Source organism: Vicugna pacos, chromosome 15 (genome assembly GCF_048564905.1).
Source record: "Vicugna pacos chromosome 15, VicPac4, whole genome shotgun sequence".
Classification (NCBI taxonomy): domain Eukaryota; kingdom Metazoa; phylum Chordata; class Mammalia; order Artiodactyla; family Camelidae; genus Vicugna; species Vicugna pacos.
Window position 1 is genome coordinate 44,077,630 of NC_133001.1, and position 138,039 is coordinate 44,215,668.

At 51.6% G+C, this 138,039-nt stretch overlaps 1 protein-coding gene across 3 annotated transcripts; it reads left to right on the forward strand.

Annotated features, from left to right (window-relative positions):
- Positions 1-252: 252 nt before the first annotated feature.
- Positions 253-101,995, forward strand: DNMT3A (DNA methyltransferase 3 alpha). 3 transcript variants are annotated; one of them, XM_072938097.1, is made up of 23 exons: positions 253-416; positions 26,139-26,408; positions 41,181-41,285; positions 55,010-55,280; positions 61,126-61,169; positions 61,629-61,775; positions 84,240-84,455; positions 84,665-84,823; positions 85,261-85,368; positions 85,612-85,768; positions 86,084-86,233; positions 86,339-86,383; positions 87,138-87,217; positions 87,775-87,887; positions 88,044-88,227; positions 88,446-88,530; positions 90,316-90,461; positions 91,199-91,289; positions 91,479-91,627; positions 92,690-92,775; positions 94,517-94,586; positions 95,280-95,398; positions 96,180-101,995. In XM_072938097.1, the coding sequence occupies exons 2-23, from the start codon at positions 26,337-26,339 to the stop codon at positions 96,319-96,321; spliced, it is 2,739 nt and encodes a 912-aa protein (XP_072794198.1). In that variant the 5' UTR covers positions 253-416; positions 26,139-26,336; the 3' UTR covers positions 96,322-101,995. The 3 variants fall into 3 exon arrangements, with proteins under 3 accessions (XP_072794198.1, XP_072794197.1, XP_031540699.1); XM_072938096.1 differs by lacking the exon at positions 253-416 and adding an exon at positions 859-1,016; XM_031684839.2 differs by lacking the exons at positions 253-416; positions 26,139-26,408; positions 41,181-41,285; ... (1 more) ...; positions 61,126-61,169; positions 61,629-61,775 and adding an exon at positions 80,713-80,840.
- Positions 101,996-138,039: the final 36,044 nt, after the last annotated feature.

Consider the following 138,039-nt stretch of genomic DNA (forward strand, 5'->3'; position numbering starts at 1 on the left):
CTGAGGGCACTCAACTCTACTTGGACACCTCCAGGTATGGGGAGCTCACTCCCTTCAAGGGGGCTCATCCTATAGAGGTGCTCGAGCCTCCAAGACGGCCTAAGATGGGCCTGGCGCCCCGACCTTGGCTCTGCTGAGTGGGCTGGCGTCCACTCGGCGGCGGCACCTGGCCGGGGTGGCGGGTGGCGTGGGGGTTGCGGCGCGGATGGGCCGGCGCTGCTGTCCCCAGCCCCAGTGCTGAGGCAGGCAGAGTGCAGTGGGCTCTGGTGGAGGTCCGGAGAACTGCAGGGCGAAGGCCGCCGGGGGCTCCGCGGGCTGCCAGGGGGGAGGCACTTGACACCGGCCCGGGGAGAGGAGGGGCCGCTGTCCCTGCGGCCAGTGCTGGATGCGGGGACCCAGCGCAGAGGCAGTGCCAGGTAGCGGGGCGCCCCGTGGAGGGGAGGGCTGTCGCAGGCCCCCGGCGGAGTGGCCCGGAGCGCGACCGAGGCGGGGTGCCCGGGCCCAGCGCGGGGTCGGGGCGCCGCGGGTTCTGGTCCTCCGTCCCGCAGCGTGCGGGGACCCCCAGCGGGGCAGCATGGGCCGGGAAGTCGGGCCGAGGGCGCTAGGACCGGCCGCGCGCCCAGGCCGCTCCCGCCGCGGCGCCCCGGGGCCCCCCAGTCGGCGCTGCCTCCCGGGCCGGCTCCGCAGCGCCGGGGCCGGGGCCAGCGCGGCCGCGGGGGGCGAGCAGCGGGCGGAGGCCTGGGCCCGCGGGCGGCCGGAGGGAGGGAAGGAGGAAGGCGGAGAGAAGGGGTGGGAGGGGGGGACCCGGCGGAGGAGGCGGAGAGAGGGAGCGCGACAGCGAGCGGAGGGAGGGAGCGAGCGAGCGAGGCAGGCAGGCGGGCCGGGAGGGAGGGAGGGCGCGCGGGCGGCGGCGGCGGCGGCGGCGGCGGCGGCGGCGAGAGCAGAGGACGAGCCGGGACGCGGCGCCGCGGCACTAGGGCGCGCAGCCGGGCCGGCCCGACCCCACCGGCCACACGGTAATGAGCGCCGCTGCTGGCGGCCCGGGAGGCCGGCCCGGAGGCGGGTGGGGAGGAGGGGAGACGGGCGGGGGGCACGGCGGCGGGCAGTACCCGGCTCGGGGCACGCTTTCGGACCCCCGCAACTCGGCGACGGGCGCTCGCGGGGCCAGGGCTGCGGGCGGCGACGGCGGGCCGGGCTGGCCGGGGCGGCGCGGGGGATTTGAGGGTTTGTTTATGTCCCCGCGGGCTCGGCAGGCGCCCCCTCCCGTCCCGCCCGCTCCCGGCGCGGAGCCCCCTCCGCGCCCCCGCCCGGCTCCGGGCTCAAGTTCAAGTCTATACAATGCCGCGGGGGGCCCCCTCCGCCACCCGCCTCAGCCGCGGTGCCCGGCTCGGCGCTGCCGCAGGGGCCCCGGCCTGGCCGCCCCCGCCTTCCGGGCCCTGCCCGAGTCCCGGGGCCCCGCCTGGGGCCTGCGGCCGGGGCGCTGGAGGGCGCAGACCCCGACCCGGAATAATCGGCTCCCGCCGCGGCCCGCAGGGAGCGGGGGAGGGGGACGGGGGCCGGGCCCCGCGCAGGCTCCGCGGCGGCGGCAGAAAATGGCAGCCTGGCACGACCCGGCCCCCCGCCCCTCCCCCCGGCTCCCGGCCCTCCTCGGCCCGGCGGGGCGGGGGACCCGGGAGGCCCCCGGGGGCGGGCCGAGGGGTGATCCGGGGGCCGGGCCGGGGAGCGCTTCGCAGCGATCCTCCTCCGGCCACCTGTGGCTGGGGGTGAGGGGTGCCAGCGGATCAGGGAGGGGCGGCGGGGGTGGGGAGAGTGCCACTTGGGGGGCACACCTCTCCGCGGAGAGCCGGGCGGCGCGCGGGGGGGACATCGTGCCTGGCTCCTCCCTGCCCCCGCCGTGGGCCGTGGGAGCCGGGGCGGCGGCGGCGGCGGTGGCGGTGGCGGCGCCGCAGTGTGGGGGCGGGGCGGGGGCGGGCGAAGATCCCGGGCCGGGGCCGCGGGGGCCGGAAAACGCAGGGGTGGTAGCCGCGGGGCCGGGGCCCTGAGCGGTACGGGGTTGGGGGGCGCCCGGGGTCGCCCCCTGCAGCAGCACCCAACCTCCTCCCCGTACACACTCACACGCACGCGGACACACTCACGCACACGCACCCCCGCTGGGCCGGTGCAGACGTGTCCTTGAAAGCTTCGCATCTGCACGGTGAAGGACGAGGCCTCACCAAGGCTGCGGATGGGGGTCTTCGGCCCCATGTCCCTGCGCCCCGGGAGACCCTAAGCTTCGGAGCCGCAGGCTGCCTCGGTCCGTGTCCCGCCCTCACCCCGGCTCCCCTCCCCCAGGCCGCCCTGCCCTCCCTCCTCCTCAGCTCGGACCGAGCTGGCAGGGGTCCAGGGCCCGCCCCCGGCCTCCCCCAGCCCCCCATCGCTGGGGCCCGCGGCCCTCCGGCTGCCAAACTGCATTTCGCTTTCCTGGAGCCTCCCTTCTTGGGGGCACCCACTCCCTTCCCTGCCCCTTTCTGTTATTTCCCCCTTTTCTCTCCATCCCCTCCGTCCTTCCTCCTCTACTGCGAAGCTAGTTGAGTAGGTGTTGGCGCACTAGGTGGGGAGTGAGGGGCTCTCTGGTTCTCAGGGGCTCTCTTCCCCAGTTGGAGAGGGGAGCCCCCTGTGGCTGCACCTTGACCCAAGATGGCGTCCTGCACCCAGCTGGGCAGCTCAGGCCTGCGTCAGGCCGGGGAGGAAGGGCCTGGGCCCCAGAGCCACACAACTCGCCCCCTCCCAAACCAGCAGGGACAGGAGCCTTCGGGAGAAGAGCCTGCTGCCCTGTGACCCAGCTTGCCCCTCGCTGCCGTGCCCAGAGACTGCCATCAGCATCCCTGGGGGACTGTTCAGTCTTCATGTTTCACCCTGGGCTGCCAGCGGCTGAACCAGCCTCCTGGGCTGGCGGGCTGCGAAGGGATCCTGGGATCAGGTGCTGCTCCGCTGTGCCTCCTCCCTCCCAGGCAGATGTGACAGCTGCAGCCAGGGAAGCTTTTCTCCTTAGGCGTTGCTGCAGTGTTAGGACTGGCCTGTGGGATTTGGGGAGCCCAGCTGTCAGACCCTCTTTGGGCTGTCCCCTCTGCTGGCAGGGGCCCTCTCCTGGCGGTTTCCTGAGGCCACGTGGGTTTGGAGGCATGGGTTAGGAGTTCCTGCTAAGTCTCTGGGATGAGGTGGTCCTGCTCTGCCTCCAGGTCCCATTGAAGCCCTGGTTGGGCTGTTTGACAGGCAACTCTGTGAAAGTGTGAGTCTGTGTGCATGTGGGTGCATGTGTGCACATGTGCTGCACGCCGGCAGGGGCCCAGGCAAACTTGCGCAGCGGGTCTGGCACCTGCCCGCCTCCCTTCCCGGCCCCACTTCTCCGGGCCCTGGCTCCCTCTCCAGCCTCTTGTCCAGCTCCTTGGTGCTTGTCTTCAGCTACTCATGAAATGCACGGCCCCTGGCTCCGGCGGACCAAGGCTCTCCCTCCCAGGCTCGTGGGCCTGCAGTAGGAAGCCGACCTTAAAAAAGGTGAATTCCTTCTAGACTCAAGGAGTGACAGGTCCGTGGTTTAAGGGCTGTCCCCCGAGCACCAGAGAAGCGTAGGAGAGGACAGCCACGGCCATCTGTCAGGGTGTCTGCGGACAGGATTCCTCTGTGGGGTGGGGGTTGGACTGCAGCTTCAAGTCCATTCCAACTTCTAAATTCTATGGCTCTGATTCTAGTGGTGGAATTTCAGACCCAAGAATGGGGGTGGCGTGGTCTTTTTTTCACCACATAGTGATAGTCAGGAGTAGCTTCTGAGGACGGGAGGTTTGAGAGAGAGCAGGGCCTCCTGGGGGATGGGCCTTTGAAAGGAGAAGGTGGTATGAGGTCAGGGGGCCCTTCAGGAGACAAGTTTGTCACATCTGACTCCATTGAGGGTTTAAAAGTACAGCTTCCGGTTAAGCCGTCACATGTGTGTGTCCTTCTGTAGGTTTATGTGTAAATTCGAGTGTGTGCATAATTTCTGAGATTTCCTCCTCGAGTCTAATTCACAGCTCCTGAGTCTCTTAGGGATATTTTACTATCACAGTCACATGTCATTGCCACTGGTCCTCCCAGTGGCCTGCAAAGAAGACAGGACAAGCTATAAAATACTTTCCCTGGGTGACCTGGCTGGAAGGAAGTGGGGCCAGGCCTGCTACCTGGGGAACTTAGATTGTCCCCTGCGACAGCTCTCCTGGGCTCCTGCACTGCGTGTCAGTCTTTCCTCTCTGTGGTCTCCACGGGACAGGGACCTTGCCCTGGCCGCCTCTGGGTCCCGCATCCGACATTTAGCTCGGCTTCTGTGAGCGATGCTGAGTGGCGGGAAGCTGGCTGCACATCTGTGTTTTCTGTCCCTGTCCTCTTCCCAGCGGCAGGTTTAGTGGCTGGGCTCTCTTCTGCTTGCCGCTACTGTGGCCGTCGCATACTTAAAGACCAGTTCCTTAGGCTCCAGCCCCTCTGAAAGACCCAAATTCTTCCCCAGTGTGAGCCTGGACTCCATCAAGCCTCCTTTTTTTGGGAACCAGATAGAAAGGGGACTCGGGAGCAGTCTTGCCAGCTCTCTAATGGGTGAGTTAAAAATAGACCACCCTCTCCCCATCCTTGGGCCTCAAATGTTACCATTAGAATCCAAGCCCTAGAATTTAGGGTTGAAAGAGAACTTGAAGCTCTGAGAACCCCTAGCTCTGGAGCTAGGTGGGGGCTGTTTGGGTGTGGGGCCAGGCCCGGTTTCTTCCAGGGTTGGAAGTACTGCTCAGAGCCCGAGGCCAGGAGGGCCAAGTATGTGCCTGTCACATGCTCCCCTCCCCTTGGCACTTCCTGCCACCTTCCACTTTCTGGAGCCTGGGGTCCCTGACTTGGTGCCTATGTTGTCTTTCCTCATCCTGTGCTCCATTGATGGTGAAGTGTGTCTCTGGCCTCTAACTTGAGAACAGGCAAAAGTTAGGGCCAGAGAATGGCCCATGGGACTTGTTTCCACTTCCATTTTGGTGTCTAATGGATAGTAGAGCTGGTCAGCCTCCCGCCCGCCCTTTGAGGCTGGGCGGCTCTGTGGGCCTGTGTGCTTTGCTGTGCCTGAGCAAGGCGTATTAAGTAAACAAAAGGTGCCAGATTCCTTTCCACTCAAATTTTGAGGGCTCGTCTTCAGTCATTTCCCTCCCTGACTCTTTTTCCCAAAAAAAAACCCCTCCCAAATCTGAGATCCACGCAGTGTCGCGGATTTGCATGTGTGTCCAAGCCTGCGTCCCCTTGGCTGAGTGTGTGGGCAAGACAGGGTGTGGTGCACGTGTCTCCGTGCTGATTTCTGTGTACATGGTGTGCAGTGCAGCCGCGTGGGGATAGGTGGGACTTGCTTGGACATGAGCCTCTCTCGAGGCAGCTGAAGTGAGGGCGCTGGAGTTGGAAGGAGCAGCATTCTGACCCTTCCCAGCTGTGGGATATGGAGTGGCAAACTCACTTTCTCCGAGCCTCCGTTTCCTCGCCTGTACCACGGAAATAAGACTAGGCTCTACTTGTAGTTTGTTGTAAGAATTAAACGGGAATGCGCCTTATCTCTTGGCGGAACGCAGATGCTCAGTGTTAGCTGGCCTGGTTATCGTCATCATTGGGACGGTTCACATGGACTGGCGCTGCAGGAAGTGCTCTGAGAAGGCTTGTCCATCTTCCTGCCTCTTTTGCAAAATCTTAGGCAGATGAGTAAAGTGCTGATTCTGATTGAGAAACCTTCAGAGGTGGGAGGCTCCTCAGCACTGCTTAGCAATCTGTCCCAGAGTTGAGCAAATCACATTGTCAACACGTTGTCTTTGTATCCACCTTAAATCCCTCACGCTGTGGTTTCAGCTCTTAATTCGGATTCTGTCCTGAGTGCAGCCTTTTTGCTTCTATTTACCAGAGATTTGCTGAGCATTTCCTGTGGGCAAGACCCTGTGTTGCACTTTGAGGGGACACAGAGTGAGTTTAGGATGTGCCCAACTAATTAATGACCGCAGACCAAGGTTGCAGTAGAGGGAGGAATAAAACTCTTAAAGGACAGTGAGGTCACAACCCACTAAGGGGATCAGGGAAGGCTTCTTGGAGGAGGTGGCACCTGACATGGGCTTTGAAGCACAGAGATGCAGCTTCTAGGCCAAGGGGAAGAAGCCAGGCTGTCAGGGATGCCATGGCTGGAGTGTGGGGGAGACTTGGGGGAGACTCTGGGGAGGTGGAACAGGGCATCCGTGTACTGGGGACCAGCCATTGATTTGAGGAGAGCAGGCCCCTGCACTCTGTAACTCCTGTGTGGCCCGTGGAGAATCGCTCAGAATTTTCCTGCTTGTGGTGGCTGTAGGGGGTGGGGTGGGGAGAAGACAGAGGGAAGAAAGGGAGGGCAGGGAAGGGGCCAGCTGAGCTCATTTGGTATAGGATCTTGATGATTCCTTTATATTCCGTAGACTAGAGCTTAAGAGCTCAGACTTGGAGGGAAACAGAGCAGGGTTTAAATTACACCAACCCCAGGGGGTCATGGCGATTAAGGGGAACACCAGCCGGGGGGCGAGGTCTCTGTCGGTGATGGCAGTCATGATGTGAATGGGCAGCAGGAGTGTCCTTGGCCTGGCCTCCCAGAGGTCTCTGTGTCCCCTTTTGCATCCCCTCCCTCAGGCTGAGGCACCCCAGCATTCAGAGAAAGTGGGAGGTGGGGCGCAGTAGACCCTGACTTCACCCTGCCCTCTCCCCTCCCTCCTCCACGTGCAGCAGAACTGAGCCCCCACCTTGGAGGGGAGGTGCCCTGGGCTGGCCTGGCAGCTGTGCCCCCAAGTGTGGCCGCAGGTGTCTGGCAGTCCCTGGCAAGGACAGCCAGCAGGCTGGGCCGCCAGGCCGTGTCTCCCTTGCTGGTCACATCGCAGGCCTGTCTGGAGAACAGCGACAGCGGGGGAGTTGTGGGGAGGGCGGTCAGAGAGGATGCCTGGGGCTCTGCTAGCAGAATCCTAGCAGGGAGTGGAATTTTTTTTTCAGCCATAGCTCAGCACTGCCCACTCCCATCCTACTGTGGTCCCCTCTGACCCCCAAGGCTTCCTAGCCTTATTTATGTCTATAACCAGGTTACTATTTCCTCTTTCCTGTGGTCATGGCCCTGCTCACTGTCATCCCTATTGATCTTCCCTCTCTGTTTCTGTTTCAAATGTCAAGGTCATTTTTAATTCTGAGCCGGTTGTTAGCTGTCCTGTCTGGGTGCACAGAGTTGGACGGAGGACCATCTCTCACAGCTAGTAACTGGAGGGCTGGAACTTGGGTCCTGACTCCTCGTCTTGTGCTCTTCCTGCTGTGCTACCATGTAGGTGGATCTGGGGATCAGTGCAGAAGATGTTCTAGACTTAATAGATCAGCTCGATCCCAGTGTGCCAGCGGTCCTTACTTGAAAATGTTAAAAGATGCTCAGAGGACGATGGGGTCAGATCTGTGGTTTACTGAGCCGTAGGTTGGACGTAGGGCCTGTCTTGGTGAATGGGAATGCCTGGGCTGGGAGGCTAGGAGGCTGAGGGGCCCTGGGAGCATACCTCCCCCTCAGAGTTTCCCCAGAGGACCCTGGGAGGAGCAGGTGAGGGCGCTTGGGCCCAGGCCAGGTGACTGGGGTCCTCCAGCACTCCAGGAAACAGAACCTGTTGGCACGGGGCTTCTTGAGGAAATGGTCTTGTATGATTAATTTTACAGATTCTAAAAGGATGCCTAAATTTATGGATAAAGAGAAATCTAATAGACGCCCATGATATGGTATGGATTTACCCCAAAAGCAGTGTGAAGAGTGTAATCTCATTTTTTAAATTCCTTTAAAATTTATACCAATATGCACATTTATAGGTCTGTACATGCTTAGAAAAAGTCTTTCTGGAAGGATAACCCAGCAAACGTGTCGGCAGTCTTTGCCATTTTATTCACTTTTGTAACCTTCGAAAAAATGTAAAGGCACGTGCATTCCTTTCTTAATGACAACAACAAAAATAAAACTGCACTTTTTAAAGCTTCTGGATAAGAACTTGAAAAAAATTTGAGTCACCCTTGGGCTGGAAGGGTGGACTCTTTTATAATGGATATGAAATTGGCTTGAGGACTGACAGTTAAGGGTGGGGCTGTTCAGGTACTTTGGAGTCTTTTCTGGAAAGGTTGCAGGGAGATTTATTGCGGACCCTGAGGTCTCCAAGCGAAGGCCTAGGCAGGAAGGGATTGCATAAGCGTGGAAAACAGGCAGCTGCCTGCATCCTCGTACATGCCGGGGGCCGTGGACCAAGTTAGCTTTACAGGATGGTGACTGGAAACTCAGTTCTGACACAGGATGGGACACAAATCCTTGAGGATCTTCCCTGAAGGCTTTGATCTGGTCGCTCTTGTGACCTGGTACAGCCAGGGCCTAGTCCCCGCGTGGAGCTCGGGTGACCCAGCCCTGGCGTAGCCTGGGAGCCGTGTGCAGGGAGGACAGCGTGGGGCTTTAGGAGGCCCCGCCAGGGATGGAGGGGATGGCTGTGTAGCTTGTCTGGCATGTGGGCTCAAGCTGTGCCCGACTGTGATCTGGAGGCCCACGAGCAGGTGGCAGTGACCCGGTGACAGGGCGGAGAGGTGAGAAGGGGTGATACAAATTCCTCTGTCTGTTGCTTGGCAACAGCGCCCACCTCCCATTTTCATCCGCCCATGGGTGCCCTCTTGGAGCTTGCTTTGGCCCTGGTAAAGATGACATGAGAAAGGGCATGTGGACTTCTCCAGGCCTGCTCCGCCCCCCCCCCCCCCCCCCCCCGCCCCGGAGTAAGGCAGGAAGATCAAGGGCAGCAGCAAGCCCTCTGGGGACCGCCCGCAGCCCCAGGCCGGTGGGGGACAGATGTGCAGGGCAAAGAAGTGACCAGGAGGTGGGTGGATCCTGATTTGTGTCTCAGCCCTACTGCTACCACAGCTACTGCAAGATCTAAAGTCTCTGAGCTGTGGGTTTTTCATCCGTGAATCAGGGATAAGAAGAGCGCCCGCACTTCACCAGTGTTGCTTGAATCCAATGAAATATTGTATGAAAACAGTCAGCACTGCACCTGGCACTTAGCAGGTGCTCAGGAGGTGTGAGTTCCTTTTCTATAAGTGGGGTCATGACGGGGCTGCATGAGGGTGACTCTGGGGATGAGGCAAGGAGACCTCATGCAGGCCCCTTTGTGTTCTAAGACCCCCCCACCAAATGTTGCTTGTCACTCTCATCACCACTTAGGGGTCGTGGGGCCTCCATTTCCTCGGCCATCTGATCTCTGGACCTTTAATTTTGATGTCCTTCCATCAGTCTCTTCAGAGCCCATGCCCACTGGGGACCCAGCAGGTCCCTCCAGCCCTGGGCCCTCTCCCTCCCTGCCCTCTGGTCTCTTTAGACCCAGAGCAGGCAGTGGCCTTTCCTCCGGTTGCTGAGCCTGCTGGCAGGGTTGACTCTGTCCCTGGTCCACAGGCAGGGGAGGGTCTAGACCACAACCAGGCCTGGCAGCTGGCACCCAGCAATGGTTCCTGATGGTTGGTTACCAGCAGTGATGTGGTATTTATTGCCATCCTCTCACAGGCCGGGATTCCCGGCTCAACTAGTGGTGGCCTGTGGGACTGCCTGGTACTGGAAGCTCAGCCAGGAAGCCCAGTCAGGGAGACCGTTGCCTCTGCATTTTCTTTAGTCAGCACCCTCGTGCTGCCTGGACTCTGGCAGTCTGGTGAGGGGCGGGGGCCCCAAGTTGGCAGGCCTGGCAGTTCTTGTGTTTTCTCTCCAGAGGACCCTTGCTTCAGAGCCACAAATAACACTTATCTCTTCATTTATTAAAGACCTACTATGTGTCGGGCACTGGCTATAAAGATAGAAGAGACTGCGCTGGTCCTTCAGGAGCCTGCAGCGGAGGTGAGAGTCTGGCAAGGTGGCCATCACACCGTAGGCGGGTGGGGAGAGCTCTGCAGTGTGTGCTTGGGGCTCCTAGGGGCTCAGAGAAGGGATATCTCATTCAAGGGAGGAGGGACAGTCAGGAAAAGTTTCTAAAAGTGAGGGTTACGCAGAATCTCAAAGGATGGGAAGCAGTTAGCCAGGTGATCAAGGGCGTTTCCTCACCTGATGTGACAGGAGTGATGGGGTCCGAGGACTAACGGGATGTGAGGCCGCAGGGCCAGGCCAGAGGTGGACCACCGAAGGCCAGGATGTTACCTGTTGACAGGTGTTGGGCTTGGAGTAACATGCCTATATTTGTATCTGACAAAAAGATCACCCTGGGGCATCAAGGAAGGGAAATTGGACAGGTGAGGCTGGGGCCAGGGAGCCCGGGCAGAAGGCAGGTGTAGAAATGGAGAGGAGCAGCCTTGTAGGCATGGAGGGGGCTGCTTCGTGAGGCGTTTGGGGAGGAATGGCTGGGTGATGAGAGGGTGTGGGGAGCAGAAGTGACTGGTTTCTGGCTCAGCCAGCTGCGTGGTAGAGATGCCGTCCATTGAGAGGGCACATGTCAGAGGGAGTCTGGAGAGATCTGGGGGCGTTTCACATGGGAGGCAGGACCGGGGATGGGACTGAGGGTGGTTAGGATTTGCACAAGTGGGCCAGGCTTGCAGAAGGAGAGAGCACCTGTGTCACCAGGCCCAGATGTGGGGGCCCCAGGGAGGGGCAGGGTCCAGGTGATGGATTTGAAAGGTAGGCACATTTTATTCCCAAACTGGTAGCAATCCCTATAGATTTTTCAGGAGGAAAGTGACTTAACCAGGTGTTCAGACCACGTGCATTGGGGATACTGATGTTGGGGGCTTGAGTGGGGCTTCTGCTTCTCTGGATCTCCCCCAAAAGATGAGCCACAAGGCCAAGACCCTGTTCCTCAATTCCTCGACCACAGCACCCCAGGTCAGTCTCATCAGCCTCTGACAGTGGTGTGTACATTGCAAAGCTGACATCCACCTTCCATTCAGAGGCAGGTCTCCCAAGGTAGGTGGGGATAAGCTGGGGAGAGCAGTTTGGGTAAGCAAAGAGAAAAGAAACAAAAACTGTTTCTCTAAAGTAAAAATATGAGTCTTTTGTGTGTAACCGGAAGGGCTGTTTTCAGAGAATTCCTAGAAAAATGATGTGAGCCAGGTCAGCATCACTGAACCCAGGCAGAGGCCACGAGACTCGGTACTGAACAGACAGTGGTTTCCCCTCGGTGTTGCCACCTCCTACCCAAGTCCTCAGGCAGATCACTTAACCTCTCTTAGCCTCAGTTTTGCCACCTGCAAAATGGAGACACCTTCACAGGCTTGGATTGTCATTTGTTTGTTTCAAACACTGCTTCTTGCCCTAAACTTGGATATTTTATGTCACTTGTGTTTTAAAAGAATCCTTCTGCCGTTGGTCTCACAGGTGTTTGAGGATTAAAATTCAGCGGAGCCTGGTCCCTGCCTGGCTCCGAGGAGACACGGCCCCCCGGGCTCGCCCTTCTCCCTTCTCACTTGCTGAGCCTCTTCTTGCTCTGTCCTGCCTGTCCCCCTGTCAGCTTTGAGTTCCTGGTTCCTGGGAAGCTCCACTTACCATGTTCCACTGACTCCCTTGTTTCCCAAACCTGGGTCACCCCAGTGTATTTGAAGAGTATCTGCTGAGCTAAATGGGAATTGGGGTGGGGCCAGTTCCTTTTCTCATTTTAATGAAGGGAGGTGGGGGTCAGCGCAGGGTGGCCATGGCTGTGTGGGGAGCAGAGGGCAAGGGAGGGAGAGGCTCTGACCCCTCCAGGGCCTGGGCGGACCACAGCTGGGACCTTGCCCAGTAGCTGGCTCCATGTGCCAGGGAAAGGGGTGCAGGGCCCTGGTGGAGTCTGAGACATGAGTTCCGGGTGACTTTGGTCTGGATGGTGAGGCTAGCTTCCTCTGTGAGCGGGCACCCGTGGTGGCCATTGGGCTGTTTCCTGGTCCCTGCGACGACATGCAGCCACACCGACCGGGAGACTTTTGAAGCATCTCTGCCTTTCAAAAGAGGCTCTGGTGGGAAGATGGCTTCTCAGCAGGGGCTTCTGTGGTGGTGACACTGGCAAGAAAGCCTGGGCCCGAGTCAGGCTGTCTCTGGCTGGGGTGGGTGTGGTGGACGGGGACCACTGTCAACTTGAGTTTGGAAGCCAATGTTTCTCTGGTCGCTACAGACCTGCTCATGTCCCCTGGTCACAGAGGCTGCCCTCTGGAAGCTGGGCATATGTGGACTGAGGGTGTGGGGGTGTAATCACACAAAACGTACAGCCTAATTAATCTGGCATACCCTTAATGGTATGCATAATTGAGCTGCATGGTAATTAGGTGTAAATGGCAAGCAGTTCACATAAATGTTTTTGTAATTGGTATTAATTTTGCAGAGGCAAACTAAGTTTATGTGGTTGTTCTCTTCTTGCTCTGTTAGTTTTCTAGCACAGGCGATTCCTAGCTCTTGGAGAAATTCTATTGCAAATGTTTGTTTATAGGGCAATGTTTTGTATTTTCTCTCGGAACAATGTTATGAATGGTTATGAGGTTCCCAAGCTGGTTTCCAAATGCCTCTTTGGCCCACACTTTAGGTGAAATGTGCGACGCATGTGTGGGGAGGCCTCGCCGGGAGTCCTGCTCCGGGGTCCCGGGGCCTGGTGTGTGAGAGAGCGTGTGTCCCCACATGTGTGAGCGCGTCTGTGTCTTTGTCTGTGAGTCTATATGTGTGTGCATACGTGCCTTTCTGTGTGTGTCTGTGTCTGTGTGAGTGCATCTGTGTGGGCCGATGTGTGTGTCTGTATGGGCTGGGGATTAGGGGAAGCCTCGCGGCGTTAGCTGGAGAGAGGACACTGGGTCATGCCACAGCAGCCGCACCTGGGAGCCAGCGAGAGCCATTCCTGGGTGTGGTCTTAAGCTAGAGGCTAGGTTTCCTAAGGACACTTTACCAGCCTTTCGCCCTGATTAGTGACGTAATACTTTTTAAAAAAAATTAATATTTTTTGAATGCCTACTATGTGCCAGGCACCATGCTAAACACATGACTCAGATTCTCTTGTATCTTAAAATAGATGTAGGAGGTAGGGCTCTTATTCACCCCATTGTACAGACTGGTAAAGTGAGTGGCAGACCCAGGGTTTGAGGTGGATTCCCTTTGAGCCCTCTTAGGGCTGAAGGGGTGGATGAACTGCTCCAGGGCCGCTGGGTCAGGGGCTAGTGATTCTGGGATGTGCTGCCCAGAATCCTGGGCTTTTCTCCTCTCGACCTCATCCCCACCCCCTGCAACAATAGGTTTGGTTTTGGTTGGCACAGAAGGTGAGGAGAAAGCAAACCAGGGACAAGTGGGTAGTTCTGACAGCAGTGGGCTCTTTCCTGCTTTCGTGGGTGGGGAGGGGCTGTGCTCCAGCAGCAGCTCCCAGACCCTGAAGCCCCTCTGGGGGAACCTCCTGGTTTGGGCCTGGGAGGGGGTCAACTGGGTGGTCTGGGAGGACTGTGAAAAAGTGCAGGTGCGGAGCATTGTGTGAATGGTGTGGGAAGAGAGTGGTCACAGGCAAGCTGGGGACCAGCCCCGAAGGGCCTGGGCTGGTGGGAGGCCAGTTCCCCCTGCTTCCTATGGCTCACACGCACCCTGACCTAGGACCCTCATGACCCCCTTGGCCCTGAGCATCTGGGGGCTGGTGGGGCCCTCAAACCCCATAGCAGGTGTATGTCCTGGCCCAGGGAAGGTGGAACAGGGGCCTTCCCGTTGGCACAGTGCCTTGGGGAACTCTGCCAAGCGACCCCTAGAATGGGGGTTGTGGGGGGTCACTCTAGGCACCGCAGCACTGTGCTGGGGATGTTGCAGCTGCCTGGGAGTGATTTCACACAGTCCTCTCTGCCTCCAGGGTCACCCAGAACAGGGAGGAGAGAGAGGGGCGGGTGGCAGAAGAGCAAGGTGCAGGACATGAACTCTGACATCATCTGTTTGGGAAAACAAATGCATCCATATGCATGTGAAAAGCTAGATAACCACACAACAGACACTGATTACAGACCCCTGGATGGGTGGTGGAGGAGAAGCAATAGGGGTTAGGGGATGCTGAGAGCTGGGGAGAGGGGAGCTGGGAGGTCCTCTGGGAGGAGCTCTCCTCTTGGAGGAGAGAATAGTGTGAGTGGAGACACAAGTGTGGGAACAGGGGATGTGAGCTGGGGACCAGTGACTGGCCCTGGAATGATGGAGTCTGCTGGGAGAGGTGGGGGCCAGGTCAGAACAATAGCATGAGGCCATACTTTTCGAGCCATCGGTGTAGGACAGACCAGAGTGTAGGTTTTACAGTGTGGGAAAATCACTGGCATCATAGGGATTTTTAAGATAACAGCTTTATTGAGATATAATTCACATACCATACAGTTTCACTCATTTAAAGTGTGCAATTTGGCAGTTTTTAATATGTTCATGGAGTTGTGCAGCCATCACAATGAACTTCAGAACATTTTCATCAGGCGTCAGAGGTTTTGATTAAGAAAGCCTTGTGTAGAAGATCTTTGCTGAGAAGCTGGGGTGAGAGGTTGAGATACCAGAGGCAGGGAAACGTGTTATGGAATACCTGCCAGAGTCTAGACCTGTGGTGCTGAGAGCCTGGAGGGCAGGGGTGGAGAACAGAGGTCTGAGGATCAGGCGCCTGGTGACTGAAGTGAGGGGGTGGGACCTCAGTTCTCTCCAGGGTTTGGGGCACTGGCAGCTAAGGGGAGGGTGCTGCCACTTCCACACAGAGGAGCTAGAGGAAACATCTGGTTCTAGAAGAGTAGGATTTTAGGTAACTGCAAGTCATCCAGGTGGGGATGTCCAGAGGATAAAGATGGAAGCCTTGCAGTAGAAGTCTGCATTCGTTTAAGCCCAGGTGTCTGAGCGGAGGAGAACTTAGAGTACAGCTGAAGCAGAGTGTGACCCGAGAGGGGTACCCACTGTGCATTAAGTAGTGGGAGCAAGACCCCAGTCAGCCCAGGAGGCAGCGGAGGAGGCTGAGGGGTGGGAGAGGACCAAGAGCATGGTGCCAAGTTGGGAGAGAGCCAGAGAATCCCCTTGCTTGTGGACTTGCAAAAGCAAGGGTCACCTGTCACCCCAGTGCCCAGCTCTGCAGTGGCACTCAGTAAATGATTGCTGAGTGAGTGCTTGAAGCAGGAAATGATTAGCTGGCAAGGAGGCCGAATTGAGCTCAAGGACGGTAAGGATGGAAAAAGGCCCTTTGAGGCCCTGGGTGACTGTATCAGTCAGGGTCAATTCAGGAGACAGAAACCACATAGTGATGTGAACAGGAAAAGTTTAATATAAAGACTTATTAACGATAATGGGGGATTGGAGTATTGAGAGATTGGCTGGTAAGAAGTAAAAGAACTGTGAAGAATACAGAAATAGCATATATGAGAGCAGCCACTGCACCTAGGGTTGCCATGGAGAGCTCAAGGAAGAGGCCCCGCGGCTGAGGTCCTGACCTTGATGGAGAGGGCATGGTCATGGCTCCCTGGATGACAGAGAAGTCAATTGGTGCCATGTTGGCAGGAAACCTGCCTCCTGGAACTCACTGGAAATCCATCCTTTTGGGTCCCAAGGAGAGTTGTTCATCAAGAATTTTCTTGCTGGAGGCACAGTGCTACTAAACTACCCATGGGGAGTGTTGGGTGAAGCTGCTGGCTGCTGTTGACGGTCACACACTGCTCGAGCTGGGTGCTGGAGAAGCACCTTTGCTGCAGGAGCTGGGCACTGGGAAGTTGCATGCTGCAGGAGCTGCATGCTGGAGAAGCTGTGACAGGACAGGATTGGGCACTAGGGAAGCCAGAGGGGCAGCAGGATCTGGCTGCTGAAGTTGTATGCAGAACAATGCAGGAGTTCTCCCAGAGAGTACATTGGTTCTAGGAAAGGAAACACCACCTTCAGTGTCTCTCTGCTGCCCTCTACTGACAGAGCATGATGTCACACCACCTGGCCAAAGGAGAAATACTTGAAGGGCCTAGCTCAATTTTCACAGAGCAGGCGATGAAGGGTGAATAAATTAACTGGCACAATCTGCTACTGTGGCTACCCAGCGTCCACCTGCACCCTTTTACACACATTTGTGCTCTGCTGCAACAACAATATAGTTGCACTTCTACCGATCAAGACACAGCTGTCCTGCTTGTTCTCACCCTTTCTTCCAAAGGAGGAGTCCCAGCACTCACTGTACCAAGACTGCCTACACAGATAACATCTCAAATTCAGCCTCAGCCCCACTAAGTATTCTGTTACCTAAAGACTAAATTATAAAGCTAACTTCCTGCAACTTGTATGTAAGTGATGGGAAGAAGGAGAAAAAAGAAGAAAATGGTTGCCATGTACAAATAAACACACATATATATCAAGTAAACAGAAAGTATACAAAACTACTACGGTTCTCATTTCTATATTTGTTCACAAGGCCACGTCTAATACCCGGCTTCCTTCTCTCGCTTCCCATCCTGTATTTCCTCTGCTCTCAGCTGGAACCTCAGCAGGGCGGACTTTCTACCTGGTGGAGTGACACAAGCCTTGATTCTTGAAGGATCTGAATCCTTGGCTGTCCTGCCCTTTTTTTGGTTTGTTTTGTTACTGTAGTTTTTCATTAACTCTTACTTTTGGGTATGGAAGTTCTAAGAGGTACCTGAGAGAATCCTCTGTGTTCCAGGAATTATCTTCCTGCCCGCTACTCTGTACCAGCGAGCCAGTTTCTCCTTGGCAACTAGGATCAATCACTCCAGCTCTTGGAGTAACTCCTTTTTTTTTTTGTCTGTTGGTTCAGTGGCATAAGGGGGTCCCCAAAAGCCAGGTGGATGACTTGTCTTCTAGTAGAGTCCTTGTGGTGTCCACTTGAGGGATTACAAAATTTAGTGCCCCAAGAGTGCCTCAGAGATATGGGGAGGGGGGGAACCAAACACAGGGATCAAGGGGAGAGTGAGCGAAGAGGCTCTGGAGCTGGAAGTGTGGACCATTCTTTAGAGTAGGCTTGTAAAGCTGAGAATCACACAGGTGTGGGCTGTGGACCCCCTGGGGAGGGGGAGGGGGGAGATCACAATCAGCCAGGCTCGTGGCTTCTCAGACAGCAGACCCCACCGGGGCCCACGTGGTTGATTCTCACATGGACTTGCAGCCTGGCCACCCTGCACGCTGCCTCCCGGGGTGTGGGAAGCCCATCCGACTGCCTAGGCACACATGACCCCCAGTAGGGCTCCTTCTGACTCACCACGGTCGGAAATGCGTGCTCCTATATGGAACTCTATACCAGCTCATTTTGGCTCCCGAGAGCAACTTCAGCTCCTTACCAGCATCTATTTCAGGCACAAACCTTTTTTTTTTTATCCCTGCTTTTGGGGCTGTGTCATGGTAACATGAGTATGAGCAGAGGAGTCTGATTCAACCCATCTCTGCCCTTGTGGCCACCACAGTAGCAGCATTTGGGTGATCATAAATGCTCGTGCTGGTAGCACCATGGCCTCGAGGGTGGTGTGAGAGCCGTAAGTCATCTTTTTGACTCCAAAAGCCAGACAGATGGGCTTTGAAGTGGGGAACAGGGTGGCAGGACTGTTGGCTTGTTGCCGCGGTGGCTTTTGGTATTCTCCGGGCAGCTGGTGGTTCGGGTGGGAGGGGTGTTTCTGGAAGTCAGAGTGATGGCATGATGACGTGCATTTCCCTCGTGTTGAAATGGAATGACCAACAGAGGGTGGCACTGGGACCTCCCCTCCTCCGGATCCAGCCCAGTCTTGTGACCCAGAGAGGCTGTAGCGGGCGGGGGAAAACTTGGCAGATAAACATCTCTGTCTAGGAGGCCCTGATGTCTCCCCCAGCTTTCTGCCGGCCCCCAGCTTACCAAGCTTATCAGCACCCTGGCAGATGATTGGGGGTGTGGGGCACAAGACACTCTCCTGTCTTCTGTCACCCACAGGACTCACTTGTACCTCCTCCCGAACTTAAGTAGGAAATCCAGCCATGAGGCTGTTGTCTGTGGGCTGTGGGCTGTTATCACGGGGGCACAGATCGCTGATCGGGGGTCTGTGCTTATGCTCATCCATGACTGGGTGTCTCCGTGTTGGTGAGGACTCTCAAATTACATGGACCTGAATTCAGAATCCTGCCCTGGGACTTTCTACCCGCGCTACCCAAGGGAGGTAATAAATGTCTCCAAGCCTCAGTTTCTTTTTCTATAAAATGGAAATAATAATAGAACTGACTTCATGGGATTGTTGATGCGTATGATACGGGACAATGCACGGCCCTTAGCACAGTACCTGACACACAGTAGGTGCTCAGTAAACAGTGGAAGGAACAAATGAATGCATGACTCCTGCATTGGGCAGGGCACCGAATATGGTGATTAGAAGGTTGCACTGCCTGCTCCCACCCCTCCCCCTGCCCTCACAGTGGACAGGCCTTACCAGGGAAGGGAGACTAACTGGAAACTTTGCTGAAAGTTAGTATGTCTGCAGCAGTCCCGTGCTAACTGGAAGAGCTCGTGTTGGAGTAGGAACCTGGGGGCTTCAGCCGGGGAAGGGTTTGTGTCTGGCTGCACCACTCACGAACTGTGTGACCTTTGGCAGCTTTGTTAACCTACACCTCATTCTTCTCATCGAGAGACTGGGGGTAGAAACAGTCTGCACTTCAAAGGGTTGGAGTGAGGCATGAGGGTGAACAAGTTGTTGAAACTGTAAAGTACTGTGCACAGGGCATGTTGTCAGAACACAGTCAGTTCACGCCCCGTTTGAAATCCTGTTTGAGTAAAGTACACTCATGGGATTTCTAGAAAGGAGAGAAAACTGTAGTCTGGATTAGTCAGGGACTAATAATCGTTAATGTTTATTGAGTATTTTCTTTGGGCCAGGCACTCTTCTAAGCATTTTTACCACATCTCATGTTAACTCTCACAATAGGCCCGTGAAGTGACTACTGTTACTTTCCCCGTTTTACAGGTGAGAAAACTGAGGCACAGTGATGCCTCAGGTCAGACAGACAATACAAATAAGGCTAGGATTTGAACCCACGCAGCCAGCCAGGCCTCCCAGGGAAGACTTCTGGAGGTCGAGATTAGCATATGAGTCAGGGCTGTCAGCCGCAAGGCACAGACTCACTCACACCGAAGTCGGGAAAGACTCACATTACCCAAAGGTTCAGAGATGCCCTACCTCCAGGTACAGCTGGATCCAGGGGCCCAGACGGTGACTCAGTGTTCCATCCCTCTGTCTCCATCCCTTTGTTCTCAGCCAGCAGCTCCTGACTCACATCCCATTATCTTAGCATCTTTCCTTTGCACCAAAACATTCCTGGGAGGCCTCTGATTGGCGCTGCCTGAACACATGCTCACTCTGTGACTTGGGTGAGGGGTGGGGTCAGTGCAGACACCACAAGCCCCCACTGGAAAGGAGAGAAATGTAACTAGAAAGAATGAAACCAGCAAAGCCCACCACGAGAAAAGCAGGCCTCAGACAGAGGGGTAAAGGGGGACCTGGTCCAGAGATGGTCAGGTATTTTTCAGCAATTCAAGTAGAGGACTTGAGATGGAGCAGGAGGGGTTCTTATGGTGGTAACATTAGGATTGCTTTTGATGGAGAGAGGATTTGGGTCTGTGGGCAATTACGGTTTTGTTTCTGTAAGAGGATAATTCCACATGGGCCCTTGTGGAGGTGAGACCGTGGGGTGACACTCTAGTTGGCGCTGGTTGGAGCAGGCTTGGAGGTGAGACTTTGGGGTTATTAGTTCAGGGGGTGCTGCTGGGGTTGGGGTTGGGGAGGAGGGTAGGAATGATACTGGGGACGGTGTGGTGGCAGAGGTGGGCGTTGATACAGCCGGGACGGTCTGGAGGCTCCAGGAGATGGTTGAATTGTGGGTCTTGGGTCTGAGATGTGCTGATGAGTGAGCCGGGGCTGTGGTTAGGGATGTGGGCAGCGATGGCATGGGGTACAGTTTGGGAGGAATGTAGGGGAGGCACACCATGCTGTGCATGGGCTGGACTTGGTGGAAATGATGTATTGGGAGAATTAGCATTTCGTGAGGGGCGTGGTGGGGGTGAGGAGGGAGGTACCACTTTTATAGCTGGTGATGGATGGAACTCTGTGTGGGTGTGAAGAGATGATGATGGTTATTATGTGGAACGTGATGGTTTCATAGAGTTAGAGAGATGGAGGGACTTAGTTGCACTCTTACGGAGGAGGGTGGAGGGTGCAGCCAATGGTTGCAGCTGGGATGTAAGCCTTTATTCCCAGACCCATTCTCTCTTTTTAAAAATTATTTTTTGTTTTCTCACAGTAATGCATATGATTTAAGAAGTCAGATAGGACTAACATCTCTTCACCAAATACAGTTGTTCCTTGCCTATTCCCACCTTCTTCTAGAGGAAACCACTTTTAGCTGTTCCTTCTAGTAACTTTATATCTCATGGATCTGAGTAATGTGCGTATTTTTGACTCTTCCACTGTAGACATTTTCCATTGATTTCCTATTTAGTAAATAAGGATTTAGCTCTCTCATATGGCTGACCATGGCTCTCTGCCCAGCCACCCTCCTAAGTCATTCTCCTGGTAGGCATACTATTAACAGTACCTTACCAGGGTTTTTGGAAAATGTTTTATGCATTTAGCAATATCTGCATATGTATGCATGTAGCAGGCATGGTAATGGCTCCCCTAAGACGGCCATGTCCTAATCCCCTGTCCCTGTGAATGTGTCACCTTCTGTAGCAAGAAAGACTTTGCAGAGGTGATCAAGCTAAGGATCTTGAGATGGGGAGAGAGGTTTATCCTGCCTGAATCATCTGGGTGGGCTCCGTGTCATCACAGGGTCCTTAGAAGTCAGTGACAGAGGCAGGAGAGTCAGAGTAACGCAATGGGGGAAAGACTGGCCGTTGTTGGCATTGAGGATGGAGCGGGGCCAGGAGCCCAGGAATGTGAGCAGCCTCCCGAAGCTGAAAAGTCAAGGAAATGGATTCTCCCCAGGGCTTCCAGAAAAGAACACAGCCTGCCAACACCTTGATTTCAGCCCAGTGACGAGAACCATTTTGGACTTCTGACTTCCGGAACTGCAAGACACAAATCTGTGTTGCTTTAAGCCATTAATCTGTGGTAACTCATAACGGCAGCAACAGGAAATTAATACAGCACATAATCTATACACATCCACACGCGTACGTATGTGTGTGTGATATATACAGCGTTATTTTTTAAATCAACGAATGCAGCTATTCACAGCTGAATCTTACATTGTCCTAGAAAAGTTTCCTTTTTCTCCCCCCTTGAAATGAACTATTACCTCGTTTCCTACCCTGCCTTATTTTCTTTATACCTTTCGCTAATTCCTGCCACACCTTCTAATAGCTGTCTGTATGGCTTTCCACAAGGGCAGTCACAGCAAGTGTTATGTTTCAGTTCCATTTTTTGAGTTCTCCACTCTCTTGCTCTCTGGGCGTGGGGCACGTTGTAACTGCCGTTCTGGGACATCTTACATGGGCATCCTCAGCATTCCCTTCCCCTTCCTCCTGGTTGGAATTCTTGTTTTCTGGAGCTCACGTCGTCTTCTTGCTTGGTTAACTCTCTTGTTTGGAGCCCACCGCCTGGGACAGATACCTATCTTTATTCTAATCCATTCAGTTCCTGAGTTCAGACAGCAGACTAAGAACAGCAAGTTGACACCAGTAGTTTTGTCAGGTTCAAAAGCCGGTTGGTGGCAGAGGACCTGGCGGCGACAGCACTCCACGTGCCTGAGTCCCAAGCCCTGTGGCCATACATCTGAACAGTGACCTTCTATGACTTCACCTGGACTCTGTGCACCTCATCCCAGAGCCTCCCTTCCCTTGTCTGCTGTGTCTTAAAGGACATCTTCCCCTTCTTCTTGAGAGAGGAGTATCTGAAAATACCTTTATTCTCCTCTCACACTGAAACGATCATTAGGCTGGGTTAAGAGTTCTAACTGGAGAATTGTTTTAAGAATTGAAAGGGTATTGGTCCTCTGTCTTCAGGCTTTCAGTATGAACACTGAGCAGTCTGAAGTCATTCTGATTCCTGAAACTTTATACATCACCTTTTTCTCCCTTTAGAAACTTGTAGGATCTTCTCTTTGTCCCAGTGTTCTGCAGTTTCACTGTGATGTGTCTCGTGCGGGTCTGTTTTTGTCTGTTTGGGGCAGTCAGGGGGCCTTTTCGATTGGTAACTCATGTCTTTCAGTTCTGGGAAGTTCTCTTGAATTATTATTTCATTGGTAACTTTCTCCTCTCTCTCTCTCTTTTTTTCCTTTCTGTAACTCCTATTTTACTTGATGTGGAAACGTACAGACCAACTCTCTAATTCTCTTTTCTTATTTTCTATTTTTTTTGATATACCCGCTCTGTTGACTTGTGTATTTCTACTAGCATGATTTTTATTTCTAGGAGTTCTTTTTTTGCTCTCTGACTTTTTTTTTTTTAATAGCATCACATTCGTAGTATCCTTCTCTGTGTGTAAAGTCTGTTTCCCACAGTTGTGTTTGGTTTTGATTTTGGTTGATTTGTTCTGGTCTCTGTCTTCTAAGTTCAAGGCTTCCCTTGGATGTCTAGTGGTCCTTGGTTGTCCTTTCAGGATTAAGAACAGGCAGCTAAAAAGCTGATTGGAAGCTTTGAACACGAAGGTGGGGGCTGGCTGACTTGCAGATCCACCTTGGCTGACCATTTGGACATCATTTGGGTTCTGGGGTCAATATCTGTATTCTTAGGCCTTTCCTCTTGCACTAATTAGATTTTCCAGAGAAGATAAAGGTCTCTGAGCCCAGTGGGGAGACAGCCAAGGGGGCTCAATATTAGCATTTGAAATAACTTTCATCTCTTTGGGTTTGGTTTATTACCCTTGCTCTAACTGTACTAGTCGACTCTCTCTGCACAGACCCTCTGGTTTGCACTCTCCAGAGAGGAAACTTTCAGACTTCTGGGGGAGGTGGACCTAGGGACTTTACTTCTTTTCTTTAAGTCCTTTTTAATTTCACATGTGCATCCTCTTCACCCCTTGTCCCAGAGACACATGGTGCTGTCATGCCAAGTGTCCTTAAAGGACTCTGTTAGAAATCACTTTTCATGTGCTGTCTGAAATTTGCCTGTCACCAGTCTGCTTCCCAGACCCCTAAATTTTGTTGCTGGTGTCTCCTCTCTGTTCAGCACAATCTTGTGACTTTGTCTTCTTAAAAACAAACAAACAATTTTTTGCTAAATTGGATTTAGAATGTAGCCAAATTGGGTGTATATATTCAGAATCCCAGTCCTTTTGCACAACAGTTTTGTAACTGAAGCAGTGATGATGGTGACCATGTCAGTTATAATACCAGGACATTTTCGTGATAGGAGTCCTCAAAAAAAGTTTTTTTAAGTTGTTTTAAACCTCATCCATGGCCACTGTGGACGTCAGAACTATAAAGGAGAAAACAAAAGCTAGTTAAAAGTATAGAGGAAAAACTAAAAGCTGCCTGTCAAGGTGGTAGGGTTCTTGGCAAGGGTGTTTATTTGGTGCTGGTTTTGTGGTGCAGCCCTTGGCGTGGGTGAGGACGATGCCTTGGTGCCAGGAGCAGCAGGGCTGTGCTTGGCGTAGGACCGCCATGGTAGACATATGCTGCTGTGTTGGGACTGTGGGTCCAGGAGCAGGTCTCTCCCCTTGGCACGGCTGCTTGGAAGAAGAAGGATGCTTCTAAGGGCAGGCGGGAAGCACTGTGTCCAGGCCTGGACCTTGGCCATGACAGTGGGTGCTGGAGCTGTGCAGTGCATGGCCTGCCTGGATGGTGCTGGATGGTTTTAGATGATGCTGGGTGACTTTGAGGGACACTTACTGACAAGTCTGATTGATTGAGTCACATACACAATGGAACCTAAAGACTGACCTGGGTCAGCTGCGTTTGTTGTGAGGACAGTGCATGCTGCTCATATCAGGGGGTGAGTGGAGGGAGGGGAGGAGGAAAGAGCATTTCCTTTCCTCTCTGTTTCTTTCCGGGGCGTCTGCCCTCAGGGTCAACACCCTGTGACGTTCTGCTTTTCCCTCCTGCTTCCTTCCTCTTCTCACTAGCAACCAGAGGTTCTCTGAAAGTGTTTCTTCTTACAGAAGACCCTGGATGTTTCTAGGCCTCAGGGCAGCATTGAGACAAGGATCCTTATCTGCCTCTGACTTTGTACAGGGCTCTCCAGGGGCTCCTGAAGTCGGCCCAGCCTTGTCTGCTCCTGCCCTTTGCCCTTGGGGCCTCCAAAAGCGAAAAGCTTGGCTGGGCGGAACTAGAAGACATTCTTGAACACCATCTAGTCCAGCTCTCCCATTTTATGGTTGAGGAAGCTGAGGGCCAGAGATGCCAGAGTCTGGTTGAGAACTCACATCTGCTGACTCCGGCTTCAGTGTTCTTCCCAACCAGGCTCTGCCTCTTTCAGCTTCTGCATCCTTTTGAAGGTTTTGATGTGGGGGTGACCGGGGAGGTCTGTGCTCACAAACGGGGAGGGGCTTTGAGGGGGAATCGCTGACCGAGGGTGGACGGAGGCCTCGTGGAGTTCTTGGGTGGGACTGGCTCTCTGGTGGGCTCTCGGGAGTTGTCTCTGTGGGGTGGTGTGAGGGTGTAAGTCAGGGATGCCGCTTCGTAGTGACCCCCTCAGAGCTTTAGAGTTGAGAGATCTGGATTCAGCCCTCTGCTTTGACCCTGGAACATGGACAAGTCCTAGACTTTTTGAGCCTTAGATTCAACAGTAGAGAGTAGGAATGCTAGTAGCTGCCCGAAGAAGGAAGACCCACCACATGCTTCACACAGCGGCTGACCCAGGGGGCTGCTCTCAGTCTTGCTGTCTACTCACCTGTGTATTCGGGCAACAAATTAGAAACAGCTGTGCTGAGCTTAGACGCATGCATTACACCTGCGGTTTCTGTAGGGCTCACCTGTGGGGCAGGGAGCACCATCAGCCTGTCCCGGGCTTTAACTGATGCCCACCCCCCACCCCCATGTCCTGTCCCTAAGGAGGCTCCTCCCAGCTCCAGCTCCCCATCCACACCTGCGGCAGAGCTGGGACTGGGGCCCCTGCGTCTGGGGCCCCTGGGGAGGGGCCGAGCCCGTGAGAGACCCGAGCCTGTGTCTTCTCCGGCTCCTGGTTTTCCAGGGAGCCCTGGCTGGAGGGGGATGGGAGAAGAAGTCCAGGAGGGAGGGGGAGCAGGGAAGCAGAACCGGGAACTGGAAGGGGAAGGGTGTGGGTGGGCCCAGATCCAGCCTGCCTCCCTCTTTCCTCCTCCTGCCAGTCCCCTCCCCGTTCTGGCTGGCGCACTGGAGGCGGGGGCTTGGCCTGGGCTTCTCCTAGGGGGTGGGGAGCAGGAGAACTCTGTGTCTCCGAGTGACGGGGGTTGAAGCCACAACACCCCCACCCCCAGCTGAGGCCTGCGGCACGGGCTTTGTTAGTTCACTGGCTTGCGGCCCATACCTGAAGCGGGGAGGCTGAAAAGCCCCTAAAATTCAGCCCTGTGTGTACGCAGGGCCCCCTCGAGCCCACCAGGTTCCCAGGGCAGATGGGGCTAGTTCACGGGGTTGGGGAGAGAGCGGCCTGGTATCCTCTCCCGGCCAGGGCCTCCCCTCAACAGCCCTGCAAACCTAGGCCTTCAGCCCGAATTCAGCCACAGCTTTCTCTGGGCCCAGACGCTGGTCCTAAAGTGAGGTGACATTCATTTCACTACATCCTGTGACTGCGGCTCACTTCCTCCACGTGGTGGGAGCGGTGTGGGGGTGGGGGGTGTGGGGAGGACAGATTAGAAGGAAAACGTAGCTGGGCTGGGGACCTCTGGGATTTCCCAGGGGGGTGGTTGGGGTGGGAGGGAGGGTGCGGGAAGCTTTCAAAGCAAAGAACAGACGTGAATGAAGAGAAGGGAGGAGGCGGGAGGCAGCTGGAGGTCCCAGAAGTGGCGCCCACTGTGCCACAGCAACGTGGAGGCTGAGGGAGGCAGGAGGCAGCCCTGAGGGAAGCCAGGCGGGGCGGTGCACCCAGCTGGCCTCAGTTTCTCCACTCCCGGGGGTGCTGGGCTGCCTGTGAGCCTGGGAAAAGGAGTCAGGTCAGAGGAGCAGGCCTTACAGGCCAGTGTGGCCCTGGGGCTGAGGGCCTGGCCCCAGGAGGGATTGGGGGGTGCCAGGTGGAGCCTGGGTTGGGGTGCTCTGCCCTGCTGACCCCTCTTCTCTTCCCCCACAGGTGGAGCCATCGGAAGCCCAACCCCACAGGCAGCCTGAGGCCGAGTTTCACCAGTTTCACTCCGCACTCACCACACTGGGATCTATGTCTAAGTTTTAACTCCTGCTGACCAAGACCAAGATAATTCCTTCCCCAAAGCCAAGCAGCCCCCGAGCCCCACACAGCCCCAGCCTGCCTCCCACCGCCCAGCTGCCCGCGATGCCCGCGATGCCCGCCAGCGGCCCCGGGGACACCAGCGGCTCCGCTCCGGAGCGGGAGGAGGACCGCAAGGTGAGCAGCCGGCTCTACTGGGGACCCTCCAGCCGAGCCCGGGAAGGGAGGGGAGGGCAGGGCCCATCCCCAAGAAACACAGCTCCGGGGAGCGCTGGGGGTCGTTCAGTCTTCACACAGGGCTGTAGGGAGGATGGGCCTCCTTGTGTCAATGAGCAAACTGAGGCTTGGAGAGGTTATATCCTGGTGGTCGGGCCCCAGGACCCAGGCTTTTAACCCTTGTAGTGCTTGAGCAGAGCTTCCAACCCCAAGTCTGTGCAGTTGTTAGGGGTTGGCCTGGCAGAGTCCCCAAAACTGTCTTCCTTTCTGCGTCAGCGTCTTATTACTTGTGTATCCTTAGGTGAGTCACCTTACCTGGTTTAGTTGCCTGTTTCCACAAGGTGTTTGGTAGCTTCTGGGAGGCCAAAGACAAGTTTAGGGGGCTCTCGATGTTAGGCCCCTTGAGGGCTCCCTCTGCGGTGCAGACAGGCAGGCAGGCTCACTCGGTGCTCTGTGTGCTCAGGGCTCCCCCGTCACCGTCACCGGGGAGACGGTGATTTCCCGCCCCTACCCTAGGCTCCAAGCAAGTGTCACTTCCTGGCCATGGAGCTAGTGATCTCCGGCCCTGTGAGGGATGACCTCTTCACCCTTCTGCCGAACTCCAGTATGGGCCTAAATCAGTTCAAGGAGATCACAGCAGACGTAGGAGTCCCTGCCGGGTCCCAACGGGTGGCCTTGGAACCTCAACAAACAGTGCCCACCTGTAGGCAAAGGCACTCAGATCCCCAGCGCTTGGACTCTGTTTCCCCTCTGTCAGTGGAATGATAAACCCCACCTGCTGATCCTGGTCTCCACAGTTCCGTCTGCCTGCTCCCCTTTCCCTGAGCAGGGGAGTGGGGTATGATGCTTGGTGGTATCTGGGAGTAGCCGAGCATGCTCATGGGGCACACTATGTCCCTTTGGAACCAGAGTGGACCCCTGGCACCAGGTGTGGGGCCTCTGAGCACTCAGAGGAGTGTCCACTCTGCTGACCCACCATCAGGGCAGTTCCCAGATCTGCTCCCTGCTTACCCTCCCCCAACGCGTGCTCCACTCCTTTTGGGCTGGCTCATTTATACAGCCAGTTTCTGTTTTCTGGGTGGTTTCCATCTTTTGGTCCTTGAGGACAACCCTTGAAACAAGTGGGGCAAGGACAGATGGCCATGGTTCGCAGACAAGGAAGCTGAGCCTGGCTACTCAGCAGTGGGTCCAGATGAGAGCCTGGTCTCCTGCATCAGAGCCTTTCCACTGCTCCACCTGTGTGGGTCCTGGCTTGGACACACACATACACACAGGCAGGCATGAAGGCCAGACACCTGCCTTCTCAGCCCAGAATTCTGCAGAGTGCCACGGGATGGGGGCCACTGGGCAGGGCTCCTAGGAGTTACAGGTCAGTCCCCTTCTTTCTGATCCCACGGCCCTCTGGGCTACTCCCACCTAGGACTCGGGCAGCAGCAGACCGAGACCCTGCCGCCACAGAGTCGGGGCCACCTGCAGCCACCTGTGCTCTTGAGTGGCAGCTGTGGCCATAGATAATCCCCTCCCCTTCTTGGGCCTGGCTTTACTCCTTTGTTAGATTAGGTGACCCTGACCCCTCTCCCCCTGTCTGATGTCCTGACTGGTGCTGACACAGCTCCGTGTTCATGCACTTGCAGTTGGGGGTCAGCTTACCCGCCTCCCCCGGTTGGGGGCGGTGAGGACAGCTGGGTCACATTCCTCCTGTTACTGAGTAGGGCTTTCCTAGGCTACAGAGCCCCCAGCCCCTCCCCTGGGGAGCAGCAGACAGGCTCTCTATCACAACAGTTCAGGACATAGAAAAAGCACTGGACGGAGAGTCACAAGTCCCGGGCCCAAGGCCTGAGTGTGTCACTTACTGGAGATGTGACTTCAGGCCCTCCGGGCTTGCGTTTGCTCAGCTGTAAAATGGGGATAGTAACTCTAGCCATGCCTGTTTTATGGGGTGGTTGTGGAAGTCAGATGAGGTCATGGGCATGGAGTGCCCTGCAAACAGCAAAGTCTGGTCCAATTATGAGGGATTACGATTGCTATTATTATCCACCCATAGTAACTGCTCTGGCTCGAGAGGCAGCACACGCACATCCAGGCCCCGAGCCGGGTGCTGATGGAGGGAGCTGATAGACAGGGGCGAGTGCCCCTCCCCGGTCTGCACGCTGGCTCACCTGGCACACCTCCCTGGCACCTCTGGGCTGGCTCCCACAGCTCCAGGGAGCTGCCCTGGGAGGGTGGGCAGAGGCGCTGACAGCCGCCCACTGCAGCCTGCGAAAGCCAGGCCTGGGGCAGGGGTGCTGTGTGGCTGCAGAGGGGAAGATGGGCTTGGGCTGCGGCCCAAGGAGCCTGGCGGAGTTTCCCGGGGCACCTGGCACAAAGGAACTGTTGGGTGAGCCAGAGGAAGGGGTGTGGCTGCCCAGTGGCCCCTTCACCACCGGCCCCACATGCCCTTCCCGCCGCCCTCCTGGCCACGCCTCGTGCACCTTTCACTCCAGGGCTTCCTGGAGCTGCCAGGCCTTTGTTTATGCTGCGTCCTCTGCCTGGTATGCCCTTTCCCTGATTTTCTTTCCTCCTCTCTGATCAAAGGCCTGGCTTCAGTCTGCCTTGAATCACAGAGAGAACCAGCGGTTCTCCAAATGTGATCCCTAGACCAGCAGTACCAGTGGTACCTGGAAGGGCTAGACATGCCACAGCCCGGGCCCCACCCCGGCCTGCTGAGTCAGGAACCTGGCGACGAGACCCAGCAGTCCTTGTTCTCACCGGCCCTCTCGGAGACTTGAAAAGTACAGTGTGGCTAACATCCAGCCCCGTGCTGCCCCTGGAGGGCAGGGCCCCAGCCACTGCCGTCTGACTCCTCAGGCCTGACTAGCACAGAGTAGGTGCTCAGGACGTGTTTTGTGGCTTGGATAGAAAGGAAGTTGAGAGTGATAAGACCTCTCCACAGGAGGACAATCCCAGAACCTGGATCAAGCCGGCAGGGGGAGGCGGCCATGCTTGTGGCCGGGACTGTAGACGTCTGGGTATGTGGTGTCCTCTGGCGTCGGGCCAGCATCCCTTCTCCCTGCAGCCTCCCCCACCCTACCATGCATGCGTTGGGCAGGGAGGGCTGAGCTCTGGGGCTCTGGCTGGGGAGGGTCAGCTGGGTAAATGTGGCCACAGAAAAGGGAGGGGGAGCCGGGCAGGGAGGTGAGCAGCAGGGAGGCCAGGAGCCTTGGTCCTGGCTCAGAGGGGATCATGGAGCTAGGGTGCCAGGCCTCGTGCGGAGGAGGGAGAGGGGAGAGGGAGCAGGAAAGGGGACCAAGAGCACTCCAAGCCTTGGGGCTGGAAGGGCGTCCTCAGATCCCCAAATGTGAATCAGTGCCTGGCCACGAGTGCTGATCCTGGGCTGGGCCCCTGATCTTAAGCTCCCCCTTCCCTCTGGCCTCAGAAACAACAGATGCATTGAGTGCTGACTATCTGCCAGGTGCTCTTTTAAGCTCTGTATGTGCATCATCTTATTTCATCCTTACAATTTCTCCATAAGGTAGGCTCTATTATTTTTATCACTCTATCCTATCAAAGACTAAACTGATGCTCAGAGAGGTTGGGTCATTTGTCTAAGGCCACACAGCTAGCAAGTGGTGATGGTCCTGGAATTGAAACCCAGGCTTCTGTGCCTTTCAGGCTGCCTCCTGTGTGGAGGGGGATAGAGTGGACGGTGCCTCCCAGCTGTGAGGTTCCATAGTCCGATCCACGTTCTTCTGCTGAAGGTTCAAGAATGTGTATGTAAACAAAAAGTCAGGATGGTCAGAGAAAGCTTTTCTCTGTGTAGCTGTGCTCTTACATGAGGTGGAGGTTGGGGGCACTTCATCTCCAGCAGGGGTTCACATACACCGGCTTACATGCGTGACCATGGGTGCATGTGCACACTTGCATGCACACACACACAAGATACACGCTTTTCTGTGAAGACACAGCTGGGACACATTGCTTCTTTCTCTTTCTCCTTTCCTCTCTGTACACATAGCTTCTCTTTCCTTCTCTTCAGACTTAGGTACCTTTCCAGGTACAGTAGGGCTCCACAAATCTGTTGGATGAACAGGATAAACATTGCTGGAGGACCTAGTAAAGGGAAGGGGATAGGAAGATACAAGGATGAATAAGCCATGCCTGGAGGAGGGAGGTCCTCCTTTGTGCAGGGGGAGCACAGCAAGTGTGCCCGTGTGCGTGTGTGTGTGTGTACATGTGTGTATGCCGGGGCTCCTCCCTCTTCACCTAAGTCCAACCCAGAGGCTTGGCGTGTACTGATTTCCCTTGGGTGCCGACCACTTCCTGTGCTCTGGTTCTCAAGCTCAAGGGCATCCTTGGGTGGGTTCCCCCTGGCTCCACTCTCAGCTGTTCCTCCTGGCCCACAGATCCGGTGCCAGCCCCTGGGCACGCTCTGCCTTTAGTGCACTCAGATGCCCACACATGGCCACTCAGGGCCTGTTCTTTGCTTTATAATCGTCACTATGGGGGTCATTGAAATAGTATCCCTCTGATGCACTTAAACAGTTCCAGAAAAGGTAGTTCTGCCTTCACCTCTTCAGGAACACAGCTGGTAATAATGGCGCATCCGTTTTCAGCTCAGTGGAGTCGATTAGATGCTCCAGTGTGGAGAGCAGACAGTGATGTAAGTAGTGCCCACTCCCAAGCTGACCAGGACCTGTATTTTAAGCTTCAGTTTCTCTAAGCTTCTCTAAGTTAGATGCTCTTACATGTCAAGTTTTACTTTGCAGTCACTGCAGCCTTGAGTGGGGGTCACTTGGACTCTGGAGACAGACCTGTGTTTGAATATGGACTCGGCTGCATGACTGCTGAGCAGGGAAATGAGAGGTTTACCCGAGACAGCATGTGAGAGTGGTTAACACAGGGACCTGGCACAGCTGAAGTTAGTCTTAGAATTTATTTTGGACTATTAACTAGCTGTCTATCTACCAACCTATCAACACACTTGCGGTGAAGATGCACTGTGGCCCCAGAGACTGCAGGGCGTGGAGAAGAGTGGGGAAGATGCAGGTGAGAGTGCGAATGGTGTGGGTTTCAAGTCCCCTGAGAAGCTGGCATGTGGAAGAAGGTTACTTGTCCCAGTGTTTGCAGGCACAGCAGGCCTGTGGGCCCCTCTTCCCTTTACCCTCGAACAGAAGCGAAACTAAGGCCAGTTGCAAGATGACCTCACTCCTGATGGCAGGGGCTGTGGCCACCTTCAGAGGCCTGTGTGAGGGGCCACAGCTGGGCTCCAGGTCCCTCAGGTCCCTCATCCCCGACCAGGCTGGGGATGGGGCCCATCCTGGCCAGGAAGCTGGTGCCCCAGGGCCTAGGTGGGGAAGCTGAGCTCAGCTCTGCAGAGGGAGCTGGGCTGGAGTGGGTGTCCCAGGACGACTGAGAAATGGGGGGATGCCCTTCCTTTCTGGCACCTGGGTTGAGCACTGGGCCAGGTCTTGCCCTGCAGCTGCCTCTGTGCGAAGCCACAGGGCAATTAGGGCTATTACTTATAATCACCCCACTTAACATCTAAGGGAGTTTCCTTTGTCCAACAATTATCTCACGTAATCTTCACAATAACTCGAGGCACCCACTGTGATTATCCCCATTTCACAGATGAGGAGTTGAGGCTTCGAAAGGTTGAGAAACTTGGCAAAGGTCACATGGCTATGAAGTAGTTTAGTCTGGATTCTTTCCGTCTAGGTTGCCTAGTGAGGTGGGGATGAGATGTGGGGCTGCACAGAGCCTGGTGGGCTGCCGAAGAAGCGAATGAGGGTGGGTTTGGGGGCCTTGGAGGCGGCTGCAAGCAGAGTGGGTGTACTCTATCCCGACCCTCAGCACAGCGTCAGGCACTTGTGTGTCTCTGTGGTGTTTCTCCTTCTGAATGGAGTTCTCTATTTGCTTATCTTTATAGCCAGTACACAGTAGGTGTTCAGTAAATGTTTTGAGGCATGCCCGCGGGCCTGGCCTCATGGTGGACCTAGGGCCACAAAGGTGGGCACAGCTGGGCTGTGCTGGCCTGGCTGCATGCTTGGGGAACTCTGGAAGGCAGTAGGGCCCCTGCATGGTGCACAGGGCCTGGGAAAACCCACATGTGCAGGTACCTGGGAGCTGGGGGGCCTTGGAGAGGCCGCTGCTCTTCAGGAGAGTGACCTTTTGGAAGGGATGGGAGACCTTCATCAATAATTATAATACAAAACTCACCAAGCAGTCAGTGAATACTTGTTGAATAATGTTGATTTGTTGAAACAAAGTCCTGGTGAGCTTTGGGAGGTGACGGAGAGCACAAAAGGCAGGGGGGCTTTTGGGGGGCTGTGTGGAAGCCCCTGCATCCCCAGCGGCTCCTGGTGCCCCTGCCCCGCCCGCCTGTCTTCCTGCAGCACGCCCTGGGGCACAGCCCTCTGCGAGCCTGGCCTGGGTGCACCGGTCTGTGCGTGTGTGAGCGCGGTGTGGTCTGCAGGTCCTGTGTGCCCGTACCTTTGTGTGCCTGGTGCTCAGGCAGCCCGGAGGGGGCCTCCGCCTGCCGGAGAAGCCAGTTCGTTTCACTGAATTCCACGACCACAGACAGGCCCTGGGAGGCCGGCCAGCCAGCTGGCAAAGGCTGTACGTGCTTCTTGTCCCAGGGGGCCCGGGCAAGTGGCTGACTAGATCCGGCAAGTTCATCCCCTCGACTCACACACCAACTTGAGACATCTGCTCAACGGATGCTGGGTCCGGAGCATCCGGTGTACGTTCTGAAGGGAGCACGTACATGTAGCTGTCTGTCTCTGGGTGAGGACCTTGGGGGACGTGTCTCTCTTAGGGGGTGGGTCCCTGTCTAGGCATGAGGCCCCTGAGACACTCTGTGTGGATGTGTGCATGTGAATGCCAGTGTAACCTTTACCGTGGCTTGCCTGCCTGCTCATGGTCTCTCTGTGTGTGTGTGTGTCTATGTCTGTGTCTACACGTGCACACACCTATGTCAGTAGCATACGGTGTAGTGGCATGTTGCTGTGGAAAGACCCCTGGGCTAGGAATCGAAGGACTTAAAATTGGGTTCTAAAGGCCTTCCTTCCTGGCTCTCCGATCTCTGAAAGTTAGATAACCACTCTGAATTTCAGATTTCCCGCCTGGGTAGTGGGAAAAAATAATGCCAGCTCTGCTTTCTGTAAAGTGTTAAGAATGAAATGAAATAACGTATGTGAAAATGCTTTGTTAATTACCACGTACTGTACAAATGAGAGATTATTATTGTCATGGCCCAGCTCATCAGAATGAGAAGTTGTGTGTGGCTTAAAATAATCCATCCAGTGAGCTGTGTTAAAATGTAGGTCAAATCATAGCCTCAGAAGTTGAGAGAGGCTGATGGTAACTACTTAATCTAACAGGCCACCAAATGTGAAGGGGCTTTGAAAGCTGTAAAAAGTTACATAAATGTAAAGTGACATGATTATGTTTAAGCCTAGAAGATACATTTTAGTCATCCTGTTTCCTGATTTGGAGTCTTAAAGATCTGAGCAGCACTGGAGTCTCCTACCTGGTTGTACTGGTGCAGGTTTGTTGATTTTTACAGGTTGCCTTTCTCTATGTGTATGGACACGTTTACTGAGCACCTACTATGTGACAGTCACTCATCAAGTATTTTGAGTGCCTGCCCTGTGCCAGAGCCTCCCTCTAGGCACTAGGGATGAATGCCAAAGTGAATAAGACATAGTCCCTTCCCTCGAGGGGCTTGTAGCCTGGCTAGGATGATCGCTGGCGGTTGCAGCACTGGATTGTGGGCACTTGGATTATGGGCGCTACAGGAGAGGGAGGACACATGGACTCCGTCTAGGTAGGATATGGGAGGGACCCAGGGGAAGGGAAGTGAGGTTGGAAAAGTCAGGGCTTGCTGGCCAACCTGAGGAGACGGTAGTCAGGGCAGAAGGAAGGGTCTATGCCAAGGTCCCGGGGAGGGAAGCAGCCCGCTTTTGCACCTGGCATGGTCAGTTTGCGATGGGTTGCGGGGCAGCTGGCCAGATCTTAGGGGCTTCCTTCACCGGGGCTAAGGAGCTTGGCTTGATCCTGCAGGGCCCTGGGAGCCCCCTCAGCAAGGGCTTAAGCTCTGCAGAGTGACATAATCAGCTTTGCATTTTGGAAAGACCATGGAGCCCCAGTGTTCTTGAGTATCTCACTGCAGCGGGACCAGCCAGATGTTGGGGTTTGTCTGTAGCCGTGAGTGATGGCTGCACATGCGGGGCGGTGAGCTGGGATCTGCCTAGGGACAGGGAGGGAGCAGAGGAAGTTAACAATTCTTGAGTGACTCTCACGTGTCAGCTTTCCACATATTACTTCATTTAATTGTTATAGCATTACTGTGAAGTAGATATTCCCCTCCCCGTTTTATAGGTGAGGAAAGCGAGACTCAGAGAGGTTCAGTAGCTGGAAGGGACTAGTGAGTAAAGAGCAGAGTGAAAGCTCAGCCTGCCCCCACCCTCTCCAAAGCCCATCTCACTAGACTTTCTGCCCCGCGCCTGCCACCACCCACTGGAAGGACTGACTAATTCAGTACCCTCACTTGACAGATGAGGAAACCAACCTGGTCTCAAATCTGTTCCTGCTAAATTTGTTACTGTTTTCCAGCTGCTCCAAGTCACTGTGGATCAGATTCTTCCCTTTCAGAGTATTAGTGACGCCTCCTAGCTCAGTGCTACTTGCAGATTTGATAAGCATATTTTACATTCCTTTGCTCAACCCATCAGCAAAGATATTGAATGAAATAGGCCCCGTGACAGATGCGAGAATGAACCCCTCGATACGCCTCCTTGAGGGGCACGGCCCCGAGCCATCTGCTCACCCTGCTCAGTGTATCATCCCTCTCACTCATGGGTGTGAACGTAGGCAGGCCCAGAGCAGAAGGTATTGCCACCTTCCTTCGCCCTTCATGGCACTACACCTTGGAAGAATGACATGTTGGCAAAAAAGAACGTGCATTTCACAAAGTTGTGCTTTAGGACTGGATAGAAAGTGTTGGCTGGAGTCGCTCAGACTTGGGTGCGTGTCCTGACCTGAGCTCTCATGGAGAGTTGGTTTCCTAAGCACACCCCAGGGTACCTGAGACCCGGGTGCTGAACTGGGCATTGAGTGCTATGCCCCTCACACACCCGCCAACCCCCTGGCCTGAGGAACAGGCTAAGTGTGCGGCCCTGGGGCTCCCTGTTCTCAACGTGCCAGGACCTGGACAGGTGGTGTGATGTCAGGGCCCTCCACCCCTTCCTCCTGAGAATGCCGCACTGAATTAAGTTCAACAGGGAAAGATGTGCTGAGCATCTCCTGTGCAGAGTACATGTGTGGCTTAAGGTGAGGAATGACAGCAAGTTTCCAGACGGCACAGGGGTGGCCTATCAGGGGCCCTCAAAGACTTTCTCCATATGCCAGTGGAAGATGGGGCTTGCTGGGCAGGTATCTTGGTTTTAGTGTGGCCTAATAACCATGCTTCCTTAGTGCTGATCTGTGGCTTTGATTGGCTTTCATGTCTCTGATTAGTTTAGAGTAAAAGTTAGAAAAGCAAGTGGATCTCTCTGTAAGAAATGCCGTTCATTAAAGAAATAGTTCATAGCCCAGAATTTTTGGGTGGTAGGAATCTTTCCAGACTCCATGGCTGCCCCAACTGGTTCTGACCCACCTCAGCACCCCTCTGGGCTGCAGCCCCGTGCATTATGGTCCCATGGGCCCAACCACCAGGAACGGTCAGAGGCTCAGCCAGGTCTGGCCTAGTGCTCTCTGGGCAAGCATAGGTAGGAGGTGAGCCTCCTGCCCCTGGGGAATATGTAAATAGTCCTCTCATCTGGGGACATGTGGAAAACCCTCTAAGTGCTGGGCCTGCTCTGGGCTCTGGGAATTCAGCAGTGAACAAAACAGACAAAGGGATAAACCATTTGTTCATCTGTCTTCTTAAAAACCTGAGAAGCAGGCAGAAAAAAAAAAAAAATCACCTTCATACCCCCATTTTACGGATGAGAAATTGAGGCTCCGAGAGAACAGTCCTGGATCTAGCACATGGACAAGCCGGTCTCATACCTATTTCAGTTTGCTCTAAGCCCTGTGCCTTTCCACAACTTCCCATGGCCTCCAACTGTCTTGTAAATGCTGAGTTACCTGGTCAGCATGATTAAGGTGGCGTCCTTTTAGCCATGGTAGAATCAGACCAAAAGCACCATCTCAGCCTGAAATTCACCTGCACTTGTGTAGATACAGTCAGAACCTTCACAGATATTAAGCTGCATTAATTATCAGAGAAATGCAAATCAAAACTACAATGAGGGAGCCCCTCACACCAGTTAGAATGACCATCATTTAAACTTCCACAAATGACAGGACATTTTTCACAGAACTAGAACAAATAATCCTAAACTTTATATGGAATCACAAAAGATCCAGAATTGCCAAACCAATTCTGAAGGGAAAAAATGAAGCTGGAGGAATAACATTCTCAGACTTCAGACAATACTACAGAGCTACAGTAGTCAAAACAGTGTGGTATTGGCAGAAAAACAGACATATGGATCAATGGAACAGAATAGGGAGCGCAGAAATAAACCCACAGACCTACAATCAATTAATCTTTGACAAAAGAGGCAAGGATATACAATGGAGAAAAGAAAGTGTCTTTAGTAAGTGATGTTGGGAAAACTGGACAGCTGCGTGTAAATTAAGTTAGAACACTCCCTCACACCATACATAAAAAGAAACTCAAAATGGCTTAAAGACAAATATAAGACAAGACACTATAACCTCCTAGAAGAAAACATTGGCAAAGCATTTTCTGACAGAAATCTTAGCAATGTTCTTCTAGGGCAGTCTACCAAGGCAATGGAAATAAAAGTAAAAATAAACAAATGGGACCTAATCAAGTTTATAAGCTTTTGTGCAGGAAAATCATAAGCAAAATGACAATTTGTGGGGAGGGTATAGCTCAGTGGTAGTGCATGCGTAGCATGCATGAGGCCCTGGGTTCAATCTCCAGGACCACCATTAAAATCAACAAACAAACAAGCAAACAAACAAACAAACCCAATCCCCCCCCCAAAAAAAACAATAAAATATTTTGATTTAAAAAAATGAAAACCTACAGAATGGGAGAAAATCTTTGCAAATGATCAACTGACAAAGGTTTAACTTCCAGAATATATAAACAGCTCATATAACTCAATAGTGAAAAAGCAAACAACCCAATCCAAAAATGGGCAGAAGACCTAAACAAGCAGTTCTTCAATGAAGACACACAAATGGCCAATAGGCACATGGAAAAATGCTCAATACTGCTAATTATCAGAGAAATGCAAATCAGAACTACAATCAATGAGGTATCACCTCACACCAGTCAGAATGGCCATCATTAAAAAGTCCATAAATAATAAATGCTGGAGAGGGTGTGGAGAAAAGGGAACCCTCCTACACTGTTGGTGGGAATGTAGTTTGGTACAGCTGTTATGGAAAACAGTACGGTGAGTCCTCAAAGAAGTAAAAATAGACTTACCATATGATCCAGCAATCCCATTCCTGGACACATACCCGGAGGGAACTCAAATTTGAAAAGATACATGCACCCCAATATTCACAGCAGCACTACTTAACAATAGCCAAGACATGGAAACAACCTAAATGACCATAGACAGAGGATTGGATAAAGAAGCTGTGGTATATATATATACAATGGAATACTACTCAGCCATAAAAATAATAAAATAATGCCATTTGCAGCAACACTGATGGATCTGGAGATCGTTATTCTACGTGAAGTAAGCCAGAAAGAGAAAGAAAAATACCATATGATATCACTTATATCTGGAATCTAAAAAAAAAAGAAGATACTAATGAGCTCAACTACAAAACAGAAACGGACTCACAGACAGTAAACAAACTTACTGTTACTGAGGGGAAAGGGGGTGGGAAGGGATAAATTGGGAGTTCAAGATGTGCAGATACTAACTACTATGTATAAAACAGATTAAAGACAAATTTCTGTATAGCACAGGGAATTATATTCAATATCTTGTAGTAACCTATAATGAAAAATCTGAAAATGAATGTATGTATATGTGTGACTGAAACAATTGACACGTTGTAACTGACTATACTTCAATTAAAACAAAAAAATCCACAAAGGATAAATGCTGAAATGAGTGTGGAGTAAAGGGAACTTTCCTACACTGTTCCTGGGAACGTAATTTGTTGCAGCCACTATGGAAAACAGGATGGAGAATCCTTAAAAAACTAAAAATAGAGTTACCATATGATCTAGCAATCCCATTCCTGGGCATTTATCTGAAGAAAATTCTAATTTGAAAAGATACATGCATCCCAATGTTCATAGCAGCACTATTTACAATAGCCAAGATATGGAAACAGCCTAAATGTCCATCAACAGATGAACAGATAAAGAAGATGTGGTATAAATATACAATGGAATATTACTCAGCAATAAAAAGAATGAAATAATGCCATTGTAGCACCATGGATGGACCTAGAAATTATCACACTAAATGAAGTAAGTCAGAGAAAGACAAATATCATATGTTATCACTTGTATGTGGAATCTAAAAAAGTGTCACAAATATACTTATATATGAAATAAAAACAGACTCACAGACATAGAAAACAAACCTACGGTTACCAAAGGGGAAAGGGGAGGGTAGGGATAAATTAGGAATTGGGTATTAGCAGATACAAACTACTGTATATAAAATAGATCAACAACAAGGTCCTGCTGTATAGCACAGGGAACTATATTCAATAGCTTGTAATAACCTATAATGAAAAAGAATCTATCTATATCTATAACTGAATCGCTATGTTGTACACCATAAACTAAGACGATGTTGTAAATCAACTATACTTGAATTTTAAAAAGTTAAGCTGTCTTGGTAATATTTCCTCTCTGTATGATCCCAGTGATTGTTTCTTAAATGGGGGTTATCTGTGGGGGCTCAAAAGGCAGCTCGGCACTAGCAAGCCTGGCCTTACATGGGGCGTATGGCCCTGGGCTCCCCAGGTCTCTCATGGAGGCCTCCCCACCCTTGGCTGTCCCCCACCTCAGCCTTTCTGCCCTCACAGCTTCTCTGCTGTGTCTTCCTGAAAAGAGTTTCTCAAGGGTCTCTGGTCACAGAGCAGCCTTTCTCTCTCCACCCTGGACCCTGCTCTCTTGTCCACAGCCGGCTCTGGGCTCCCTGTCCTTGGCTTTTCCTTCAGACTTTTCTCAGCTGGGCTCCTTAAGTTGTCTCTTTAGCCCCTCCCCAGCCGTTCGGTCCTCACTGCCATGCCATTCTGCACAGCTTATCTCTAAGGCAGACCATTTCCATCCCTAACCAAATCGCTTTGTCTTCAACAACTTTGCCTCTGGGGTTGGCAGCTCCCTTTATTTCTTGCACACACAATACACTGGTGTCCTCTTCCTGCTCCTCTGAACACGCTCTCCAACTCCAACTTGACTGTAGCTTCCCCTTGGTGCTAAGGCCTTGTGCCTCTCTTACATGTCTTTGGAGGACTGGGAACCTCAACTAAACCCTGAGTCTCCCTTCTGGGTGGGTGTGTCCCAGACATGCCTTGAGTGGATGGATGGACAGAGGGAGCCAGTGCTTCTCTTGCCATTGGTCTAACGTCTACAATTGGTGACAGTAGGTTTCCATCTGCGTGTCCCACCATCACTTGAAAATTAATGTGGCAAACCACAAGCTATTTTGAAATCACAAAAAATGAAAGTCGAGTGGGACTTTGAGGGCCATCGTGATTAAATCCCCTGGGAATCTGTGCACCTTCCCTGCTTTTCCATGGCATCAGCACGGCTCTGGGCTGGCCTCTCCGCAGGAGGACATGAAGCCATCTGTGGCGCCTGGTATCATGCAGGGCATGACTATGGGTCCTCTACTGGGTCAGGGTCTTTTTCTCTCTCCTTCCCCAACACGCTTTTTGCTCGTGATTAGTCATGCTGGAGCCCGCTGAGTCAGAAGCGACTTGTGGGTGGTTTGTGGCCAGGCTGGAGCAGTGAGGCACGAGGACTTTCTAGGTTTATGTGTCTGCCCCATGAGACAAGCACAGCAGAGCCCGTCCCTGGCAGGTGCCAGGTGAAATGTGGTGACAAAACCAAACTTCTGGTCCAGAATTCAATGAAGGAGGGGCATCAAGATGAACCAAGATGTGATGGTCCCTGAGATGCTCCTGTGGGGTGACAGGAACATGCAGTGTCAGCACCACATGGCAAGTGCCTCCGGGCAGATATACATACAGCGGCTGTAACGCCCTCCAGGTCCGTGACAGGCTTCCGTCCAGGGGCTGCATGTACTTCCAACATACACCGCTAAATTTCGTATTTCCCTTCATGTGATTTTCTTTTCAATAAAAGCGATTCATTCAGTATATAATTAATTTCATTTTTGTACTTGTGTAAGATTTTTTTGTATGAATAAACTTATATTCAGAGACAAATTCTTTGTCGGAGCATGTGTTATGATTCTGTGGTTCAGAAAATGTGTCCACCAGGAGGGAGAGCTGTGTGTCCTGCTGGGGCAGCGGGGTCGGCCCTGCAGTTCCCCGAGGCTAGACTTAAATGCGGCCCTCAGGGCTGCTCAGTTCCTCACCAGGCAGGAAGCGAGGTGGGGGGAAAACCATCCCTGCCAGGGACACCTGCGTGGCACAGCCCTGGAAGTGCGGCTGCCACAGGGGTGGGATGGTGGGCAGGGCTCTGGGGTCCAGCCCTGGCTTCACAGGCTGTGTCTGTGCCCACAGGAGGGAGAGGAGCAGGAGGAGGCTCGTGGCAAGGAGGAGCGGCAGGAGCCCAGCACGACTGCACGGAAGGTGGGGCGGCCTGGGAGGAAGCGCAAGCACCCCCCGGTGAGTGGCGGTGTCCCCGCAGCACGCACGTGCACGCGCACACGCATGCTCTTAAACGCCAGTGATGTGTGTCCTGCAGGGACCTGGGGACGCTAAGACCAGGTGATGGGGTGCGCCCTTCCAGCTGCAGAGCCCAGTTCCATTCCCCATTCTCTAGATCCCACAAGCACCCCCACAACTTTCTATTTTCTGTATTGAACTGGAGGCCTTTAGAGGCTAGGGGTCTTGCGCTGTGGGTCTTGTGGGACTTGAACCAGACCCCTGACTCCCACCTTCTTTCTGGAAGGGCAGCAGGAGGGCAGGACTTGTTTCTCCCTCGCTTGCCTGCAGGGGCTCCTCCCTCCGCAACCAGACACCCACTCTCTCTGCCCTACCTGAGAGCCTGGGAAAGGGAACTGAGGTCTGGGAGTCTGATCAAAGTGAACAGGCAAGAGATGCAGGCTGATGAGACCCTTTCTAAGAGAGGAGGAGGTCTGGGCGCTGTTTAGATCTAGTAGAAGTGTAGGCCCCAGGGCTGGCCCACGAGCCCCAGGCTTCTGGGGACCATTGTCTCTGAACCTGGGGAAGGGGGCTCTGGGGTTGCCCACGACGGAGAGTACTCCAGAGGGCAAGGCCTGTGGGCTGTAGAAGCCTGCAGCCTTATGTCTTAAACTCAGAAGCAGAACAATAATTTGCCGGCACCAGAGACAGCTGGTCCCTTTCTTTTAAACCCTTCCAGCTGTGAATGGGAAACTTGGAGCAAGAAGGTAAGGACAAGCCAGGAGCCCTTCAAGGAAATGTTCTCAGTAAGGCAGGATTTTCTCCCTTGGGGCAGAGAGTCCAGGTGAACAGTGGCCACAGTGAAAGAGGACAGCAGAGGGCGGGAGGGAGGGCTGCACCAGCTGAAGGAGACGGGGTGGTTCTTAGAGCCAAGAGGTTTGGGAACCTGGAGGGTACTAAAGTGCACCGCTGCCAATTCTGCTTGGAGATTTGGAGGGGAAGAGGGGCAGAAGTTAAGTCATTTAACTGGTAAGTAATTTTAAACATTTTAATATGAAAGCAAACACGGATATTTCATGGCCCAGAATGAAAAATTCACATGCAGTTGAAAGATAAAATGGGAGACTTCAAAGGAATTTCCAGCTTGCAGCAGACTCCAGGCTGCACTTCCAGATTGCCAGGGCATCCCTCCACTCTCCTGCCTGCATTGGGCAGCTTGTGGGAGAAAGTGGAGGGGCTCAGTGCAGGCTGGAGTGGGAGGGGGAGCCAGGCTGAGTCAGAGCCCACTGGTAATTCCATATCTGATCTGCATGTGTGTCCATGATCTGCAGGGCAAACTCCGCCTTCCCTGGTTTAGGTGCTAGGGACGGGAGCCACTACCTGTAGCCAGTGAGCCCTGGCAACCCTCTGACCCATCTTTTTGAGTCCCTGGAACCAGAGGGAGGGCACATCACTGAGAGGTGGGGTGAGGCCCCAGGGACAGAGGGTTCAAGGAAATTAGAGGCAGGTATGTGGAAGTGTGTCCGGAGACAGACAGATGAGAAGGAAGAGGGGCATGGCCCAGTGGGCGAAGGGTCAGTGCGTCATACACCCCTGGCCTGAAGCAGGGCCCAGCTGGAAGGAAGAGCACAGTCTTTAGAATCCAAAAGAACTGGGTTTAAATCCCACCTCCAACACTGACCACCTGTGTGGCTTGAAAAAGTCATTGCCTGAACCTCGGGTTCCTCTTCTGAAGAAGAAAGATAATAAAGGAGCATTCCTCCTAGACCCCTGTGAAAATTGAATGGATGGAAACACCAAAGAGCTAGTGGTCAGCAATGACTGGCTCTGCTCTTACCCGAAACAGAAGCAGCAGCACTGGATTTACTGCTTCCCAGCTGTGTGACCTTAGCAAGTTACTGAACCTCTCTGAACTTTTGCTTCCTCATTGGTAAAATATAGCTGTCAATAATACCTGCCCTGTCCACCTCCAGGGGTGCTTTGCAAACAGCAAAGAGGAGTCTAAATGCACAGGGTTGGCAGTGTCATAAACCTGTCCCCCTATAGGGGCCAGTGGACCAGGGTCTGTAAGGCCTTTCAATGAGTGTCTGGCATCAGCCTCTCATCAGCTCCAGTGGGAGTGCACATCCCATGCAGGTCAGTCTGGATGTGGTCCAGCCCATGTCCTAAGTGACACCTGAAGCCACCTGGACTTTTGAGCGAGGTCCCGGGTTGGGAGAGAGAGCATGGGGAAGGCAGTGCTGACTGGGGAGGCAGGGGGCCGAGACAACTGTTGTGAAAGGAACCCCTTGCACAGTGAGGGGAACAGAGAAAACAGCCTGCAGGTCTTCTCTGGCAGCAGGCTCCCAGACCCCTAAGGGAGCCCATGGGGGAGGGAGGGTGGGACGTCGTGCTGCAGCTCAGGGCCAGCCCACAGTCCCCCGGGTCTCAGGCCACCTGGTTTACTCATGGAACAGGTGCTTGCCCAGGCCTCCTCCCTTCCCTAGCAGAGAACAGCAGGGAGGGCTTCTGGGGACTTGGTCCAGCTGTGAACCTGGGAACAGATTGACCAGGGAGCTTTAAAGCAGCTGAGTGTGTGTCATCGAGCTAAGCCTGGAAAGGCGAGGAGCTTGGCTCAGATCCTGGCAGGTGGAACGGAAGGGGCAGCCCTGGGAAGCAAGAGAGGAAAACGTGGCTGCAGGCTGGGCTCTTGATTTGTGCAAACGTTGCACATCTCATGCTGGATGAGGAGGGACGAGGTACATCCAGTGGTGTCCTCACCACCCCCTGGCCCAAGGCTATGAAATCGTCTCTCTGCAACTTTTGCTCCCATGGCCTGTCTGTCCCTGGGTACCTTTCACTTGCTCCTGCATCAGCCTCCTGGCTTCACCCTCACCCAGACCAGATCCCACCTGCCCCCAGCATCTCTCTAGACTCCCACCCCTAGCCCTTCTTTTTTCAATGATAAACACATTACACCTACTGAGCACCTGCCAAATAAATAAGACTTATTTCAACCTGGTGTGCTAGAGAGGAGGCCACACATAATTATACTAAATACAGCCCATGGCATGTCTCTGCTCAGAGATCTCCAGGGGTTCCATTTCTCATGGGACAAGGCCGGGAACACTCCATTTGGCTCCTCATCACGTGCTCTCTCCTGCCTCCGCACTTGTGCTCAGTGTCATCTCTTTTGCCAAAGAAACCTCGTCTTCTTGCTGCTCCCTGAACACCGCAAGCATGTTTGTCCTACTGCCTCATAAGCTGTTCTGCTGCCTTCCCATCTCTCTGCCTACCCAGTGTCACAGCCCACCAAAGCCTGTCTTGCAAGTGAAGCCTAGTGCAGCCATCGTGACCCACACTGGCTCTCCCTTTTGAACTGTTTGTAAAATTAAAATGAACACTAAGCGGGGAGGCTACAGCTCAGTGGTAGACTGCATGCTTAACATGCATGAGGTCCTGGGTTCAATCCCTAGGACCTTCATTTAAATAAACAAACCTAATTACTACCCCCCAAATATTTTTTTAATTAAAAAAAATAACATGAACACTGAGAGGTAAGACAGGATATCAGCCCACCAGTCCCAGGCTTGGGTCTTCACACCTGACCTTGAGAAGCACCAGTCTGCGAACTGTTTGTTACTCATCTGTGTAGAACTTGTGAATAAGTATTTAGAAACTTTTATATCAATTTGATACTGTCGCCACATCCATGTGCATGATTTTATATTTTACAAAAGTATCATTTCCTGGTGGATTGAGAATCTAAAAAACTAAAACCAGAACCTGGTTTTTCACCCAGATAGTAGGAAAAGCCAGTGGAGAGAGCATGTCTCCTCCACTAGATCTGCCATTTATGCCACCCTACATTGCACTGTCCACCCACTCGCTGAGGACAGAGACCGTGAAGAAAGGCTGAGAGTGGTGCAGCACTCGATTGCCTGCAGAGGTCTTCTACAACCATGACTTCATTTGATGCTGACAATAAACTTGTGTTGGGTAGATGGGGGCTGCTGTCATTGCCGTCCTCACATTCAGATGAAAAGACTGAGGTTCAGAGAGGACTGGGCTTGGACTCCACGCCTCCCAGCTGCAAAGCCCACAGTGCTCATTGCTCCTTGCCATTCCAGCAGCACCATCTGGAAGACTGGGTATCTAAAATTCCCTTTAAGTTAATATATGAATGCAAGGCTGTTGGAAAGTGTGTGGACCTGGTCCAGAAAGCATCTAGAGAAAATAGAACTGAACAGGGTGACTGACCCAAATACCAGGGAGCCAGTGGGTAAGTGGGGAAGGCTGCGGTCTGAGGAGTGAGAGGTGGGCCCGTTTAAACCCGGCGGCAGCCTGTTGGCCTGCGGCACTGGCCTCAGAGCCAGGATGCTCACAGCCAGAGCCGGCAACAGGAAACAGGAAGCCGGCTGCAGGGCTGGGCGGGGCCTAGGAGGGGAGCTGGCACCTGGGCTCAGGGCCTGTGGGCTGGCCAGTGCCCGTGGCCGGAGGAGGGGACAGTGGCGTGCGGGGCTGGTCTCTGCTGGCTGGAGGGTGTGAGCCTGTGTGTGGGTGTGAGTGTCAGGCTGAGAGGAAGAGGCATCTTCCTGTTCACCAGCTCTGAGGACGTTGCAGAGTAACAAGTGAGGGTGTCCAAATCTGATTCCTGCCTGGTCACAGGCCCAGAAAACCCTGCGACTGCCTTTGTCCTTCACGCTGGTTGTAGCTGGGGCTCTAGGAGGGAGAGTTTCTGCCCTTGTTCACCAGACCCTGGGGGGGACCAGCCCTTTAGGACTCCCTGCCCTGTTTACTAGGTATATGTCTTTATTCATTGAAGATTTATACTCATCAACTTCCTCCAGGGTTATTTTTGCTCCGTGGGAGCACTTTGAGGTCACCTCTTGCTAAGAATAACCCAGAAAGGGAGGGAGGGGGAGGGGGAGGAGGGGGCTGGGAGCAGGCGCTGAGCTCAGCCAGACCGGCCCAAAGCCAGCGTTACTCACTCCACGTTGGAGGCTGAACCTCCAACGCAATGCATGAGTGAGTGAGTTCATGAGGGCGAAAGTGCCCCACTTCAGAGTAAAAGACTCGGGGTGTAAGCTGTGTGAAACTGGGGAACCTTCTGCTGAAGCTTAAGCCAGCTGGGTACCGTTTAACTCAGCTGTTGGGAATTTGCAGTATTGGCTCATTTGATTTTTTGATTCTTAAGACAGCTCAAATTCCCTCTTTGGGTCCCAGTCAGAAGGGCTCCTTCACTAACTCTTGGAATCTTGACTCAGTGTCCCCTTGTTTTTATGTGCAGAACTTCCTGGAAGGGTATCTCCCATTCCTGGGCCCCAGCCCCTCCGGGAGCTTCCTGCCTGTGAGCCTGCATCCACACCCTGCTGCCCGCACCCCAGGCTTCTCATGCTTTTGAAGGTGTGAGGAAAACAGGGCTGTCATACCTCTCATGAGAATAGAGACTTTCCTTGTAACTCTGCCCAGCAGACTTATGTGTAGTGGGGAGACCGGGCTGTAGGCACACTGGCTTGGCTGAGTGGATGAGGGTTTCATTTAAGAATGCATGTGATCTTTGTTGGAGAGGTGGCTTGCAGGAAACCTGAGGATTTATACCTTATTCTCTCAAAAATGTGCTGTGTTCATCTGGAAGGTTTTGGAGAGGGTAGGGGGCGTGAAGTGATGGGAGTCGTGTTCTGAGAAGCTTGCTCTGGCATCTGGGAGCATGACTGTTGAACGCAGGGAGATAGGGTAGGGTGGGTGGTGCCAGAAGATACCCCAAAGCCTATTAGGGGGCGGCTGTGGTGGGACAGAATTGGCAGGCCCTACACTGCTGGCCGCCATGGACCAGGGAGAAGAAGGAAGGTGCTGCAGGCCCCAGGGACGGCGGCAGTGTTATTGTCAGAGACTGAGATTTCTGGACAGGAGCTAGAAGGGTTTGGCAGGGGCCCTTTCAGAGGCCGCTCGGATAGCTGCTCTTATTGGGGGAGCATCTAAATGAAATCCCAGAACCTCCATTTTGTTTTTCCAAAAATCCATTTATTTTCATCCCTCCCTGGCCGCTTCCCCAGAGCCACATGTTCCAGGCCACCTCCAGTGAGAGGCCTTCACTCCCTCTGGTGCCGGCCCCTGTAGGCTTCCTAGGACCCAGTGGGCTTCTCCAGAGCCCGAGCTGCACCTGCACCACTCCTGCCCCTGCAGGGACCCGCCACACACACATCTGGGCAGAGTTGTTGACGTTGATCTGCTTTCATCATCCTCACCTAGAGAATTTTGTGCGTTTCATTTCGGCCACCCCAAGAAAGATTTAACCGGCTGGAAATGCTCCAGAGGAGGGCAGCTGAACTGATCAAGGGGAAGGCCAGGCTGCCAAATGAGGACAGACTAAAGAGATTACAGCTCCTCAGTCTAGAGAGACAAAGACTGAGAGGGGATGTGATTAAAGCTGTGAAATCACCTCGTAGGGTGGGGCAGGGTGAGCACGCCCCAGCGGGGGTGGGTGGGGGCGGGGAGACACCCATCAGAAACTTTAGAAAGGTACATGAAGCACAGACAAGAAAGCACCGTTTTCTACAGCGGGCCCCCAGCTCACCAAACCTGTCACTCTGGGCCTGGATGGTGGAGGTTAAAAACAGAAATAACTTCAAAAGAGGTTTACTTAAATGCTACATGGGTCTTCTCTACATAATGGCTTTTTCAAGGGAGCCTCCAGCTCACCCTGAAATCCTTTGAGGTTGACTTCAAAGAGCACCGCCAGGCCCTCTTCCAGGGGGACAGGTATCCCTGCTGGAAGTGGAGCCCTGGTGGGCTGGTCACTCACCAGGAATGTTCATTCTTGCATCCATTTGCCACAGCCAGCAGGAGCCTCGACCGAGTGACCTCTAAGACTTCACCAAGCCCTGAGGTTCTGTCCTCAGTCTCGAGTCACACACACACACACGCACACACACATCCTGGAGAGATCTCTGGTGTGAGGGAGACGGTGGGACCTAGAAGTTGTACCCAAGCTGGGGTCAGACTTTCCATAGTTGGCCGTCTTTCTCTCTCTGGTCCTCCCGTCCCCTGACCCCACTAGTGGCACTTTTAGCCACTCCACAAGGAATAAGGAAATTGGAAGGGTCAGAGTCCCGGTTCCAATGTCTTGGGGCCTGACTCCATTCACACCAAGAAGGCTGAGCAGGGAGGCATGTGGGGCCTCTCTCGGGAGTGGGCTCCCTGCCTCAAGGCCACTTCTAGCCAATCAGATCAGAAGACTGCCCAGGGAAGGGGCTGCAGGAAGGCCTGGAGCAGAGGAGTAGGGGAGCCTGGGCCCAGTGCCAACACTTAGGGGACAGGGCTGCCCTGCTTACGTGAACATTCAGCTGTTTCCTGAAACTGGAATCAACCTGGAAAAATTCAAGGCTTGGTAGGGAGCTTGATGGACTTGCAGGAGCCGAGGGACTGGAATGAATGGCAGGGGTGGGTGGAGGGGGACTGTGTGTGTGTAGTTATTGTTGACATCACTGTGCGGCATCTGAGCACATCTCTGGCCGGTGAGCGGATGTCTCTGGGCCGTGTGCACCACTTGTGTGTCTGCCCATGTGATTGTGTCTGTGTGTCTTTAACCAAGAGTCCATAGCTGGCCGGATGCCAGGGTTCCCGGCTGGCACAGAGCTGAGTGCTGCCAAGGGCCTTAAAGGCACAACGGCAGTGGGGGGCTGGGGGTGGGGAAGGCTGAGGAGGCTAAGGTAAGGCCTGGGGGAAGGTGAGGCCACTTCCACATCTGCCAGCCTCTGGTCCTCCCCAGAGGTGCCCTGGGATCTAGGGGAGCAGACCCCTTTCAGTAGCAGCTCCTGGCATGGGAGGAGAGGTTGAGTCAGGTGCCTAGAGCCAGGCAAGGACCTGGCTCTGACCCCTAGGGGATTCTAGTGGGAGAGGCAGGGTCTCCGGGTCTCACTCCTCCACACCTGGGCCCAGGTAAACCTGCACACAGGGCTGCCCTGGAGTGCTGGGCCCTGGGCCCTATCTCCTTTGTATCATTTCCTTCATCTCTTATTTGCCAGGTTTTTATTTTTTGTGTGTAAATATTACAACTAAAAAAAAAAAGGCCTCAAAAATCACTTCCCTATTTGGAGCCTCAGCACTCTGCCCCACCTTGGGAGACAAGACCTCACCTCCTAAGGAAGGATGAGAGTTCTGGAGTCTAGTCCAGGCTTCCAGAAAAAGGGGAGGGTAATGCGGGGGAGGGGTGCTGGGGAATTGGCTTTGGCCCGGACAGGTTCCCTGCAGAAGGTTCCTTCTTGCTTTGCCTCTGGCTTTTCGTTGTGGTGGCTGCTGCCAAGGAAACAGCGGCGGCCTTTCCCTGGCCCTGCTGAGGCACATCAAAGCCTCCTTTTCCTCCTTGGAACCCTAGGGATTTGAGGTTGGGTTTTTCCGGCGACTCAACCCAGAGGGGGAGCCAGCTTTCAAATGCCTCTCCGATACCTGGGTCATCCTGGAAGCTTCACCACTTAGAAGGTGTATGACCTGAGGCAAGCCTTGTAGCCCTTTTCCTTGGAAAAGTGAGAGTAGCACGGCCCATTGGGATAATTGTGATAATTAAGTTTATTAATGGTATAAGCATATTTAGGCTGGGTCCTGTGCTTGGTACTAGGGAGCTGTTGGTGGAGTGGTTGGAAGGAAGAGAAATAAAAAGATAAATAAGGCAAAGCTCACAGTCTAGGAGGGAGACACATAGTAAACAAATAATTAGGTACCGTGTGAGGAGTGTTCTAATGAGATAGGGTGTGAAAGCGCTTTGTAAACAAATGCGGAGTGTGGTGGGCTGGGGGGGTGTGAGTGAACGCTGGAGTGGACTTCACCCTCACTCCTCGAGGCCAGGCCAGACCAGCTGTCTGCCAGCGCCACAGGGGCTTCTGGGGTGGGGGTGGGGGTGGGGTGCGGGGATGCAGTTGGGGACAAGGCTGAGAGCTCCAAAGACCAGGGCCTGGCACAAATACCTGCCAGGAGTGTGTGTGTGTGTGTGTGTGACAGACAGACAGACTTTAGGAGACAGAAAGTGGAATAGTGGTTGCCAGGGACTGGGAGAGAGGAAGGGGGAGTTTTTGTTTAATAAGTACAAAGTTTCAGTTTGGGATGATGAAAGTTTTGAGGATGGATGGTGGTGATGACTGTACAACAATGTGAGTGTGCTTAATGTCACTGGCTGGTACACTTGAAAGTGGTAAAAATGGGAAATTACCACAATTTAAAAAAAAATTTGTTTCTAAATCATCCTTAGAGAAAGACAGTCCCTGGTCAGTGCCCATGCCCTCAGCCCAGGGCTTTTCAACAACAGCACCATCCACATTTGGGCTGAACAATTCTGTGCCGTGGGCCTTGCCTGCAGCGTGTAGGGTGTTTAGCAGCATCCTGGGCCCCTACCCACTAGAAGCCAGCATTCTGCCCCCCTCACCCCACAGTGCAGCGATCAGAAATGTCTCAGACACATTGCCAAATGTCCTCTGGGGGCAAAATCGCCCCAGTGGAGAACCACTGCCTTCACTGCTCGGAATAAGCCGCTCCTAGGAGAGGCCCAAGGAGCGGGTGGGCAACAGAGAAGCAGGCAGTTGTCCTGGAGTGGAGGGGTCTTAGCAGGAAGGAAAGCAAAGGTCAGCAAACTCTGAGGGACCCCAGGAGGTGGTGGGCAGGATTTGAAGACCCAGAGTGAGGCATACTGGGCGGGGGCAGGTGCACAGTGCGGTTAGGCTACACTCAAATCTGTTGCACCCACCCACCCTGGGGGGAGAAATGAGGGGGCTCACAGCTGCCATTCCCATTCTGCCACCACTCCTGGCCCCTCCCCCTTCCCCACAGGTGAGACGCAGAGGAAGCGGAAATTGTCACTACAGCTGCTGGTGGTGCCTTCTAAAAGGGCTGGGGGATTCTACTGCTACTCCCCCCACCACCATGGGAAAAATGAGTGTCTCAGGGCACACTGTCTCCTTTCAAGGCAACTGTAAAGAATAAAAGCAAATAGAAACAGAATTTTTAACAGTTACATCTAATATGCAACAAAGTTGAAAGTCCCCCTTGAATGGGATGCTCTCACTATTAACCTAGTCTTTGGCATTAAGGAATCGATTATGGATACTGAACACCTGCCAGGTGCCCTACTCCATGCTGAGTCTAACACAATAAAGCAAAGTCCCTGCCTCCAGGAAGCCACAAGCTGGTGGTGACAGGGGAGAGGAGGGAGCTGGAAGGAAGGTGTGGAGGTGGAGGCAGAAGGTGCAGGCCTGGCTGGGGTAGCCTCTTCTAGTGGCTTCCAGGTGTGGATTACACTGCTCTCACCCGAGATGCCCTTTTAGGGAGCATCCAGCTCCTCCCTGGTGATTTAAAGTTGCTTCAGTCCACTTGCCAATGGGCCTCCTTCCTCCCTCTCGGTGGTTTCTTCTGGGTGGGTATGACCCTGGGCCCCAGAGAGAGGGCCAGTGAGGAGCCACTACTGGCTTTGGGTGGGAGTTCTTGATGGGTAAAATAGATCAAGAGTTGACCGTGGTAAGAGTCAGTGGCTCCCCTAAGCCTAGAGCCTTGGGTGCCTCAGGGTCATGCAGGACCAGAGAGGGTGGGCAATGGAGGGTGGCCTGGTCGGGAAGAGAGGAGGGTGAGGACTGGTGAGAACAGGGCAGATTTCAGCCTGCTGAGCTAGCCCCGGGGTGCAGTGCTCCCCCACCCCCCCATCCACCCACCTCTGGAAGGATGGTGCACCTCACGCTTCTGCTGCCACTGCTGCAGACCAGGATCGTCGGGGGCCAGCCTTGGAGGGGTGCTCGATCAGGGGGTGTCGGGACCCTGGGGCTGGGTTGGGTCTCAGAGCAGGTCCTCCTTGTTCTCTATGCTATGGAGCTGGCAGTCAACAGGAAGTGAGTCCCAGGGTGAAAAGAGGTTGTGTGGTCCCAGGGCAGGAAGTGAGTGACAGCCCAGTTGTCTGAGCAGCTTTGTGGGGCTGGGAGCCTGCCCTAACTTGAAGTGTCTGTGGGGAAGCAAGTAGCTAGAGGAAAGGAGGACACGGCCATGGTAAGAAATTAGTGTTTACCTAACCCTCTCAGCCCGAGTGGGCCAGCCGGACCCCCACACCCACCTCCCTGGGAGTGCCATGTTTGGGGTTCTGTGGCTCCTGGCAGAGCTAGACCTGAGGGTGGCAGTGGGAGCCCAGGTGCACCCCACTCTGCAGGCTGCCTGGGCCATGTGACTCTCATGCACACGAGCCTTGAGGGGTGAGAGGATTTACACCAGGGAGGGCACTCTAGGCCAGGGAGCTCACTGGCTTGAGAGGGAGGTAGCAAAGAGCTTCTGAGTCCTAGACAGAGTGTGTGGGTCCTGACACATGGGCCTGCTTGCTCCACTGGCTGGCCTGTGTTTGGCCTCCGGGCTCTGCTGGCTTTGGCCCCAAGCGCCCAGGCCTCGTGGAGGATGTCTCCCTTCCGCCGGAGGCCAGGGGCCTCCTCTTCCTCTTGCTGCGGCCCCCGCCCCCGCTGCTGGGGAGCACGCACACTTGTAGCTTTCAGTGGGCGGTTTTCTTCCTGGAAGCAGGCCTGCCCCAAGCCGCCCCGCACAGCCGGGGGCAGCAGCTTGGCAAGGCCTCTGGAGTCCCCTCCGCTCACCCTCGGGCTGTTCTGCGGAGGGAGCTTCACCCAGGGCGGTCTGGTTTTCATTTTTGTTTTTTCCTAAGGCTCTCATCCTTGTTTGCCACTTCTAGGGGTTCCTCACCATATGTAAAAGTTGAGATCGTAAAAGTTGAGATCGCAGACTCTTGGAGCAGAAGCAGCCTTGGGGGTTGCTGGGCTGTGTGACAAGGATCTGGGGAAAGAAGCACTCTCTCAGGCTTTGGGGTACACTTCAAGGGTACGACTTTCTGGAGGAAATTTGGCAGGGTCTACTCACGCTTAGAGGGCCAAGTCCACTTCTGGGACTCTGGCCTGCAGAAATCCACACGTGCACAGCACTATCAATGCAAGGGGGTCAATGCAGCAAAAAGCAAACCAGCCCAAAGGCCCACCATTAGGGAACGGGTTGAATAAATTCTGGACTGTCCATTCAGTAGACATTGAATGAGACACAGAATGAGCCAGAATGAGCCAGATCCACATGGAGAAATGCCTGCTGTGCTTGTTAAGTGAAAAAGCAAGATGCAGAACAGTATGAGTAGTATGAGCCCCCTTTAAGGGGAAAAGAAAATGAGGATCTGGATGTGCGTATAAATACATATGTGTAAACATGGAACTCACACGTGATTGTAGATACATAAAGAAAATGTCTAGAAAAGATACTCATCAAGCTATTAATAATGATTCACCTGCAGGGAGTGATTTTGGATATAAGGAATTGAAGTAGGAGCTTTAACCTTTTAACACTACATTTTTGTGTGGTTTGGGTTTTTTGTTTGTTTTTGAGGGAGGAGGTAATTAGGTTTATTTATTTATTTATGTTTAGAGGAGGTACTGGGGATCAGACCCAGGACCTCGTGCATGCAAAGCATGCGCTCTACCACTTGAGCTATTCCCTCCCCTCCATTTTTGTGTGGTTTGAATTTTTACTTGTGTTTGACTTTTTAAATAGGAAAAAAAAAAAAAGCACTTAAACAGAAAGAAACCCTCCTTTGGTCTTGCCTAGTCATCTGGCCTCACAGGTGGGGAAACTGAAGCGCCCTCTTGAATGGCACCTTCCTGAGGTGTTTGCTGAGTGCATGCAGCTCCCACCCTTCTCCAGGCAGGCATTCTGCAGGGGAGCTTGTGGGCAGGTTGCTGGGGATGGCCTGGTGCCCACAGGGGTGGCAGAGCTCCAAGCACGATGTCTCTTGCGTTTTTTCACCCCAAGCAGACACCTCTGTTCCTTCTGAGATGTCCTGGCCTAACTGTCCCCAGATGGCCAAGGACCAAGTGCTCCTTGGATTCTGTCTTTACAGAGTGTGTGACCTCAAGGAAGTCACAGAACTCCCCAAGGAGGCGGAGCCACTCTGAAGGGGCAATGCGTGAGAAGGAGTTTTGCCCACCGTGCAGTGACACGTAGGAAGGACAGTCGTGACTACTCTCGATGTGATTCTGGTAGCAAGCTCAGTTCTGAGGCTCCTGAGGACAAAGCAGTACACTTCCTCTTAGAGGGGGATTGTGGGACCACGTGCTGGGGAGGGCTGGCTACAGAGACTGCGGGTTGCTGGCCGGGGCCTTGGCTCTCCTGGGGTCTGAGCGCCCTGGAGAGGTTGTGGGGTCAAAGCTGAGGGACCGAATGGCACTAGGCTTTGGGGCCCAGAGGAGGCCCCCTTTCATCCTCACACTTCACTCACCAGGCAGCAGCTCAGGAGACCAAGAGGATAGCCAGGAGGGCTCCGACAGAGAAGTCAGATCAGCCCGGTGTTACTGGTCTTCTGAGGAGGGGTCCTGGCTGTGAGGAGGGCTAGCGCGAGGAGTATTTGTTTTCAGCAGGGGCCACAGAGGAGGCTTGGGGGCCCTATGCCACCTCAGTGAGTGGGAATTGTGTGGGGGCGGGTGCAGCTTGCAGTGGACCCAGGCTGTCAGACCTGCTCGGATTTTTCTCCTGTTTCTTAAGCTGGAGCCCACAGACCCCTTGACCTGAGGGGGTCAGGCCCAGGAACTTATAATCTGAGAGAAAAACCGTGAGTGTATTTGCCTACATGAACCTTCACGAACACAATCTTCTGGACAGAGGGTGTGTGTCTCACCAGAATCTCAGACAGGTCAGTGATCCTAAAGCAGCTAAAACCACTGGTCTAAGGCTCCCTTTGTGTTTCTTTCTCTTTCCAGGTGGAAAGCAGTGACACTCCAAAGGACCCTGCGGTGACCTCCAAGTCCCCGGCCATGGCCCAAGACTCAGGGCCCTCAGAGCTGTTACCCAATGGGGACTTGGAGAAGCGGAGTGAGCCTCAGCCAGAGGAGGGGAGCCCCGCTGGGGGGCAGAAGGGCGGGGCCCCAGCAGAGGGAGAGGGTGCAGCTGAGACCCCGCCCGAAGCCTCCAGAGCCGTGGAGAATGGCTGCTGCACCCCGAAGGATGGCCGGGGAGCCCCCGCGGAAGAGGGTGAGTCTCAGGCACACGGGGTAGCCTCTGCTGGGCTGGTGGGGACTCCCCTGAGGGCTGGACCCTCAGGGCCCAGCAGGCCCCAGGAGGCCCCGTCCGGGCGTGGTCGCTGAAGGTCTCCTTGCTAAGGCTGTGCCCTGCAGGCTCCTGGCTAGATACAGCCTGCACACATGTTTTATTTGGCCCACATAGTGTTTTAAACATTTAAAAAAATTAGTTGCCAGTATTTAAAAATCAAGAAATTTCACATAAAAATCTGGAGTTTTGGCTTCTCATGGAAAAAAAAAAAGCTGTATCTGGCAACAGTGGGTTTGCAGAGTGCCAGTGGTTGCTGGACTGGGGTGATGACTGTCCCCCCACAGGCTGGTTGTACGCCTCGTTTCCCTCAGCCTTTACCTGGCCTGCTTACTCTTCCACAAGATCTATGGCTCTTAGAGGTCGATGCGTTGGTAGCCCCTGGCCTGGGCAGCAGATGTCCTGGGCTGTTAAAAGCCCAGTCAGCCTTCCCCAGTGCAGATGTCCTGAGCGCACCACAGTTTAGTGGACTTGACTAAAGTTTGGTGGTGACAGAGTTGGGGAGAGGAGGGGCAGGCGAGGGTGGCTGTACGCAGCTCAGCCCAGGCCTTGTCCTCTGGGGACTTTTTGGCCTAGCCCTGGGGTCCTGGAAAGTTGCCCACTTTTCTCTTTCAGGTTAAGCCAGGGATTTCAGGGCCAAATGAGCTGTAAACATGTTAGTAATGAGGACAACTAGCATTTGTACAGGGCTTCACAGTTTACAAAGCGCTTCCTCATACATTATCACGTTTGATCCTCCCAGGGCCCTGCCAGCTTGTTTTACATATGTGCATTTTAATTTCAGAAATTCCTCCTTCCAAGTGTACATGATGGAATGAGTCAATCGATTAATTGGTGTAACTTAACTTCACATGCATCCAAACCTAATATTTGTGCAGAGAGCATCTCCAGAAAAGAGATTTCCAAATTTATTTAAAAATACATTTCATTCATTTATTACTCAACTAATATTCACAACGCTCCCACTGTGTGCAAAGTGCTTTCTGAGATACTCTGCATTCGTTGTTTTATTTACTCTTCCAAACAATCTTCTTCAAGAGGTATTATTATCCCTGTTATAAAGTAGGAAAAAAGTGAGGCTTAATGAGATGAAGTGACGTCCTCAGGGACCCCAAACCTGTAAGTGACAGATCCAGGATTCATTCTGCCTCATTCCGTCTTGGTCTCTAGCTTCAGAGTCTGTGTGCCCTTCCAATATCCCCTGCTGTTCTGGAATGGGGCTTGGGGCCGGCTGGTCCTGAACTGAGCACTTCCGGGGGTGTGTCCTGACTCTTGGTGGGAGTGGCCAAGGGGCCTGAGTGGAGTGAAACAGGAGGAGAGGGAGAAGGCGCCATCCTTCTTTTACTGAGGCCACATGTGCAGGAGAGGAACCTGAGAACCCGTCAGCCCTTCCCACCAAATAGGCAGCTCCTGGGACCCCACCATGGCTGGCACCCAGTTGCTGCCCAAGGCCTGGGCAGCCCTTCCTGCCTGGCGGGATGGAGCAGCGCTCCAAGGCTGCTCTTAACCCATGCGGGTTTGCTTTCAGTTTGGCATTTCCCTGTCTCCCTTTCTGTCCGTTCTCAGGAGTGACTCCTTCAGTCAGTCAACAGGGGCTTATTAAACACCCATGTGGTGTGTGCCAGGATCTGTGCCAGGATCTGGGGAACAAAAATCTGGTTCTTGCCTTGGAGGACCTCACAGTCTGCTGGAAAGGCAGACATTAACGAGAAACGCACACTTAAAAAGTGTGTGATTCCTCACGGAGATAAGTTCTCTAAGGAAAAATAAACAAGTTTCTCTGAGGAGATGTAACAGAGGGACCCCAGCCAGCCTGTTCCGCCTCAGCTGAAGGATGAGCTCGGGTTCACCGGGGTGGGGAGGTACAGGGAGGGGTGAGAGCGGGGCATCCAGGGACCCGGCAGAAACCCATGAGTCAGGAGTGGGGGGAGGAAGGGAGAAGGGCATGAGGTAGCAACCAGCACAGCTCCAAGGCTGCCCTCTCAGGGGGTGACATGATCCGCTTTGCGTTTTGAAAAGATCCCTTTGCCATCTGGATCCTGGAATGGAACCGAGGGGCCGGGAAGCAGGATGAGCGGTTAGGAGGGAGGATCTGGAGAGCGGTGAGTGAGTGCCAGGGACATGAGGGGGTGGGGAGAGATGGTTCAAGGGTGACTCCTGGGTTTGGGACTTTCACACATTGAGTGGATCTTTCTCAGAATCTAGTGCAAAGTGCAGCAGGCAAAAACACTTCAAGCATCCTTGATTTCCAAAATTTGGCCTTGGAGCATTCCCGTGTGGCCCCAGCTATCCGGGCAGTGGAGATGCTGGCAGGGATCAGAGCTGGGATCCCTGAAGGTCGCCGTGAATCTCCTGGATGCTGAGACTGGTGAGGTGTTACCTTGAGGGGTGGGCAGTGGCCCTTTGGAGGCTTGGCCACTGGTCCAGCAGTCAGCCGCACAGAACGCATACTCAGCTGCTTGGTTCCAAGGAGGAAGGAGACTTGGCCCCGGGGGAGGAAGTGACTTGGCCGTGGTCTCCTTTCGGTTCCTCTCATTCCAGATCTCTTTTCAGAGGCCCCGCACATCTCTCCCGGAACCCCTCTCATTCGTTCCTATGCAGGAAAAATGGAGGACTTTAAGGCAGCCTTGGCCCGGGCACCTTTCTGTGTACACGTAGGAGCCCCAGATTCTGATAGTACAGCCAGGAGAAAGGAGGGACAGGGGAGATGATGAGTAATAAGGACAAGAGCCACCTGGACAGGCAGGTGGTGGCCTTGGAACTGCTCCTATACTCCTAGCATTAGGGCCATCATGATGAGGGTAGTAACGATGGTAATGTGGCCTTCTTTTACTGAATATTGACTACGCGTTGAGTGTTCTATATCCTTGCTACTCAAAGTGGTCCATCAACCAGTAGCATCACCTGGCATCACCTGGGATGTTAGAAATGCAGAATCTCGGGCCCCATCCTAGACCTACTGAGTTAGAATGTGCATTTGAAAGAGATCCTCATGATTTTGATGCACATTAAACTTTGAGAAGTCCTGCTCTTTATGTAACTCTCTTATTTAATCCTTGCAATCATTTGAGAAAGACGTATTACCCCCATTTTTCAGATGGGACTGAGGGTTCAGAGAGGTTAAGTTATTCACCCAAGACTGTACAAATAGTGAAGGACCAGATTAGGATCAACACAAATCCCCTCTCTGCTCAGACTGAGCACACAGTATTGGGCTAGTGGCTGTCCTCTGGGATAAGCCTGGCCTCAGCCCTGTCCTTGAGATCTGGGTTCATTTTAGAGGGAATCCGGGGTGACCCCTGAAGGAGTATAGCCTCAGACCAACAGGTAAGTGTTAGAAGCACCCTGGCCTGGCCTGCCCTGCCCCCAGGACCTGAGATGCCCTAGGGTCATGTCCAAGCCTGCCAGGGCCACCCTGGAAGGCACATAGCCACCTGGCCAGCCTGTGACCCTGGGTCTGGGCCAGGAGCAGATGGACCACAGAGGGAGTGTCGAGAGAGCAGCTGACCCTCCTTGACTCATGACAAAGTGCTGCATTCTGAGGCAGCCCAGTTTGTTGTTTTGCTGCGCCTGGCTGAAAAGTGTGTGTGTGATGTCACTCAAGTGGGCATGCGCAGAGTCCGTCTGGAAGAAAATTCCAGAAGGATGCTAGTTAGAAACCACATGAGGAAAAGTAATTCTGTTTGGGGGAATATGGGGGCCGGGTATAAGGAAGGGGTTGGGGACATCAAGGTGGTGCAGTGTAAAATGAGTTAGCTGCCTGGGGAGTCAGGTGCCCTGGAATCTGCTCTCAGCTCTGGCAGTAAGTCACGCGGCACCCCAGCCTCTGTTTCTCCGTCAAAGGGCTGGACAAATACTCCGTCAGCAAAACTTAAGGGCTGGACGAGTACTCTGTCCTCGCCACAGTTCCCTTCATCCCTGATATTCTTTCATTCTAATGAATAAATGAATCCCCATAAACCAACTGCCTGTAGGTCCCCTGTAGGAAACGGCTGAGGTCCAGGGGACCTCTGGGCTGCTGCGTGATTTGAGGGTGGGCGCCCCCTCCTGGCAGCCCAAAGCCTCACCGGGCGGAACGTGGGGGTCTGAGAGGAGGGAGGACCCCCGGGAAGAAGGGAGGCTCTGAGAGGGCAGGAGGGGGAGTCGGGCGCCAGGGGGCCTGAGAAAAAGTTGGGAGCTGACTGTAGTGAATCAAGAAGACCTAAAGGAAACTCAAAGGAAGAGACAAAGTCCGGTGAGACATACCTTAAAAGGCCTGTCGCGTACACAGCGTTGGCGAGTATGCACCCCCGCTTCCTCCCTGCCCGCGGGGTCCACACCTCCCTGCCGCCCACCCTGCAGCTGCTGGCCCTGCCTTCCCCGACCCCACTCCGGGGCTCCAGGTCGCCAAAACCCAGTGCAGAGCCCCAGGTGAGAGAGGAGAAAGAAACATCCTCTCTGGGGGCTGAGGATTCAGAGACCTTCAGTGCTGTGGCTGGTTTCCGCCTCAGAGCCAGGAGATGCAGGAGGGGCTGTTTTTTCCGTTCTGGGCTCTTTGTCTCCCCCTCACACCCCCACCCCCACCCCCAAAGCTACCCTGAGCCAGCCTTAGTGACCTTCCTGCTTTGGGCCCAAGCTCAATACTCTTGGCTTCAGACAAAAGAGTTCTGGGGCCCAGGTGAAAGGAGGTTCACCCGCCCTGTCCTCCAACAGAAAGCTTGAAGGTCTAATTAACCCAACCCACAGGCCAGGCCAGGGCTGTGCTGGGCCTGGGAGGGGCATCCAAGAGATGAGGACCCTGAGATGCAGAGGACCCTGGTAGGAGCGCGGGAGCGTTCTGGAATGTGACTGCCCTCCTGCTTGGGGCCTGGAGAAGGATGGAGAGCTCAGGCCCCCTTTAAAGGCAGTACTGCTGGGGCTCAGCCCCCAGGGGAGCCTTCCCTTCCAGGAACTGGAATCAGGGCCCATTAAGGAGCTATTGGGAGAAGGAGCAGGGAGATGCTGTCTTAGGGAAGGGGAACAAAACTCACTATATGCCAAGCCCTGCTCTGGGCACTTAATGTTCTCAGTAACCTTAAGATTTTAGAAGGGTTATCTACGTTGAGTCAGTGAGGAAAAGGCCAGGGGAAGTTACCCAGGACACATGGAGATGGCTGGAATCCAAGTCTTCTAGGATAAAGGCTGAACTCAGGGACCTGAGAATGGGGTGCAGAGGCAGATAATTCATGCTAGAACCACAGCTCCAGCAGCACTTTAGACACCATCTCCAGCATCTTTATTTTCGAGATGAGGAGACAGTCTCCTGGAAACGAAGTTGTTTCAGCAGTCCTACTCCAGTCGCCTAGTGCCCCACCGCCCCCCAGAGCATCTTGGCCACACCCCACACATAGAAGGCAGCGCTCCCTTCCAGGGCTGGGAGGGCTGTGCAGTCTGGCCCCTCCTCTGGGAAGGGGGTTCTGTTGACTGGGAGCAGCCGAGAGAGGCTATGTCTAGACCTCCTTCTGTGTGGCTGAGGCACTCAGTGGGCCAGCAACCACAGCCTTGGCTTTTCTGTTCTTTCGGATTCGGGCCTCCAACCCTGCCCTCGTCCTGTCTCTGCCCTGGCTGTGCTCTTGAGTCCTCAGGGCCAACATGGTGTCTGGCGTGCGGTGGGCCATCAGGTTTGACTCAGGGACAGCTCAAAACAGTTGGAGAAGCCCTGTCCCTGAGACAGGGAGCCCAGGCACCAGGCGAGGCCCCCGAGCCATCCCTGTAACTCTGCGACGGTCCCTTTGTTCTTCCCTCTCCACAGGCAAAGAGCAGAAGGAGACCAACATCGAGTCCATGAAAATGGAGGCAAGTGTTTTCCTCAACCCCCAGGGGCTCTGTGGATCCTGATTCTAGGAGAAGAAAGCCACCGCTCTGACCGACTGTGGCGAGTGTGTGTGTGTGAGGGGAGCCCGAGGTGGCCCCCGTCCCCTTCTTTATGTGTCATGCTGTGAGGAGCAGAGGAAGTGGGTGTGGAGGTTGGAAGTCCCCCAGCAAGGCAGCCGGCTTGGTCCCCCTCCAGGACCGAGCACCTCCCCTTCTGGTTTATGTCCTGCCCCCCATCCCACCATCCATCCCTCACTTTTCCAGCCCAGACAGGGGCCTGGCCCTCACTTGCAGGGCTGGCATCTCTGGCCAGGAGTCAGAGCTCCTGTGTTCTGTTCGAGGTGAGTGCCTCCTCAGTTTCCCCTCCAGGAGGAGCAAACCCTGCAGCGGGCTGTCTGTGCCCACCTTAATGCTGGTGTGTCTCTGTGATCTCTGTCCTAGGGCTCCCGGGGCCGGCTGCGGGGTGGCCTGGGCTGGGAGTCCAGCCTCCGCCAGCGGCCCATGCCGCGGCTCACCTTCCAGGCGGGGGACCCCTACTACATCAGCAAGCGCAAGCGGGACGAGTGGCTGGCACGCTGGAAAAGGGAGGTGAGGTGCCTTCTGGCCTGGGCCCCAGCCCGTCCCATGGACCCAAAAAACTGGAAGTTAGCTTCAGCCGCTGTCTGTGGCTGTTGTCAGGCCCTGGCTGGGCCTCAGTTTCCCCTTCAGTTTCACCTTTCACACTTACAGGGAACTGCTGGATCAGTTCCCAGCAGTAACTAGTTCCTTTGTTCGTTCAACAAACATTTATTGAACACTTACTGTGTAACCAGACAGTCCCAGGCTCTGTGCATGTATAATCCCTGCCCTCATGGAGCTGACATTCTTATGGGGAAGATGGATAGAAAACAAGTCAACAAGGGGCTGAAATAGAGGGTAACAGAGGCCTGCTTTAGGTAGGGTGGTCAGGAGAGGCTTCTTGGAGGAGGTGGCATTTAAGTTGAGACCTACAGAAATAGAAGAGCTGGCTCTGTGAGTTGTAGGGTCGGGGAGACTATTTGAGGCAGAGGAAACAGCACAAGCGAGGCCCTGAGTTCAGTCTGAGATGCTGAGGTGCCTGGAGCTTGGGGCACAGGGAGGTCCAGGCTACAGATACAAAGGCGGGAGGGCGTCAGAAGCAGAACCTGGCTTGTAAAGTCCATGAACACTGCTGAGCTCACCTAGGAGACAGGGATAGAGCAGAGACAGAGTCCCAGGATTAACATCCACGGAAACCGAACATTTATGGCTAAGTGGAGAGAGGGAGCAGCAGCAGCGGGACTGAGAAAGGGCCTGGGAGGAAGATGAGGGAGGAAGAGCCATGTCTCAGAAAGGAGAGAGTGGCCACCCAGCCATGCGTGTGGAGGCTGAATTGAGACATGCTATTGTACCTGCTGCCTGGAGGTAGCACACTTCCATGTGGATCTGGAGGGAGGGTGGATGCCAGCCCGTGGAGGGCTTCAGCAGTGAGAGGAGGTGGGTGAAACCAGTCCATTGAGCACCATTGTGGGGCTGCTCGCCTGTATGTTTGACTAGTAGAGAGAAGGCATGTTGACCTACTGGCACCAGGAAGGGAGGGCGACACAGTCACTGTCTGTTGCCACCACCTGGGGCATTCCACCTTCACTCTCACTTGTCTCTACCCCAGGCCTGCAGAGGAAGGCGTTACCCTGTTTGCATTGTGTGAGAGCTTGCTCTAGAGAAAGTTCAGAACAAGGCAGGGGTTTGGCTACTTGATTGTTCCCAGTTCCTTTGGGATCTAGGAAGGCAGAAATTTCTCTCCTGGAAGAGCCTGGAAAAGGGACAGCCTGTCCAAGGTCTAGGAGAAGAGAGGCACTTGACTCTGAGCATTAAGTGTGGTCTTTGGGATGGAAATAAGATGACCTGGGGCTGTTCTCTCCTTCCTCTGGCCTGTTTCGCTCACTCTCTGCACCCCCTTCCCCTGTAGCCTATGGGAAGGGCTTTGCTTTTTGACCTCTTGTTAATGGGTGGTCTGTGTTTCTGCTCTCTCTTAGCCAGAAGTTAGATGTAATGACTTTTAACCTTGAAAAGCTTCTAGAAATTTGGTGATCCTCAGGCTGTGCTCCCTTGAAGAAACAGTAGGGAGGACTACCCTCAGCTGAAATAAAAAAGAGCAGTCTTTTCTCAGTTTGCAGGGAAAAGTAAGATAATAGATACGTTTTCTCAATTTAAAATTTAAAAAGACTAAAAAAAAAAAAAAAGTAAACCCGTTCTGACACAGACTGACAGACTAGTATAGTGAACAACCAGCTACCTATTGCCAAGCTTCAACAACCATTAAAAGCTTTTCTAGGGGGAAAAAAAAAACCTTTATGAGGGAAGGGTGTAGCTCAAGTGGTAGGGCGCATGCTTAGCATGCTTGAGGTCCTGGGTTCAATCCCCAGTAGCTCCTCTAAGAATAAATAAATAAACCTAATTACTCCTCCCCCCCCCACCAAAAAAAAGAAAAGAAAAGAAAAAAGATACCTTTGGTATCTGCTTCCCCCAACCAATAAAAGTCATCAATGAGCATGAGAACGGGAAAAAAAAATTTAAGGTGATTTAGTTAAAATGTTTTAGGGATGTGTGACTTGAGATGTAGAGACGTATACACGGAGTATATTTTCTGCTAGTAGACTGGTCCTTATTCACATGATAGAACTCAAGAATTCCACGGCTTCTGGTACAATAACTACAACTCCTGAGCCTCTTACTTCAGACTCAGGGGCTGGGGCCGCCAAGTCACATTCTGGCCTCAAGCTCACCCAGGGAACAGGAAAGGCGCTGGAATGGGATTTGAATTCAGACTCCTACTGCCATGTGGGGCCTGGCCCCAAAGACCACAGTCACCTCTCTTGGGCTCTGCCAAGGTGCTAGGGAGGACTAGCTGCACGTAAACAGAATATTGGATAAACACAGGTGGCTTTCAAGATTCCCAAGTCCCCATCAGGCTAAAGAGCAATAACCTTCGTCATCAGACTGTTTTCTAGGTGGCTTACCAAGGGGACAGAAATCTGTCCTCCTTTTGCAGTCTCCTGTTAGTTGCCTTCAGTGGCCTTCCTGACCTTGTCCCCAAGGTTCTTCCCCATTTCCTCCAACTGCATCTTCTCAGGATCCTCCTCTGTCCCTTAACTGTGTCACTCCCAGATCTCTGCCCCCAGCCCTCGGTCAGTCTTGATCCCCTTAACCACTTACGTGTTCTCATAGATCCTACTGCCCGCCCTCCTCCCAAAAAAGACACGTCCTCTTCTGCCGAATCCAAGCTGTTTCCCAGGCAATGCTACTGGGAGGTCCTCCCAGCATTTCCAAACCTCAGAATGTAAGACCTGCCCTTTAAAGTTGCTGCAGGCATGCCACTGAGCTGACTGCCAGAACCCTCCCTGCCTGAGCACCATATAAGAAACTAGAGCTACCGGAAGCCTAGGGGATTCCCGGTTGTCCCGTGATAGGGCAAAGAGTTGGGCACCTCCCGAAGATCATCACCAAGGAGTTTAGACTAATTCTGCCTGGGGTCATCTGCACATCAGCAAGGAGTGACTTTTAGCTTTTAAGGGATGGACTTGAATTTAGGAAAAGGGGGAAGGGCATTGCAGAAAGAGACACACAGCATGTGCAAAGGTTCGGAGGCACAAGAAAACATGGCCTTTTCATGAATGGAAGTTCATGGTGGCAGATGGAGCGCAGGGTGTGAGTGCAGCCCTCAGAGCAGCAGGAAGGTGGCTGGGAAGGTGCATGGGGCCAGGGCGGGGCCTGAGGGCTTGTGTGCCCTGCTGTGGGGCTTCACCAGACTCCAGTCTGCACCTTTCCCTTTCCTGGTCCACATGCCCCACCTGTCTTCCCTCAAAACCTCCCCCTCAGCTTAATTTCCTTTTCCTATGACCACCTTGTCAGTCAGTCCACAGTTACTCAGTGAGGTCTGCTCTTTACGTTTCTGTCCATCTGAGATTACCTCCCTCCCCAGGCTTTTCAAAAAAAAAAAATTAAGAAGACTTAGAATATCATAAAATAGATGAAATTTAAAATACGTGGATGAGAAAATAGGGCATTTCCTCCTTCTCTGAGGTTGAAGTGAGAATTCCTGCTGGAGCAGGGACGCTATCATGAGTCTTCCATCTCCTATTCTCTGCGCCTCTTTACTAGTCCTTTTAAGGATTAAACTCTGCTTCAGTCATGACCAGGCCCTGCTATAGAACCAGCAATAGCTCTAAATTGTCTCCCCATCATGTCAGAAATCCTCTGTTTCTCAAGGCTTTGACCCTCACTGTGACTTCCACAATGGCCCCACCCCACTTCTCTACCATCCTCTAATAGGAAGGTCCCCTGTGAGGTACCAGTTTCCCTTTATACGTCCTTCCTCCCTGCCTTTGTTCTTGATATGCTTTCCCCTATCCATTCTTCGAGGTTGAATCTAAGAGCTGCTGCCTCCTCCAGGAAGGTTTCCAGAATTTCTCCAGGCCACATTGCCTTCTTCCCTTCTCTGCACCCCTTTAGTCCTTACTGTTAACATTGTTAGGTTTAGCGCTCAATTATATTTTGTAGAATATTTTCCACAAACTCTTTATTACACATTATGTCTTCTCCCATGATACCCAGTATGATACTGGGCAGGGAGAGCAGGCTCAACAAATACCTGTTGGTTGGCTAAGCAGTTGGGAGGTGGGTGAATATGGGATCCCTTCTCAGGGAGCTTGGGCCCAAGCCCTTGGTTTCCAGGGGTGCTGACAGGCGTACCTGGAGAATAGCATGGGGCCAGGGGACTGGGCAAGCTCCTCTGGTAAGGCAGTGCTCGAGTCTTCTCTACCCTGTTCTCCTGCTGCTCCCACTGGGCCTCTGCTGTGCTTGAGCCAAGGAGAACCTTACTTGGCCTGGCAGGGCTGGCCCAGGCCTGGGTGGCGGGGATGGCAGAGGCGAGGCATCTCTCCTGCCAAAGGAGGGCAGTTCCAGCTCCTCTTTCTAACTATTTTCAGAACAAAATGACCCTGTGGGAGCACTTTAGGCTTAGGAGGGGTTTCTCACGGGTGTTATTGCATTAACCCTCAGCATGGCGAGGCAGAAGGCAAAGCAGAAGAAGGCGTGCGGAGGCCTGGCCAAGCAGCTGAAACAGTCATGGAGCCAGACGGCCTGCAGATTCCCAGTGTGTATCACTGCTTGTGGTTTTAGGACTCAGTTATGGCTGGGTGATGTTACGACTCTCATTAATCTCTTCACCCAACCGAGTGTAAATTACTTCAGGGCAAGGGTCCCATGTCCTGCTGGTCCTTTTCCTGGCTCCCAACCCAAAGGGAGGGACTTATGCATCCTTAGGCTTATTAGATGCTCCATACATCTGATAACTGATAAATACTGATAACAAGTAATCTGAGGTCCAAATATCACAGCCTCTCCTTCCCGCCACTCTCCCTCCTGCACTCAGACCCCCTCCCCTCCACAGAGGCTGCCCAGCAGACAACATAGCCTTCTCTTAACTGGTAGTGAGATGCTGACTCAATCACTTGCTGGTTATGGCCCCTTCGGCATCACTTACCCTCCCCAAGCTGAGGTCCCTGCACTGTGGCTAGACCTGGCTGTGCTCTGCTCTCCTGGGCGTGTCTCATCTTCATGAGAGCAGCACTCACCAGTTCATTTTCTGCTTCTGCCCAACCTGAGCTTGTTCAATGCAGGCCCTCTAGACACCTCCTCAATGGCAATTCAGGAGGTACTTGGTAAAGGTTTGCTGAATGAATGAATGAATAATTCTAATCTCAGAGTTGTGTGGGTTAATAAGGTATACGTAACATTTAGAGCATGTAAGAGGACATGGATGCTTTTTTTCTTTTTTTTTAACTTTTCTTTGGTTGGGGGGAGGTAATTAGGTTTACTTGTTTATTTGTTTATTTTTAGAGGAGGTACTGGGAATTGAACCCAGGGCCTTGTATGTGCTAAGCATGTGCTCTACCACTTGAGCTATACCCTCCCCCAAGACATGGATACTTTCTGAAAACTGATTTTACACAAATACGTTCTGGGAAAAAAAACCAAAACAGAAACTATCCCTCCCTCAATGATCTTAATTCCTCCACCGGAGGTACTTGATGCTGTCAGTTTGGTGTATATACAACGTGGTTTTCTCTATCCATCTATGTGTGTGTGTAAAGATATAATTTTGCTTCACAGTTGCTTTTTTTTTTCTTTTCCTTTTTTATATAAATAGAACCACACTGTAGTTTTATTTTACAGCTTGGTTTTTCACTTACAATAAGTCTGGGCAATCAAGCCACGTAATTACTGTTTTATTCCACCATATGGATTACCACGATTTTATTTAACCATTCTCTTATTGGTGGACATTTGTGTGGTTTACAATATTTTACTGCACAAGCACTGCACAGTGAACATCCTTGGTCATGCCTCTTTGTACATCTGTTTCTCTAAGATAGATACCTAGAAAGAGAAACGCTGTGTTGAAAGGAATGCGTATTTTGCATTTTATACAACCTGCCAAATTGCCCTCCAAAAAGGGCAGCGCCAATTTAGGCTCCCATGAACGGGGTATGAGATTTCCACCTTTGCCAACATCAATATTGTGCTAATGTAATGGGTGGAAAACGGTACCTTGTTATGATTTTAAGTGACATTTCCCAGATAATAAGTGAGGCTGGACATCTTCTTATATGTTTGTTGGCCGTTTGTGCTGCTGCTTCTGTGAGATGAGCAAATGTTGCTTCCTCTTGCTCTATAACTCTGCAGTCTGTACAGCCCGTGCTTCCTGTCGGCCTGGGAAGGATAGCCTGTAAATGTCCGGAGGGTCATCTCCTGCTGCGCTAAATTCCTTCCATTTAACAAGCAATCCCTAAGCACCTACTGTGTCAGGGGGCCTTGTGCTGGGGGTTTTGGGAAGAAGGAGATGAATTAAGCGTGATCTCCTGGGTTTTAAGTACAGGAGACATGAGAAATGGCAACACAAAGTAGATCAATGAGGACTAAAACCAAATTATTAGCAAACTATCTGCGTAGCAATTTTCGGGGATTCCAACTGGCAGACATTCCTTGTTTATTCACCATATATAAACTAATGAAAACCTGAACTCTTGCAGGACAGCGTCAGTAACAACATCCCCCTTCAAGGAAATGATGCCATTTGGAGCAGGCACAAGTTTACTTTGCCAAAAGGCTGAACACATTTTAAAGGGACTCCTCTGACAGCCTGTAATCAGCAGTGACCTCCAGGGCTGGTAGTTAGGACAGGCTGTGAAATTGTCATCATAGAGGTGCCCCATTGTCTCTCAAATGGACTGGCTGTTTGCACACTCCATCTTGGGGGTGCAGAGAGAACAACTCTTACTTCAACCCCAACTTTTTAGCAGTGAGAAAATGGTGGCGGACTGGGCGGTAGTAACTTGCCCTGAATTCAGCAGCAGCCATGGCCAAGCCTGGACTAGGCCAAAGGGGTGGGACTTTACTGAGCGCCAGGCACTGTGCTGGGAGCATTTACTTTCACCGCAATCCTAAGAGATGATAAATTTGTGTTATCAGGATTCACAAAATGGAGGCCACCCCAGTGGCCCGGCCCACATCACAAATCTAAACCTAGGTCAGTCTGCAGTATAGGAATCCTGCCAAGGAATCCTAGCATCCACCGGTCATGATCCTCCAACTCTGTGTAGTTAGCTCACCTTCCCTTAGGAAACAGAGCCTGCTGCCTTATAAGGAAACCCCATATCTCCTAGCCAGTCACGGCCTGTTTCTGCAGTGCGTCTTCTAGCATTCTCTGTAGCTCACTCTTGCCCAAAATCCCTGGAGCCCAAAGAGCGCTCCCCTGCCTGTGAGGCACTATACTCCCCGGTCCATGGATTGTTCTCCCTTGAATAAAGGGCATCAAACTTGTTACTAAATTATTTTTGTCATTTGACAGGTGTATTATCCACAGTTTCTATGACAACTACTTTTTATCCCTATTTTACTACTGGGAATCTAAGATTCCCCTAGGTAAGCAGGTAAGAGCCATGTGGATATCCTTATAGAGAGACCTTTGGGCAAAACTGGACTCCAGATCCCATGCTGCTTCTGTTTTGCACCTAAATGGCTCCACTAGAACCGGGTCTTCCTGGTTTCCAGTCTTGGCTTCCCCTGGAAATATAGTATAGGGTGGGAGGGAGCCGGCTGGCCCAGCCCTCAGCCAGGCCAGCGCCACCTCGCCCCACCTCGGCGGCTGCAGGTGTTCAGGCTGCTGGTCTTGCCAGGTTTGGGTCCTTTTCACCATGGGGACCCCTCCCCCACTTCCTCCCGCTCCACTCATCTGGTCCTGAGCCCTTGCCCTTGAATTACTGTTTTCTCATGATCGTACGTTTGATGTTGTGAAATTGGATTAAATGAAAGGAATGAGATTCAGGAGGCCTGCTTGCTGGGCTCAGCCTCTGCCCCTGATCAATTTGAGGAGGCCTTTCTCCTCTCTGCGCTTGTTTCCTTGTTCATAATGTGACACAAATAGACCAGGCGACCCCCAAAATTCTGAAATTTCATGATTTGGGGGAAGGAGGACTGGAACCACGATCTGTAGCTCCTTTTGTCTCCTATACGACCTCCTACATTCATTCTACAGTAAATATTTGAATGCATTCTCAGGCTTCCCATATATACTTTTTTTTAAGAGGCACATACATAAAGCATCCTGATAAAGATTCTTTAAAAAAAAAACTTTCATAAAATTCACATGTCTTGTGCTTGAGTCTAACTTTCATTTCCTCTCCATGATGGCCCCCTTTTCTTCCTCTGTCATTTTCTGCCAGGATCAGAAAGATGGTTGCTCATCTTTAGACACGAGGCCTAGGCGAGCGAGGGGCTTGAATTCATCTCTAAAAAGAGGATATTGCAAATACACCCCAGTCTGACATGCACGTCTTCCTGGGGCATTTCCTTAGCTCAGGAACTCACTTCCCTGCCATGGTTTCATCATCTTCCTAGGTCTGCTCTTTACCACTGGTTTCCTTTTCATCAATTACATACTCATTTGTTCATTATTTTAGAGAGTTACAAAGTATTTGCTCAGTCTTTCAGAAAACTCCCTATGTATCTGGGTCTCTACTGTGTACCTATATTTTCTAGAAACTAAGAAAACACATCTAAAGGAAAGTCAGAGTCCCAGCCTGGGATGCCACCCTCCTCTGGGAGAGGTAGGCAGGTGAGTGCTGCAACCCAGTAAGAGCTGTGATAAAAATATGAGAAGAGGGGCCGTGGGAGCAGCGAACTAGCCCTGCCCAAGGACCCCAGGAAGGCTAGCCAAAGAAGGGACATCTTGCAGGCCCACCACCACTGGGACAGGAGTTTGTCCGACAGGGACAGTAGAGGAAGGGCATTGAGTGGGATCCTGAGGTAGGTGGTCCAAGAAATCCTCTGGGAGCTTGAGGTCTAGAGCACGTCAAGATTTCCTGCATATTTAATTCAACTTTTAGAAGCCTTTGTGTTCTCAAAGCCCTTGGCTGAGGCAGACAGAGAAGATACAATGGTGCTGTTCTCTCTGCTTCGTGTGTTATGGAGGTCCCAGGGTTGCTCAGGCACGGGCGTTGGGGGGTGGGTCAGCTGGACTCTGCGACTCTGTGACTCTGTTAAGGAGCCAGTGCTCTAGATGGAGGAGTTCACAGGCTTGAACTAGTATTTACTAAGTACACACAGCACCGTGCTGGCGCTGGAGGAGACAGCTGGACATAGTCCCTGTTTCAGGGGCACACATGGTCTAGTGGAGGAGGCGGGGGGATTCCTGTGACCTTTCATGCCACTGGAGCATGGGGCTTGTTCTGGGCTCCCGGCATCAAGAGCCTGGTGAGCACAAAGGAGGGCGAGGGAATTTCTGGGGGAACTCCTGGAAAGGTTCCTGGAGGAGGTGTCCTTTGAGAAATCCAGTAGGGATAAATAAGGAAGGTATTTCAGGGAAAAGAACCACTGAGGGCCAAGTGAAGGAGGCATGAAGCTTCTGGATTGTTTAGGGAACAGCAAGAGATCTGGTCACCATGTATGGGAGTTGGGGAGGAAGTGTAAAAAGAGAGAAAACTGCAAAGGAAGGTGGTCCGATCAGATCATCCAAGGCCTTCCTGTCATAGTGAGAAATGGAGGCTTCATTGTGCTGTAGGGAGCTGGAATATGAGAGACCTGGATGTGTATCTTGGGAAAATAACCCTGGCAGCATTGTAAGGGGGCCCAGAGCTGGGAGGGTTAGAAGGACCAATTAGGAGGGCATTACATCTGGTTTCGATAGAGGGTCCAAGTCGTGCAAGGCAGACTTGATAGAGCTGATGCAGCTTGTGTCTGGTTGGAGGCAAGGGAGACACCTGCCCGGTATTTGGGGGGAGGGCTCATTATCAGAGGTAGGGAATCCTGGAGAAAGAGCAGGTTTGGGGCAGGAAGGTGGTATGGACTTTTGATCTTCTTAAGGATGTATTTTGATGAGCAGAAGCTTTTGATTTTAATAAAGTCCAATTTAACCGCATTTTTCTTTTATTGGTTAGTGTGTGTGATCTCTAATAGTTCTCTGCCTACCTCAAGGACATGGACATATTCTCTTCAGAGGAATGGACATTTGAGTTAGGTTTTGGACAAGCTGCTTTTGAGAAGGCAGCAAGGTGGCTGTCCTTGAGGACAGGGTTAGTGGGCACGCAGGAGTCATCCACCAGGAGGGCAAGTGCAGGCTGGAGAGCAGGGAGGGAAGAGCCCAAGGCATGGAGGGCAGCCCTGGATTGAAAGGACCAGGGCAGGGAGGGACAGGGACATGGGGCTTCTGGGAGCAGCTGACAACCAGGAAGGAGTTCCAGAACCAACTGGAGGACCACTAAAGGCCCCCTTTTCACCTATTTCTGGAGCCCTTTCTAACTCCCATCAGGTCTCTGGCCACCCTGGTCCTCCATGTCTCAATTTACACTCTCCCATGCCAACTGCATGCCATGTGTTTGTGTGTGTATGTGTGTGTGTGTGTGTGTGTGTGTTTTACTATTTTTCTGACTTGCCATTCTTGAATAACAACTTTTCACAGATGCCATTTGACTCTTTAGTCAATGAATGGGGGGGGCGGTATATTTTAATTTTTCACATCCAGCTCTGATGGATTAAACAAAAATAGGGATAAAACAGTGCAGTCTCCTGTATATTTGAATCTAGATACTGTTTAAAAGGCAACTTTATGGGGCAAACAAAAAACAAATTGAGTTGGACCTGCTTCATGCATACTAAGGATGCTAGTAGAGTTCAGTTTCTTATTGGGTGGGTTTGTGTATTAGTCCATTAGAATCACCAGGGCAGTGCATTGAAAAGGCACCTTCCCGGGTCCCATTCTGAACCTAAAGGCAGGAACTTTGGGGTGGTCCCTAAGAAATCTGATTTTCTAGTCAGGTCCCCAGATGGTTCTGGGGCTTGTGAAAATTTGAGAACCACTAAGCTTTGGATGATTCGAAGTAAACCAAATCTGACACAGAAGAGATACCCCCGAAGATGCATGTATCATATCACCTACCACCTCGTCACCCACATCCAGGGTCTCCCTGCACATTCGGATCACCTGGGTGTTTTGTTTTTAACCTCCGTTGCCTGGGCCCCTCGCTCTGGATTCATTACATCTGGAATTTAGTGATGGGTCATTTTTAAAGCTCTCCAAGTGATTCTAAAATACAGCGTTGAGGGGCTGAGACTCTCAGATCTTGAACACAGAGCTGAGGAAGAGGCCAGGGCTCTAAGGCTGGCTGAGCTAAATGACCATTTCCAAACATGGGTGAGGGGAGAAGACCGGAAAGGACTTGGTACAGGAATTCAAATTTTTCCTTTGGGATGGAGATGGTAGGCGTTCCTGCTGTTTTCAGCAACGGTTTATGGCAATGCTTGTCCGCTGGGCTCCTCCTGGGTCTTCTCTTTGGACCCTGAAACTTGAGAGGGTCTGCATGCCTGAATCTGAATGGTGGTCTCTGAGGCCCCTCCCTTTGACCCCTGGAGCCTGGAGATGGGGTGGGGGAGGAGGGGAGAAAGCAACCCTGGCCGTTCAGGTTTACCTGGTTCCTTCTGACCCACACCCCCTAGGTATAAAATTAACATTTCTCTCCAGAGTCAAGTTTCTAAAGCACAGTGACAACATAGACATGTGCTTAAGCAGACTTGCCATAAGGTTCTTTCCACCTCTCAAATGATACGCCCTCCTGACTTCCTTTGATCTTATCTGTAATATTCAGCAGATATTTGTGGTCCCATTAGACTGATTAAGAAACTAAGATCCAAAGAAGCTAGGCGTTTACTGAAAGTCTTGTCATCAGCTGTGATCCTCGGCTCACATTCTGCCCCTTCTGTTCTTTTTCCTGGCAAGGGGCAAGTGAGGTCTGGGAACCTGCAGCCACTGCCACCACCACCCTTGCTCCCTGCCCAGACCCCGCACACTACTCACAGGTGGAGCTGGGCACCCAGCAGCCTGGGGTTAGGGGATGAAAGTGATGAGGGGAGGGGGAGGGAGATGGGTTTGTGAAGAAGCCTTCCCCTTAGGAGCAGACCCGGAGCTGCAGGGAAAGAGAAGGCAGATAAGCGCAGTCAGGAAGGAGGTAGCAGCTCAAGCTGCAGGAGCCTAAATGGCAGATCTGGCAGGGTAGGGCTTCCAAGCATACCCCATAACGGAAGTGTAACGAGGACGGGGAGAGAATGGCAGAGCCAGGGAGGAACAAGGGCTGCTTGACATAGAAGCTTGCAGAGATGGAGAAACGAGGCGGCAGCTAGGAGGTGGCTCCTGGAGCCTGCATTTTACTCTCTGGGTCAGAAGAATGTATGAGGGTGAGTGGATCATAGAGCAGGCCGCAGGCAGCGCCCTTCCCTAACAGGTGTGCGTGCAGCTGTGCTTGTGCTTCTGTTGGGAAGCTAATGCGATTGCAGATGCCCCCAAAGAGCTGGCCATTCCCGCCTGAGAAACCCGGGAGGTTGGGCCCAGTCCTGGTTCACCCTCGCTCAGCCTCCCTCGTGTCTTCCTGTCTTTACTGATCCTGCCACCTCGGATTTCCTTCAGCACATGGAGAAAGCATCTCTACCACATAATTTACCATCTAATTGCATGCTGTCTTGAATGAGGGCTGTGGTTTCGTGTGCGGTGGGTCTTGGGCACATGATTAGGCTGTGCGTAACAGAAGGGTGGAGGCCATCTCCTCCACCATCTCCTCCCCCTCCTCAATGTCCTCCCCAGCCTCGTGCTGCAGGTGCTCAGGACTCCGAGTGCGCCTGGATCCAAGGGTGGAAGTGTGTTTCAGGCAGACTCAGAGGTTGGCTTCAGGGTAAAGCACGGCCTCTTTACAGTTCTCAAACCAGACTGGCGGCAGTTGGGGCTGGGGGGCTGCCCCTGCCCCATGACGTTTGCCTAAAGCGACGCCTCTCTTGGGCCCAGGTTTGGGGATGGCACAGAGCCCAAGCGGGCTGGCATGCTGCAGTTGCCATGGTGACCCTTTTGCTTTCCTTCCAAAGGAGGATGGATTTCTCTTTCAGCCCAGATCATCTGCCTGGGCTGCCACCATTCTGCACACTCCGGGCAACAGACTGCCCAGCCCCACTACCTTCCGCTTTCTGCCGTCTGTTGAGAGGCTCCGTTTTCAATCATAGTCCAGTATCAGAAACAGCGTGTTCTGGTTTGAAGGGGAAGCAGGAGATGAGGCAGCTCACCGCAGACATGTGCGCTGAGGAGCTCCCTCTGTGTCTCCTTCTACCTTCTCCTCCTCCTCCCTCCAGAAGACTTCCTCTTCAGTCAGTGGCTCTGACATTTTGGGTGGGCTCAGACCCCTGTAGGCCTGTTTCCTTATTTGTAACAGGGACAGCCAGGGCCACTGGTGGTCTCCACACCTGGCTGGTATCAGAATTACCCAGGGAGGTTTTAACTGGTTCCCGGGCCCTACCCTAAGCCAGCTGATCTCCATAGGTGGAGCCCAAGAATCTGTATTTTTAAAAACCTCTTTGGGTGATCCTGATACAAATGAACTCAAGTGAATTTGGGATTCTCCTGGCAGGATGACCTGTGAGGCTCTTAGGGGGAGGAAAGGAAGTTCTGCCCTGTGCTTAGGACTGACTGCCCTTCTGGGGTCCCAGGAGCTTCCGAAGAGCCCCGTGTAGGTCACTCTTGTCAGGAAGCCGGTGTTTCCTGGTCATGCTGCCTAAGCCAAGACCTGGCCCCCACCTTTTCCCCACAGGAGAAGCCAGGAGAGAGAGAATGACAGGGTGGGGGGGATGTTGCCATAACAACCAGCTCCAGGCAGAGGCCTCCCTTCCAGGGGCTGGTACTTCACCCCAGCAATGGTGGTTTCCATGGAGATGGGTTACTGAGGGACGGGGGAACATTTGCCCCACTTAGAGCATTAGTCAGGAGCTGCCAGAAGGCAGAACATCTCTAGGTGGGATCCTTGGACCCCTGTCAACTTTGAAGGCCCCCCTCCCACCATGGCCTCTGCTCTCCGGGTGCAGGTCTGACGCTTTCTCCCTGCTTGGTTGCTCTCTCTGCGATGGTCTCCCTAGCAACAAGTCCTGCTAACTCCTTTCTGTTGGCTCCATGGCTATTTTTAGCTTCACTGCCAGCAGCCCAGTCCTGGTCATTTGCTTGCAACCTCCATGTGGATTGCAGGGGAATAGGAAAACAAAGATTCTGGCCTCTTTCAGGAACCTTAGACCTGGACCTCTTAGCACCTATTAGAATTTTGCTGTGGAAAGTTATGTGTCCCCATCTGGGAACTTGGTCAGTGGACTCTGGACGAAGCTCCTGAGACACTGTTGAATTCAGTTCAGCAACCACAGCTTTCTTTAATCCTCTACAGTGTGCGAGGGGCTCTGGTCCACACGGCTTCCATGTGAACCTGAGTAAGATGCAGGCCATGCCCTCTAGGGGTTTTTAATGCCATGGAGGAGAAAGATGAGTACACGATCACCTAGGTACAGGCAAGGTGCTAAGAGAAGATTACAAAGTGCTGTGGGACTGTGAAGGATGAGGAGGTACGGGGTGATTTTTCAGTGGGGAAAGATAAGGGCGAGGGGCCGCAGCAGCATGTCCGGTAGAATGTTCTGTAATGACAGAAGTTCTACAAGCTGCCGTTCAGGACAGTGGCCCCTAACCCACTTGGGCTCTTGGACACTTGGGATGTGGCCAGTACAAGTGAGGAACTGAATTTTACTTTGAACTTAATTTTAATGAATTAAATGGCGCACGCAGCCAGTGGCTACCTGATTGGCCAGTTGAGGTCCAGAGAAACCTTCATGGTGGAGGTGACTGGTGAACTGGGCCTAGAAGGATAGGTAGGATTTGGGCCGGTGGAAGTTGAAGGGGAGGAGCAAGGGACAGCATGAGCAAAGGCCCCAGAAGCAGGGAAAGGGCGTATCTGGGGAATAGCAAGTGGGTGGCAGAGTGTGGGCCGTGTGATGTAAGTGCTGCAGATTGCGGGGGGCCTTGAACACCACGCAAGGAGCATGACTGCAAGCAGCAGGCAGGCAGAGGTCTGTGTAGCACTGAGGCTTTTGAGCTGTAGGTGTAAGGGCAGGATCAGAAGAGACATCCATCTTGATCTCATGGCCTCTGTCTGGATAAGGTCTCACTGGTCTTGGGGTCAGTGGAATGTTTGTGTGGCAGGAAATACGCAGAGTCCTCCCAATATATGGCTTTGTAGATGGCTTCCTAGGGACTGTGGCTTCTCTGATTTTGAGTAAAGGGACTCAGGTGGTAAATGTCCTGTTTGATTGAAGCAATGTAACCTCCCCACATCCCGCCAGCACTGGATTTTCTGACAGAGCATGCCACAGAACGCTCAACTTTGAGTTAAAATCAATCAGGCAGGCGTGGCATTCCCACCTGGGCCTGTGGGAGTTACTGCTCTTGGGTGGAGAATCACGACTTAGTGTCTCATCTCAGTTCCCTGAGCTGGAAAGTCAAATTAACAGCACTTCTTATGATCACGGTCTTCAGGGACACAGGAGGGTGACGTGTACCAGGATGTTAAATGTACAGATTTGTAACAGGACTTGTCCTTTCGATGCAGATGCCAGTGCTTGTCCTGATGCTTTCTGGTAACTTCCTGGTATCAGAGTCACTGGAAAATGTAATTAAAATTAGAAGTTTGCTTGTTGAATACAGGATCAGTCCTGAGAGAGTCAGCTGTCCTTAAGAGGTGTTTTCATCAGGCCTATTGGAACACTGCTATGTGCCTGCCAAACAGGAAATGTGCCCTCTCTTTTAGGTCAGCCCTGTCTTTTGGACCATGTTGGATACTTCCTCGCTAACACTTCTTTTAGGCTCTTGACATCCACCAGATCTTCTTTTCATCCAGGGGTTCCTCCTTTCAACATACTTTTAGAACATTTCCAAGAACCTGGCTCATTTTACGTGACCCTGCTATTTTAGATTGACTATCTTTATCTTAATCAAAAGACCTATCCCAGTAACCACCTTGGGAGGGTTACTTTGGAAGGTCGAGGACATATATGACCTGAGGATCCTCGAAGGCTGCCCTGGTTTTTTTCCTGACCTTTGGCTAAAGTCACCTCTTTTCCTAGATCTTGGGGTCTCTTTTGCTTTGAGGTCTCTCTCTGCCTACTGAGTACAAAGAAGACATGAATCTCTGTCCGAGTGACTCACAGTATAAAAAGGGTAAAGTTTCCTGTCTGTACAGCTATAGGAGAGGGGCAGTGCCCTAGGTAGCAAGGGGACAACTTTGAGTTTGGGCTTCTTTTTGCTTAAGTTGGGAGCTATGTGGAAGAGGTAAGCTTTAAGCTTAATTTTATTTTGAATTTTTTTATTGAGGTATAGCTGATTTATAATATTATATAAGTTTCAGGTGTACCACATAGTGATTCACAATTTTTAAAGATCATATTCCATTTATGGTTATTATAAAATATTGGGTATATTCCTCGTGCTATACACTACATCCTTGTAGCTTACTTATATGTAGTAGTTTATACCTCTTAGTCCCCTACACTTACCTTGTCCCTCCCCCCAATTTGAGCTTAATTTTAAAGAATGGGAATTAGGAATTTGGGCAGCCACAGGGAGAGGCTACTTTATAAGTAGGCCAAGAGAAAGTGAAACTGACGGCCCTGGTCTGTTCTGACACTTTGAATCCTGGCTGCATGCAGAGGCATCATTACCTACTGAACAAGTCCCAAGACCACAGAGTGTAGAGTCTAAGGTATTTAGCCATCTAATAATGGAAAAGGAGATGTCATAGATGAGAGAGAGTGTCTCTTTAAAAAGAGCCAGCCAAGCCAGATCAGAAACTTCATTTTGAGAAGAGGCCTGGGGTAAGGTCTAAAGCGGCCTGTTAACAGGGCCTGGGCCTGGATGCCGGGGAGGCATCAGTGAGAGAAGCCAAGCAAGTCATATTACATTCCTTAAAGGGTGGAAGCAGGCAAGAGGTATAAACTCATGGCTTCTCAGCTCTACTTGAGGAAGTCCTGAAAAACTATACCAAGCAGATACCTTCACTGGTTTGAAAGATGGGTTGGAGCAGAATAGGGCTTGTGTTTTGTAGAATGGCTCCTTCTCCTTGGTGTATGGATTCTGGGTCTCAGTTGGTGTTGGGAGAGGAAGTTTGTACTCTCTGATGGCTCTCTGATTTGGAGTCCTCTCCCCTTTTTAGGGCCTGCTTGTTCTTATGGCCCCCAGAAAGGTGCTGAGCCCAGGAAGGATGGTGGGCTCTCCTTCACAGCACATCTTTTGACCTCATTATACCAGCACCTGTTCCAGCTGGTTTGTTCCCACTGACTGGCTGGAAGCCAGGCATCTGGGGCATTATCTCCTTAAGAGATGCTGGTATTCAGGGGCCTAAGAGGGCAGATGTCATCACTCCTGTTTTGCAAGTGAAAAAACAGACTTTTTGGAGTTAAGTGGCTTGTTCAAGGTCACGCTGATAGAACTAGAACCCCAGTTCAAATCGTCCAATGAGTGCTGCTGGTCAAACAGCCCTCCCCCTGCTGGGAGCATTTACCCTCAGTTCCTATGCTCTTCTTTCTGATTCATCTTGTAAACTGAAACCATCTTGTAATCTTTCCAAAATACTCATTCACCTCATCTTGTCAGAAAACCTACGGTTATTCATCATCATGATAGGATGTATCCACTGACATCTCTCTTTGCACCCTTTAGCTTTAGTTGTATTGGGGGTTGGGAGGTGGAGGTGGATAAGGGTTTTCCTCCCTCTCCAGCTTAACATCTCTTATTTTCTACTTATCGAGCCTCATTCCCAGTCTGATGCATCCTCCAGGTTCAATCTCTGCTCCTCACTAACCTCCTTAACCTCACTTACCATTCATACTACCCATTTTTGGTTGGCTTCTAAGCCATCCTGGCCCATCTGGCTTGGTATCTGTGATAGAGATGTTATCTTTAGAGACGTTTTTCAATGATCTTTTCCAATCTCTCCAAGTCTAGTTGAATTTGTCAGCTCCTTGAGGGCAGAGCCAACAGTGTCTCTGTTTCTCCATCTGAAGTGGGTAGTGACACGTGTGTGTGTGTGTGTGTGTGTGTGTGTGTTCTCTTTGGGGGAGGGGCCTCTGCTCAGGAGGAGGGAGCTTGAAGTGGTTGAAGCTGCACCTGGAGGCTCCACCTGGAGGCTCCAGAGGAGGAACGTAGTCTTCTTGAGCTGCATATGTTTGCGCCTGGGAATGAAGGAACTGCTACTTTTGTACAACTCCTCCTCACCCCCGCCCCACCGAGCACCTCGCAAACAGGAAAACAGACATCTAAGGCAGACCCAGAGTGACCTAGAGGACCCAGGGACTTGGCCAGGAAGAGATTTTCAAAGCCCAAACTCCTCAAGCCAGGCTGTTTAAGGCACCGCTCTCTATCCACCTGTAGTGAGAAGAGGAGAGCCCCCCACCCCCTCGCCCCGTTCTCGGTCTGGAGCGCTCCCAGTTCTGTGCGGGTGCCTTCTGTCCATCTCTGTGCTTAGCGTTTTCCTGCAGCCTCCCGGGCCTCATCGCTCATCTGTAAGCTTTTTCTTTCTTCCTTTCTTTTTTTTTTTTTTTTTTGGCTGTGCTGCCGAGAGACTCACTTTTAACAACTTTCTCCTGGCTCTCCCAGACGGTCCGAGAGCTCCTCTCTCCTTCTGCCTGCTCCCCTGGCTCTCTCGGCGCTTGCAGCTCACCTCCGCAGCTGGGGAACAGCCCCTTGCCTCCCGGCTCCCCGCCTGCCCTCCCTGAGCTGCCCGCGGGGTCCCCGCCTCGCCCACCGGCTCTGCGCGGAGCTCTGGCCCAGTTGGGGGAGAGGGGGCGGGGAACGCTGCCCGGTTGGAGGGGGCGGGCGCCGCCTCCAGCCTGGCCTGGGCGGGGCCCTGGGAACGGGCGGAGGCCCAGCCGCGCCCCCAGGCCCCAGCGCCGGCCCGCGCCCCTCGGACCGGAGGAGAGGGGCTGGCCCACTGCCAGCGTCTGAGAGCCGGCCCCCTCCCCCGGCCCGCTTGCAGCCAACCAGGCACTCCAGCGGGGCCCACGTGACCTGGAGTTCTAGACAAAGAAAATGTTCAATCCCTCCCCCCCACATCCCCCCTCCCCCTCTCTCTGGCCCCCTCCGCCCCCCAGCCCCATCGCCCCCTTCCCCTCCCCCAAGACGGGCAGCTACTTACAGAGCTTCAGGGCCGGGGCTCACACCTGAGCCGGACCACAGAGGGGCTGCACCTGGCCTTATGGGTAGGTTCCTGGACGGAGCCCTGGGGAAACTGGGGGCGGGGAGGCGGCTGGGGCCGGTGGGAGGATCTCTGGGCCTGCAGCCCTCTGGGTTTCAGAAGAGTCAAGTCTGCCTACCCGGCCCGCAGGAGCTGGCTCCTCTGCCGGGCCTGAGTTCTGGAGATGCTGAGTTACTGCTGTCCCACCCACTCCCTCCTCTGGAACCCCAAGCTCCACTCCTCCCTGCGCTCAGGTGGGACCTGGCCGTTCAGGGGCCAGGTGTAGCAGCCCTGGTGTGAGCCTGGGGCAGTGGTCAATGAAGGCTGGGGGGCAGGCCCCGGCAGTGGAGTTGGGCTGGAAGCAGCAGTTTTGCTGAGCTGGTTGGCAGATGGGTTTTTGGCATTTCCTTGCTGACCTGTGTTCCTGGCTGGTGGACTACGCTGTCCTCAGGCCGTGCCAACCTTGCGGCTTCTTGAGAGGGACAGTTTCCTCTCCTGCGTGTTCCTGGGAACCACCATCAGGCCACCAGAAAGAAGCGGTGTTGGGGTAGAAGGGAGCAGTGCAACCCTGACAGGGGGCTGTGGCACTTAAGCGGGTGCCGTGGGGCACAGCCTGATGCCGGCCTGTGATGGGAGAGATGCCTGGGACAGCCCGAGATCTGCTGCACCAGCGGGAGTCCGCGTGGGTCCCTGGACCTCTGACCTTTGGAACGGGAAGCAGCCTGAGTCGCAGAGGGAGGTGGAGGTGGGACAGCTGCCTAAAGAGATGAGACTGGATGGGGAGGCCTTGCCTCCATCAGAGTGGAGTTACCAGTGGCTTTACAGTCTGAACAAACTGCAGACCAAGTGGCCTCCTTGAGCCGCCGTAGTGGGGGCTGGTGTAGTGTCTTCCCGATCCTGCCCAATCTCTTGGCTCCTGTGGGGTGGGACCTTCTGAACTGAGATAGGGGGTAAGAGCCTTTAGCCCAAAAGCCCAAGCCCAGAGTTAACCCTTATTTCTCCTATTGTCTGCCTAGGGAGGAGGGTTGGCGTGAAAGTGGAAAAAGGCTTTCCCGCACTGCCCTAGGCAAGACTATTCTAATGAGCCCCTCCCCCACCCAGCCACCCTCTCTGCCCCTTCTTCCCCTTTCCTCTTGCCTCCTGCTGCTAACCCACCCCCTTCTTCCTTCCCCCACCCCTGCTGGCCTAGTCCCGATGGAGGCCCCTTCCTCCTCCTCCGCCTGCCAAAACCGTGCTGGGTGCGGGCTCTCTTGCACCTACTGGGTTGGGGGTGCTTAACAGCCATCAGCAGCAGCACCTGACAAGCTGGGGAAAGTTGTGGGGGAAGAATAATGTTCAGGAACTCACTGTGGAGGGGTTGAGAAGAGAGACAAAGGGGCTGAGGGGGAGTAAGGAGGGTGGTGTCAAGCACGACTCCCTCCTAGACTGAGGGAGGCTGGGGGGAGCCCGGCACCCACCTGATGCTGCTTGCTGTGGAAGTGACTTCGACTCCTTTCCCCAGAAGGCTCCTCGCCCCCTCTGCCCTCTGCCACCTACACACCTTGCTCTGGCTGCGGGGGGCGCATCACCCTTGGAGATGGAGTCTTTGGGTCATCCAGAGCAACACCCTGGTCTCTATCCTTAACCATGCCTGAAGTTCGCAGAGGCATGGTGGAAGGAAGGGAGCAGAGACTGCTAGGCATGGCGTGTCTCTGAGTGGGTCTGGCACTGAGACAGTGCTGCTGCAGCTGACAACCCTCCTCTCCTCTACGGGGCAGAGTGGACACCTAGACGCACCTAGGGAGAAGGTGGTAGATAATTGATTTTAGGAAGGGGTGGAGCACAGTCCCCCAGGTGAGAGTCGGGCTTGGAAGGAGGAGCAATTATTCTGCATTCTTCTGCTCCGGCCTCCCTGGCCTCCTGGAGCTCATTCTCCCAGCTGTTTGTGGGCTGGGGGAAAAGAATGTATTAACCCATTTTAGAATTTGTTGATTCAGAGAAAGAACTAGGACTTCCATCCTCAGTGTTTTAGGAATCAACTCAAGAAGCAGTTTTGGTCTGCGGCTAGGATGCAGACTTGAAGACTGAACAAAGTAAAATGAAGCTACAAGACAGGAGACCATTGAGCTTAAAGGTTCTTAACCTGGGACCCTGGGATCCGAGGGCGCATTGACAGGCTTTGTAAAGTCCTTGGAATTCTTGGAACGTATATACATTAGATTCTTAAACCAGTCAGAAAAAGTTAACAGAAATCCTTCAGATCAAACACCTTTTTAGGTTGGAGCAACTTGGAAGAGAGGGGACTGCTCCAAAGTCAGCAGTAATTAGTTGCAAGACTAAGACAGGAATGTAGCTTAATTTTGAGGTTGGGTTTATAGTCACGGTTGTAGTCTCTGGGGGAAAGCTTCATGCTGAAAGGCACGTTGAAGGTGAGACTTTTCTCCCCTCTGAATCTGGTGTGCTGCAAACCGCTGCGGAGCCTTGAAGTTTGAGGGCCATGGGTCCTCAATTCAGTAGCCGGGGTGAGATGAGGGTGAGATTAGGTTGAATGGCCCTCTGAGCTACGTATCAAGGCTTTTATTCTCCTCAGTAGGGTGAGAGCAATTCTGGAGCAAGTTTTGAGAAGGAATGGGCATGCGGGTCATAGTCATAGACTGAAAGATGAGGGGGAGGTGTGAAAGGATGGAGGCTGTTCAGGTGGGAGCATGCTTGGGTCTAAATTAATTTGTCAGTGGGATGGCAGAGAGGATGCTTGGCTATACCATGGCCTTAGTAAATAACTGTTGAGAGAATAAATGTATTTATGGGTCTGGAAGATGCACGTAGAAAGAAGGAGTTTAATCTGGGGACAGCTTACGTTAGATGTGATCCTAAGAACTCCAAAACGGCACATGAGCATGGGAGCAGGCAAGCTCTTGTGGGGCGTTTGGTGGTGGTCGAGCAGCTGGGGAAGGAACCGTGCTCTTTAAATACAAAACAGTGATTTCATCATTAGGCATCACAACAAAACTAGAATTGTGGTCCGGAACTTAGGAATAGAAAGGGTTGATTGCCCAGGGAAACTGGAGAAACAGATGAGAGGATCCATTTCTAGAATGGGGAGTAAGACAGGACAGGATAGAGCCAAGGTCTGTGTCTAACCTAGGGTGCGTGACTAGTGTCTGGATAGAATGAATCTTTCCATATCAGAGGGTGGGCAACTGATGATGCTGACAATTGAGGAAGGTTACCTAAGAGGCAGAAGAGAAGGCTGGAACTGAGCCAAGTGATTTGAGTTCACCTCTCAACTTCAAATCTTTGTTTTCTGAGGCAAGCACTTGGGTTGACGAGGGAAGAACTCTTCTCTCCAGCCCCTTACCTTCTCTCACTATCTCCAACCACAGAGAGACTGAGAAGAGCCCCCTGAGTGTCAGGCCAAGGTAACTTCTGTTCCTTGTTTCCCCAGGCTGAGAAGAAAGCCAAGGTGATTGCAGTAATGAATGCTGTTGAAGAAAACCAGGGGTCCACCGAGTCTCAGAAGGTGGAGGAGGCCAGTCCTCCCGCTGTGCAGCAGCCCACCGACCCTGCGTCCCCCACTGTGGCCACCACACCTGAGCCCGTGGGGGCCGATGCCGGGGACAAGAATGCCACCAAAGCAGCTGACGATGAGCCAGAGTACGAGGTGAGCAGCTGGCTTCTGCAACTGCCTCGTCCAGCTCCTCCCGACCCCAGGCCTCTTTTTCTCTCCAGTCTTGCTCTGTCTGTGCAGATGGAGCCCCCTCCAGGCTGTCCTGACCCTCAGATGCCCAGGGCTGGGGTTGCTTTGGGGGGAATCCGGGCGGCAGGGTCTCGTGACCACCGTGTAATGACTTCTGCTCCTTGGGGCTCCAGGACGGCCGGGGCTTTGGCATTGGGGAGCTGGTGTGGGGGAAACTGCGGGGCTTCTCCTGGTGGCCAGGCCGCATCGTGTCTTGGTGGATGACGGGCCGGAGCCGAGCAGCGGAAGGCACCCGATGGGTCATGTGGTTCGGAGACGGCAAGTTCTCAGTGGTGAGTTATGGGGGTTTGGCGGTAGCTTGACACGGGGAGGAAGGGGTTCTGGTCCCAGAGCTTCTGGTTTCGGCTGGGGGCAGGGTTTAGAGTTGGGCTGGTAGAAAGGGGCTCTGCTTGCCCCCACTCTGTGTATGTGTGATTGGAAGAAGCCCTGGAGAGAATGAGGTTCCGCTCAGAGAGTTAGGATGCTTGCCGAGTTAGTTTTGCCTTCTGGGAGCCCCTTATCCAGAAGCCCTTCCCACCTGCATGCAGGTCCTCCCCCACGCTTGGGCAGGACTCCTTCTTTGCATCATATAATTATGTATCAGTGTGTCCGGTTTTCTCAAGGGCACAGGCTGGGTCTTAATGCCCTGACCCCTGACCGTGCCAGGCCTGTGGTGGGTGCTTGATGTGTGTGGAAGGAGGCGCAAACGAGGGTGGGGTTGTGCCTCCAGGTGTGTGTGGAGAAGCTGATGCCGCTGAGCTCCTTCTGCAGTGCTTTCCACCAGGCCACCTACAACAAGCAGCCCATGTACCGCAAGGCCATCTACGAAGTCCTGCAGGTGAGTGCCCCTCGGAGGGACTCAGAAGCGGGAGCTTAGATGGAAGGGACCACTGTTGGTCTTATAGCTGGAGCGCAGGGGTTAGGCCTGGGCAGAGGGTCTGCCTGCAAGGCCCTTTGCCTCCTTTTCCCCTTACTTGACCCCTTCCTGCACCTTCTCCCACCTCCTGCCTGAGCCCACCTTTGCTCCTCTTGGAGTCTGCCCTCTGGCCTGTCCTGACAGCCTCCATGTGTCGCCCTCCAGGTGGCCAGCAGCCGCGCGGGGAAGCTGTTCCCGGTGTGCCATGACAACGACGAGAGCGACACTGCCAAGGCCGTGGAGGTGCAGAACAAACAGATGATCGAGTGGGCCCTGGGGGGGTTCCAGCCCTCTGGCCCCAAGGGCCTGGAGCCACCAGAAGGTAAATGCAGGTGCACCAGCAGCTCCGTGCCCGGGCTGGGAGAGCCATGCTGACCGAGAGCTGCCACGGCCTCCAGCCAGGTGCCCAGTGGGGTTGGCCTCAGTCTCCTTCTCCCTGGGGTCGCGGTAGGGGCAGTGCACCTCTGGGACTCTGAATAACCTGCTCCCCGTTGGCGTGCTGGCACCGGAGAGGTGGGCGCTAGGAACAAGTTGGGCACCCGGCCGCACCCTATTGTAGGTAGATGGTACGGGGGAGGGAGCTGGGATTCCTTGTCAACCGGTAACTGTGACCTCATCACCTGCTTTCCTGATCCAGAGGAGAAGAACCCCTACAAAGAAGTTTACACAGACATGTGGGTTGAACCCGAGGCAGCTGCCTATGCGCCACCCCCACCAGCCAAAAAGCCCCGAAAGAGCACAACTGAGAAGCCCAAGGTCAAGGAGATCATTGATGAACGCACAAGAGGTAGTTGGCCTGGCTCTGGAGAGAGTGGCAGGCGAGACCAGCATTCAGAGGACAGGGCGTGACCCTTGAGGCCTCCTCTGATGCTGGGCTCTCCTCCCCCCGCAGAGCGGCTGGTGTACGAGGTGCGGCAGAAGTGCCGGAACATCGAAGGTGAGTCCCGAGGGGGCAGCTGGGCGTTGACCCTGGGAAGTCAGTAGTCTTGCCCATAGGGCGGGTGTGAGGGCTTGGCCCCTAATGTGGTGGCTGGCAGAGGAGCACAGGTACTGAGAAAGGTGTGATGACGTGGGACGTCAGTACCCGGTGATAGGGCCTGCCCTGCATGTCCCACCACCTCCAGCTGGCTTCACGCACATCTGTCTTACTCGTGCCACTATCTTCCCTAACAATGGTGTGGGCTCTCAGTAGGGTTTGGGACACTCGAGTGGGTCAGAGAAGGGTGGCCCCTTTTGGATTTGATTGAACTTGGCCTTTTACCTTTCCTCACCTGCCCTCATTTGGTGGTCCTTACCTCATCCCATGTGTCTCCCTTACCTGGTGATGGTGTGTCCAGCTCAGGGCTCTCTGGGTCAGGAAGGATGGGGGCAGGGGCCCAGGACTTAAGGGCCGTCTGCCCAGGGACATCTCCAGAGTAACTCAGGGTTGGGGCCCCGTTCTTACCGCGGATTCCTGTCCTTGGATCAGGCCTTCCCTGGCAGGCTTCATTGCCGCTCTGGGAGATGAGTGGGCTCCTGAGAAGGGGGCCAGGCTGCCTTCCTGTTCCCTGGGGCGCCTCCCAGACTCCTTCCCACCTTCTCTTCTGGCTGCTTCTCCAGCAGGCCCCTTTTTATAACTTTTCTGAAGCTGGCCTTTGGCCTGAGGTGGTGGTGGGGGCCTTGAGTGACACTCTGCTTCTTCTGCTTTCCAGACATCTGTATCTCTTGTGGCAGCCTCAATGTCACCCTGGAACACCCTCTTTTCATCGGAGGAATGTGCCAAAACTGCAAGGTAGGGGCACACCCGGTGCCCCTGGAGACAAGGCTGAGGGTGAACCTGGGCCCTAGCTGACCACACCCCCTGGCCTCTGGGCTGCAGGCACCTGGGGTAGCTGTGAGGTGGACTCCAAGGTTTGCTCTTGAAGCAGAGTCCTGATAAAATGGACCCTTGGGTTGCAAGCATTTGGCTTGCTGTTATTTTTCCCCTGAGAGATCCTTGCCCCCTTCTCGTCCCCAGGGGTGGGCTCACCATGTCACGGCTAGTAGTGTGAAGTGAGGGGAGACAGGCTGCCTGGTGGGTGGGTTGCTGTGCTCTGGGTGCGGGGGGGGGTCACCAGGTGGTGCAGGCCACCTCAGTTCTATCCATGGCAGTGGGTCGGGGGATGTGGTGTCCCCTTCCCAGATCCGTGGTCTGGGCTGGACCCTGGCTGGATGGGTGGCAATGTCGTGTTACCAGGGCTGTGTCAAGGTCCCAAGGCGAGAGCCCAGAAGCTGGGTTCAAAGCCTGCCTTCACCCTGGCAGGCCTGGGTGCTGCCTGGTGGTCTCTGAGCCTCCGCCCTGCTCCCTAGAACTGCTTCCTGGAGTGTGCGTACCAGTACGATGATGACGGCTACCAGTCCTACTGCACCATCTGCTGCGGGGGGCGCGAGGTGCTCATGTGCGGGAACAACAATTGCTGCAGGTGAGGGGCCCCAGCCTGTAGCGCAGCCGCCCGCCCTCCTTGCCCAGTTCCGGGGCTCTCGCTGCCCGTTCAGCCCTGTACTGCGGCCGCAGCCTCGCTCCGTCCGGACCGACCCAGGACTGAGAGGCCCCTCTGCTCTGCTGGGCTTCCTTCCAGGTGCTTTTGCGTGGAGTGTGTGGATCTCTTGGTGGGGCCGGGAGCTGCCCAGGCAGCCATTAAGGAAGACCCCTGGAACTGCTACATGTGTGGGCACAAGGGCACCTACGGGCTGCTGCGGCGGCGGGACGACTGGCCCTCTCGGCTCCAGATGTTCTTCGCCAATAACCACGACCAGGAATTTGTGAGTGCTGGGTGCCGGGCCCAGAGCATCTTTCCAGAACCAGAGAAGAGTGTCCCCAGAAGTGAGAGTGCCTCAGTTGGTTGGGGGCCCAGACCAGGGGCGGCAGGGCCCGAGCTGCGGTGGGGTGTGTGCTCACAGGTGGCTGGGAGGCCGGCTCCGGGTGCAGGTCTGGAGGACACTCCTGCACACTCACCCGGCCTGTTGTGCTCCCTGCCCAGGACCCTCCGAAGGTTTACCCACCTGTCCCAGCCGAGAAGAGGAAGCCTATCCGGGTGCTGTCTCTATTTGATGGAATTGCTACAGGTGAGAGTCACTGACATCCTGTCCTGGGACATGGGAGCTCTGTTTGGGGGGCTGTGTGTGCATGACTCTGGCAAAGCAAAACAACAGTTAACATTACAACTATTAAAATATCACCCCAAGAAGGAAACTTTTGTGTTCAATGAAAAGTAAAATAAGTGGTAAACCAGCACGTCCAGTGGGCACTTTCGTTAATGGGGTTGCACGGGAGGTGGTGGGGAGGCTTTCCAGCAGCGGATGGAGCGGTCCTTAGTCAGAGATTATTGAAGATTTTCACAAAACCTCAAAGGACAGACTTGGCAACCAAGACAAAAACATAGGCAGTTCTAAGTTGCAGTGAAAAACAAACTATAAACAAGAGAGTTTAAAGAATATTTAAATCACCCATAATCCTATAATTAGTGTTTTGGTGTATGTCTTTTTACATTTTTAAATTTTAGATTTCTTTTCTGTGCGCTTGTGTTTAATCATACGTAGATAAATAAAAGAATAGTAAAATGCATACTGTCTTATAACTTGCCTTTTCATTTATGATATTATGGGTACTTTTTTGTGTCAATCAACATAGAATTACATTATTTATAAATGCTGCATAGGATTCTGTGGCGTGAAAGCACCATAATGTATTTAATGAACCCCCTATTGGGTTGTTTACTTTTCCCCCACTGTTACGAGCAGTGCTGTGACAAGCATCCTTACATTCATCTTAGTGTACTTAAACCATCAACTTTTAGAGAATACTGGATCACTGTGTAGCCAGTTTTTTTTAACTTCATGTAGTTCTTGACGTGAATACTGACTTATGTCCACCCCTCTGCCCTGCCCTGAGGCTGAGGCTTCTCAGTCCTTAGGAAGGGAGTAGCCTTCCTCAGAACTTGTCTCCAGGAGACCAGAGGGAGACGGGCAGGCTGGGCCTGGAGACCTTGGTCCAAGGGCCAGGGTGGGGATGGCACCCGGGCCAGAGGTCTGTCTTCTGTTCCCAGCTCAGTGCTAATGCCCTAGAGAAGTTAATGTACAGCTTTGGTTTCCCAGGCTAGAACCTCAAAGCCTTCTTAAGCCACTTCACACCCCAAGAAGCCGTACAAGCTCCTTGTGGGGAGGTCTGTTGGGAGCAGTGGGAATGGCTCTCTCAGGGTTTGTTCTGTTTCCTTGACTCAATTCAGCAAGCGTTCGTGGAGGGGTCTTGGTCAGGAAGGGTGAGTAGTTAGCTTAGGAGGAAACACATTGAATGTGACCACCCACTCTGTCCTGAAGACATTTGCAGCCCAGGAGAAGGGCTGTGTTAGGCCTGCACGCTGCTCTGAGGTGGAGTGGGTGCTGAGTGTTGGGGTTCTCAGAGGAGGGGAGGCCATCTTAGGGGTGGTGGGCTGAGGTGGGGGGGAGCTGATGGAAGCTTTTTAGAGCAGGCGGCATTTACATTGAGTCTTGATGGATGGTGGTTGAGTTGCAGCAGGAGGTGATATAAGGGGTAACGGAAGGACGAGTGTATTCAAGATGTAGAAAGAGCAAGAGTCACCTGTTCTCCCTGCTTCCGGAAACCCCCTGCTATCCTGTCTTGACCACCTTCTGAGTCAATCAAACTAGGTGTGAAACAGCCTAGATGTAACAACCTTGATGGCTTTGTTACTGATACTCCAGTTTATCCAGAAGTTTCCTGAAGCTTTCTAGGCAGGGTAGGGCTTGGGCCTGTCACTGACCCATGTGTCCAGCTGGCCAGAGGGATCCCCTGCAAAGACCAGGGTGCCGGGGAGGTGACCCAGTGACTGTGCTTTTTGCTGGCTGGCACAGGGCTTCTGGTGCTGAAGGACTTGGGCATTCAGGTGGATCGCTACATCGCCTCCGAGGTGTGCGAGGACTCCATCACCGTGGGCATGGTGCGGCACCAGGGGAAGATCATGTACGTCGGGGACGTCCGCAGCGTCACGCAGAAGCATGTATGTCAGCGCTGCGGGCCCCATCCCACCCTCTGTTCTTCCCTCCCTTCCATTTCCCTGCTTGTCTCGAGAGGGTCGGGACAGATTCCAGCGGGAACTGGGGAGCCAGGCTTTTCGGGCTCAGGCTGCTCCCTGGCTGGTTTCCGGGCCCTCTTGAGTGGAAGGCCATGGGCTACAGTGAGGTTCCCATCTGCCCCCCAGTACTGCTGGCAACAGCTTTGCCAGCCTCCATTTCTGGGGTGCTCTGGCGGGGTCCAACCTGAGTAGCCCCCTGCCCTTCCAGTTATCCACATCTGCCCCGAGCTGCAGGCCCTCAGGCACTCTGAAGGGCATTTGGAGAGGTTCAGATAGCACAGACGCCCCACCCAAGGTGCACAGGGCACGAAATACCTTCCGTTTAGCTGCCCAGCCTGGGCCGCTGTTCCCCTGAGTGGCTGTTATTCCTGCTGGGAGCACACTGGTTTCTCTGCTGGCCTCAGAGTGTCCAGTTCAGGCCCATCACTTTGTTATTTAGGAAGCTGAGCCCAGGGAGCCTCGGTGACTCGCCCGTGGCTGCACAGTGTGTGTGTAGCATGGATGTCTGGATACACATGTGAAAGTGTGTGTGGTGAGCGTACAGAGCAGCTGGGTCTCTCCCATGCCAAAGTACTTTTTTTGCCAAATTCACAGATAATTTCTCTCTTCCTTTCTGCCTGTCCCCGGACGTCAGGCCCATCACATTACCTTTGTCCTCCCAGATCCAGGAGTGGGGCCCGTTCGATCTGGTGATTGGGGGCAGTCCCTGCAATGATCTCTCCATCGTCAACCCTGCCCGCAAAGGGCTCTACGGTAGGTGCTGTGCTTGCCCCTCCGCCTGCTGAGCTGGTGCTTCCGCACGTCAGTTTCCTACTTGGATATTTCTGCCCTGGGACGGCTACTCCCCATGACCCTGTCCTCCCTTGCCCTCCCCATGCCCGAGCCACACCACTGTCTCGTGCAGACAGCCCCAGCTGATGGCTTTCTCTTCCGACCTCTCAGAGGGCACTGGCCGGCTCTTCTTTGAGTTCTACCGCCTCCTGCATGATGCGCGGCCCAAGGAGGGAGATGATCGCCCCTTCTTCTGGCTCTTTGAGAATGTGGTGGCCATGGGCGTTAGTGACAAGAGGGACATCTCGCGATTTCTCGAGGTATAGCCGGCAACCTTGGTTTGGCCAGCTCACTAATGGCTTCTACCTTGGACTGCTGCTTTATCCCTGTCTCATCTGCATTGTGGAGCTGGGGACTGGTGACTTCTGCTTTGCAAGGGGCCCGTTTGGGAAGCTCTGAACTTCCCAAGTAGACAGGGAGGAAGCCCACCCCGGAAAAAACCCATGGCCTCACTCTAAGAGGTGGTATGTGGGTGTGGGCCTCAGCGCCCGGAGGACCTGACTGTCACAAATAGCGTGGAGTGCCAGACTCCCAGGCCTGGGCTTCTGTGTGGTGTTTTGCTGGGGGAACCTTTGAGATGCCAAAATCAATTTTCCCAACCAGAATGGCTTGTCCTCGCTCCCTGGCACCGTGATGGATGCCTTACGGCACCTGGGAAGAGAACATGGCTTATCTCAGTTCTTATTCCCTGTGCTGTGGGTCCCAACTTGGCTCTGAGCCCGGTTTGGGCCATGCACAGAGGATTTCTGCGGCCAGAGTCATGCTCGGGGTGGGCGGTCTGGGAGCCCCAGCCTGTGCTCCTGAGTCTTGAGGTCAGTAACACCTCAAGCTGGTGTTCTGACTAAATTCAAGCAGGCGTCTATTTGGCTCATAATCTGGATATACAGTGAGGATATCCACGCTCGTTGGAACTTTCTCAAAGCCTCCAGGTGAGCTAGAGTCGTGTGATCCAGTGTGGTGGGCATCCATCACATACGGTATTTAAATTAACATTCCTCAGGCACACCAGCCTCCTTTCAAGTACTCGTCAGCCATCTGCAGCTGGTGGGCTGGCAGCTTCTACATGGAACGGTGCAGACAGAACATTTCCATCATTGCAGCGTGTTCAGTTGGACTGTGCTGGTCTAGAATGTTCCAGTGAGAGCATGTGGAAGTAGCTAGGCTTAATTCTGGCCTTTCTTGGGGGCTTCAGGCTGTCCCAGTGTGCGGCCTCCTGAGAGAGAAGTAAGAGCCTTTAAGGCTTTAAGGCTCTGACCTAGCGCATTTCCTGGCACGCTAATATTCCTCTCTCGCTCATCTTCAATCTCTCTCCTGTTTTATAGTCCAACCCTGTGATGATTGATGCCAAAGAAGTGTCAGCTGCACACAGGGCCCGCTACTTCTGGGGGAACCTTCCTGGTATGAACAGGTTGGTGAGAGCTCCGTACCCGGGGTGGCGGCGAGTTGGTGTGTGCAGGCAGGATGGCCAGAAGAGGGGGACCAGCCCCCCCCGCCCCCCGCTGGCCAGCTTGCTGTGCTGCCGTGTTGTTTGTTTCCTTTTCCTTGGGAAGAAGGGGAATCAAGGTGTAGAAAATACTTGTCTGAGAAGCTGAGAACTAGTGGTCCGAAATAGGACCTTTAAAAAGTACTCTCTTTCCACGGAAAGACTCATCTAGCCGCTGAGTTATATAGTTGGTTCTCCTATATTGGTGATGTATCTAGAGTCAGCTGGTCCTCAGTCTCCTGAGGTAAAGCTGTGGAGGATGTGTCTGGGGATGGGAAAGAGGGTGGAGGCCGGACCACATCCTGCTCCAGGAGAGAGGACCTTGAAGCAGCGGGCACCGTGCAGGTTTGAGGGTACTGCTCCACTTACTTTCCACACACCTGTTGGCTTCAGGTCCTTTTTTAGAAGGATGCTCTTTGTTTAAGTGATACGGGAGATTTTTAAGTCAAAGAATGAGGAAAATTTTATTTCTTCAGTGTGGTAATTGCACTATAAAAAGGTCGATGAGGAGAAAGGAATTCTGGTTGAGAGTTAGCAGTTCAGAAGCAGGGGGCGACCCTCCCAATCTAGATATCTATTATGAAGAGAAATATTTTCCAGAATGTTTCGAGTGTGTATTTTTAAACCTTGGTAGACCCTTAATTAGGAACATCATGTAATTTGGCTTCAGTCATCTAATCTGCCCCTCTGCCATTAGCAGGAAGTTTCAGGAACTTCCCCAGCATCATACCTCTTTGGCAAAGCTGCTGTCTTTTGCGAGGGCTTGTTGATGGGAAGGAGATGGGTCAGTGGGGTAGCTGACCTAAAAACTGTCAGTGTCCCCCTAATGTTCCCCAAATGTCTGTGCATATTGTAAAAATGGACTGGCGAGTATTTTCATGGAGCCATTGACTCAGTGTCTCCTGACAGACCTTGGTCCTGTGGGATTGTTCTTAACTATTTCTTCTAACTCTAAAATTCTAGACCTCCGAGCTTCTAGGAAGAGCAAAGTTACCTGGTGGGACCAATTAGTGTGTCTGTCTGTGTGCGTAAACAGGCAAGAGTCTGGAGGTGTGATTTGACCACGGGCCCAGGTGGTTCCCACGCAGAGACGGTAGACTGCTATGTGAAACCTTTCTTCAGTAGTCCTAAATGTCAGAAAAGGCCAGCAGAGAGGGTGATATTTCGTGATCTCGTCTGCCCAATGAGAAGTGTGACACGTTAAGTGTCACGAAATTTTAGTCTTCTGGGGACTGTGCAGAATTTAAGTCTTGTTAACTGTACATTTAAGGTGTACAGTTCGGTGAATTTCATCCAGTGTATACATCCATGTAACCATCACCATAGTCGAAATATAGAACATTCTGTCATGCCAAAACTCGCTTTGTCAATTTTTAAGTAAAAGATATAAAAATAATTGGATTTTCCCCTCTCTCGGCATATGTTATCTGTTTATTTGTAGCTTGAGACCATGTTTGAATTTACCTTTAAGGATTAATGCTGGGTGGACTTATGTCTGTGAACGGCTGCAGTGTATGTGCGTGTGTTTGAAGGGGTTTTCAACGTGTGTGGGTGACAGGGGGCCTCTTTTTGCTTCCCGATGTGAGGCAGAGGGCTGCTGGGTCAGTGCCCTGGGAGCATCTCTGCTCTTCTGGTTTGTTGTTACCCTCTCTCTTCTGCCTCCTAGGCCGTTGGCATCCACTGTGAATGATAAGCTGGAGCTGCAGGAGTGTCTGGAGCATGGCAGAATAGCCAAGGTTAGCCCCAGCGTCAAAGCCCTCTGCTGGGGGTAAGGAGAAAGGGCAGAGGCAGGATGAGCTGGAGCAGCCCTGGGGCTGTGTCCCACCTGTGGTGAATGCAACTTAGGGGGTTGTGCATCCAGTTAGCCAGAGGGGGAGGGTCCAAGGGAAAGCCTGGAGGGCAGGGAGAGGGGTCAGGAATCCTTGCTGGCCTGCAGCCCTTCCTGGTTGAAAATTGTCTGCTGGTCCTGTGGGAGGCAGACACTAAGAAGTCTTTCCCAAGGTCCCTGGGATCTTTTAGGGCTTTTGAATTATTTGGCCGGGACCTATTGCGTGAGTCTTCAGAGCAGAGATTTTCCTGTGATGTGCAAGCTCCTTTTCTCTCTGGAGAAATCTCCCAGGACTGCTGGCACCCCAGAGGTGTCTTTGCACCCCTGAGTAAGTTGGCATCCTTTTGCCTGCAAGTCACTACATCTGGGGAACAAACAGTTCTTAGAAAACTTAGGATGGACAGTGGCTGGAGCTGCTGTCTCTCAAGTCCTTGGCCAGTGGGATTGGACCAAGGATGGCCAGGTGACCTCAAAGTAGGAAGGAGAGCAAAGCAGTGGGGTCTGTGGGAGGCTCACGACTGGAGCCTGACCCCGGTCCCTGGCAGGTGCCTGGCAGGAGCGGATGGCTGCTCATTTCTTTTTTCCTCTCCTCATCTTCTAGTTCAGCAAAGTGAGGACCATTACTACTAGGTCGAACTCCATAAAGCAGGGCAAAGACCAGCATTTCCCCGTCTTCATGAATGAGAAAGAGGACATCTTATGGTGCACTGAAATGGAAAGGTACCCATTCGTGCTGGTGTTGGGGCTGTGTGCTGCGTTCTGATTGCTGTCTTGGAGGAGGGATCTCTGCCTCTCCGTACCAGGCTCGGATCCCCTGCAGATACCCCATGAGCAGTGGGTTTTCCCAAACATTTCCCCAGATGGCAGATTCCTGGGGAGGAGTCCTGTGCATTATAAGGCTGGTTTAAATTAAGAGATGTCTAGGAACCGACCCATGATGCCTTGGCTCCCCCATGGTCCTGCTAAACTCCAAGGAAACATTGCAGTTACTCATTTTAGGTACTTTGCAAACCAGGTCAGTGTGGGGCCAGGTGGGCCTTACAGCCTCAGCACCCCGACTTGGTGCAGACTGGACTCACAGGCTAGACAGACTCTTCATTCTCAGGGTGACTGCGATTTAGCCAGACAAAGGGACTGTTCACACAAATAGCCGGCACAAGCAGGAACTTCTGGCGTCAGGCAAGAGTCAGGCCCTCTTGCAGACAAAGTTCTCCCTCCTCTTAGGCGGAAGATGCTAGGGATGTATATTTATTACACACAGACTCGAAATGCCACTGTGGGTCTCAGTCTCAGGCAGACCGTGTCGTGGGGGTGTTTTTCCACAAACGCTAACTTTGCTTCTACTGTGTGGTACGTCTCTAGGCAGCGGTCATGTTAACTTACCTTCAAACCCACAGAAAGTAGCTGGGCGCCCAAGCCTGGACTTGGTTATTAAGGACAGAAGATGCGGCGGATTCGCCGGGGCCAGCGCTCACCCCTGCCCTCTGCCTTTTCTCCCCAGGGTGTTTGGCTTCCCTGTCCACTATACCGATGTCTCCAACATGAGCCGCTTGGCGAGGCAGAGACTGCTGGGCCGGTCGTGGAGCGTGCCGGTCATCCGCCACCTCTTCGCTCCGCTGAAGGAATATTTTGCTTGTGTGTAAGGGACATGAGGGCAAACCGAGGTAGTGACACAAAGCTAAACAAACAAACAAAAAAACAAAACACAGCAAAACACATGAGGATGGAGAGAAGTATCAGCACCCAGAAGAGAAAAAGGAATTTAAAACAACAAAAAAACCCAGAGGCGGATATTCCGGAGGGCTTTGCCTTGCAAAAAGGGTTGGACATCATCTCCTGATTTTTCAATGTTAATCTTCAGTCCTATTTAAAAACAAAACCATGCTCCCCCCTCACCCTCCCCACCCCCTTTTTTTCGGTCAAACCTTTTGTTTTCTACTCTTTTCAGAGGGGTTTTCTGTTTGTTTGGGTTTTTGTTTCTTGCTGTGACTGAAACAAGAGGGTTTATTGCAGCAAAAAAAAAAAAAATCAGTAACAAACAATAGTAACCATACCTTGCAGAGGAAAGATGGGAGAGAAGGAAAAAAGGAAATTCTATAGAAATCTATATATTGGATTTTTTTTTTTTTTTTTTTTTTTTTTTTACTATATATCTTTTTTTGTTGTTGTCTCTAGCCTGATCAGATAGGAGCACAAACAGGGGACAGAATATAGACACTCAGGCGGCAGAGTTCCCTCCCAGCCACTGAGCTGTCTTGCCAGCACCATTCCTGGTCATGCAAAACACAACCCAGCTAGCAGCAGAGAGACGAGAACACCACACAAGACCCTTTTATACAGTATTCAGGTGCCTACCACACAGGAAACCTTGAAGAAAATCAGTTTCTAGAAGCCGCTGTTACCTCTTGTTTACAGTTTATATATATATGATAGATATGAGATATATATATAAAAGGTACTGTTAACTACTGTACAACCCGACTTCATAATGGTGCTTTACAACAGCGAGATGAGTAAAAACATCAGCTTCCACGTTGCCTTATGTGCAAAGGGTTTTAACCAAGGATGGAGAAAGGGAGACAGCTTGGAGGTGAATGGTGACCATGGTGGAGTATTTTTTTCCCCTTGGTGTTTAACCAGGTGAAGGAGGAGAATTTGGGAAGAGCGTGCTCCCGCTTCTCCCTGCCAAAAAAGGGGGTGAGATTCGGTGGTTGGGACCGTGGAAAGCTGAGAGTGGGGTCCATCCAGGCTCACGCAATAACCTTTTGATTTTTTTTCGAAAAGGAGACTCCCTCGGCAAGATGGCAGGATGAGGGGTCTTCATTCCCAATTTCTCACATTAGCCGATTTGAGGGCTCCTTGCGGTGGGATCAGAAAAAAATCCAGAGTGCGGGCAAGTGACAGTTCAAACCCCACCTGGAGCAAATAAAAAAACATACAAAACGTACTGGTGCTTTCCTGTCTAAGTCGCTTTTTGTGTGTTCTTTTATGAGGCCCCCACCATCCACCCTCTGTGCACAAGGCGGCTTCCGGCCCCTGGAACGTGATGTTTTTGGTCATCTCCAAAGGCTGCAGTTTTATACTGGGAGGCTGATGACACCTTTTGTTATAATTATTCTTATGGTTCTGGTTATAATTATGTTTGTTTTCAGATTTTCTTTAAGAAAACAAAAACCCAACCCCCCCTCCCTTTAGGTTTCAAACCAAGGTGCGGGGAGCAGGGTGCTTCTAAGTTAGTGGTGGCCCTGGTGCCCTGGCTCCCCACCCCTCGGGCCAGGTGGGCCACCGGGCGCAGCGGACAGCTGGAGTCCCCAAGGCCGGCCTTCCGGACGCGTCCCTCTTCTCTTCTGCTTCCCTCCTCTCGAGTCACGTGTGTCAGGGCTAGAGGGAGGACCAAGCCGTCTCTCTCCTCGTGTGTGTGATTGGAGTGGTGTGTATTTCTTTTCTAGTACTTGGTCTGATGATAGCTGTGCTCTTACCTCGAGTCAGCAGCACCTGGAGCCCCAAGTGCATGACACTTGGTTCCGCTTCCCACTGAGGCAGGCAGCCTGACGTTGGCGGTAGGCAAGGGCAGCGTGGGTGGCTCCAGGGTGAGGGCCCAACGGGCAGATGCCTGCCTGGATAGATGGGGTGTAGATATGTGGCATATAGAGATATATATTTTATAATGGGAGGGGGGAATGGCACCTCCTGGGACTGGCAGGGCTGGGAGGTGTGCTGTCAAGCACATGGTCCCACGTTCGCATCCCTAGAAAGATAGGGCCTATGGTGATAGGCACTATATAAATACATAGATAGGGTTATGTATAAGAAATATTATGGAGTGGGGAGCGGGGGAAGGAGGCTCAGAATGCTGAGTCTTGGACCCCACCGCAGACAAGCCCCACACCAATCAATCAATCCCACACGCACACACAGGAACATGTTTCTCTACGATGCATAACAGATGCGTGTGCGCGCACACACACATACACGCACACACACACGCACACATACACAGACACAGCCAGGGAGCTCCCAGCGCTATTCTCCCCAGGATCCAGGACTTTGCGGAGTCGGCCCTGCAGCTCTTTACCTCTGTTGCCCTGATTGCAGGTAGACTGTCAATCCCAGAAGTTGCTAGGTGCTGAAGGCAGGAAAAGGAGGAGGTTTTCTTTTAGCAGGTGCTCTCCTCTAGCAGGTAGCGTTCTATCTCTTTTGCCCCTGGTGATGTCACAAGATTCTTCTGTTAGCAACCTGTGACACTGACCTGCAACCCTAGGCACCGTCAAGTCCGCCCTCGACTCCCCCTACCTATTCTCCCCCGACCAAAATGAAATTGACGTCCAGGGCTGTCTTGGCTAGGGGGCTTCCATTGGAAAAAGAAATGGGACAGTGAACCTCACCTTTTGAATAAATCAAATTGGTAATTGTGACAAAACTAAACCAAGCTTTGAATCCCTTGCTCATTGCTCAGGAATAAGTTCACAACTGGTGGCCATGGTCTCCTGCTCCTGTTAAGGGGGCTTAGTCCCAGACCCCAAGCTTCTCATTTCCTTGTCAGATTGGTTTTTAAGATCATACCCAGTTGCTTCCTGCCAGCTCCGTGCTGTGATGGCAGGTGGTGCCGGTGGGCCCCCCAGGGTTGGAGCAGCTTGGGGGATCCCTCTACCCCTCCCTTGTTGGAGTCTGTACCTAATTGTGGTGCTCGCCCTGCCCCCTCCTCCAGCCCAGCTCCATCTTCCTGGGGAGCCCACTGGCACCACTCTAGGAGGGCTGGGGGAGGAGGGCTGCCACAGGCAGTCCAAGGTGCTCCCTCCCCTGCCGGCCAGCGCTAAGGTCTTCCCAGCCCCAGTGTCAGGACAGAGCCTCTTCCTCTGCAAACAGACCTCCCAGCTCTTCTGGCTCTCCTAGGCCTTTGTCCACTGCATGTGTGCAGGAGTTTGTCTTTCCCCATGGCCCAAGCTCCACCCAGGGGTTGGTGTGGGGAAGAAACTTGGTAGCCAAGGATGTGGTAAGCCTGAGGGGTCAGTGTGGGTCTGCCAGCTTGCTCAGAGGAGGCCTGGTTGTTGGCGACTAACACATGTTCCTCCAGGTCCAGCAACCTGACTAGGCCCCAGAACAGGCCAGATGCACCCTCGGAGGGATGAGAGTTAACAATCACCAGCTTTTCCTCCAGCCACACCCGTGGGCTTGGTCCCACAGTGGAACTTGGTAGGGTGCAGGGGGCCTCGGGAATGTGCCAGCGTGGTCATGCTGGGGTGTTCTTAATCTACTTCCAACCCTGGGGGGCTTCTGGGGACAGGAATCTGGTCACCTAAAAGGGAGCTGTGCTTCGACAGGCTGAGGCAAGATCGTGCTAAGGTTCAGGTGGAGGATTCTGCGTGTGAGGCTGAAGGTAGAGGCAGTGGGGCTGGAGAAACCAAGAAGGCCTAGGGAAAAATCTGGAGTGTGTTCCCAGTGGGGTGTTCTTTCTAAAGAGCAGGCCCATTTACAAATCCCTGAGAATGAGGGCCTGAGGATGATGCCCCCATCTGCCTACAGGTGCCAAGTGGAGTTCGGTGCCAAAGAGATCTGTGGCTCTTGTCTGGGGGAGGTAGCCGGGGGCTCAGGTGGGATGCACAGCCCTGGGTCACCTGCCCGAGGAGGAAGCTAGTCTCCAGCTGGCTGGTGCTGATCCCCTTCCCCAGCGAATGACTGAAGAGCAGTAGGCTGGGAGGCAGCGGGTGATGACGGTCTTGCAGTTGGTGGATGACAGCCTGGGTGTGCACTGTCCGCTTTTCTTTCTAGACCCCAGAACCTTCCTGCTATTGAACGTTCTACTAGGAAGCAAACTTCCCAAAAGAGCATCCAGGACTGCTTAGCTTTTGAGACAGTCCTGGGAGTGGCTGGCTGGCAAAGGTGCCTGTGTGAGTTTTTGGTGAGTCACTAGGGTGCAGATTGGGACAGGCAGACCCGGCAGGGAGGTGGGCTGGTGGACACTGAACTTGTCTAATGAGGACCAGCTCCCCATACTTGCCACTTAGCCGGCAATTCTGGGGACGTCTGGATGGGGATAACTCACCATATCCAGCGTGGGAAGGTCTGTAACAGGAGCAAGGGAGGGACCATCTCAGCAGAGCCATCTGGGGAAGGTTCTTTGGGAAAACTGCCATGGGTAGCCTTCATCTCTCTGATGATACAAGTATATATAAAGTGGGTCTCAAAGGCAGTTTTGAATTCCTGTTGCTGCTCCGCTTTGTGCAGAGATGCTGTGGCACTGGTGTCGTTCAGAGGTGTCGTTTTCAGGAAGCTTGTAGGGTTAGGGCCATGGGGCCTGCCTGGCACCATGAGGGCTGGTCGTTTCCTGTGGTCAAAGTAGCAGCCGAGCCAAGGTGCTGGTCAGAACTGGGTTTCTAGCCAGGCCCCGTTTCGATCCCAGGAGGGGAGGAATCTGAACTGGTCATCAGGTGTGGTCTCGTCTGGACCTGTCCAGCACTTGTGATTAGAGGTGACACTGGAGTTGTCCTGCCCTCTGGCAGGAGGCAGCTGAAGCCTTTCTTCCACCTCTGGAGGGATGGCGTGGAGCTGGGATGGCCTTCCCGGCCGTTCCCTGCTGAGACAGGGACTAACCGCGAGTGTTTGGAGGAAAGGATAGATTTCTATCAAGGATAGACTCCGCCGTTCTAGCAGAAGCTCTCAAATCTTTACGTTTTGGTAAAGGAAGGCTGGGGTCTTCGGGAAGTGAGGGCAGCCCCTCCTGTCCATGTTTCAGAGATCCACCCAGCTGAGTGGGGCTGTGGTTAGTGACCACCTGCTCACCGCTGACCCTTGGCAGTAGCGTTTGGGGAGAGGGAGAAACAAGCAGGTCAAAAGCAGGGAGGACAAGGATGGAAGGTCCCTTGGCTAGTGACCGGCTAAATTGCCCAGACGGATGCCCGCAGACTCCTGTAACTCCAGTAACTGGAAAACTCCCCCAATCTCTCCCCCGCAAGGGACGTGGGAGGGCGGCTTCCTCAACCTCCAGTCTCTGGCCTCCAGCCCCGGCCTGAGGACATGAGCAGGGATCCGAAAGCATCACCCGAGTCCCATTTCACTTCACAGACTGATTTGGTTGCACAGCCCTAGAATCCAACCAACCACAAAAATGCCGAAATTCCTTAGAATACGCAGAGGGAGGAGGTGACTCAACAAGGTGCTAAAACATTTTATTAAAAATATATATTGTTAAATTAAGTCTGCTGTCTGGACAATGACTGTTTGTTTTGTTTTCTTGTAGTGGAGTTTAAAAGAGACTATTATTTTACTCTGATATATTATTATTAAAAAGGCATTTTAACTTTGTACTTGAAAACTAAATGAGCGATTTCATGTGTTTTAGCTGAGGCATTGAAGTAGCGGGTGCTTACTTATTTGTGGGAAATCATGTATTCATACTGAAGAATAAACTCCGTAGCTGATTTGGTAATAACTTTTACTGTTACAGACGATTTCGCTTTGACCCCGGCGGGAGAACACTTTTACTGCACATTCCACGCAGCTAAATGCAGGACTTACTCCCCGGACCCTTCCCTCCCCAGCCCTCTTTCCTTTCTCTTCAGTTCCTCTTCTCTTTGTTGTTGCTGGGTTGTTTTTTTTGTTTGTTTTTTTTTTTTTCCTTCCTGGTTCCAGCATCCTTTCACCACTGTATTTTTTTTTAGGGTTGCTTCTCTATTTATTGACAATAATAATGTACATTTCACAGTCTGGTTCTGGGACATCAGGGAGGGGCGTGTGCGAGAGGGCCCTGCGCGGGTCCCCACCCCTGTGCCCCGGTGTTCTGTTGTATCTCTGTGTAAGTGATGCTTGTGACATAGCTGTTTATGAAATAATTATAAAGAGGTCAATGCGTACAGCAGATGTAGAAAGTCTGTCAGTTCCGCCTTCATCACATTTTTTTTTTTTTGTGCCCAGAAGAATATAATAAAGCTCCTTTCTAATGTACTTGTGCTGGAGAACACTTGAATAAATGGACTGTTTTTGTGCAAAAAGAAAAACGGAAAAAAGCACCGTAATAATGTCCTTTTGTCTTGCGTCTCCTTTCCCCTGACATGACTGTTTGCAGCCTTCTTCAGAGGGGTTAAGTGCCCAGGTTGGGTCTAGACAACGCAGTTCCTCCCTTAAGACATCACCTGCCTGAACATTCAACAGGGACTGTAAAGTGGGATGGTGGTTTGGTTGACTTGAAACTCACAGATCAGTTAGAGTGCGGCAGGGTTGCTGGAAAAGCAGATTCTGTCCAGGGCTAAGCAAGAGAAACGTACAGACTAGAGCGGAGAGAGGAGAGGGCTGGGTGCCAGTGTCAGACGAGCCAGAGGGCTTTCATTATGGGCACAGTTCCCCTCTGTAGGGGCAGGTTTCTCCAACACAGAAGGACATCCAGAGGAGAGCAGCAGGGTGGTGGGCAGCCTGGACTGTGCAAGGGACCCAGGCATTTGGCCGAAAAAAGGGAGACTTGATAGATGTTTGCAGACAGTGACAGGGTGAGCCCAAAGGGCGGGGATGATTCTGGGTAGTTCCGTGTGGCAGGCGGAAGCGGGCCAGGTGGCAGAAGGTGGCCTGTTTCAGCTCCGCAAAAGGAAGGCCCTTTTCCGCCCCTGACCAGCAGTGCAGGGGCCACCCTGAGGACAGGGGAGCCCTGGGCAGTTAGAGGCACTGGACAACTACTGCTAACCCTCCTCCGAACCCCGGGTCTGCCGCCTGCTGGCTGACCTGCCCCTCCTCAGTACCATCTTGCAAGTGGACGGTGCCTTGTGGTTGAAAGAGCCCATTTACACACCACATCCCCTTTGTCCTCGTAATTCTTGGCCAGAAAGTCACTAGTTCCCTGTCCTCCCATCTAAGAGACTGATCCGAACACAGAAGAGTTGGGCTTTTCCCATCACGTCTCCTCTCTGAGCCCCCCAGCATTCCACGCTACGTTTCCATTTCCTAAGTGCCAAGCGGGTCCGGCCAATGGTGTTTTATCTTCAGGGAGGGTTATTCAAGGCTTCTTTCGTACGTTAGACTTTGGGGGAGGTTTAGGGCTACATCACTTTGCTGGCAGCTTTGGAAGAAATTATAAGGGGAAATTTTGAGAAAAAGGAGAAAATAACAGGCTTCTTTTTTTCCCCATGGGCACTTTTAATTTTCTTTACAAAATTGTAAATGTATATTTAACTTTTATCCTACTTTTTTCTCAGTACTTTTCAGTGTTGATGTAGAATACTTTTTTAAAAAAATGGCTGCATTTTCTTGTTGGATGTTTGTTTCTATATATATGCATTTTATTTTAGCTATAAATAGAGCTGCAATAAATATCTTTATGTGTTGGCTTTCCCCCCTATATTTCGTATTTTTTTCCTTAAGATACATTCCCAGAAATGATACTTACTGGGGCAACGTGGATGAACATTTTGATCGGGTCCTGACATACTTGCCTGATTTCCTCCCAGAGGCTGGCAGACTGAACTTCAGCTCTGAGGCTCTCAGTTCAGAAGGAAACAAATGGCATCTTTAGTTTACCAGTTCAGAAATGTGTTCATCTCAGTGGGAAAGTAAAGACTCAAGACATTTTATGTGTGTGTGAAGCTAGAAATCTGTATCAAGAAGCCAGAGGTAGAAGCAGCACTGGTCCTCGAATTTTGAAAATTAGCTCACCTGGAGTGCATACCTGGAGTGAGCCTGGTTGGGGGTAGAATCCAGGCAGAATCTCTGAGACTCTAGCTCCCAGGCTAAGGAGAAATGGGAGGGTGTCTTTGGTGCCCTCTGGCTCTGAAAGCCAAGGCTGAACACCAAGTGTCATCTGAGCTGGGGGTGGGGGTTCTGGCCGGAGCTTATGGAAGGGAGCTACTGGGGCCATCTCGTTAATGAAAACTGTCCTGTGAAGTTCCTGGATCTAAACATTTGATGGTGGAGTGGTTGGGAGAGACAGGGAAGAGTCAGGGCTGGGCAGGGGTCAAGGCGGTAGGGAAATGAGAGGATCCGCAGCCCACTAGGCCTGCCCTGGGGGGTGTGCTCCAGTGGGGAGGAGAAGACACACACCACCGGGCCCAGGCTTACTGGTTCAGGAGAAACTTCCTTGGCTCAAAAACCTCAGCCCGTGGATTTGGAGTGGAATAGAGGAGGGAGGGCAAGGAGAGGCTGCCTGGGGGCTGGCTGGTTGTGGAGCCAAAGCTGCATACAGCAGGGCCAGAGGTGCAGGTGTGGGCAGTGGGTATACTTCCTGGGGGTGTGGGTGTTAGGGGAGGGGTTGCAGTGAGGGGAAGAAAGTATGTGTTGGAGGTGGGGGCACAGGGAAGTCACTTCAAAGGGGACAGGGCTCCCCTAGGACAGTCTCCTGGCATCACCCTCAAAGCTCCCTTTCTCTTTAGTTCCAGCTAAAGATCACGGCCCACCCATTGCAGTGGTACCTTTTCCTCCCCTCACACATCCTGTGAGGGTGTGCGGCTGGGTTGGGAAGAAGTGCCTGGGGGTTTGGCAGCCAAATCCTCTGAGAGGTAGGCACCTAAAACAGCGATTTTCAGAGTTGGATTCAAATCTCAGAGAGCAAGACTGCCAACCCCTCCCCCTCAACCCCAAAGTCCTAGGTGCCCTGAACTGTGTCAGAAAAAGACCACCATTTTAGAACCCGCAGTTCTGGACCCTGTGTGAACTCAGGCAGGTTAGCTTAAGCTTGGGTATTCCCATTGGAAACCTGGGTTTTGTCTTCTCGTCAAGCCCGTGGCCTCCGGTGCCCCCACCCCCAGCCCAGGTGTGGGGATAGCAGTGAGCACCAGGGCAGGGAGGGTCCCTGCCTTTGGAGACACGCCACCGCATGGCCCCTCTGAGCCCAGGACTTTAGCCAAAGTTGGTGGACTTTGGTTGAGGGAGGGAGCCCAGAGCCTCCAGGAAGCTTTGATCCTGATGGAATCACAAGGCCTGGACTCCTCCCGAGAAAAGGGAAAAAACAGCATTGAAAAATATACCCCCAGCTCTCACGTAGTGTCCATCCCTTGCCTGGCCCTGACTTGGCCCCTGTAACAGCGGTGTGAGCCTTATCCATCACCTAAGTCTTGCCTGACCTAGGGTGAGGACTTCGTTCTCTCCCTGTCCTTCTCCCCACACCCGCCCCTTTGGACTGTCTCCAGAGGGAGCTGCCCTGCCCTGCTCCACCACCTCCCTCCACCCGGCTCCAAATCCCACTCTGCCCTCTTCTCCCGCCATGGTTCCCTCTGTCTTCTCCGTTTCTTTAATGGCCCCTCATCCACCTCAAACACACACACACACTGTCCTCTGCCCCCCATCCAGATGCCCTAATTCTCTGCTCTACTTTACAGCAAACATTGAAAGCACTCCAGCATTTGCCAGCTCTGCTTTCTCACTCCCTGTTCCCCTCCACCCACTGGCAGCGGTGGTGGGGCCTTCACCCGCCCCAGCAACCCCCACCCCATTCCCCTGACCTGTCAGGAGCTGGAACCCCTTCTCCCAGGGCTCCTGACATCACACTCCATGTCTTCCCATCAGACTGAGCCCTTTCCTCTTCCTGTTCTCTGCATATGCGAGGGGTCCGAGGCTCCCACATCCCCCTTACCTCACCCAATGACTTCTCTCAGGCCCAGGTTCTCATATCCAACTGTCTGCTCAACCCCTTCCCCAACTTGGAGGTTAAACAGGCACCTTGAACGTGACCTGTCAACACTCAGAATTCTTGGTCTCCTCCCAGCTGGCTCCTAGTCTTCTACGTCTTAGTAATGGCACTTAATTGGCGTCAAAACCTTGGGTCTTCTCCTTTCTTTCACTTCCTACATCCAAGTCACAGCTTGTTCTAACAGGCCTCACCTTTCACTAGATCCTCTATTCGGCCACCTTTCACTATCTTACTTCTGCAGCTTTAGCCCAAGTCCCTGTCATCTGTCCCCTAACTGGCCTCTGTCCCCATCATACCACAAGTCTTGTTGCCTCTGATTCTGTCCCTTCCAGCCTATTCAATACACAGAATGATCTCATTAAAAATCAAACCCTTAAAAAAAGGCCCATCAGTTTTGTCTTTGCAACAAGAACAAACCCTTCTCACTCTGGCCTCCAAAGTTGTCAGCCTCTGATGGCACTCCAGCCACACTGGCCTTCTCTGTGAACATGCCAAGCTCTTTATCATCACAGGGCCTTTGCACAAGCTGCACCCTCTACTGGGAAAGCTTGATCATCTCCCTCCTTTGTCTGTTTCCCCTCATTCAGGTCTCAGTGCAGAGGCACACTCCCTGACTTCTCTCTATCTCAAGAAGTCTTGTTCCCACTCCTTCCTATTTTCTTCATTATCTTCATAGCTATCACCCTCTGAAATTCTTACTCATTATTTTGGCTTCCCTATTTATCGTCTATCTTCCCCACTATGATGAAAGCTCTGCAAGAGCAGGGACTTGTCCTTGTCTCTGCAGTATCCACAGGGCCCATTCTGTAGTCATTATATTCACTGTTATCACTAACATGCATTGAGTGCTCACTATGTACCAGAAATCATTCTGTACTAATTCGTCTTCACAATCCTCTGTGCTAGGTATTGTTATCCCATTTTACAGATGGGACACATACTCTGCCATGATCAAAAGGCTCATAATGACAACACCCGAATTTCGAAACCCGTCTGCACACACTTCAAGGCTGCAGGTTGCAGCCCGTTACCTGCCCCCACTTCACCTCTCACATGTCTTGGGATGGTCTCCGAAGGTCTCCGTGGCAGATCCCCGCTCCCTCCTCCAGGGTGTGTAGGCATGGCCCCTCACCCTTCCCTGCTCCTTCTCCATTCACCACCCCAGGGGGCTGGCTCCTTGGAGCTGGGGGGGGCATGCAGGAGCTGGAAGCCAAGGCACAGGGGAACCTCAGTAAGAGAGTTCCTATTTTGTAGCTCCTACTGTGTGCAGACACTTCCACTGGTACCGTTTCCCCAAGAGAGGCTACCCTGGATCAGATTTGGATCCCCTCCCTGTTAATTTTCTGTTCAGCCCCTTGTTTGTTTCCATTGTGGTTCTTATCATACACAATGGATAATCATTTTGTTGACTCATTTATTGTGTCTCCCTCACTAAGATGGAAATCCAGGAGGACAGGCACAGACTCCGTCTTGTCTTTACTGTATCCCCAGAAGCACAGTACATGTTTGTAGAATGAGTAACAACAGCCAGCCCGACACGTGTGGGGACCTCACAGTCTCAGAAGTCTCTTGCTGGGCTGAGCAGGTTCAGGGAGTTGTTCCCAATGTCTGGGGCCTCTGTTAGTTGCAATTCAGCTGCATAAATGCCCAGGTTATGTCGAGAAGAGAAGCAATGTTTATTACTGAGTCCACTATATACAAGGAAACCCACCCCGCAGTTGCCAACGGTGACTGAAATTCCCATGGGTCCAGCTTTGTGCCAAGTCCTTTACATGCATTATCTCATTTAATTTCCACACAAAGACTTTGCACCCAGGTCATTTTGCCCATTTTACAGATGTGAAAATTGAGGCTCACAAAAAACCTCCCTGTAACTTCCCAGGTAGAAGATGGACAGAGGTGCTGTCTGACATCCCAGCCCACCAGACTGTTTCCACCCTCCAGGCTTGCTTAGAAGCAGCACCTGCCCAATGAAAGGGTCACCTGTGCCCTCAGAGCAACCTCTATCTCTACCCCTAGAGAGTGGACCATGGGCTTTTTAAAAAATTAATACAACACGATTCTTTTTCTCCTCCATCCCTAAAGTTATGCTGATTGAACCAAATTTTTAAATAACCAAAAAAGGGGAAAAGCAAAAAATCATTCATCAACCCACCTCCCAGAGATAACTGCTGTTGGAGTTTGTTTCTCTATTTTTCTTTTGCATTAGATACATACACATTTTACTAATTTAAAACTGTATTATTCACGAACATACTGTTTTGTACTAATTACTAACATTTATTGAGAACTCACTGTGTGCCAGATCTTATTTTTCTGTTAACATTCTATTGTGAACATTTTCCCACCATGCTAAATATTCTTTGAAAACATCATTTTTAATGGCTACATACTATTCCACCCCATTGTCGTAGCATGATTTATTTAACCCATCCTCTGGGGACATTTAGATTATTTTCTTGTCTTTTATTTGGAGGGTGCTAATTATCAGACTATATTGAAATGAGCGAGAGGTCTATCGTGTTCCTTCACTAATCATCGTTCTTTTACATATATTTTTGTAAAGCAAACAAAAAACAGCATAGGAGAAAAGCAGCAGAGAAGAGTATGATGGAAAGGGTGCGGTGTGCTCAGGTATCCACAGCTTGGCTGGATTTGGGGGGTCCTCGGGGTCTCACAACAGACTGGCAGCTTTGCCTCCAGAGGGTCCCGGCCGCCTCCCCCGACAGCCTGGGGACTTGGGGGAGGGATTGGCCTCCGCCCTGCGCGCATGCGCGCACCTCCTCCATCGGCTGCCCTAGAGGCGCTGTCCTTTCCTCGCTGTGGTTTCCTTGGGCGCAGGGAGGTCCCATCGTACCTGCGCGGGGGGCCGTGCGCGGGGCCTGGCCTCCTCATCTGCTCTGACGATCTGGGTCCCCCTGTGACCGAGACATACAGTCTGGAAGGGGCAAACAGTCTGGTAGGATTGTGTTCAGCCTGGTGTCCATACCTGGCCGTTTTCCAGCGAAACGTCTGAAGTGTAATTTCAGGTGAAAGGGCTCTGATCTTGTATTAGCGAACTGGCCCCAGAAAGATTGTAGGCTCCCACCTGAGGAGAGTAGGGGTGCGAGAGGGCCAGCCTCCGGATTTGTGTGACGGGCTGAGAGCAGCTGGGGAAAGGGCAGAGGCGTCAGGGGCCCCCTTTCCCTGGGGAACCTTGGAGGTGTCTCTACGCAGTTCTCCGAGGAAGCGCTCTTGGATGACGCAGCGTGAGGTGGTGGGGATTGGGACTGTTGGGTGGTGGTCAGTGGCAGGAGTGTAGTGAGTAGGGGCCCTGGAGGATCTGGGTTGCAACCCTGGTCCTAGGAAAGTTATTTCACACTCTGAGCCTCAGTTTCCTCTCTTAGGAAAATGGGGGCAATAATGAGGTTATTGTGAGAATTACAGGTGACACTGTTGTGTAAATGGTCAGCACAGGGCTGGGCTGGCCTACACTGGAGCACAATAAATGCTGTATATACCAGTGGGGGTGTGTGTGTGTGTGCGTGTGTGCGTGTGTGTGGTAGGGTCCAGGAATGGACACAGGTTTGGGATATGCACAAGGTCGCCCTGGCCCACAGCCTCCTCCCAGGGTAGACTGAGGCTGTGAACAGCCTCATGTTTTTGGTGCATTTGCCTCTGCATTTGTCCTCAACACCTGCGTTTCCAGGTTAACTGAGTCAGAGGAGGGGGCTTTGATGACTCCTGGGAGTGCAGCACCCCCGGGACTCAGCTGTGGTGGGATCTCTCCCTGGAAGTGGAGAGGGCATGTGGGGTGGGGGGCTGAGGGTGCTGCTCTCCCTGTCCTAGCTCGCCATGGAGCAGAGTTCTGGCAGCGCTGGGGACCAGGGCAGGAGGTGGGTCCTGCTGGCAGGTGCTCACCCTTTCTGATTGTGGGTGAGGCGCTGGTAGTTCCCAGAAGGAGTAGGCCTCCTGATACGGGCCAGCTTTCACCATCCCCCTCCTGAGTCAAATTGGTAGCTAGAGGGAAGGGGCTGTTGTCCTTGAGGGCTGGGCTTTCGGGCTGCTGTGCCTAACCAGGCCGCTGCACTGCCTGTAGCTCGGAGGAGCCAGGGACCCCTGGACACCTGGAGGAGGTTCAGTTGGGCTCCCCACACCTAGCTGAGTATGACGCATGGAAAGAGGGCTGGACTCCGGGTCTGAGACCATCCCTTACTGGTTCTGACTCTTCACTTAGTGGACCTGTTACTTGACCTCTCTGAGCTTCAGTTTATTCATCCAAAATTGTCTTAATGTTCTGCTTTAACCAGATCCTCAGGGAGTGGCTGTGGGGAGCCCTCGGGGGTGATGGTTATTGAAACCCATGGTCAACTTGCCCTAAGGACTGGCCTCAGCAAGCGTGCAGGACCAGAGACCTAGGACTCCTTTCTCTTTCTCTCTCTCCCTCCCTCTCTCTCTCCCTCCCTCTCTCTCACAGTACATGTTTTTATCCAATTACTCAAGTCATACTTGTCCACTGAATTAAAAACATTAGAAATTAAAGGCACAAGGGAGAAAATTGAAATATCACTTGGCAATTACATGGATGTATATTTTTGTCAAAACTCATTTAACTGTACTCTTAAATACAGTGCAGTTTCTTGTATGTAAACTACATCTCAATAAAGTTTTTATTTTTAAAAATCCCACCATTATTGGCATTTTAGTATATTTACTTCTAGATTTTTATTTGTATATAGTAAATATTCTATTATATATACATATGTAAACGTGTGTGTATAAATGTATGTATACAAACTCTAAACAACTCTCAAAGTATATGTGTGTATGTATGTGTGTATATTTGCTTTTTAAATAAAAATGGACCATGAAGTGTGTGTCCTTCATGAAGAGCAGCTTTCGTGGACGTGGCCAGCAGCAGGCGCTCTCCACCTTCGGAAGGTCTTACCCACCGTCACTATGGAACTGGGTAGGCTGTGCACACTGGGGCCCCAGCCATGCCACAGAGCTTTGGGAACCAGAGTCCCTCCAGGTGGGGAGAGCCTGCTTGCTGAGAGCAGCATGCCCTGGGCTCAGCCAGACCTCTCTCATCAATGTCTCTGGAAGGGGCTCTCAGGCCCTGTGAGCCCCCACAGAGGAGGCACTAGGCCTGTGGACCAGCCTAGGGAAGGAGGGACTTTGAGGTGAGAATGTCCAGGAACGTGAGGAGGGCATGGGCAGGGAGGGAGGCCCACTTGAGGGAGGAGGGGTAGTGATGGCGTGAGCTAGGTCACAAGAGGTGTGAGAAGGAACACAGAGCCCTATCTGGCTGACAGAAGGGGGCTTGGCAGAGCTTGGAGGAGGTATGAGGGTTGATGGACGGGAGGGGAAATGCCTGGATCGATGTGGGGTTTATGAGAGAGGCAGGGCCCCAAGAACTGCAGTCCAGATTTCTATATGGCTGGGGCCCACACTGGGAAGGTCTGATAGGTGTGCAGGGTCGCCAGGCCTGGCTGTATAGGACGTACCATCCAGCCCAAGGGGCAGAAAGAGTGGGCAGACTGAACAACAGGGCAGTGCCACAGGGGCTGTCTTGATTCCAACAAGGAGATGCGGCCAGCTGTCACCCCGAGAGAAGACTTTCTAATCAGCTCATCCTCCACCCCCTTGAACCCCATGTGGTAAATCTTACTGTCTCTGTCAGGGTGACATATTACAGAATCACATGCTTAACAAAAAGGAAACAGGCCCTCTCAGAGTGAGGAGGGATGCGGGGTTGATTATTCACAGAACTGAGCAGACCTCAGGACCCGGCCCCAGGCCTTGGTGACTCGGCTCTCTCCCCCTCTTCTGGTCTCTCTCTTTTGCTTTCTCTCTCCTTGTCACTCTGGCTCTCTCGAGCTCTCTCCACTTCTATCTTTTCTTTTCGTCTGGCTCTGTCTGGCTTCCTTCTGTAAACAGACTGATTTCAACGAGGGGAAAGATGGCCACTGACAGCCCTGAATTTACATGCTTTTGGCTGACAGTCCCAGTGGAATTCTCCCAAAAGCCTTATATCTAGCTCAGGGAAGAATTCTGATTGGTCCTGCTTACTCTGGTACCATCTCATTACCGGGTACAGTCGCTGTCTCCAAAGAAACTGGGTACCCTGATTGGTCAGGCCAGAGTGATAATAGCTAAAGGGTGGTGATGGAGTGGGGGCAGCCCCTGCTTCCAGAATGAAATGCAGTTGAAAGGGGCTGGTCAACCCAAAACAATAGCAACCAGATGCCATCACACTTGGTTTCCAGGATGAAGACAGCAGAGGGCCTGCATCACAGAGCACACAGTCTATTCAGGGAGACTGGAACACAGCAGAAGTCAATAAAAAATACTCGTGGCTGGCGATCCTCAGACCCTGGGAGGCTGCTCAGCTTTTGGAAAAATTAGAATAGAAATGCTGACACCTCTGTCCTGCAACTAACTGACTGACTCACATTTCCAGGGCCACAGCAGCTTGAGGAATCAACTCTAGAAATATGGATCTAATATGGTAAGCATGCAGTGTGGCAAAGCAGAAGCAGCAGGCAGACCAGAGTTTGAATCCGGCTCTCTACTAGCTGCGTGATCATCAACTTAACTTCAAAGGCTCCATTTTCACACCTGTAAAAGGGGAACAACCAATAGCCAACTTCCTAGGGTTGTTGTGAGGATTAAGACATGTAGGTCAGGTGTGCAACAGAGCACGCACATGCGTACTCAGTCAACAAGCACTCACATTATGGTACTAGTCTTTGGCCCATGCTGCCAACAGTGAAATTGCTGGAATCCCAGCTCCCTCCTTCTCATCTGGGGGATCCTTCCTTCCCAGAAGTCACCCCAGGTGCCTTCCTTGGGCAGAAGTAAGGCCTCTGAGCCCTAGATGGCAGGTGGGACCTCCTTGGATGGGAGAAGGTACTTTGAAGACCTACTTTGGGTTGGTCCGTCCTGCCTTCCTGGTGAGTCTGCCCCTGGGCAGCTGCTCTGGCTGCAAGGCCCAGAAACCCTAAGCTACTTATACCAAGGAGGGCTTGGCATCAGCAGTCACGCACTTCAGGACACTCAGCTGGAGGAGGCAGAGCAGGGGTCACAGTAAGGAGGGACACCCAGACAGCTGCTCGCTCCAGCATGCCATCTCTGGGGCCATGTGCATGCTGCCTGTGGCCCTTCTTGATCATCTGTCCCTTTCCCTTGCCTCTGCCATGGCCCCTCTAAAGGGCTTGTGTCCCAGCCTTCCTAACCTCCCGTCCAGGGACCTGCCCCAGCTGACCCAGCCTCTCACGCCACACCAGGTTTCTGAGACAGAATCTGGCCAGTGTGGATGGGGTCACCAATGAGCTGGGATGGAGAATGGCTCTTGCGATGCTGAAGCCTTTCTTTCTCTCTTTCTCTCTTTCTTCCTTTCTTCTTTTCTTTCCTTTCTTTCCTTTCTTTCTGGTGTGGCCAGCTCTCAGAGGCACTGGCAGCAGGGAGGTCTGGTCCCTGGGGGAAAAGTCCAGACGGCCCTTGCCCCGACTCAGTCACCTACTCATGCCTGTGCTAAACCCCAAGCCTGCCTTGTGTTCTAGCTTCACTAATGACACGTGAAGAAGTATTTGGTGACACATGAACACCATATGAAATTCAAATGTCAGCACAATATTAGCTTCCTAGGGCTGCCATAAGAAAGTGCCACAAACTGGGTGGCTTACAACCACCCAAACTTATTGTCTCATGTCCCGGAGACTTAGGTGCTGGCAGCACCACATTCCCTCTGAAGCCTTTAGGGGGGATCCTTGTGTCTTCCAGCTTCTGGTAGCCCTAGGAGTTCCTTGACTTGTGACAGCATCACTCCATCTCTGCCTCCCTATTCACATGGTCATCTTCTCTCTGTCTTCAAATGGCACTCTCTGTGTATGTGTCCGTATCCAATATTCCTCTTCTTATAAGGACACTAGTCATTGGATTAGGGCCCACCTTAACGACCTCAACTTAACCTGATGGTATCTGCAAAGACGCTATTTCTAAATAAGGTCATATTCACAGGTACTGGGGCAGTGGGGGTGGGTGGTTAGGACTTCAACCTACCTTGTGAGGGATACAGTTCAACCCGTAACAATCATCTGTAAATAAAAATGTAATGGGCTCACCACCGCATGCATTCTGTGGCTAGCTGTGACAGAGACCATATGTGAAGGGTAAAATACTTACTATCTGGCCCTTTACAGAAAATATTTTCTGTCCCGTGACTTAAAGGATAGGATAAGAATTCAAAGGAGGAGAAGGCTGGGGGTGGGGGTGAGGGGTGCATCCTGGGTTGAGGGGACAGCAAGGCTAACCACAGTGACGGTCGGGATGTATCTGAGGAACTATGACCCTGGGGTTCTCTCAAACAAGGCATTTCATGAGCTAGATTTAAAACACAGAGCATCTCGTGTTGAAACACCTTCAGAAGCACACCTTGGGGTTTTCTTCCAGGTGGAGAGTCCTATTCTAGAGACAAGGCCTCTTCAGCTGGAAACATCTGGAAAGCCCTTCGTCATGTCTCTTGCCTGGTGGAGAGAGGGAGGGTGGCGAGTTCTCCCCTTTTGGTAGCAGCAGGGCTCCCCACCGCAGGGCTCATCTTCCCACCAGGCTGGGGAACTGACTGTGCTATGGGCCTGGATGACACTGCCCAAGTTCAGCAAAAGCGACCTTGAAGCAGCCCCGTTAGAGAGAGAGGGCCGGCGATGAGCCCTACCTGACCGTTGAAAACTGCACCTCAAGGGATTGTCCTTGATTTGCTAAGATCACTCAGCTAGGCCGGGCCCGGCTGGGCGGGCCCCTCGGCCTTCTGTGGCCCTGGTCTGGGCCCCTCTCCTCTCTTGACCTGCCTCTGTTGCCCATGCCTTCCTCCTCTTCTAATTGATAACACAGCAATATTAAAGAGAAACATTTAAAAGAAAATCTCTCAAATCCTACCACCTCAACACATTTCTACACACACACATGAGTTCTTTAAAAAACCATTCCAATGAGATAAAATTGTACAGAACTAAACACACACAGAGAGGAGTGTAATAAAACTGGGAGAAATCTGAATGAGGTCAGTGGATTTTATCACTGTCAATATCCTTGTTTTGCAAGATGTTAACCATCAGGGATACAGTAAAAGTGGGAGCTCTCTGTATTATTTCTTACAACTGCATGTGAAGCCACAATTAGCTAAATAAAACAGCAATTAAAAAAAAGCAATCTAAGGAGCTGTGAGCCATGAGTATGTACCATTTCATTTTAAACCATTTTACACTAAGATGATATTGTAAACATTCCCTGTGTTTCTGCAGCTCTGGCAATAGTCACTTACCTGCTACACAGCGCTCCATCTTGGGGGTGTGAACTCGTTTACGTAACCATTCTCCTTACTAGATCTTTTGAGCCATTGTCAATAATGCCATAAATGAACATTATTATGCATATAGCACTTTTTTCTTTTGAACTATTTTATTAGAATAAATTCCCAGCGAGTGGGAGTACTGGGCGTAAGGTTGGAGCACTGCAGCTATATTGTGTGTTATTAATTTAATGTTATGATACCTTTATTACGGCCTTTTCCAGCGTAGACTGGCTTTTCCCGAACCTAGCGAAAATTGTCTGCTGTGCCTTTCAGCATTCAGATCTGTAGGAAAAACCAAGGACACCCCCACCTGTTTCTACCTACACAATGTCACCTGGGATTTGAGTGGCAGAACGCAAGGGCAGCAGAGTTCAGCGAGAGGCGCTGTCAACCGCGTCACCCTCCCCCGAGCCTTGGCGGGCGTCCCGGGACCTCGCCGCCCCGGGGGGCGCCCACGACCTTCTCCCCAGCGACACAAGGCGGCAGAGGCGAGGAGGGGCTTGCGACTTTCCGGGAAACAGAGCGGCACTTGCTCACTCTTCGGCGCTCCTTTCGGAGCGGCACAAAGCCGTTTCTAGAACACACTGGATTCGGCTTAAAAAGCGGCTGACAAAGTGCGGCGTCCTTCGGGCGCCGGGTGGGGAGGGCCCTGGGTGATAGGCCCCCACTTCTCCGGGGAGATCGCCGCCCGGGAGGCGCGGCAGGGTGGGCCCGGGGCAGCGGCTCTTCCAGAGCTTTCTGCAGGCCCCCGGCCACTGTCCCGGAGTGAGCGGCCGCCGCGCGGAGCCGCAGGTGAGCGCTTCCAGGGCCGGAGACGCCACCGCCGTCCGGCTGGACGGCCTGCGGGCGCTAGGGGCCGCTTTCGTTTTGTATTTTATTTTATTCTATTTGTATCTTATTTTATTAATTTATTTTATTATTAAAAAAACAACGTTTATTTTTATATTTTGTTTTATATTTTTATCAATTTTTATTTTGCATTTTATTTTTTATTCCAAATTCTATCATTTTTTAAAGTGGGTTTTTTTTCAGTTTTTACGCTTATCTTTTTTTTCTAACTCTTTTTTGGAGGGGAGGTAATTAGGTTTATTTATTTATTTTTATTATTATTATTTTTTAATGGAGGTGCAGGAGCTTGAACCCAGGACCTCATTCGTTCATGCTAAGCATGCACTCTACCACTGAGCTATACCCTCCCCCTGTATTTTAAATTTTAACATCTTACTTTATATTATTTAAAAAATAATTTTATTTTACTTTGATATTTTAATTTTTGTTTAATTTTATTCTTAATTTAACTAAAATTTTTATTTAATTTCATTAAGACTTTTTTTTTTTTTTTTGCAGTTAAGATGTCCAGATAATGTACAGGATGCCCAGTTAAATTTGAGGTTCAGATAAGCAACAGGTAATTTTTCAGCATAAGTATATACCCTGTTTGGTATGTCCTGTTTAGTATATGTATGTCCCAAATATTGTCTTGCATTTTAATTTAAATCTGGCAGCTCTATTTGTGGTTGAATGCCTTTCTTTGGAGGAAATCTGACTGAGAACCCCAGTATCTAGCAGACAAAGCAATGTGGTTCGTGTCAACTGGGAGTAGGCAGGAGTGTGTGTCACCCAGTCTCCCAGGTACTGAGCAGGCTCCTACTAGATGTTGCAGCTTGTACCTGTGAAGGTGTCTTGTACCTGGACAACCAAATGTCTCTCCACAAGCCACTGACAGCCCCTATGGTCAGTTTACTCCACTGCAGCCCGAGTGATCTTAAAACAAGAACAACAGCAAGGACACAATTTGGCACTATTGCAAAAGTTAATACACGCTTATTATAAAACCTCAAATCGTGAAGGCGGACATAAGGTGAAAAGTCCAAGACAGAACCCTCTCTCCCTCATTGGCAACCACCAGGCCTACTTCCCAGAGGTAACCAATTTCTTCTGCCTACTTCCATTTTTTTTCAAAGCATATCAGTACTTTTACGTATGTATGTGTGTATATAGTTGCATATACATATACGTGTGTATGTGTGCAACCTCAAGAAACAACGCAGACTTCAGCACATGCACTTTTCACTTGCAAGTGTGCACTGGAGCTCTTTCCCTACTGCCAGAGCCAGCGACCAGCGCCCTGGTGTTCCCGGTGATTTGCTCTTGTAGATAATGCTGCAGTGTAATCAATTCCTAGACGTGGAATTGCTGGCTTAATGGGGACAGGCGATTAATATGTTGATAACTGCCGGCAGTGCCTCTCAGAAAGGCCTTCCAATTTCCATTTCCACAGTCTGCTTGTTCTCCTTGCCCTCACCAACACGTCCTGTCTCTTTGTCACTCTGATAGGTAAAAACTGGCAACTTATTTTGATTTGTATCTTTTAAATTACGCGTTAGGCTGAGTTTTGAATATAGCTGTTATCCACACACATCTCTTTTTCTTCTGAGTTGCTCTGCCTTCTCTTTCTGCGGGATTCTTTATTTTTGGCTTTTGAATTCTGAGCATTCTTTGTGTTTAAGGAAATTGGAACATTGTCTCTCATATTGTTGCAAATACTTCTCCCAATTTTCCAGTTGTCCTTAGACTTTCTATATTTTTGCCATGAGATAGTTTTATGCTTTTTAGAATCAAATTAATTAATCTTATCCTTCTTGGCTTATGGAATTATTATCATACTTTTCTACTCTACAGTTACAAAAGAAATATGTTCATGCTTTCTTCTCATGCTTTCATAGTTCGATTTTTGCCTTTAGAGCTTTGAATCACCTGCAGTTTATTTTGATGTGAAGGAGAAAAGTATGGATCCGCATTTGTTTTCCAAGTGGCTAGCCACTTTCCTAGTACCGTTTACCAAGTAATCCGTTTCCCCGACTCGTGGAATGCCACCTTCATCACAGTCTACATTTCCACATATGGTTGGGTGTATTTCTGGATTCTCTATTGTGTTCTATTGATCTTTCTGCCTATTCTTCTACGTGTGCCAAGTCACTTTATTTACTCCAGCTTTATAATATATATATTGTTACCTTTTAAGATTATTTTCAGAAACTTACTATTTTCACTTATATATTTTACCAGATGAATTTTGGTGTCATCAGCGTAATAGGTAGGCAGCCTGAAATATGTAATCACAAAAATAATTTAATCAGTTTTTTTTTTTTAACTTGTTTTGTTCACAGCCATTGCCTGGAACAGTGCCTGGGACAAGGTGGGCACTCTGATAAAACTTGATTGAATGAAAGAACTAGGCATAAAACTGGCATAAGAGTGGAAGTTCCAGTAGCATCAAGTGTATTACTTTTTATTCCCTTATTTTCTGTCTTCCCTGTTGTCTCTTGTGGAGTCAGGCAACTTGTAGAATGAAAAAAAAATGTTTTCCTTAAGTTTTTGGTCAGTTTTTCCATGATGGCACTGCACTAAGTGGCCACCAGAGGGCAGGGCTGCCCTACTGTAGGGGATTGCAACCACCAAGCCAGTTTTCTTCTGAAGACTTTGTCATGTGGAGGTTTAGTTACATGCTTGGGGACCTTCCTGGTGACAGGAATCAATCCCATTTCTCCCTCACCCAGATCTCAGCTCCCCAGACTGAAGGCAGCAGCTTTTGTGTGTAGAACACAACCCGTCCCATTGGGCTCTGCACCTTCTCTGAACCAACTTTTTATTTATTGAGTACTGAGTCCCTTCTCAGTGAATGGGACTCGGTTCCCATCCTCACAGAGTTGGTGCCAGACCTGCTAACCTTCAGAGTCACACAGGCAAACTCAGGCCTAGAAAGATGCCTAGCTTGGCAGCAACAACAACAACAAAATTTAAATTTAGCTTGATTTCAGAACCTGTCTTATTTATTTGTATGTCCATTCAGAAAGCAAGTGGTCCTGGTCTGTGTTGTTGGGGCTTATGGGAGGACCCATCCATTCTCCCCAGATATGCACCAAGGGCCTCTTCTGCACAGGCATTGCTCCAGGCACTGGGGAAGCAGCAGACCCTACCCTCATTAAGTTCACAGTTTGGTAGTGGTGATGACTGGGTAGGGTAGAGGAGACAAATAAGTACAGCATGAAGGTGTTGATGAGCTCTGTGAAGAAAAACAAACAGGATAAGGGGATTAGGAGTGATGGACCGTGGTGCTATGTTGTATAAAGAGGTCAGGGAAATCTCCAATGAGGTTAATTTTGAGCAGAGATCTTAGTAAAGTGAAGGAGCAGAACTAGTGGTCATCTGGGAGAAAGCGGAGGGGACAGGATGTGCAAAGGACCTGAGGCAGGAGTGTGCTCAGTTGGGAATGTATGTGTGTAGTTGGGGGTGAGGGTCCCTTAGGGATGCAAGATCCCACAGACCCTATGGGAAGTTGTAGGCTTTGCCTTTTGCTCTGAATTGCTGCATTGAGACTAGTCTGTAGAGGCGCAAGGTGGCTGCAGGGAGACAGGTCATCCAGGTAAATTGATGGTGGTCTCACACCTGGGACTCTCAGTTAATGCTTGCTGAATTGATCTAAGCTATTCTGGTCAGAACCTGCTTGAAATCATGACCACCTGACCCATGACAGAGATTGGCAAAAGCACCACAGGAACAAAACTTCCAAAGGAAAAACTGCCCTCATTTTGGTGGTTGGGATAAAAAGGAAGATTTATTCTTATTCTTCAACAGGAACCAGAGTTCTAAAGAGGGAAAGGCTCCTGGATAGACACTGAATTTGGCAGAAGAGCTGTCTGAAGCCCAGGGTAGCAAAGTGACTCATCCAATGTCACACAGCAGCTTAGTGGCCACCTGGGATTCCGGAGTGAGGACTCTTGCCCTGCACTGTGTATCTCTTGCTGCTTTGTTCCTTTCCCCAGGATCTCAGTTGGGCCGTCTCTGTCCCCACAGTACGAATCACCCCTTACCTAGGGTTCTGCCGAGCTCCTTGAGTAACTCTGGCTACTTGCCAGCTCCGTCAGGTCACGCCCAGCAACCACAACCTTGCAGTGTCCTCCCGGGACCCCGAGCCGGCTCCGGTCCTCTTTCCATTTGGCAGGCTCCCTGGTTCTCTCACTCCTGATTCAGGACAGAAAGAGATTTGGTCTGTGACTGATGCTTTCATGCAGTGTTGGTGAGAGGGAGAATTTGAAGTATCCATCACAGTTATAAATGCCTATGCCCTTTGACCTAGAAGTTCCACCTCTAGGATCTTTCTTGTGGAGACACACAGAATCACTGCCGAGGGCACTGTGGTGTAAAATAGCCAGATATGAAGGGACCCTGCAGCCTGGGGCTCTACCCTATTCTGGTTCCCTCCCTCTCTGGCCCCTCCTCTGCCACCCAAGCTTTAAATGTGGCTCTTTCTCCAGGCACTAGGCCTCCACTGCCTCTCCCCTCTGTGTGCTGTCTGGGTGTGACTCTTCGTTTCCTTGGTTTTAAACGTCATCTCTATGCTGACTCTCCCTCCATTAAGCCTGCAGCTCTGACCCCTCAATGGCTCCAGTCTCATTCAGCCAACTCTTTTTTTTATTTGTAAGATATAGTTCACGTACCATAAAATTTGCCATTTTAAAGTGTGTATGTCAGTGGTTTTTAGTATATTCACAAGGTTGCACACCTATCACCACTGTGTAATTCTAGAATGTTTTCATCACCCCCAAAAGGCACCCTGTACCCATGAGCAGTCACTCCCTGTTACCCTCTCCCCTCAGCCCTTGGCAGCCACTAATCTATTTTCTGTCTCTCTGGATTTGCCTATTCTGTACATTTCCTGTAAATGGAATCATATAGCAGATAGCCTTTTGTGTCTGATTTCTTTCACATAGCATCATGTTTTTCAGGTCCATCCATGTTATAGTGTGTATCATTATGTCATTCCTTTTTGTGTCCAAATAAAATTTCATTGTATACCATAAATATGAACCATATTTTGTTTATCACTGGATGGATACTTCATCAATGGACGGATATTTGGATTATTTTCATTTTGGGGCTATTATGAGTAATGTTGCTGTGAACATTCGTGTGTAAGTGTTTGTGTGACTGTGTTTTCACTTCCCCTGGATATGTACTTAGGATTGGAATTACTGGGTCATTTGGTAACTCTCTGTTTTGCTTTTTGAGCAACTACCAAACTGTTTTCCAAGGCAGCCGCACCATTTTACATTCTAGCAGTGATGAGGATTTCAACCCATGGTCTCTTGAGGTTCCCCCCAAGGGGCTCAGAGGGCTCTCACACTCAATGTGTCAATATCTGAGCACACGCTCTCCTTTGTTGTGATAAATGGCACACCATTGTGCAGGCCAGACACTCGGGGACCATACATCAAGCTGTCTATGTTCTTGACCCCTTCAGCCAATAAGTGCTCTCAGTTCTACCCCCTAAATAAATCTCAGGCCTGACAGTCTCTCAACTGCCCACACCCTGTCCACCAACATTACTCACTTGAATGGCCTACATAGTCTCCTGTTGAGGTCCCCACCTCCAGTCTTTTCTCTAGCAGAGTTATTTCTTTAAAATAAATTTTAAAAATAGAAGTAAAAGTTATACACATACATGGTAAAAAGAATCAACTATTACCAGAAGATACAATGGCCCACAAGGCCCTCCCTGATCTGACTGCCAATTATCTGCCTGGCCTCATCTCCCACTTCTCTCCCCTGGCACACTCCAGTCCAGCCTCACAAGTCTCCTTTCTGTACTTCAGACCCACCAGGAACACTCCTACGACAGGGCCTTTGCACTTGCTGTTCCCACTGCTTGGTAAGTTCTCTCCTTTGCCTCCTTCACCACTTTAGTCGTGTCACTAAGTGACGTCATCTCTGGCTCATCTGTCTAAAACTGTAACCTTCCCACCCCCATCCCATCTTTCTCTTCTTCTTATTTTTTTTTCTCCTAGCACATACCACTCTGTATCTTACTTTGGATTTTACTTATTTTATTTTTTCTTACTTATTTTACTTTTTTTTTCTCTCTTTCTAGAATACAAACTCCATTTTTCGGTTGTTTTGTGTACTTCTGTATCCCTAATGCCTTGGAAAAGGCCTGGCACCAAAGTAGCTCAGTAAAAAAGTGTTGACTGAATCAATGAATGAAAATCAATGAAGGAAAAACAACGATTTCTCATCTCTTTCCCCACCTCCAGCCCTCCAACCCAGGGGCAACCCCTCTCCACTGTTTTCTCTGGTAGTTAACTCAGTTTCTCTAAATAAGATGCCCCTGATGCTGTTCTTGATTAATCCAATTTTTAAACATCTACCAACTCCCTCTGACCATACTACCTCTTTAGGGTTAATGGAATCCCCAAACTGATACTTTACATTTAGTTAAATCATTAGGACTATGGAAATGTTCACTGAGAAGACAAATTTGCACTCTAATTATATTTCCTTCCTTAAACAGCGTTTTGCTTTTCCTCGAGTTTCTAATTGCCTGTGTCATTCCCTGCAATGTTCATTATTACCATCATCATAATCCTGATAATTTTTGTGTTGCCCCAAATTAGAGATTCTTAGGAGTTTTTCTTTTCCTCCATGGTACTTACCACAATTTGCAGTTATGCATTTACGTGATTGCTTACTTTCTTAAATAACTGTCTCTCTTTGGAACAAAAGCTTCTAGAACAAAGGCTGCTCTGTTTACCAGAGCATTTCCAGCACCTGGCACCTTGCTCTGTGCCTGGCACATAATAGATCCTCAATACATATTTATTGAATAAATGAGCAGTAGAAACTGCAACATATACAGCCATTGGTAGCTGGGTAGTCAGGCGAATTGTGGATTATCTCTATAATGGAACAGTATTCACCGTTTGGAAACAAAGAACTATAAAGTCTGAATACTCTTTTCTAGCATCATTGTTTGGGTTCTTATTACTGCTGAGTCCTCCAAAGTTTGCAATGGCAAAGTAACCACATTATTATGCTCAAGGATTCCATGGGTCAGGAATTTACCTCCACGTTAATTATTTTTAAAACTTAACTTTGTGTTTTGTCTTATAAGATGTACACGGTTACCACAGAAAAGTCAGAAAATGTAAAAAAAGCAAATAGAAGAGCCTCCATCATCTAACTCATCTAGCAGTCAGCACTATGAATATATCCAGCGGGTTCTTTACAGACCTTTTGTATTTTGTTTTCTTATAAACCCTCCCAGACTTAAACAAATGCATATGCAAATCCATCGTGCTGGGTTGTGACCCGTGTTTTCTACTCAGCAATATACTGTAACTGCCTCTGGATACTCGGAGTACCAGACCTCAGCCTCTTTCCTCCAGAATGCTTTACCACATCATTTTATGTTTGTTTATTTGTTCCTTCCTTCAGTGAACAAACACCTGCCATGTGCCGGACTCCGACCTGCATGTCGGGTGTTCAGGGTTGACGCAGCAGATGCTGGCTCTGCCCTCTTGGGGCTTATCATCCCTCGAGCACAGGGAAGCACCGTGACTTAATCAACCAATCTCCAGTTGATGGGTATTTAGGTTGCTTCTATTTTTTAACTCTTACAAACACAAAAGCCTTCCTTCGTATATCTTCGTGCATCTTTTCGTGCATTTTCTTAGGATAAAATCCTAGAAACGAGGCTGCTGTGGTAAAGGGCAGGCACATTGACAATATGGAGATGAAAATTCAGGGGGTGGGTAGAGCTCAGTGGTAGAGCACATACTGAGCATGCACGAGGTCCTGGGTTCAATCCTCATTAAAAAAAAAGAAAAGAAAATTTAGATTGCTGCTCACTCATTCCAAGCTGCAAATGAGAGTCAACTTCTTAGCATTCCCCCAGCCCTGGGTATCAGCACACTCACACATCTCTATGGATCTGAAAGGAGGGAAATGATTATCATTGACATAAACAAATTTTTTAATTGTTCCCATTGTGTCCTGCGTGGGATGCTGGGATGTGGTGGCCAGGACTCCTGAGGCATTTTATTTTGGATGCGGTAGGTATGTTTTGATACGGTTTTTGTTTCTTGTTTCCTTCTTGCTGGTGCCCCCCGGTGCTTTGGTCTCTCTGAATGGAGTTAACCATCCGGCCCTGTTGGGGAACAGGCTGTCTCTCCGACCCCTTTCCTGGTCTTCACATAGAGAGAGCCTGACAGCGTTAAATATGCAGCTCCTTCTTTGCATTGGACTCCCCTCTGCCCTTCTGTCCTCCCTGCTCTGCATTTGTCACCAGCAAGTCAGAATTTCACCTTCCTGTAGGGCTTAGTGTCACCTCTAGCCTTGAAGGGCTGATATCATTTGGTGCCCTCTTTTCAAGGTCATAGATGAGAGTGTTTCCAGAGACTAGTCCTTGCTCAGACCTCTGAGCCTGACCACCGAGGCGAAGTCTTTCTTGCTGTCACGCCGGGTTCCTGTCTTGTCCGTGACCCCACACTGCCTCTCACACGGTGACACATTTTCTCTGAAGCACCTTTGGTGGAGAAGCCACACATCAAAGTCCCAAAGTATGACGAGATGGGACTCAACTCACCTACATGGTACCCTCAAGGCCCCATCCTTTACTCCTAGAGACAAGGCCTTGACCGAAAGGGTTATTTTGAGATAGGACAGTTTCAGATACCATGGCAGGATGTAAAAGAGGGAGCTTTGTATTTATTTTGTTATCATTCATTTAAAATTTATTATTAATAAAATTGTTTTCTTGCAGAGGGACTACGTACTTATTTTAGAGCATTTGGAAAATTTAGAGACAAATGAAAAAGAAAAAAACAAAAATTCCCGGGACCCCCTGGGTAAGCATTGTTAGAATGTGGCGCACTTGCTCCAGGGCTGCTAATCTCTTCTGTATGCTCTGTTACAACGGTGAAAATGGGGTCAGACCTTAGATACTGATTTACCACTTGCTGTTTATCACTTGATAAACAGCGTGAACATCTTTCCACGTCATTACACGTTTTTCAACTTAATTTGGTTAATTACTAGATCTTCCCTGAGGGAGAGACTGCTGGGTACTCAGGTCCGCAGTGACCCTCTCATCCCCGTGGGCGCCCTGGCCCTGCCTTGCCCTCTGGGGGTGGCAGACAGGAGAACCCCTCTGGGCCGTAGGCTCCGGCTAGTCTCAGGGTGGGGGCGGGGGAGGGGGGAGGGGGGACGGGGTGCGTCCTTGCCCTCCTTTGTCACATGGGCGGCCCTGGGGCTTTGAGTCTGTTATTTCAGATGGCCCAGATGGCCCCTGAGTGGACAGCAGTGGAGGTCAGTTGTGGAAGAGAGACTCCAGGGCCCCTGAGAACTTCTGAGAGCACCCCCAGCCCCATCTCCCTCCTCCTGCGCACACCCCCCACTCCTCCCATTCCCCGACCCCCCCCAAGGCTGTTCACATCCCATTACCCCTGGCTGACCATCATTAGCGTCTAAAGACGTATGTGGGGCCGAGAGTCACTGGGCTCTGGGGCCTTTGTCATCTGCCCACTTCAGCAGAGTGCGGTGGGCTGAAGGCCGTGGGCACAATGGCAGATAGCTCCCAGCCTGGGCTGGCCTGAAAGCCTCTCCCCTCCCCAGCTCGTTTCCCCACTGGCGCCATCTGCTAACCTTGCCTTTTCAACTCAGATGCTTTTTAAAAGCAGAAAGGGAAGATGGAGATGTGACTGCCCCTTTTGTCTCCCCTCCCCGCCATCCCCCTCCCCAGTTAGGCCTGTGGAAGGGAGGCGGCAGCGGCCCAACTGGAGGCTGGGGCTTTGTTAGGGGAAGAGGGGCCCGCAGACCCTCTCCCACTGGCTGCAGCTGAAAAGCCAGGGTCCTGTGATGACATTTGTTTCCTTTTAATGACTGTCCCAGGGTTCTCAAGTCCAAGCCACAAGCAGCCCTGGGGACCAGTCATCACAGATGGAGCTGGGGCAGGGGGGCGCGGCACGTGCCACTGGAGTGGCTGGATGTGTGGGGACAGCTGCCCTGCTCTGCCGGACCGCTGAAGAAATTCATATACTCCGTCAGGGCAAACATAGCCACCATTCTCTCCTCTTTTTTCAATCGGGGTATAGTTTACCTAGAGTGAGTTGTGTGTGTGCGGTGAGAATACCTTATGTTCGCTTTTGACAAATGCATACGCCTTTGTAATCCACGAGCATTTTCTCACCCAGAAAGTTCCCTCTGGTCTCTTCCTAGTCACCCCTCTCACCACCCCCAGGGGCAACTGCTCATCCAATTTCTCTCAACCTAGATGAGCTTTGTTATCAACAGAACCATACATACTGTGAAAACTCTCCTGGAGTTTTTCACTCAATATAATGTTTTTGAGGTTCATCCATGTTGTTGCATTTATCAGTAGTTTGTTCCTTTTTTATTGCTGAGTGGTATTTCGTCCTATGACTATACCACAGGTTTTAATTGGTTTTCCTCACAAATCACCCCATCCTTTTTTTTTGATGTATGTTTCTTTATACAGCACCAAATTGTTTTCTAAAAATTTATTTATTTTATTTTTATTAATTTTTTAAAGGGGGTAGGTAATTAGGTTTATTTCTTTACTTACTTATTATTATTTTTTAATGGAGGTAATGGAGATTGAACCGAGGACCTTGTGCATGCTAAGCACACACTCTACTACTGAGCTGTGCCCTCCCCACCACCAAATTTTTTTTTAACCTTAAAAATATTTTCATTTTTTAAATTTTATTTTTAATTTATTTTTTGGAGGGGGAGGTAATTAGGTTTACCTATTTATTTACTTTTAGAGGTAGTATCAAGTGAACCCAGGACCTCATGCATGCTAAGCATGCGCTCTACCACTGGAGCTATACCCTCCCACCGAAATATTTTTCTTTATAGATGATTCAAATCCACTTACACGTATGAATATGATTTATTTGGTCCTGGTTTGTCAAATTGCTTTGCATTTCACACATTACATTAAATACATACTATTTGCTGTACATACCCAATCCATTTTTTCACTAGACGGACTCTTTTTGTTCTTTTTCTTCTTGTGGTATTTTGGAAGATGCATAGTATGGTTCTAGTGATTATTACTGATGGGTACTTTTATTGCAGATACCTTTAGTTATCTCTCTATTTAGATATTTAAATATTGTCTCTTAACTTCCTAATATGATCCATACTGACATTAGTTATGAATTACTTCTCTCTCTCTCCTTTGCCCATTAATTTGTTGCTCAGGGTTTTACCTCTGTAATCTGAAATAAGCATCATTTGATTTTTCAATTTCAAGTGACATTGTTTATTGTCACCTCATAACCAGAGGCCGTCAGAGACCTTATTCTATTTTGTGCTATTGCCTTTCTGGTTCTCCCATGTTTAGTTAGTTGAATTATTTCTACCCTGTCACAGCATCTGACACTATATAGCTTCGTCTCTCTTTGCTCATCTTTTAGTTTTAGTTCTTCAGTTCCTTATATTTAATATCAACCGTCCCCTTGCCCACCACAGCCACAGACTTATGCTGAAGCTTCAGAACAATTCTGTAGTTGCCTTAAACTTGGTCTGTGGTAAGTGCCTGCATGTTCATGGCCTTTCTACTCAAGAGTAGTTTAGCTAAAGATTAAATCCTTGGTTCACAATTTTCCGTGAGGATGATGCTTCAATTAAAATATTGCTGCCAAGAAGTCCGATGCCAGTCTGATTTTCTATTGCTTTTCTTTGATTCATACTGGATTTGGACTTTTTGCATTATGCTCAAAGAATATTTTCCTTGTAATTAGAGCCCAATGATTGTATTGGATTATTTGTCAGTATTTAACATTTTGAGTCAATTTTTCAAGTTATGGAATGCCCTTTTAATGTAAGCATTACAACATATGGATATCCATATTTTAAAGCCTTTTATTACAGCAGTGTTTCCTTGAATTACGGTTTTAAATATTCATTTGCTCCATTGCCTTGGTATTCTTTTCTGGAGATTTCAATAAAACATGTATCTGATCTCCCTTGTCTAGCTTCTTTATCATTTTCTCTAGAACCCTTTTCTTTCTTTTTTTTCTATGTGGTTTTTCTTTTACCTATGTCTTTTCACACTTTATTCCTTCTCTGTGCTTATAATTATGTGTTTGTGTTAACTTGTTCTTGTATTTCTTCTAGCTTAGTCTTTATCTCTGAAACATCACCTTTTCCTAATACATTTTTAAATTCAATAAGCATTCTTTCACATCTTCCTGTCCCTACCACCCACTCCCACCCCCTGAAATAACTCCTTAAGGTGTTGTATCATACCCCCTTATTCTTTTGCCTGTTTAGATGGGATGGGGTTTCCTAGACCACTATAGGAGGGGCCCATGGAACAGTGTGAGATAGTAGAAAAAATATGTATATTGGCTTCTGCCCCTGTTCCTGGCACAGAGCTCCTGAAACCCTTGTAATTTCCTAAGTGATAAGAACACTAAGAACATCCCTTGTTCTACCGAGGTGATTCTGGGTGGGCTCCTGGATGGGGCTGGTCCCCAGAAAGACCAAGCCCTGATGAGAAGCTAGGAATTTTCAGCCCCACCCTTCATCCTCCATAGAAGGGAGAGGCGCTGGAAATGCAGTTTCCTGCCTACGTGAGGAAACCTCTGTAAAAACCCAACAGTGCAGGGTTTGGGGAGCTCCCTTCCAAGTGGGTGAGCACATTCACACCGGGAGGGGGTGCACCCCAACTCCGCCGGGACAGAGGCTCCTGTGCTCAGGACCCTCCCAGACCCCACCCTACGTATCCCTTCCCCTGGCTGTGCTTTTGTGGCCTTTACCTTATCCTTTAATAAAGTGGCAAATGTGAGCATTTCCCTGAGTTCTGTGAGTGGCTCTAGCAAATTAATCACACCTGAGGAGGAGGTCATGGGAACCTCCAATTTCTAGCCAAATTGGACAGAAGTTGTGGGACCTAAGGCTCGTAACTAATCTGAAGTGGGGGGCAGCAGTCTGGTGGGACTGAGCCCATAGCCTGTGGGATCTGACACTGTCTCCAGGTAGATAGTGTCAGAATTGAATTACTTTGTAGGACACCCAGCTGGTGCCATAGAGAATTCTTGGGGTGGGGAAAACCCCACATGTGTTCAGTGAGCGGAAGCGTTGGAAGTGAAGTGTCCAGTGTGAACATTAAAGAAGACACACAGGAAAGGAAGAGACGGAAGGAAGAACTGGGTGGCATTTCTTGCACAAAGAGGTAAAAGGTCACATCCTTGTATCTGGAGGACTCCCTCCTCTTTTGTTACGCTGAAAGACACACATGGCTTTCTCTCTAGTCATTTCTCTCTCGAAAAATCACCCCTTTCTAAATAACAGTTATATTGAAAATGATGCATATACCATACAATTCATCCATTTAAAGTATACAAGAAAATGAGGGGAGAGGGTACAGTTCAAGTGATAGAGTGAATGCTTAGCATACACAAATCCTGGGTTCAGTCCCCAGCACCTCCTCCAAAACTAAATAAATAGTAAACCTGATTACTCCCCCTTCCAAAAATTTTTTTTAATTAAAGAAAATAAAATATACAAGAAAATGACACTTGTAATATTCACAGAGCTGTGCACCCATCACCACAATCAATCTTGGAACATTTTCATCACTCTAAAAAGAACTTCATACCCATTAGTGACCACTCCCCTTTTTCCCCAACACCCCTGGCCCCTGGCAACCAGGAATCTACTTTCTGTCTCTAGGGATTTGCCTCTTCTGGGCATTTCATATAAGTGGAATCATATAGGATGTAGCCTTTTGAGTCTGGCTTCTTCCAATTAGTGTAATGTTTTAAGTATTCATCTATGTTGTAGCATCTGTCTGTACTTCATTATTTTATTGCTGAATAATATTCCATTGTATGGATATATCGCATTTTGCTAATTTACTCATCAACTGATGGACATTTGGGTTGTTTCCACTTTTGGGTATTATAAATAATGCTGCGATGGACATTCATGTAGAAGTTTTGGGGAATACACCTAGGAGTGGACTTGCTGAGTCATATGGTAACTCTATGTTGTTAAAAGATAAACTGAGGCATAGTAAAATTTTTAAGAGTTTGTGTGCACAAAATTGATCCAATCAGGCAGGATCCAATCTAGCAGACAGAGAGGTACTCCGAGGAGCTGTCCAAAATGAAAGAATTTTATAGGCAGAAAGGATTGGGAACAAGGAAGTTACACTAGCAAAAAGCAGGTTGGTTATTGCAAAGTTACTTTCCTTTAGGGGATGACAGGGGTCTGTCAGATTACCTAACTAGCGCTGATTAGGCCATTCCTGATTTCCTGCCTGACTGGTTTAAGATCCCATTTCTGAGAGAGCCAAAACTAATTAAGCCTTGGTTTGGTGACATGGGGCTTAGAATAAGCAACTCCATGTTGTGCCTGTTGTCTTGTTTTTAACAATTTTAACTTTTTGAAGAGCTGCAAACTATTTTCCAAAGCAGATACATTATTTTACATCCCAATCAGCTGCAAATCTCCCCTTTAAGAGCAGCTGTTCTCCAAGATCTTATTTACTATCTTGAAATGAAATTTATACATAAGATAAACTTCCCACACCCATCATGAATAGAAAATATTTCATTATAAAGATCTAACTATAATATAAAGGAGAACTAAAAGGAACATAATCGATACAGTTTTTTAAAAATGTGACCCTGGAGTCAGAAGACTGGCCTTCTCAAATGACTTAGAAACTGGTCTTAGAGGCGGCTCTCCCAGAGGGGTCTGTCGAATGTTCCAGCTCCGGCCCCACCACTGGCATCAATGATACCTGCCCAGGGGATGCTTTGAAGGAAGTCACTTTCATCTGACATAAAGGTTTTGGCCATTTTGTTAAAAACCAAACTACTTTCCAGATGTCCTTGCACCGCTCACATCACATGCACACACGCGTGCCAGGCGCATACGCAGAGGAATGGGCTTTGGAGCTGCTGCACAGCAGGTCACTGTGCACCGGCTGCCCAGGCCAGGGCAGCAGGACATGAGGGCATGGCATGGGCTCTCTGGGCCTCAGGTTGGCTGCTGGGATTCGCTGTCTGAGCCGCTTTGAGGAAGGCATGAAAATGGAAGTCAGGCACCCAACAGGCGGGGCTCAGAGATGGCACTGAGCTGAGTGCCTGTAAAAAGGCCACTTCAGGTCCCCTCCATGCAGTCATTGTTGGGTCTGGAGGAAGGAGGACCATTCTGGGGCTTATGAATGCCTCTCCTGCGATGCACTAATGGATGTACATTATCAGCGTCCTTCCTGGCCCCCACGTCACTCTTCCCCACCTCCACCCCTGGCTGGAGAACTCTGCATTCTTTTGGAAAAGCGGCTGTCATGCCGGAGGTTCTAACAAAGGCATTTCCCCACAAAAAGACCATTATGATAACCACTGCGTCAGACGGTGGCTGCTGGTGCCTGGACTCTGGAGAGTCTTCTATGTTCTTAATGTCCATGACATCTTCAGCAAGATCCCACCTCCAGGAATTCTGTTCTGATTACACAGGAATAAACCCTCCATTTGAAAAAAAGGAATTAGGATAAGGCAGTGGCTCTGAATAAATACTCACTTGGTTCCACGTGGCCACACACACATACAGAGCACAAAGGCAGAGAGCCTGTCATTTCTGATGCAGGACTGTAAGCACCAACTTGCAGGCCTCTCTCCTGGGGTGCTGCACCCAAATTGGACCTGTGTGGAGAAGCAATCGCCGGGGCTCTTTGCCTGGGATTGGCCTCCTTCAGGCCTCCTGGAACCCCGAGGTAGCTGCCTGTAAGATTCTTCTCAGTAGAAAAGAAGACAATTAGTCAAGCGACCCCATTGGCTTCCTCTGGAATTTGGAGGGGAGAGAACAGAGAACTGGTTGGCCCAAGAGAGGGGCCTCAAGCAGAAAATTCAGAGAAAAACAGGGCATGAGAAAGGCCCAAGAGACTGATGGACAGAGAGGGCATAGCTCCTCGGCCCAGTGGGCTCTGCTGTCCCCAGTCCAGGTCACACTCTGTGAGACTAGTTATTTTCTACCACAGAGTTTGACTCCAGATCCGATCTTCAAACCATAGGACATCAGGCTTGGAAGGGACCCAAGGGCCATCTAGTCTACATCCCCTCTCCCAGCCACTGTCTGGATGAGGAGACTGAGGCCTGGGGGGGCGGTGCCGGCCAGGGTCCCAAGGCCACCCAGCAACCGGGCAGGGTCTGGGGCTGGAACCCAGGTCGGCTCTTCCTGCTCCCTTGACTCTGCTTTGGACCCTAAGGGGGCTGCACATCAGCTCCTGGGAGGGGCGTGGACTTGGGTTCCTGGGCCCCTCTGCACCCCCTCCCACCCCACCCCGCCTCCAGGGCATGCAGATGGAGGCAGGGCTGTTGCACTGGGGCCCGCGCATTAGCAGATAAAAGCAGCCTCAAGGGTCTCTTCATGAGGCCCCTTTGGCTGTTATAAAGCAAATTAAAACCCTATTCAAAGGTCAGTTGAAATCTCTTCCATTTCAACTCTCTGCACAAATTGATTCCTCTTTGCCCTTGGGGTCAAACTGAAGGCTGTTGAAGTGGCCCAGTCACTGTGCTGAATGGAGCCCGCAGTGATAGAAACCGCAAATGGGAGTGTGTGTTGCAGGGGATAGAGGAGGGCAGGGGTGCCCTCCCCCATTTCGTGGGCCGTATGGGGTGCCAGAGACCTTCGCCTCCATGGTGCTCCAGGTTTCAGGGTCCCTTTTTGGAGACTAGCTCTACCTCTGTCCCCCAACGCCCATCAGGCTCTCCTTCAGAGGAACTCATAACTGCTGTTTCTATTGACAAGAATCTAATGGTAGTTAGGGTTTCTCGCACCTGCTCCTGAGTCTTAACAAGAATCCTCTTAAGCACTGTCAGCTGGGGCTTTGGCGGTCCCCAGAGGAACTCAGAGAAATCAGGTAACTTGCCCAAGGTCACAGAGCTCATGGTTTCCTCCTCCAAACCCAGCTGCCTCCCCCACCTCCAGTCTTCCCCAGACCACTGACTGGCACCCGCCCCACCCCCAGCTGCTCAGACCAGAACTCCAGAACCATCCTTAACCACCCCTCATTTTGCTTCACTTCCACATCTTCAAGTCCTATTGTCTGACTCCTAAAAAGAGGCTGTTGGTTGCTTGCCCTTTGATTGGTTCTCCAGACAGCAGCCAGAGCCCCTTTTCAAGGGATTGGATCCTGTTACTCCATTGCTTAAAACCCAGCAATGACTTCCCTCTGCACTTGGCATAAAATCTAAATTGTCATCTAACAACCTTCTCAGCCTCCAAGGCCTGGTCCCTCATGTCTCTCAAATCGAGGACTGCTCCCCGGCCACCTGCTTCCACTCCAGCAGTCCCTGGAACCTCTTTTCTTCTCTGCTCCAGGGCCTTTGCACCTTCTCCCTTCTGCTAAGAAGCCTTTCCCCTCCCCTCTCCCACTCTGTTTCCTTCATGGTATTTATCACAACTTGTAATTATTTGCTGACTACTTTTAGCAGTTTCCCTAGAGCTGAAGGAAGCCCCCCTGGGAGCACAGACCGGATCTGACCTGGCACATGTAGGGTCAATAAGCATTTGTTGAGTGAGTGACTGAGTGAGTGGGTGATAGAACCAGATCTTCACTCTACAAACCTGCCCCTCCCCTTCCCTGCACCTAGCAGCCTCCAGGCAAGTCCCGAGTGAGCAGCCCCCCTGGGGTCCTGGCACTGGGCAGAAGGCACACTGAACAGCAGCTGCTTCAAAGTCAATGTGTCTCAGCAATTCCCCAACCCCCCTTTCTAGTCCTCCCTTCTAGTCCTCCCGGTCTGCCCCCCTAGCCCCACGCCTAAACCTGCCCGACTTCTCTGTCTCTCCCCCCAGCATCCAGTCAGACCCCAAAGCCTGAGCATGGCCCTTTATCAACCCATCCTCCCCAGGTCCCTCAGCTTGTCTGCACCCCCAGTTTCCACACCTGCTCTGCTCTCTTACTGGGATGCCCTTCTCCCTGGCACCCACATCACATTGGTCAGGAGGCTCCCCCTGTAGAAGGACACTCAGCGTCCTCTCTTCTTACCTCTGGGAAGGGAGGTGCCTGGAAGGGGAGAAGCCTGCAGTGACTTAGGTTGGGGTTGTGGGGGCTAGCACCACTCCAAAGCTGCCTGTAGACCCTGGGCTGCTGCAATCAGGTTGGGTTGAGCTTCTCCCCATCCCATCCCTTCCATCCCCACCAGACACACACATACAGGAGCAGGTGCTGGGCTATTTCTAATTCAGACACAGGAGGAGGAAGATCACCTCTTTGTTTTAGCTTCATATATCCTACAGAGGAGGTTTAGAGAGAGTTTTAGAGGATCACGAGCTTCTGCAAACTGAGGCTTCAGAGGGGCTCCCTTCCTCAGTTACTCCCTCCAATCCTCTCTCTGTAAATACTTCTCGAGCATGAGTTCTGTACCAGGCACCTTGCCAGAACTTCTCATACACTGACTTGGAAACTGTCCCCTTGCAGACCAGGTGCATCCTCTGAGCAGCCCTGAGGCCCCCGTGACACAGACACTATCAGAAATGAAGTGCTCCCTCCAGCAGAAGCCCAGGCTCTGCCCAAGGAGCTCTGAGAAGGGACAGTTGTTCTGACCTGAAGCAGGGCTGGCAGCCTCCCCAGCTTGTCCACAAAGACTTGGAACATAAGCTAAGAAGGGCGGCCAGGATGGGGCTGGGATTCCCTCTCACCATCCCTCACTCCGACCCTCAAGGCCTAAATTGGTGCTTGTCCCAGAGTCTGCGAAAACGCAGGCAGATGGCAGCCTTGTCCCTAAGTCTTCTCTTCCCCCAGTGAAATGTCTCCCGTGGTCTGGCCCCAGCACCTGGAGGCTGAGGACAAGGCTGCCCTCCTTGTGCTCCCCCGCCCCACCCCCACGACAGGTTCTCAGCACCTTGTCCTTGTTGCTGTCCGCCCAGCACTTCCTCCCCCCGCGGAGGCTGCCTCCACACCTGTCTTCATAACGCACTCACACCCTGGTGACATCGCTTTTCCAATTAAACCCTCAAAGGTGAAAAGCTGGGGTGACGAGAGCGGCCCTGGCCCAGCGCCCACAGCCAGGTGTGAGTGCGTCACCTCAGCCCCAGGATTTCTCGCAGTCAACCCCCCACCCCACCAACGAAGCATCAGCTCTCTGTCCAAAGATTCCTGTCTGTTCCCGTCTTCTCCTTCCCCTCCTTCCCTGCCTCCCTCCTCTCCTTCCCACCTTCCTTCCACTCCAGGAGGCTCTCTTGGGACCAGCACTTCCGTCACCGTCACCATAAGGATAAGGGCTAACCAGAGGCCAGGCCCTGCTCTAAGATCTTTACAGTTTCACCTCCCTTCCTCCACCTGGCAGCCACATGGACTGGTGCAGTCGTTTCCCTCATCTCACAGATGGGACAACTCACACAGAGAAGCTGGGAATCTGTGCAGTCACACAGCAGGGCAGTGGTTGAGCAAGGTTAGGACCAGGCTGTCTGGCCCCAGAGCTGTGCTCCTAACCGTGACGCCACGTTGTGCCAGCCATGCAGCCATGTCTACCTCAGACTGGGGCGTGTCCGTGACACTGATGCCGCCTCTTTAGTATTTCATGAAACTGCCTCTGTCTCGTCTTCCATGTCACTGCTCCCACCGCTGGCTGGACTGGCCTCCAGGCTCTGGAGCAGAGCACTGGGACTCTGACCACCCCTGCTGTCTCCAGGCTCCACCTCTGATCATCCTCCTCACTGCCGCAGAAAGCTGATCCTGGGGCTCCTCTAACTCAGTCCCTAAATGGTCCCCACCTCCTCCCCTCTTCCCCCGACTCTTTCCAGTCTTCTTTCTCCCCCTCTACCACCTGCACCAGCATTCCATGAATATAAGGTTTTTCCTGTCTTGAGCCCTTTGGAAATGCTGTTCCTTCTGCCTGGAATGCCTTTCCTCTCTTCCTCCTGGTGCCCTTTTTTATCAAGGCTCAGCCCAACTCAGCATCCCCTTCTCTGCGAAGCCCTTGTTGACCACCCACCCCCTCCACCTGGCAGATCTAATCACCCCCAGATGGAAGCGTGAGAGGCCTGAGCCTGTGTGTAAGCTGTCTAGCTCCCCTAAGGCCACCATGCTGAAGAGGTCACATGGCAAGGCTGCACAGAGATACAAGCGTCTCAGGACAAGCATCCCAGTCTTCTTGCCCCCAGCTGAGTCTTCCCAGACCAGGAACCAGTCATGTGAGTGAGTGGCTTCAGATAATTAAAGGTGCCAGCTTTTGAGCTGCCTGAGCTGATGCTAAGTAGAGCAGGGACGTGTTGGCTCTGCCAAACCTTGCCTGTACTGCAGGTGCATGAGCAAAACAAGTGTTGTTTAGGATTTCTGGTCAAGATGGTGGAGCAGTAGGACCACGAGCTCGCCTCTCCTCACAACTACAACAAAACCACAATTGACTCCTGAACAACCATTGAAAAAAAGACTAGAATCTAGCAAAATAAGTGTTATTGTTTAAAACCACCACGTTTCTGGGGTAGTCTGTGATAGTATTAAATAACCAGAACAGCCATTATTAACACTTTGGTATCTTTTTTCCTCTATTCTTATTTCTTTCTCTATCTGCATTTACAGTCATCCCTCTGAATATGCGGAAGATTGGTTTCAAGACTCGTCACAGATACTAGAATTCCCAGATGCTCAAGACCCACAGTTGGCAGGCCCTCCCTATCCTCAGTCCCACACCCATGGTCTAACCATGATCACATAGTACTGTACCACACATTTATTGAAAAAACTCCGAGTATAAGTGGATCCATGCAGTTCAAGGATTAACCGTGTATCTATGTTTTATCATATTTCCTTCCTTTAACAAACACAGTGGTCATTTTTTTATGTCAAAAAATAAACATTTACATTATTTTGAATGGCTGCAAAGTATTCTGTTGATTAGCTTTATCATAATTTTAATAAGTACACTCTACTGCTTTTATAATTACACCCTAGACGTTTAGTGGATTTCATTTTACTGCTACTATAAACAATGTTGTATGAGTAATCTTGAACTATGTTTACAATAACTGCTAGATATTTCCTCAGGATAATCTCCAGAAAATTCTGGGTTTAAAGTTAAAGGCTTTGGTACAAACAGAAGTCATTCATCTTACCATGGCTTATCCTACAAGTCTCCTGCGTCTGCACCTCCTTCTTTATTGGAAGAGGAAGGCCCTCCACTGTTTGGAAGCCAGGTTCTTCCTCTGGACCCCATCTCAGTTCTAAAGACTGGGGTTATTTGGTTTTTCCCACTCCCATCTGCAGCATCAATTTCCCCTCCTCCACTGGATTATTCCTGTCAGCATCCTATTCCTATCATGCTCCAGCACCGTTCTGCTGTCTTTATCCTGGGTCCTCTGTTACCTTCCACCACTGCCCTACATTTACCATTGGATTTCTGTAAAGAGTTGTTTTTATGCCAGAACCAAAGTGGGGAGTAGCTAAATTCACAAAATAATGCGGAAATTTAAAAAACGTACATCTATTAGTAACTAATAGAATAAGATGACAATCAGAAAGGATATAGGTATAGAAAAGATATAGAATATTTGAGCAATCATAGAATATATATTCTTTTGACATGTACTTAAAACATTAATCAA

Coding starts and splice junctions, on each gene's coding strand:
- DNMT3A (XM_072938097.1), top strand. CDS start 26,337: ATGCCCGCGATGCCCGCCAGCGGCCCCGGGGACACCAGCGGCTCCGCT. Junction 55,281..61,125: donor GGGAGCCCCCGCGGAAGAGG/GTGAGTCTCAGG, acceptor CCCTCTCCACAG/GCAAAGAGCAGAAGGAGACC. Junction 85,369..85,611: donor CCATCTACGAAGTCCTGCAG/GTGAGTGCCCCT, acceptor GTCGCCCTCCAG/GTGGCCAGCAGCCGCGCGGG.